The sequence below is a fragment of the Brassica rapa genome, chromosome A02 (assembly GCF_000309985.2).
Source record: "Brassica rapa cultivar Chiifu-401-42 chromosome A02, CAAS_Brap_v3.01, whole genome shotgun sequence".
NCBI classification, from domain to species: domain Eukaryota; kingdom Viridiplantae; phylum Streptophyta; class Magnoliopsida; order Brassicales; family Brassicaceae; genus Brassica; species Brassica rapa.
Window position 1 is genome coordinate 6,344,758 of NC_024796.2, and position 121,896 is coordinate 6,466,653.

The 121,896-nt window shown below is 32.2% G+C and overlaps 18 protein-coding genes, 2 long non-coding RNA genes, 4 other non-coding genes and 1 pseudogene across 28 annotated transcripts; 6 read left to right on the forward strand and 19 right to left on the reverse strand.

The window, feature by feature from the left end:
- The first annotated feature begins 11,205 nt into the window (after positions 1-11,205).
- On the forward strand, positions 11,206-13,535 carry LOC103851805 (GATA transcription factor 21). Its single transcript, XM_009128674.3, has 3 exons — positions 11,206-11,827; positions 12,097-12,573; positions 12,741-13,535. The coding sequence occupies exons 1-3, from the start codon at positions 11,555-11,557 to the stop codon at positions 13,173-13,175; spliced, it is 1,185 nt and encodes a 394-aa protein (XP_009126922.1). The 5' UTR covers positions 11,206-11,554; the 3' UTR covers positions 13,176-13,535.
- Positions 13,536-13,990: 455 nt separating this feature from the next.
- On the reverse strand, positions 13,991-18,583 carry LOC117132031. The gene is made up of 2 exons (XR_004455422.1): positions 18,050-18,583; positions 13,991-15,748 (listed from the first exon to the last, which is right to left on the reverse strand). It is a non-coding gene; the product is annotated as an uncharacterized LOC117132031 (long non-coding RNA).
- A 236-nt stretch (positions 18,584-18,819) lies between these two features.
- On the forward strand, positions 18,820-21,742 carry LOC103851806. Its single transcript, XR_629833.3, has 2 exons — positions 18,820-21,315; positions 21,378-21,742. It is a non-coding gene; the product is annotated as an uncharacterized LOC103851806 (long non-coding RNA).
- On the reverse strand, positions 21,694-23,952 carry LOC103851807 (F-box/FBD/LRR-repeat protein At5g56420). Its single transcript, XM_009128675.3, has 2 exons — positions 22,450-23,952; positions 21,694-22,358 (listed from the first exon to the last, which is right to left on the reverse strand). Exons 1-2 carry the CDS (start codon positions 23,296-23,298, stop codon positions 21,930-21,932), a joined length of 1,278 nt encoding a protein of 425 aa, XP_009126923.1. The 5' UTR covers positions 23,299-23,952; the 3' UTR covers positions 21,694-21,929.
- Positions 23,953-26,406: 2,454 nt separating this feature from the next.
- Positions 26,407-31,448, reverse strand: LOC103851809 (F-box/FBD/LRR-repeat protein At5g56420-like). 2 transcript variants are annotated; one of them, XR_004455289.1, is made up of 4 exons: positions 30,542-31,448; positions 30,322-30,456; positions 26,733-30,232; positions 26,407-26,662 (listed from the first exon to the last, which is right to left on the reverse strand). XR_004455289.1 is itself a non-coding variant. In XM_009128676.3 (3 exons), the coding sequence occupies exons 1-3, from the start codon at positions 31,391-31,393 to the stop codon at positions 29,957-29,959; spliced, it is 1,263 nt and encodes a 420-aa protein (XP_009126924.3). In that variant the 5' UTR covers positions 31,394-31,448; the 3' UTR covers positions 26,407-29,956. The 2 variants fall into 2 exon arrangements, 1 of the variants encoding a protein (XP_009126924.3); XM_009128676.3 differs by having other exon boundaries at positions 26,407-30,232.
- Positions 26,803-26,998, reverse strand: LOC117132348. The gene has a single exon (XR_004455898.1). It is a non-coding gene; the product is annotated as a U2 spliceosomal RNA (small nuclear RNA).
- LOC103851921 (putative F-box/FBD/LRR-repeat protein At5g56810) lies at positions 27,571-28,697 on the reverse strand. The gene is made up of 2 exons (XM_009128802.3): positions 28,272-28,697; positions 27,571-28,050 (listed from the first exon to the last, which is right to left on the reverse strand). The coding sequence occupies exons 1-2, from the start codon at positions 28,695-28,697 to the stop codon at positions 27,571-27,573; spliced, it is 906 nt and encodes a 301-aa protein (XP_009127050.2).
- Positions 31,449-31,792: 344 nt separating the features above from the next.
- LOC117132344 lies at positions 31,793-31,988 on the reverse strand. Its single transcript, XR_004455894.1, has one exon. It is a non-coding gene; the product is annotated as a U2 spliceosomal RNA (small nuclear RNA).
- A 241-nt stretch (positions 31,989-32,229) lies between these two features.
- LOC103851810 (inactive protein kinase SELMODRAFT_444075) lies at positions 32,230-38,454 on the reverse strand. Its single transcript, XM_009128677.3, has 10 exons — positions 35,462-38,454; positions 35,070-35,373; positions 34,738-34,892; positions 34,534-34,628; positions 33,461-34,443; positions 33,224-33,384; positions 33,069-33,145; positions 32,824-32,971; positions 32,581-32,730; positions 32,230-32,492 (listed from the first exon to the last, which is right to left on the reverse strand). The coding sequence occupies exons 2-10, from the start codon at positions 35,239-35,241 to the stop codon at positions 32,448-32,450; spliced, it is 1,986 nt and encodes a 661-aa protein (XP_009126925.1). The 5' UTR covers positions 35,242-35,373; positions 35,462-38,454; the 3' UTR covers positions 32,230-32,447.
- On the reverse strand, positions 38,017-38,088 carry TRNAP-UGG. The gene has a single exon. It is a non-coding gene; the product is annotated as a tRNA-Pro (tRNA).
- Positions 38,455-38,686: 232 nt separating the features above from the next.
- Positions 38,687-39,953, forward strand: LOC103851811 (60S ribosomal protein L31-3). The gene is made up of 3 exons (XM_009128678.3): positions 38,687-38,855; positions 38,943-39,050; positions 39,493-39,953. The coding sequence occupies exons 2-3, from the start codon at positions 38,971-38,973 to the stop codon at positions 39,770-39,772; spliced, it is 360 nt and encodes a 119-aa protein (XP_009126926.1). The 5' UTR covers positions 38,687-38,855; positions 38,943-38,970; the 3' UTR covers positions 39,773-39,953.
- Positions 39,954-40,492: 539 nt separating this feature from the next.
- On the reverse strand, positions 40,493-40,574 carry TRNAS-CGA. The gene has a single exon. It is a non-coding gene; the product is annotated as a tRNA-Ser (tRNA).
- Positions 40,575-40,700: 126 nt separating this feature from the next.
- Positions 40,701-41,556, forward strand: LOC103851812 (40S ribosomal protein S30). Its single transcript, XM_009128679.3, has 3 exons — positions 40,701-40,881; positions 40,970-41,107; positions 41,276-41,556. The coding sequence occupies exons 1-3, from the start codon at positions 40,878-40,880 to the stop codon at positions 41,320-41,322; spliced, it is 189 nt and encodes a 62-aa protein (XP_009126927.1). The 5' UTR covers positions 40,701-40,877; the 3' UTR covers positions 41,323-41,556.
- Positions 41,557-42,805: 1,249 nt separating this feature from the next.
- LOC103851813 (inositol oxygenase 5) lies at positions 42,806-48,691 on the forward strand. Of its 2 annotated transcripts, XR_004455290.1 has the most exons (12): positions 42,806-43,749; positions 43,886-44,018; positions 44,101-44,185; positions 44,384-44,588; positions 44,707-44,766; positions 44,891-44,943; positions 45,081-45,203; positions 45,303-45,372; positions 45,460-45,538; positions 45,621-45,702; positions 45,836-47,397; positions 48,359-48,691. XR_004455290.1 is itself a non-coding variant. In XM_009128680.3 (11 exons), the coding sequence occupies exons 1-11, from the start codon at positions 43,719-43,721 to the stop codon at positions 45,860-45,862; spliced, it is 948 nt and encodes a 315-aa protein (XP_009126928.1). In that variant the 5' UTR covers positions 42,806-43,718; the 3' UTR covers positions 45,863-48,691. The 2 variants fall into 2 exon arrangements, 1 of the variants encoding a protein (XP_009126928.1); XM_009128680.3 differs by having other exon boundaries at positions 45,836-48,691.
- A 320-nt stretch (positions 48,692-49,011) lies between these two features.
- On the reverse strand, positions 49,012-53,235 carry LOC103851815 (ATP-dependent 6-phosphofructokinase 7-like). The gene is made up of 9 exons (XM_009128681.3): positions 51,730-53,235; positions 51,521-51,567; positions 51,389-51,428; positions 51,129-51,329; positions 50,635-51,046; positions 50,288-50,553; positions 49,806-49,851; positions 49,583-49,737; positions 49,012-49,504 (listed from the first exon to the last, which is right to left on the reverse strand). The coding sequence occupies exons 1-9, from the start codon at positions 51,829-51,831 to the stop codon at positions 49,301-49,303; spliced, it is 1,473 nt and encodes a 490-aa protein (XP_009126929.2). The 5' UTR covers positions 51,832-53,235; the 3' UTR covers positions 49,012-49,300.
- A 4,065-nt stretch (positions 53,236-57,300) lies between these two features.
- LOC103851816 (putative FBD-associated F-box protein At5g56560) lies at positions 57,301-63,695 on the reverse strand. The gene has a single exon (XM_033285860.1). It carries the CDS (start codon positions 61,483-61,485, stop codon positions 59,935-59,937), a length of 1,551 nt encoding a protein of 516 aa, XP_033141751.1. The 5' UTR covers positions 61,486-63,695; the 3' UTR covers positions 57,301-59,934.
- Positions 63,696-72,048: 8,353 nt separating this feature from the next.
- Positions 72,049-73,483, reverse strand: LOC117132097. Its single transcript, XM_033285647.1, has 2 exons — positions 72,866-73,483; positions 72,049-72,769 (listed from the first exon to the last, which is right to left on the reverse strand). The coding sequence occupies exons 1-2, from the start codon at positions 73,339-73,341 to the stop codon at positions 72,088-72,090; spliced, it is 1,158 nt and encodes a 385-aa protein (XP_033141538.1). The 5' UTR covers positions 73,342-73,483; the 3' UTR covers positions 72,049-72,087.
- On the reverse strand, positions 72,049-76,903 carry LOC103851922 (annotated as a pseudogene).
- Positions 76,904-78,920: 2,017 nt separating this feature from the next.
- On the forward strand, positions 78,921-80,343 carry LOC103851817. The gene is made up of 2 exons (XM_009128683.3): positions 78,921-79,659; positions 79,850-80,343. The coding sequence occupies exons 1-2, from the start codon at positions 79,391-79,393 to the stop codon at positions 80,103-80,105; spliced, it is 525 nt and encodes a 174-aa protein (XP_009126931.1). The 5' UTR covers positions 78,921-79,390; the 3' UTR covers positions 80,106-80,343.
- A 2,220-nt stretch (positions 80,344-82,563) lies between these two features.
- LOC103851818 (arabinogalactan protein 14) lies at positions 82,564-83,782 on the reverse strand. Its single transcript, XM_009128685.3, has one exon. The coding sequence runs from the start codon at positions 82,947-82,949 to the stop codon at positions 82,767-82,769; it is 183 nt and encodes a 60-aa protein (XP_009126933.1). The 5' UTR covers positions 82,950-83,782; the 3' UTR covers positions 82,564-82,766.
- A 2,248-nt stretch (positions 83,783-86,030) lies between these two features.
- Positions 86,031-89,505, reverse strand: LOC103851819. 2 transcript variants are annotated; one of them, XR_004454878.1, is made up of 8 exons: positions 89,077-89,505; positions 88,876-88,962; positions 88,538-88,795; positions 88,291-88,455; positions 88,174-88,227; positions 87,948-88,094; positions 87,350-87,878; positions 86,031-86,391 (listed from the first exon to the last, which is right to left on the reverse strand). XR_004454878.1 is itself a non-coding variant. In XM_009128686.3 (7 exons), exons 1-7 carry the CDS (start codon positions 89,254-89,256, stop codon positions 87,501-87,503), a joined length of 1,269 nt encoding a protein of 422 aa, XP_009126934.1. In that variant the 5' UTR covers positions 89,257-89,505; the 3' UTR covers positions 87,089-87,500. The 2 variants fall into 2 exon arrangements, 1 of the variants encoding a protein (XP_009126934.1); XM_009128686.3 differs by lacking the exon at positions 86,031-86,391 and having other exon boundaries at positions 87,089-87,878.
- Positions 89,506-99,980: 10,475 nt separating this feature from the next.
- Positions 99,981-100,688, reverse strand: LOC103851820. Its single transcript, XM_009128687.3, has one exon. It carries the CDS (start codon positions 100,452-100,454, stop codon positions 100,152-100,154), a length of 303 nt encoding a protein of 100 aa, XP_009126935.1. The 5' UTR covers positions 100,455-100,688; the 3' UTR covers positions 99,981-100,151.
- Positions 100,689-100,867: 179 nt separating this feature from the next.
- LOC103851821 (pumilio homolog 12) lies at positions 100,868-104,251 on the reverse strand. The gene is made up of 7 exons (XM_009128688.3): positions 103,716-104,251; positions 102,213-103,250; positions 101,982-102,144; positions 101,718-101,881; positions 101,354-101,612; positions 101,145-101,260; positions 100,868-101,033 (listed from the first exon to the last, which is right to left on the reverse strand). The coding sequence occupies exons 2-6, from the start codon at positions 103,202-103,204 to the stop codon at positions 101,153-101,155; spliced, it is 1,686 nt and encodes a 561-aa protein (XP_009126936.1). The 5' UTR covers positions 103,205-103,250; positions 103,716-104,251; the 3' UTR covers positions 100,868-101,033; positions 101,145-101,152.
- Positions 104,252-109,287: 5,036 nt separating this feature from the next.
- On the reverse strand, positions 109,288-117,266 carry LOC103851822 (probable L-gulonolactone oxidase 4). 2 transcript variants are annotated; one of them, XM_033283929.1, is made up of 4 exons: positions 114,498-117,266; positions 113,090-113,345; positions 112,890-112,991; positions 109,288-112,747 (listed from the first exon to the last, which is right to left on the reverse strand). In XM_033283929.1, the coding sequence occupies exons 1-4, from the start codon at positions 115,155-115,157 to the stop codon at positions 112,047-112,049; spliced, it is 1,719 nt and encodes a 572-aa protein (XP_033139820.1). In that variant the 5' UTR covers positions 115,158-117,266; the 3' UTR covers positions 109,288-112,046. The 2 variants fall into 2 exon arrangements, with proteins under 2 accessions (XP_033139820.1, XP_009126937.1); XM_009128689.3 differs by having other exon boundaries at positions 109,288-112,762.
- Positions 117,267-117,503: 237 nt separating this feature from the next.
- LOC103851823 (probable serine/threonine-protein kinase PBL16) lies at positions 117,504-120,132 on the reverse strand. The gene is made up of 6 exons (XM_033283932.1): positions 119,768-120,132; positions 118,922-119,241; positions 118,699-118,834; positions 118,485-118,621; positions 118,225-118,348; positions 117,504-118,140 (listed from the first exon to the last, which is right to left on the reverse strand). The coding sequence occupies exons 1-6, from the start codon at positions 119,829-119,831 to the stop codon at positions 117,674-117,676; spliced, it is 1,248 nt and encodes a 415-aa protein (XP_033139823.1). The 5' UTR covers positions 119,832-120,132; the 3' UTR covers positions 117,504-117,673.
- Between the last annotated feature and the right edge of the window lie 1,764 nt (positions 120,133-121,896).

The following is a 121,896-nucleotide window of genomic DNA, read 5'->3' on the forward strand; positions in this document are numbered from 1 at the left end:
TAATTTAGGTGAATAAGTTACAAAAAATTCATAAACTTTTTTGGAATTGAAACCCAATTACAACTCGAAAATGTAAGTTATAAATATATGAAATTTTGTATATTTTCTTTTAAGGAATAACATATATAGTCAGGTTTTTGCTAACTAATTTCCTATCCAACCAAGCTAATATAAAACAAATAAATCCGATTATCTAAAAAACTTATTTGCCAAATAACCAAAAAAGAGTAATTAAATTTTTAGTAAGAGTTTAGAGAGAGAAAAGAAGAGGAATAAGGAGAAAGATGGTGTTTTTGGTTAGATAGTGGGTTTGTGTTTTTTTTATGGCTATAGGATGCAAATTCTCTTATCTAAATAATATCTGCTCGTTCCACTATTTCATCTTATAAAATTCTAAATTACGAGCTTACAAAGTCCTGTGATGTAAGGAACATATAAGTGGTTTTCAAAAGTACTGTCCTTTTAGTTAGGTTTTTTTTAAATACTTTTAGTTAGTTGGAACGATTAATTGGACCAAACACGTCTAACCAAAGAGCCAATGTTTCATGTCCACACCCGCAAACAACCACAGTCCAACTTTGGTTCAACAACATGGCTCATTTTTTATTTGATCGGACTGCACCACACCACGCGCACCTAAAGTTACCTAACCCATTAGGTATATTTTAAATTTATAACCAATACCTCTTTTTACATGAGTTGTTTCTCCGTTTTAATAGATCTTTTTATGTGAATATCCTTTTTGTTGCTTGTAGTTCATACAATGTCATATTTGGTTTCATTTCTACAATGATGTTTTGCTTGCTTATCATGCGTATAATGTTCAAATTTGAATATATTCTTTTGCTTGCTTATAATGCGTGCAATGTTCAAATCTGGTTAGTTGTTATTGGGTATGTAAAAATTATATAGTTTAAGAGATTAGTTTAAGTGTCGAGGTGTTTTAAAAAAAAAAGTTTAGTGTCAAGTTCGATTTTCAAGCCAAGTATATTTTTAGCAACCTATTTTTGAAGTTGAAGTAATTAGAAAAATATATCACCCAAATTAACAAGTACCTAGTTATACGCTAGTTTATTTATGTTTAATTATATGGCTGCACGCTGCAGTAAAATGATTTTGTCTAATGAATAGTCGTAATTAATCAGACATTAAATCTAATCAGGTGTACACTTACTTAAGAGTTGAAGGCCTACATATCAATCTAGATTTCCGCTCGATTCACTCGAATATCTCAAGAAAATATTGTTACTGTATGGGTCTTACAGAACATTATTATAAATGTTCATTGGTTATACCATTTTTATCTATATAACTAGGTGACTCACCCGCGCGCCCATGCGAGGATATTAATATTTTTTTAAAACTAAAATATAATAATTTTGAGTAATATTTTATTAGTTTCAGTTTTTAGTTTTTTTTGTTTATATTTTTATGTTATTTAATTAAAGTTTTATTTATAAGTTTTTAGTTGTGGTGTTATAATTTTTTTTGCAATATATTTAATCTAGCCATGATAATTTTTTCTAAAATTCTAAAATCACTGTTATAAAAGATTATTGTCAATTGTTGCATCAATACGGTTCCCTTATGAAATAATGAAAACTAAGTTAAAAGTTATATAGAATTGAAAGATGAAATTTTGAATTTGCATAATTATCGGATTAGCAGAAGTTGAAAATATGACGAAATCATATCACAATCAATCAAAATCATCTCAATTTATAGAAACAACCCATTTAAGATATTTTTTCCCAAAACCCCAAGATATATACTTTGATCTTGCATGTATCTAAAAAAGAATATTCTTTTTACCACGAAAGTTGCTTTCCTACAAAAAAAAAGAACTTTTTTTATGAATAAGCAAAATTTTCTATGAATGATGGATGATAGACTGATAGTTTAAATTTATGTTCATAGTTTGATAGTTTAGATTTAGGAGAATCAGTTGTTTATTTATATATTTTAGAGGCATTCAAGTAGTATTAGGAGTAAGAATTTTATAGTGCAAGAAACATAATTGCATAAAATTGTGAGGATGATTTTTGTAGAAACAAAAAATGTATAATTATCAAAATATATAATCACAAAGTTTCCTTTTTATTAAGTTATGAGATATTTGATTTTTAACATTCTAATATAACTAATTTAACTAACATGAATTTAAAAAATATAATTAAAAAGTTTATAAAATTTGAATTTATATAAAATAAAAAAAAAATCATTTTTATTAAATCACATGTTTCAAATATAATATTTTTTTTATTTTTAATATTAAAAATATTGCTTTTTATATAAATTTCGTTTTTGATAAAATATGGTTAGAATAATTTTTTAATAAAAACAAAAATAAAAAAGAAAATATTTATACATATTGCCTTTTATATGAAATTCCTTTTTGATAATAATGTAGTTATAAAATGAATGTATATAAAAATAAAATATAATTAATGACAATTATAATAATAAACTCAATTCATTAAGGATATCAATATAATAAACCATCATGAGAGTTAACGTGAGTGCAACACGTAAGAAAGTGATTTCTCAAATAATATTATAGAGATAGTAATGCATATATGAGATGACAAAATCGGGTTTCAAATTTCTCAGATAATTTGGTTTATAGTTTTATAGAAAATGTCTATTTTGTTAGTCTAAATCCTTTGTATTACTATTATTCAGAAAAATATGACAAGCCTCTTTCTCTCTCTCTCTCTCTCTCTCTCTCTCTCTCTCTCTCTCTCTCTCTCTCTCTCTCTCTCTCTCTCTCTCTCTCTCTCTCTCTCTCTCTCTCTCTCTCTATCTATCTCTCTCTCTCTCTAAAAAGATTCATATACACTAGTTTTTTATTTGGTTGCGAAATTAGTAGGACTAATTTTCTATACATCTGTCGTTTTCCAACTTCCAAAGCCACATCTACCATTAGGAAAAGTCTTCAGGGTCATACATGAATAATTTTATTATAATGAAAGTAATGACTTTCTCTTGTAATCTAATAATTTTCATTACTTACATAAAGATGTCCACTTCCTTCCATATTATTGTTGTAAAAAATTCCCTTCAACCTTTTTTGTTAAAGGAAATTCTCCTACCTTAGTTGTAGGTTTATGAGGTTGATGATCCAAATGGTTTGGTCTACGCCCAATTCAATTTACACCAACAATAGTTAAGAAGATAAGATACCATACATATTCTTTCAAAAGTCTGTCTAAACGTATTTAAACCTGAAAATAGTTCTTAAATTACAACAAATGTGAAAGGTTGAAAATAACTGAAGCCCAAAGCAATTTGTTTGGCGTCAGGGTGATTACATTTCGTTCGCGGACATATTGATATCGGTTTCTTAACCGTCAAAGTCATCTAGATGGATAAGAGTGCATGCAAAATAGTTGAAAATGGAAGGAATTGAAAGAGTCAATTACCTATGGAAAACTAATTATGCAGCGATCATATATTTCTTCAACTTACAATAATCTTTGAAATTTGAAGATCGCATGATACAAACATGATTGATAAGTGATAACTGAAGGAAACAACCAGTTGTCGTTGTTAGTGTAGATGTGATGTGATTGTGAATGAGATGTATATGTTAGTTGGTCGTCTGTTATTAATGAACTCCACGTATATCTTTATTATCTTATCGCTTTCTTGTTAAGGATAAGAAGATACGACACATCTCTTTAATTTCCTTTCGTAATCATAACATACATCTCTCTTTTTCTTTGACTCTTTAATTTTTTTTAAACTAAGTTCGTAAGAAAGCAGATTCCCTTAATTTTATTTGATTTTTCATTCAAGAAAACAAACCTAACTATCCGTAGAAATTTGAAATAAAAATTGAAACAAACCTCTAAAACATGTTCGAAAACAATACTTGAACATATACCACATAAATACATAATCATCTTGTGTAATTATGGTAGAGATCAAAGGAAAGTGCATACTCATATAAAACCAGAAAAGTGCATCCTCATATGCAGTACTGTAGGTTGGTAACAGATTGTGCTTCTTGTTTTTGTTGGTAAAACTAACTGGTTTTGACTTCTGGTCTTGGTCTATTCAAATATGATTGGGCTGGAAAGTAGAACTAATCTACCTTCAAATCCCTTTCGACCTTCTGGGCCTGATAAACATTGTGCTTTATTGAGCATGATGAATTTTATGAAACTCGCAAACTTAGTGAGAAGTTGGAGAACCCAGTCAAAATCATTTGTACCAGTAGGCATTTTTACTTTCATGAAATTTAATACCTATCACTTCTGCCATTCTCTTTTACTACATTTAGGTTAATGAAGAATTCTCTTCTATACCACTCTCCTATTTTGAGGCTCTCTTTATTCTCTTTTGTTTTGTTTATGATACAGTACAAAAAGAATATTGATAGTTTCAAACAAAAATAGGCGGATGAGAACAAGAATATATAGCAGTAAGATAATTGGTATTGTTTTACCAAAGATATGTTGGTAATACAACAGATAGCGATTAAAAATACTAATGGATCAGCAATATATTTAACTGTGAAACAGTCATATAAATCATGTTAACAAAGTTTGAAAAACTTTTTTTTTTGGTGTAAATGTTAAATAAAGTTTGAAAAAAAATGTTTTTCAAAACTTTTTTTTCAAACTTCAAAAAAAGTTTGAAAAACTTGTAGTGCTTCTTTGTAAAACTGATTTGTTGAAACCGTTTACCACTTGATTTAATTACTGTCGTCTGTCGCCTTGTATCTCAACATATGTAGATATCCTTTTTTTATCTAGTCATATGATGTAATATAATGAAGTCCTAATAATTAATCCGTGATAATAAACGAATCATTTGATCCAGAGGGAGAAAGTTTCACATTACACAAATCAATCTGTCACAAGACAGAGGATACGGCAACGAAGATGAGAGAGAGAGAAGATCAATGGTCCCTTTGGGGAAATTTTATTGGGAAGAAACAAAAAAAAGACGAGTCATGAAAAGTACATTGTGTTGGACATAGCTCCATATGTACTGACACTTAAAGTTGACATGATTCATAATACACACATCTCTGTCTTGTTGCTTCCAGAAGTGTTTACTTCCTTGGAGATTGTGATCCATATGCCGCATACGTAACCCATCTCTCTATCGTTTATTTCTGGGATCTCGATCTTTTGTTATATGCATGTGTATAAATAAATAAATAAATAAATAAAATATATGTATATATATATATATACGTGAGTGATCCTTTATGTTAAAACTCTTTACAAATTGACTATTTCCACAAAAATGTGTTCCGGTGGATGCAATTAATCTTATCTTTTAAAATAGAAATCATGACTCATTTTATGTGTGATTTATTTGGACCACTCCTTAGAAAGTTTTTAAATGAATTTTGTATAAATATTTGAATTATTTAAATTATTTTAAAACCAACTAATCAAATAGATATTCCTTTATTTTCTCTAAATTTACATCTGAACAAAATCTTTTCATATCCTTTTTATGATATAAATTTATTCTTTTCACTCAAACAAACATTTCATTTTAATTATTTAATTAATTTTGAATTTATTTAATATATAAATATATTTTTCATTTTTCACTAAAACAAACCCTACAAATATTTATTTTTAATCGGATTAGTCTAAAATATAAATATATGTTTTATTTTTCACTAAAAGAAACCTTTTAATATCTAATTAAATTTGTAATTATAATTAAACTCATGTACAATTTTGTATTAAATTTACGATATTAATTTAATATAAAAATTTTCAGTTAAAACTACTTGGATCCCTAACAGATATGATTTTCAATTTAAAATTTTGTACTACAACAATCGGTTTACAAATGCTATTTTGAGAGTATACTTGATTTGCGTTATTAAATATAGTGATCGGTTTACTTTATATTTTAATAATAGGAGTATATGAATACTTTGTGTACATAAATGTAATCATTCTTATTTATATATAAACCAAGTTTATGTATTATTCGTTAATGCAATTATTTTTGTTTTTATCTTGTGCATTTTTCAAAGTCCAATATGTATTGTACTAAGTTATATCCTTAAATTAAATGACTGATGAATGATTGAAAAACATTTCATGTAAATATATTTATTTTCAATCTGTTCATAACAAATGTAATGGTAGGTGTAAATGTTAATTATATAACGTGATGTATCATAGATGAAAGATTGCAAAAAAAAAAAACACCGAAAACTCATTGCAAATAATCCAAGAGTTTTGAAGTAATATAACCAAAAGATAAAAATCGAAATCACCAATAGACAACAAAATAAACGTCAATAAAACATAAATAGTGTAGAAAATGCAGATTTAAAATGACAAAGATAAAGACAAACACTAGAATTTTTGGTTCAACAATTTAAATGAAACAAACGTTTTATGAATTAGACTAAGTATAGGTTAGTGAGTCAAATATTTAAATCATACAAATATTTCGATATAACATATATGTATGGCCAAAACCTACAATATAGGTTAACATATATGTACGGCCACAATCTAAAATACAAGTAGACCCTCAATGAAATATATAAGTTAGTGTTAAATTAAGCGTTATTTTTCCATTAATATAACTTGAGGTTAATAAGAAAAATACCACCAACAATTTAAAATAATAAATTAAGTTACTGCATGTAAACTATTAAATTATTGTGTGTTTAAAATGTAATGTTAAAATTATATATCCCTAATCATTTAAAGCAATATGTATGTGTATAAAAGTTAAAATAATTATCTGCACGGTTGTGCGGATGTAGATCTAGTTAGGGCTTATTTGATGTGCACAGTGCACCAGATGAAACCGACCTGGAATTCTATTAGTTACCAATCTTTTTAGATTAAACGGCCAACCTTAACGTTTTTGGGGGCCTCGGACAATTTTTTTCTTTTGACAACACCTAAGGCATTTTTTTCTTCTCAAATGATATTTTCATATAAGATTTTTGTATCTTTACAAAGAAATTAAGAAACAAAACTAGTAGATATCATGATTCTGTTTATAATTAAAGTCTAAAATCCAAATTAAAATATAGCGAAAAGGATCTATAACCAATCAAACTCATATATACATTTATGTAACATTTATAACCCTAACTATTGCATTGTATATAATATATATAAATGGGGCCCTATTTTACAAGGGATGAGCACGGCTCTGTCCTTAACCAATGAGTGATTTGTCAATGTAATAACCGGTATATGAACCTAGCTTGCCCGGTTAAGATAAAACTAATGTATCAGAAATATAACTTTAAGAGCCAACATATATTATACGATTTTAACATGCATGTTTTTGAAAAGAAAACCTACATGATGGGAAAGCTGAAAATAAAAGGACTAACGCCCAACAAGATCTTCAATGTACACAAGCTTTATGCTTGTAAAATATTTGTCTGATTGATAGTTCTTGACTTTAGGATACACTCACAGAATACACTATTTAGTCGTTTTGGTTGAATATAGAAAGACTTATATGAAGAGATCCACTACTAGAAACCAGAAACCAAGGGTTTATGTTTCCTGTAAACTCAGAAATCAAAGCACTCACCTGAGTTATGAAGTAAATATGTCGTAGCATTCAATAGTTCAACATTTCGAAACAGATTACCAAGAGTTGATAGTGATGAATGATGATTCAAAATCCAAGTGCATGACAAAGTTTTTCCACGGAGTTAAAAAAAAAAAGAAGCTGAAAGACTAAGAGGACATTTTCAAGACCTCGCCAATTAAATACATATTTGTGCGGATAATTATACAGTGGATATTTTAGCTAAAAGCATCATTATCTAGGGTTTTGGACGAGATTCTTAGATAATGATGCTCTAAGAGCTCTAGTTAATGATGCTCTTAATAATTTTAGTTAAAAATTAAGAAACAGTTTTTTATATTCTCCTAAGTACCCCGGCTTAAGAAACTTTAGATAATGATGCTCTAAAAGCTCTAGATCTTTTCAAAAGAAATTATATTTGATTCATATGTTATCCTCGTTATGAAGATTATAGTTAGTTACGTTAAAAATCCAAAATATCATAGTTTTTAGGTTTAAGGATCCTCCAAGTGTAGTAATGAATTCTAAATCAAATAGTTCTCATTCCTGAACTTTGAAAACTTTATGAATACACAGTTTGCATTATTGATGGAAGTGTTAGTTGGTAGTATTTTGGAAAATAAAATATAAAAGTTGGAATAATTCCAAAATTATAATAAATTATTTGATTTGACATTATATGTATATTTTCATTTCTAAAATTAGTTTTAAAATATATATTATTTTATGTAAAACTAAAAAAAACATGGTTAATGATTACTTTGGTTTTATTTTCGAGCTAGCCTATCTGATTTATAGCATCTCCAAAAGCAATTTCAAAACTTCAATTTGCATGCTTCAAAAGCAACTTCAAAACTTCAAATTTTAAAGATTCTTACTTGTGAATCCTTATCCAATTATCTATTTTCAAATTATCTTACTAACTTTTATAATTATCATTTTAGTACTTATAATTTTTTATCTTATGCAAAATACAAATATATTAATTACAATAAAGCGAAATATTGTACAAAACAATGTTACAATACACATTTAATAAAAATTATAAAGTGAAAATAAAAAAAGATAAAATTATATGAAAACAAAATTTTTACATCAACTAACAAAAGTACACGATTTTAACAATTTTCAGCTTCGAATATGCAAAAAAAAAAAAAAGACTCAGATATTATTTTGAAATGCATGTAATATGTTATTAAAATGTATTATCTTACTTTTTAATAACGTGTATAATAATTTTATTATATATTTTTTATTGTTAAATAAAAATTGTTGAGTTTTGTTAACTTTTATCAATAAGAAAGACTATAGTGTAAAATATTAAACTTTTGATGTTAAGTTTGAAGTTGTTATTTTGGAGAAGAACATCTTCAAACTTCAAATTTGAAGTTTTTCCAACTTAAAAATTTGAAGTTTTGGAGATGTTCTTAATACTTGTCGGTAAAGAAAAACATGTGACCACTTTCCAAATATAAGATCATGTTTATTTGGGAAAAGAGACGATAAATTTTGTTAGATGAGTTAGATTCGTATGCTCCATGTTTCCCAATGCTTCTGGATTCGGATAAATAATCTCTTTATTCACAACTTGTCTTTTTTTTTCACAACTTAAATTTATTATCTAGATAGTAAATTCACAACTTGTCATGTGTGATATTCTTGGTCATTTCGTATGGATATTTTTATCTTATCATCTTTCCATTTTACAAAATAGGGGATCTATATGAAGGAAGGAACAAAATACCTCTCGGCAATTCATCATTGTGTGTGAACCTTTTATGAATGTTGGCCGTTCATTGTCTCTTGTTTTTCAGTTTTTTTTTTTGTAATCTTATATTGAGATATTTTATACACTCTTTTAATCAACAATTTTCTTGGTCCCCTTTAATGTCTAGCGTCTTCTTTATGTTTCGAGACATATTTATCAACATATCCAGTTCATATCTAGCTTTCATTCTTTAAAAAGAAATGAGAATTAAAGGTGATTAAGGTTATCGATTTTTCTATGTTGAGACAACTTTGGTTGTGGTCTAACTAAGGCAATCAAGACCTTGGAAATCATATTGTAAGTGATTAGCTATATAATGATATTGAAAAATCTTTTCTATCTAGGACACCTAAGTAATAGATCCATTGCATACTTGACTTCGGATCTGATAAGATATACAGACAAAACCCCATAATTTATTGGTAAAAAAGAGATAGTGGTGGATCATATTCTTTAGTTTTTGTTCAACGGGAGATCATATTCACGTTCCATAAAAACCTACATAGTCGCAGATCACTGTTTTCTTTTTAATCATTTAGCCTAAGGAATTGATCTATACAAATATAAACTGATGGACCGATTTTTAAAGTTGAAAATAAAAAACGGATTGTCTCTTTGTTTGTGGGGGTCCTCATTGATCTGCAAAATCTGATGAGAAAAAAAAAACTGAATAAGTTTGGTAACACTAAGGTGGGGATCTTTTCTTCCTTTACCACTCTAAACCTATCTCTTCTCTCTCCCCTGCCTCACTTCCCTTCTCTCAAATCATATTTCTAATATATCTCCTCCGGGAGAGATTATTGATGAATCGCATGCAGTGTCCACTGAGTCAACTTTGATTAACTGTAAATTAAATAAAACAAAATAGCAATGTTGAGTATATTGGATAATTTAGCAAGTCATGCTAGATTAATGGCTCGTTACAACAAAATCTATTACTTTAGGTACTAGCCAGTAGTCTAGTAGTACTAGGGGGTGGAGGGGTCTAATTAAGTAGATCCACTGACTTTCTTCTTTGAATGCTAGACAAAACTAATTCGCTTTTCAACCGAAAATACAAGTCTGTGATACAAAAAAAAAAATCACCAAGCTGATTATATATCTAACCTTCTTAGAGATTCTTTGATACAATTTATTTAAGTATAAAGATCATGAGAAATCCAAATTTTGACTTTTTCCTGTAATAGAATCTTGACATCTAGGAAACCCTAGAGTTGAAAAGACTACAAGTAAAAGGATATTATGTGTTTCAATTATTATCATGAATCGTGTGTCTCTTACTCTCCAAATATGTATATAACTGCAGGCTTTTATTTTAAAATTTCTCATTGACAAAAAAAATTAAAAATTTTCTGTCTCTCCTAGTGGGGTAAGAAAATTACAGATAGGGTTAGTTCTGAATGGGGTCACCCAGTACCAATCCACATACACAGTTTGTCTCATGTGTTTGGTTTCGTATGGGCGCCATGGACTCACGTGAACCTCTAAATTAATTATACATATATTACATATATTTTCTAGTTTCTTATGACTAGTATATATTTTCTATTCTCTACAGCTTTTTTTGGACAAAATCTTCCACAGTTTAATAACGAGATTTCTATTAATCAGTTCAAATATTACCTTTTATCTAGTGTCTAACACTAACAAACATAATATAAAAGATCATAACCTTTTCATCTTTGGATTGGACATCACAAAACATCTTGGATTGACCAATATCGTTACATAAATATTTACGTATTTATGTTATTATTACTAATATTATTATTGTTTTTTGTCTTAATGTTATTATTCTTTCTTTTTTTACTTGTTGTCATATTTGTAATACATATATATATATATATTATATTAAATTCAATATAAGTCTAACCTGGACTAACATTTGTTGTGGGTGTACAATCGGACTGGTCCGGTTGTCGAAATTTAAAACAGTATATTTATCTATGTGTTCGAAAATTCACTGTACAACAGTACAAGTTGATGTATACAGACATAACAAATGTAACTCTAGACTCACATAAGCCATATATATAATATGTATAATTCGTCTAAAAAAAGAATAATATGTATAAAAGAAACCATGTGTGGTTGGCTCGTGTCTCATCTCATGGACTTTAAAAGGGGTCAAACATAGTATAACTTGGAATCTTTTTGCCATCTACCATCTCTCTCAATCCCCTATCTAAGATCACTTTCTTTCTCTGTGTGTTTTATCATCTCTCTTTCTCATCAATGGGTTCAAATTTTCATTACTCCATAGATTTAAACGAAGATCAAAACCATCACGAACAGCCCTTTTTGTATCCTTTTGGATCCTCTTCGTCTATTCTTCATAATCAGCAGCCGCATCATCACCATAATCATCAAGTTCCCTCTAATTCTTCATCATCCATTTCGTCTCTATCCTCTTACCTCCCTTTCTTGATCAACTCTCAAGAAGATCATCATGTTGCGTACAACAATACTTATCATGCTGATCATCTCCATCTATCTCAACCCCTCAAGGTATACAAACACATATGTATAGGTGTTTATAATTACTTATCAAACTTAATTGTGTCTATAAATGCTTTTCTTGAATGATATTTTTTCTTTTTCGTTTAGTTGTTGAAATTATATCTGACTAAGTAGAATTCATACAAAGGATTTTAGGTTTTTAATTTGTATTGAGAAAATATGCACAAAATAAATTTCAGTTAACACATAAGGGGACTCTTGTAAAGCTATATAATCATTATTTTTTGTTAATAACCTTGATCATTGATATATATCAGGCCAATATGTTTAACGGTGGATCATCATCATCTTACGATCACACGGTGCCAAAGAAGGAGAGAAGACTGAAACTAACGATAAGGAAAAAAGATTATCACGATGACCGAACCGATTTTCCTCATCAAAACCCGACAAAACTCAACTCAGGCTCGGACAAGTGGTTGATGTCCCCAAAGATGCGGTTGATCAAGAAAACAATCACCAACAATAAACAGCGAATTGATCACACTAACAGTAATGATAATAATCATAAAGAAGATCACTATCCTTTAGATCATAAGACTACTTTCAAAGAAGATCACGATGAAGAACTCAAGAAAGTCTCGACCAGGACGAATACGGCAGCGACCACAGAGAAGCGCTGCAATACCATCAACGAGAATGGTTATGGTAATAACAACGGTGTGATTAGGGTTTGTTCGGATTGTAACACCACCAAGACTCCTCTTTGGCGAAGTGGGCCTCGAGGTCCCAAGGTAAATTAATTCGATTTTTCTTGATACTATATATCTTATATAATATATATTACCTTAATTCAGTTTGTAAAAGACTTAGATATGTGATTTATTCAAGTCTAATGCATTTTTTTTTCAATTGTTTCATCAACTACAATTCACACATTAATTTTCACCTTTTTTATTAGTCTCTTTGCAACGCGTGTGGCATAAGACAAAGAAAGGCGAGGCGGGCCGCAATGGCTGCAGCCGTAGCTGCGGGAGACGACCAAGAGGTGGTGGCGGCGAGGCTGCAACAATTACCGGTGAAAAAGAAGTTGCAAAACAAGAGAAAACGATCTAATGGAGGTGACAAATACAATCTCTCTTCCCCGGTGGTGGCAAAGACAAAAAAGTGCAAGTTGAAAGAAGAAGAGGATGACGCCGCAATAGTTGCCGGAGATTCAGAGATCAGCAAATCAACAACTTCCTCTGGATCCTCAGTTTTGCCGAACAAATTTTGCTTCGATGATTTGACTATATTGTTGAGCAAAAGCTCAGCTTATCAACAAGTGTTCCCACAAGATGAGAAGGAAGCTGCTATATTGCTCATGGCTCTGTCGTATGGAATGGTTCATGGTTGATCAGATAATTACAACATCTTCTGATTACAAAAAGAGGTTTATTTATATAGTCATATATACCATATATAGTAAACATAATAATGTTAAATTTTTGGAGTGATTAATGTGGCTTTGCAGCTGGTCTAATATGAGCAAAAAAACATTTTATAATAAGTGAGTGAGATTTTAGTATTTATATGTTTTGGAATATCTTGGTTTAGGGGCTATATTGTGCTTTTTTCCCCAATGAAGCATTAACCACCCGATAATGTGGGTGTTCTTTTTTCTTTTTCTTTTTTGTAAAAGGGCTTCAGTGTTCTTGTTTATCTATATCTTTATATTGTGTTACGTGATTTGAGAAATAATATAATCAGTGAAGAATATATTTATCTTTATATATATATATATATATGTCATCAAGATGAATCATAAATTGATGACTGGCTTTATATGTGACATAACTAATATTCATTCAATTTTCTTAAGTAAGATCAAAATTATTATTATTTTAAATAAGTTAATTGGACTTAATCATTTGTGATAATATTCAGAACACAAGATTTATGAATGGATGAGGGAAAATTTGGTTGATAGAACATATGAATGTGTGATATAGGAGAAGATCATGTGAGTAGAAGATAATGCGTCTGTGTTGCATATTAAGGTGACGACATATCAAGTTAAAAGAGGTCGGCCACATATTTTATTATACTTCTCATTTTCATAAAATGATTTTTACTAATTTATTTTCGCTGTTTTGTAAAAACATATGTGGGTTGACCAAATTCAAAAGAAGTACCAAAAAAAAAAAGCTACATTACGTAAGGCCACTGACTCTCTGGTATGGTGTACTTTGCCATGTTGATCGTGTCTGTACATCAAAAATGTGAAGTGTGAAATCCTTTTTTACATTTTGTAATTAGCCGTCAAGAAATATCAAAGTTATACTTTAACACGTTAATGCGTACATGTTATTAAAATCATTTCCTGAAAAATACAAATCACCAAGTATTGGTAATCTGATCGTGAGAGGAAAAACTTGGGACAAAGTGTAAATCCGTCGATTCTAGATTCGAGTCCTACAAAAATCTAAGTTGTTATACTTAGCTAGAGGAAGATGGAACCATGTATTAGACCATATCATAAAATCCGGTAATACTTGTTAAGTTGTTATCGTACTGTTTTTCGGATTTTAGTAGGCTTCGGTCCATATACCTCCATGTAAAAGAAAAATGCAGACCCTTTTTTTTTTTTTGCTAACTATTAGTTTAGTCTAGTAATCCCCTATATATTAAAAGAAAAGCATTACAACATATTTTTGTAACCACATGTCATCACCACAATCATTCTTAGAATTCTTAAAAAAATATGTTGGTCCATATAAATATATAATAAGTTTTTTATTAAACTAATCATAAATTAATCATAAATATTCTTCATTGTTTCCTTAAATAAAAATCATGAAATTACCTAATGCGGCTAAAGTATATATGACAATTAATGATTTTGAATAATAAAGATTTGATAAAAATTAGTCTATTTTCAATCATTTTTTTTAAATTCTAACTTATTAAAATAAATTAAACAACCATAAATGAATCATTTCTGTGTAATTGGTTCAGGTTCATCCAGATATAGTTCTTCCTTCTGCATCAGACAACAAGGACATTTCAATCAATTAAGCTCACACGTGTTTCAGCTTATGTTCTTTTCTTTTTTTATCAGTTTCTATTTTCTGGACTAATTTGTAAAATGATGTCTCATTTTGGGAAGATAAAAAAAAAATAAAAAATAAATTAAACAAACACATTAACTATATAATAAAAATTTAGATTTTTTCGTATATGTTATATTTTGAAGAGAAATTGCACTTCATGTACAAAGATAACTGCATAATTTGCAGATATGGAAAAGCCACTTTCTCGCTGATGTGTCTTTTTATAATGGCTGTTGTACCCCTATGTTGAGCGAAAACACAACCTATACCATATTCAGAACCTCTGTATCTCTACATTACACGTGTTTATTTTTTATCAAGAGAGAGTTACTTCCTCATCCACCAATCGATACACTCTTTGGTTTTCCTCGATAATTTCATCGCCTATTGCTACAAAATTACCTCGTCTTCTCCATCATAATTGATACACTCTTGATATCTCCTCTCTTCTTATCTTCAAATTTATCACCTTCTTTTCTTTTCTATCGCCGTCACACCATCATGTCAACTAACCGTCGCATCGTCACTCCATCACACCATTACCTCTGCTCAAGCTCGCCATCACACAGTTACCTCACCTCTGCTCAAGCTCACCGTCACGCCGTCACCTCACGTATGTTACAGCTTCCCGTCACCTCACCCTTGCTACAGCTTGCCTTCATTTCAGCTAATGGAGAGGAGGAAGATCCATGATGCTATAGAGGAGGAAGAAGAACAAGAGGAGAGAGAACAAATAAAAGGATGAGAGAGGATGCCGAAGAAGAAGCGAAGAACAGAGGCTCCCGGAGACACGACGACGGAGACTGGCCATAGAAGCTGACGGAAGAGTAAACGTCTGTTTACTGATGACATCCTGGATTACTAGTTGCATGAGTCTCTGTTGAATCACACACAAAATAATCATTGTTGCGAATAATATAATATGTATGAATCACAGGTCTTGAATATCATCTTCCTTGTTCATTACGCGTTTATGTTTTGATTTCATGCAAACAACAAATGCAATATTACAATTCAAGATACAATATTAGTAAAACATAAATAATTTGGTATGAGTTATCCCAAACCAGCTAACAATAAGCACACTACAAAAAAAAGTGCATGTTGTATCACTTAAATTGCATCACAAAAATAAGTGTTGTTATTTTAAATTACTTATTTACAAATGATATAAATATACATTATCTAAAATCAATTGTAACAATTGATGTTATTATGAACTAATTTAACATCAGTTAAAACAAAATGATATAATTTCTATTAATTTGTATCATTTCAAAAAATTGATATTATTTTTAAATTTTATATCACTTAGATAATTGATGCATCTACTTTTTTTTTGGTTAACATCATTTGTTAAAGTGTTACAAACTTAACATCGATAATAAATTGATACAAACAAAATTATGCACCTATATATATTTTTAGTATTAACTTTAATTTGCATTATCTAAAATACTTTTCTAATATAAAGCTTTTCTAGAAAACCAGCTTGCGTGATTGTTAGTAGTTACGATTTATGTGGTTTTAGTAATTATTTTTATTGTAGCTTCAACTTAATTGATCCATGATCTTCTGTAACTGCCTCATGATCTCAACAAAAGCATATAATTCTATTAATATTCTCACTCATCGATTTGTCTCCCTAGCTCTCAGTTTTGTAAACTTTTTAACAGTTCCACATTTTCTGGCCTGTTTCAAAAATCAGATAATGGAGTGAGAATTCAAAGTAGTAATATAAGGAAGAAAGGAAACAGATTGTGCTGCGATGAATTACTTCACAAGTCGTCAAACAAGTTTTTCTTATACATGATTTGAAAAGAAAATGGGTCTTCTAATCGGACAAATCAGAAAGAAATTTTCTGAAAAGGTGTTATTTTTCTTTTGTTGTTCTTCTTCTAGTTATCTTTGTATGGAAATTATTGTTTATTTCCTTCTGTTTATGGTTTAATATTTTTTTGTTGGAATTCATTCTTTTCATTGGCAGATGAAGAATCCCTTGCAAATTTAAGGAGTCAAGTCTTTGAAAAGCTAGACGATGGAAAATTCTTCATTGAGTCTCAGTAATTTCAGTTGTGGAATGATTCACGTTCATGCTACAATGGAGATTGAAGATGAAAACAAAGAAGAAGAAGAAGCTTTTTACTATTTTACAATCTTTTTCCATGTGAATTCATTTTTTTCTACGTATTTCTTTTCATTATCTTCTTGTTCTTCAATTGTCATCAATAAAAAATATTTTAATGAATTCATCTACGGCATGAATTTAATTTCAAATTTACAAATGATAAAAGAAAATATTATTCGATAATTGTAAATTACACAATTATTAAAATCAGTTTTAGAAATTAAAATAAAATTTCAATTATTAGTAAATAATAAAAATAATTAGAATCAGTTCTTTTAATTGATACTGAACTAACATCATTTAAAAACCGATGTAAATTTTGATATCATTTTCTTACAATTGATACATATTAACATGATTTATAATAATTGATGTAAATATTTAGTTTTTTACATCAGTTTTTAATGAAATGATACAAATTATTTGCATCACCACTTTCAGAGTCATTTAATTAAGTGATATAAAGTTATTTTGCATCATTTATAACTAATGTATATATTTAAAATAAATGATGTTAAACCACTATTTTTTTGTAGTGGCATAACCATATAAAGAATATAAAATATTTTAATAGGAAATCTTATGTTTAGTCGAATATAATATATTATATACGGCTAACCATTTTTTTAATCATATATTGTGATTTAATAGATGGTTAATTTTATGTTTAACCGTAAAAGTAAATTCAGTCATATATTTTGCAGTTTATTAGAGAGTTAATTTTATATTTAGCCGTACATGTAAATCTATTGCAATTTGTTTGAGAGTTAATTTTCTGTTTAGCCGATCACAAATTAATATTATGTATTGTGATTTGTTAGAGAGTTAATTTTCTGTTTAGCCGAACATATATTTTTTTTACATTCACTAGTCCAAACACCAAATATAAGACTATTAATGTGTTCGTTTTTCGTAGCCGGCTAACTATAAAAAAAAGACAAAAAAATATGTTAACCGGTTATTTCATAAATTACATCATTATTAAATAGAAAAACAATTCCAAGAACTGTGATAACAATTAAGAAAAAGTACACTACTTCGGTACTTTACCCTTAGCCTGCTCTTGTCTTCTCAACTGATCCACCAGAGATGATACTTGATGATGGTAAAGTGGCGGAGGCGGCGGTGGATGGTGATGAGACTAGTTCACGCGCCGTCGTACAAAGAGACGAAGAGAAAAAATTGCTTTTTTATATTTCGTATATGATTGGATAGACGAAACTTTTAAATCGAATTGAAAAGAGTTTATGATTTACAAAATTGAGATTTGGATTTGCCAAGAAAGAAAAAAGAGACGATGATAATTCTGAAAAAATTACAGAATAGAAAGAGAAAGAGAAAGAGAGAACGTGAAAGAAGAGACAAAATAATGTTTTTAACTTAATAGATTTCTCATTTTTACATAGATATTAAATAAAATATTAATTTGTTTCTCTTTCTTACCGTAGCAGAGCTATAGGGGCAACTGTGTAAATCCAACCATGAACAGTTTGGGTTTCAGCGTGTTTTTGGCCCAAGTTCCATATTTACAAATTTTAAACTTATGTCATATTTTTTATGCAAATCGCTCTATTTTGAATTAAAAAAAACGAATATAAATGACTAAAGTTGTTAAAAATCTCACATTGAAATTTTTGTGATCCATGATTTAAAATTTATGTTATAACAAGACACAAATGATTACGAAATTACATAAGTAGGAAATCTCATTTAATAAATATTATATATGTATATTAATATTTTTTAAAAAATAAGTTATATACCATATAAAATACATAAGTATTTTAATTTCGAATTTGCTTTGAATTTTTTTGATAAACATTTTGAACAATAAGTGACAACTTAATATTTAGATTTCAATCTTTGCATTGAATGTTTTTAAAATTATAAATACTAAAACTATTAAACATCCCACTTTTTTATTGTTATCATTGATTTAAAAAATTTGTTATAAAAAAATACAAACGATCAAAAATAATATGAATATAAAATATTTTTTAACAGATGTCAATATTAAAAATGCACTATATATCTTTGTTAATATCCTTTAAACTTAATTTTATAACATATAAAATATAAAAAGTGTTTGTCTAGATTAATAAAATTTATTTAAGTATTTGTACAAATTTAATTATATACGTAATAGTTACTAAATTTTTAATTATTCAATATATCTTTATTATTTCATAATATGTAAAAAATATATAATACTTAAAAATAATTTATATAATATTCATCCCGCGCAAGACGCGGATCTTAACCTAGTATTAATTAATTCAGTGACTAATATGTTTTTCTCACTGTAAATAGTCTTTTATTTGAAAAAAAAAAAATATTTTTTATATGATTGATAAATTATTAGTTCAACATATGACAAAAAATCATCTACCAAAATATGCACTTTTTAAAAGTTTGAATGATAGTTAAGGAGATAAAGTTGCAAGATAGTTAAGAAGCCCCTAAGTCAATGTCGTCCCACTAATTTTGGAGTCCTAAAGAGAAAATAAAATAAAACAAGATATAAAACATATAATTAACTTAACTAACAAAATAAATTTAAAACATATATAAGAATTAATGTATATATTTAATTTAACTTGAAAAAAATTTATAACCCTAATATATATTTCTGGTTTAGATAATTTAGCTCAATCAAAATTTCAAGAGATAATTTGGGAAGGTCATCTATAAAATACAACATATAAGCCATTATTATTAGGGCAATCATAATAGGATAAGAAGTTATTGTAGGCCATCAAATAGACGAGATTTTGGAAAAATGATGCAAAGACAATTATATACAAGTATTTTATATATGCATAACCAGTTTTACTAATTAAGTTAATAATGTGTGGCTTCAAAAATGAAAAAATATATATATATAGAGGTAAATTACTCCTACCCATCTATATTTCTTCTTCTATAATAGAGCCTAGGTGTTTTCTTAAAAATTTAAAAATAATTTATTAATTTTTAGATTTATTATTTCTTACAAAAGTTAAATTTTTAATTTAATTTAATTTTATTTAAAAATTAAGATAAAATAATTATTTTTTAATTTATATTTAATTATATATATGTATATATATTTTTAAAATTATATTCTTGGAAATATCCTTTATCTATTTATTTTGGTTAAAATATATTAAATCAGATTCTATTAAATTAAGAATTTTTTTGTTAGGTATATAATTTCAAAACGTAAAACTAAATAATATTTCTAAAATTTTTGATATTAAAAAGAAACTAATGGTAACAGGATTAGAATATTGCAATTTAAAAAAAAAAGAAAACTGCATAAATTTTTGAAGATTTGTTTAAGTAATAAAATTATAAAAACAGAACTAAATAATATTTCAAAATTATAAATGTTATTATATTTATTTCTACTATTATATTAATGATGATTTATGAATTTTTACCATATTATACTAAACTTATCAAAAATATAAAACAATATTAAATGTAAATGTACATGTTACAATTAGCGTCAAACCATGTCATCATTATTAATATTTTATATCATCATTTTTTTTTCAAAATCAATATGATGATGACACATGGAAAATCATTTTCAAATAATGTCTAAAAAATTATTATTTTTATTTACAGAGGAAGAAGTAGCATTCTTCTATTTTTACTCTATTTAAAATTTGCTATTTTAGAAGAATATGCTGGAACATATGTCACCTCCATTAAAGAAATCTTCTATTTTAGAGGAAAAATACATTGGATATTATATCTTTTGTTGTTTAGATATTTGTTATCAAAGTCTTCAAAAATACTTTTTGATTAAGATTCTATAGATATTTTTTGACAGGATACAACACTTCAGATAACGGAACAGATTCAAACTGAATATTGCAAAGATGTGGAGGAGAAAACTAAGGGGCAGGCAGTCACAACCAGTAGACAGGAAGATAAGCTCTGAGGATATGAAGAAGACAGCGTGTGGAGATTACACAGAGAGATGTGATGATGTAGCAATTGTTTCAAGAGATGAAAGGACAGTAGTTATAAAGGAGAAGAGTCTTGAACATAACACTAGAAGAAGTGACATTTTAAGTAAGCAGGGGATAAAAAGAAGCTCGGTGGTGGACATAAAGAATGATGAGAAGTAGCCAAACAAATCTGTGCGTTTGAAGGATTCTGAACTTGGGAGTTGGGAATGCAAATGATCTCGTCTCTGCATATTTCCTGATTAAGCAAAGGATTTGTCATGCGAAACAGATTTTGGACCAAGACATTTGGATTTTCAAGAGAGCTTGTATCTCAGAAGTGTTACAGAAGAATTCAGCAGGGAAAGCATTGTTGAGGTAAGTGTAGTTGCCTTAGTGATTTTCTTACAATTTTATATGATATATCTCAGTTTCTGCAGAAGCATCGAGAAAACGAATAGCAACTAGAAGTGAAAGAACATTGAGAGATCAAAGAAACAGAAGTCTAGACATTATCTGCACATTCTGAAAGTTCAAGAGGACCTGTTGGGTAGGTGGGCTTATAAACAGACATGTTTCACGGCTTATTGATAAACCCAAAAATACAAATATTTTCATCTTATTTTTCTTTATTTTCAAGTAATGCGTGCATTGTTTATGGTGGTTTTGCTGGCTTAGTATTATTAACATGGCAATGAACTTTAAGCATAAAGTTTGTGTTCTGCAGAAAGTGAATATTGTAAGCATATATAAACATATTATGTAAATTTCCCCCCACAATTTATAAGAAAAGATACGTAAGATATTTTGAACTGATGCCTCTTCAGAGGTTAAACATACTGAATTGTCAGAATCTAGTAAGAACTAGAAGATTTTGGTGAAATTATTCAAAGAAAAACACAGCAAATCCATATAAAACAACCACCATAGAAAGCAAATAGATAATTATAGGAACTTCAAATCAAAAACAAACTTATTTCTCACCTTTTTGTTCATCTGAAAACAAGCTTACAAGTGCATGACCATCCAGAAAGTTTCACTAATTCGTTGCTCATATGGTTTTTGAGAATCTTACGCCTTCTGATATCCGGATTTGAGATCAACGGATAGATCGTTACAGTCTTCAATCTCCCAGCATTTCTTAGGATGTAACTCGCTAATTTTTTCTCATCTTCTGTTCCTTCGTAACCTCTCCACTCGAACGTTTCAAGATGAGAAGCAAAACATACAGGAACAGAACTAGGTTCTTTCCATCTAACCGTGGGATCTCTAGTCCCAAAAAGATGTTTCTGATGAAGCTTGAGAATGCATAGTTTAGGTGAACTTAACAAAACCTTCTCAAGAACATTCCACCATTCTTGTTGACATGTGCATATCTCCAAACGAACGAGTTGATTAAAGAATACATTAACCCGCAGAATCTACAAAAAAGACAGAACATAGAATCTATATCAGTAAACCTATGTAGTTAACCGCAATCTTGTTTTTTAGATTAGTATGATCAATCATCACCTTTGAAGTGACTACACATAATGAAAGACGTTTCACGGATACAAAAGCTTTCAGAAGCTTCTCGGTATCGATATAACCAACATTAACATCTGCTTCTATGAGCTCTTCCATCTTCTCCTCAGAAAAAGAAACGTTTCTCCAGTGATCTTCAACGTTCAAGTATTTCAAAGAAGGTGCATTAACGTTCAACCTCATGAGATGAGTTTCACAATTATCAGGACATCTAAGAACCGTCAATCTCAGCAAACGAGGTACCGCGATAGATAGAGTTTTCGTGGGCTTATTATCACTCGAACATCTATCCAAAAACAAATCTTCGAGACTCGGTAAACTAGATAAGAGATTAGAGAGAGATGCATCGCTCGAATACTTCACGCATCGAAGGTGCAAGACTTTGAGAGATTGTAATGGGATGATCTGGTTACCATAACCATCTTCAAGACTACAACATTCAATTCTCAAGATCACAAGCGTTTGAAGATGGTAGATTTCCTTCTTTATTTGTAGAGCAACGGGATTAATAATACTGATGAAGTTGAGTTCGCGCACTTGTAGCTTGGCTAGTAGACATCCTCTTAGGAAAAATCCATTACTAGTTTGTGTTGGAACAATTCTGATGTACAAGCTCTCTAACACCGGAGACTCGAGTAACTCCAGTGTCTTATTAATGAATACTAAAAACTGAGATTCAGATTTGTGAAAGGTGTAATCATGGTAGAGAGTTGGCAACTTTTTCCAGAGATTTCGCCACCTTTTGGACAAGAGTTGAGCATCAAACGCAGTTTTTGTGTGAACCAAAGACATAATACGCAAGAGCAAATCATCAGGCAACTCACTGATGATGTCCATAACTTAGCAGATCCTTCTCTTTGATTTCACAAACTTCTTCTGCTGATAATCATCTTTAAACGCAATTGATTTTGTGAAAGATTTTGGATTTTTTTATTGAATAAACAATAATGTTCTTTGTAAACTCATATGATCTCATGATTTTAATTCCAGTCAGATATTTTACTATAACAGTATGATTACCATTAATTTTGTAAATCATAAAATATTGGAATATTCTTTTTTGTTAGATTTTCTTTTTCTCTGTATTTTACTTATTATTATCTTGGATTTGCATACAATTTTAAAAGTGGACTTTACATATATATATATATATATATATTAATGTATTATTCACTATATATTAATCCTAGAGCATTACAACATGTTTTCATAGTCACCTGTCATCACTAAGATAGTATTCCACAAAAGAATATTATCAATTATATCCTTAGATAAAAGTTACAGAATCATCTAACATGATTAACATATATATGACAATTAATGATTATGAATAATACATATTTGATAACAATTTTTGTATCTTCTCTGTCTTTTTAATTTATATTATTAAAAGAAATTAAAAATTACATTAAGCATATAATAAAAAAAAATTAGATTTTTTTCTTATATGTTGTATTTTGAATTTTTTTTTAAGCGGTTATAAATTACAAAAAAAAATGGTAAAAGTCCCAAATTGAAAATTTTGTGATCAATGGATTAACTTTTTTTATTTAAACAAGATACAAATGATCGTAAATCGTATGAATATGAAGTCTCATTAATAGATATTCATATTATATATATATATATTTTTTAATATCATTTCAATTAAATTATATACTATAAAATATATATAAATATGTTAATTTCAAAATTTGCTTTGAAAAATTATTGAGATGTTAATATTTTAATTTTGAAATTTGTACTGAAAAAGCTTACATTAAAAGTTTTATGATCAAAGATTTAAATTTTTGTTACAGAAAATATGCAATTGTTAGTAAAATCATATAAGTATGAAGTGTCAATAATAAATATTTATATTAAAGTATAGTATAAATAGTTTATGTTAATATCAGTAAAATTTAATTATATATCATATAAAGTAAATAAAATGATCGTTTTGATTTTTGTGTTTACTCTGATGTATATATTTTTATGTATACAAGTTATTTTTTAAATATGTAGTTTCTAATGTGTTATTTGATCCTAACAATCCCACAAATACACTTCTTCAAATCGAAGTGATTTTTAATATTGAAAACACTATATATACACATTAATTTATTCAGATTAAATAATATAGTCTTGATTTTTATTTCTGAAAAAGCTTTTAATGAAATATCATGACCAGATTTCAATAACCTCCTTTTGAGTTTGTTCGAAGAATGAGAGATTTGATCATTTGTCTAATATATTTTTCTCTCTAATACCTTATATATCTAGCTATTATAAATGTTTGAATGAGATATTTGAATTATTTATTATAATTTTTTTGGTTTATCATTTAATAAATCAAACAGTTCTTAGTTTATACATATTTTACATATACTAGAATGGTAAAATATTACATATATATTTTATCGGTATAATCTTAAGTAACTAAACTTCAAAAGCGTAAGTTAATAAAATAAGTAATTTTTTTTGCTGTGTTAGAATTAGATGATTTTTTAGATCGAACTGGTGAATATATACTAGAAAGATATTTACATTTCGAGCATGCACTTATATTCAATACTATTTTTATATATTATATTTAAACACTAACCTGTGAATAAAATTTGTTAATGATTTTCTTCAAAAATTTGATTCTTAAATATGTATCTCGAGTAGAACTGATTTTTACAGATGTCCATCTTCTTAAATTAATACTTATGTAATTCACCGAATTCACATAATAAGTTAATAAAAGAAACATGACTCATATCAGTGAAACACAAACGAGAACGAACGCATAATTTTATAGAGGTAGAAAATGAATCACTCATAAAGAGTTAATAGTAAACAAATCGAGAGCAGAAAACATAATCCCCTTTCGTCATTTTACAATTGATGTTGCCTATATGATTTTGGTGATTTGTGTCAGCCGCAAAACGTAACTTTCTTTTGTGCATATAAAGTCTTAAAAATAATTAAAATGAGTTGTAATGTGTTAACTCTTCAACAACGATGTTACATTTAAGAGACTAACATTTTTATTCGTCATTTTACAAGCGATAAATATTGTAGTGTTGCAAAATGTTAAAACCATTTAATTAACAAACATTAGTATAAAACACTCACTCCATGTATGTGCGCGGGTTATCATCTAGTTTTACAATTAAATCTAAGAGGAAGCATTTACACCTCTGTTTCTCTGAATAAACCTTAGAATATTTAGACTTTGAGTAACAAGGTACGTCTACTAGACTAAATCCTCTCTTTTTTATTTTGCTCTGTTCTTCAGAGAGATTCTCTATTTTTCTCGCAGACTCTGGTTCAGATTCAATTCTTCTTCATATTTTGTTTAAATTTTAGTGTTGTTCTGACAAAATCATCTAGAAAAAGTATTTTATCATTTTATGTACCATCATCAACAAGACAAACCTTAGACTAGTTAGACTTGAGTAGCAAGGTACGTCTACTATATTGCTATATCTTAAAGCATCTCGGTTCCTCTGTTCTTCAGAGAGATTTTCTGTTTTAATGCAGACGCTGGTTCAGATTCATAGTTGACCTCATGAAAAAATATTTGGTTGACAGTTATTTTGTTTAACATGTGATTTATTGGAAGAAGAACGGATACAAGAGTAATACAAAAACAACCAGAAGACATTGAAGCATAACACTCACAAGGGAGACAAGAGTAGAAGAGAAAATCAAAACTCTTCAAAAGACTGAAACACACGAAAATTACATGACTATATACCACTAAACACTGGAAAGAATGTTTGAGAATAACGGAGTATCTGATGGAATCGAAGTGCTTACTGATATTTAGGGTTTTGAGCACAGAAACTTCTTTGTTTATGAGAAACAGAGATTCTTGATTCGAGAATGAATAAAAATACTCTGTTTAATAATACTTTGTACTAACAGGTAAAGTCATGGAAATTCAAATCCATACAATAAGAACAATGCATCATCAAATACCAAATTAACGTTTTTTTAAGAAACATTATGAAAGTTGAATTACAATTTGACACGGGGTTGAAGGCTTAGACATAGATTCTAACTCCTTTATGCTCCTAAAATGCAGAGAGAATCTAAGAGGAGTGTAATGAAAAGAACCGGAAGAAGATGTGATTGTGGTCTCAAGCTTCTGCATCATCTCAACAGAGATTTCCATCGTCACTTGTGGACATCGCATAGCTTAGCAAATCTTCAGACAACTGACTGCTCCAATCTGAATATGTAAACATCTTTAGATAAGAACAAAGCAGAGCTTGATAAGTACAAGAAGAAACAGAATTAACTAAGATCTTCAGATTGCACTGAGGAATCTTGTAAGTAAAACATAGCCAAGTCGTTTTAAACTAAAATTTGGCGGGTTGAGCCGGGCCCTTGCAGTAGTGCAACGCATGGACGACTCGTGAAAGCCCAGATAGCAAACTATCTTAATGGATTTTCTCCCTTAAAAAATAGATTTAATATCGTGTGGCCCGATGGACCACGTATCAGATATTAAACTGATAAGAACAGATACTACACTTGATCTTAGCCAAAAGGCCGAGAAAGGTATGATTTGTTTAGTTGCTGGCTTCATTATTTATACTACTTCTCATGCCTTTCATGTTTATTCTGTTAGCGATGTGGGACTTTTAAACAGTTATGACAAAACAAAACACTCTCTCTGTCTTAATGAGTTAGCCAATACTAGCTGTTTGTCAACTCACAGATAGACAGTTTGATAATCTTTCTGGCTACTCGGAAACAGGTTTTTTCCTGAGAGTAATTGGAAGAAAGAGGGAGTTGTCCATCGTCATATGTATCTTATACCTTTTGCAGCAACTATAGTCTATAGTTGATTAAATCTTCCTCTGTTTGTTTGTTAATAATATTCTAGTGTTGTTACAAAATCATTTAGAAAAGGTCTCTCTATATCAGTTTGAAGGTATGTACTATAGACAATGCACAAGACAAAACTCAATATTCTCTTAGAACCAAAGAAGCTCATCTGTGTTCTTTCTGTCAACGAGGAAAAGAACTTCCAACAATAATAAAGTAAAATTAAGTTTCATAAAATAAGAACATTGCATCCTTAGACTCACACAACAAAAATATAGTTTCTGAGTGAGATTCACAACAAAGATTCTAGGAACTGTTAGTAAGTCGAATTACAAGCTGACATGAAGTTGAAGCTTTAGGCACAGATTCCAACTCCTTGATCCTCAGCAGCTCTTTCTCCCTGAATCGATGACCTGGTGAATATACAGAGATCTTAGTGGTTTTTAAACAAGGAGCGTTCTGCAGGATGTAAAGAACGATTTCTTTCTCTTCCTCTTTTCCTTTGTAACATTTCCATCCAAAAGTTTTAAGATTGAAGGACAAGCATTCAGGAACCGAGCTCGGCTTACAGAACAAAGGTGGTGGATCCTTGAACTCTTCGTCTTTACACCTCGTATGCGGAGAACCAGGCCATTTTGTTGTCCAATGTATCTCCTGGAGCTTGAGAACTTGTAGTTTAGGGCAATGTTTGAGCAAATACAGAAGCAGATTACGCGAATTTTTTCCGTAAGTAGATAGTTTCAGATGACGAAGCCGCTGAGAAATTGTATCCGCAAGAAGCAGAACCTGAACGCCAAAACATTACAAGGATTACCAAAAAAGTGTTCTAAATAAAACAGGAGAGAGATACATGGCAAGTTTTAGACATAGCAAATTTGTAACATCCCTCTTTTCCTCCAAATTTTATAAAGTTATTATACATAAATCTTATAACCCCCCAAGTGTAAGAAGAAACGTTTTATTAAAATTTACTATAAAATGTTTAGGGTCCTGTAAATTTAGACTACCTTGGTAGGATATAAATGTATGGAAAGAAACTCCACAGAAGTAAGAAATCTGAGAAGCTTGTCAGTTTGAGAATCATCAACAAGGAGACTAGCCTCCACCAAGTTGTGCAGATCCTTATAAAACTCGAAATTGCTACCGTTGATGTATACCTCTAAGTACTTCAAAGAAGGAGCATTTATCTTGAATCTAGACTTATTGCTAGGATAAGTGCGAACCGAAGTATAATCTTTTATCTCCAATCTCTCGAGAGAAGGGACCGATATGGTGAATAAAGAAGAGCAAGGGTGATAAAACTGGAAACCGCAGCGGGGATCAGTGGTAACGCTATCTAAGAAGAGATCGTTAAGAACAGGACAAGAAGACATAAGCGTGCAGAAAGCTTCATGGTCAAGGAACCTCACCTTTGTGAGGTGAAGACTTTTCATGGACCGGAAGCAAACCGGGGACTCATCTGTAAAACCATGGCATTGGATCGTGTGGAGTTTCAGGACCACGAGTTTTCGGAAGACTGTATTTGGGAAACTACTTGGGAATTTAAGAGAACTCGAGTGTTGTTCCCTCAGTTTAAGGGTTAGGGTTTGGAGAACTGGAGCTTCATGTAATTTCAGTGATCTCCTAAAAAAATTTTCAAAGGTACAGGAACTAATTTTAGGACGAGAGTTTGCATCGTACTCAAGCACTTGCATCATCCTCCACAGAGATTTCCATCGTTTAGAGAGTATGCTTGTATTCACTGCATTGGTTATGGGGACTAATGAGAGGATTAGTAAGAGCAAATCGTCAGGTAAATGACTGATCCTATCCAAGAATTTAACGTCTTCGTGAATTTAACAAAAAATATTGTATATGTATAAATAAAATGATCAAATATATAAAAATAATTATCGATAATATATATAAATAAAAGGTGCATGTCTTATCATAATACTTTACTGTTTTGCACGGGTACTTTACTTGCGTGAGGTGCAAAACTTTCGGGGAAAACAAACCGGAGAATTAGTATAAATTTGTCCATTGATGAGTGCCATTTATATCGGTTTTTAGTTCGGTTTTTAATTAGGATTTATTAGTTTTTATTATGTATTCTGATCATTTTGAATCTTTTTGTGTTCTATAGTATTTCTTCAGGTTATAGGAGCTGGAGTGTAAAAATGGAAGGTTTCATATTAAGAATTTCAAAGAAGGATGAGTTAGTCCCCTGCAATAGTAACGCATGGGCTACACAGTCTACACTTGATCTTAGCCAAGAGGCCGAAAGGCATGATTGATTACTTACAAGATATTAAAATGATAAAAATAAATACTACACAGTCTACACGTGATCTTAGCCAAGAGGCCGAAAGGCATGATTGGTTACGTCCCCAAGCCTCATCTTTTATACTGCTTCTCGTGTCTTCCATGCCTATTCGGTCAAGAGTGACAAAACAAAACACTTTCTCTGTCTTAGTGGGTTTGCGCCTAACCGAAAATAGTCTTAAACTGGGCTTCTTCTTCTTCTTTACCTTAAATGGATTTGCGAGAAAAAACTGGGATCAACCATGGCAAAGTGGATTATAATTGTTTTTGGTTTCCTACTCAGTCACAAGATACAGATCAATGATAAAAATAAGCTATCACAACTTCTGATATAATTTCACGTTCAAACTTAATTGGACAGTTTTCAACTCTTTGGTAAGATTAGTTTTCAGCCCATTGTAAGCTCACATGCTCTTAAACTCCTGGTCGCAATTTCCAGTTCCTTAAACATCTGGTGTTTGCGCACCATGCTAACTGAGAAAGGATAGATAGTTGCACTCACTAACAGCTTCGCATTCTTCAAAATATAAATCGCCACTTCTTTCTCAACTTTTGTGCCTTCATAGTCACTCCACTCAAAAGTTTTGAGATGTAACAACAAACATTCAGGAACACGCCTCGGTTGCATCCAACGAACCTTACGATCCACAAGAATCCAATGCTTCTGCGATCAATAAATTTCACTATTAAAACCAGAGAAACCAAACATGATTTATTGGAGAAATTAGGGTTTAGAGAAGAATAATAATGTACCAGGACAAGCTTGAGAGCTTGTAGTTTAGGAGAATGTTGGAGCAGACTCACAAGCATATCCGTCCAGCTATCTATACATGAACATAGCTCCAAACGCACTAGCTGAAACAAAACTGTACCACGAGGATACTGAGCCTGTACATAATAATATAAGCAAAGGAAAAACAATTTATTAAAAACTAGCTAATGATATAAATAAAAGCTAGTAAGAACAAGTTACCTCTCCATCTAAGCATACATAAAGACGCCTGACAAAGGTAAAAGACTCCAGAACATTGGTGTGGTAGGACATAGATTGAAGATTTGCCTCGACAAGTTTCGGAAGATTACCGATTAGTTTAAGTTCACCAAAGTAGTCCACAATGTTCAACTGCTTCAAAGACTGGGAATGTATCACGAACAAATGATCGTCAGGTGGGGACTCTCGTACCGTATTCCTAACGGATAAACTCTGTAAGGAAGGCAAGTTCACGGTGAAAGTTGCCACATTGTCTCCGTGACAAGTCTCTACAACTAAATCTTCAAGGATGGGACAGTTTGAAACAAGCCTAGAGAAAGATTCATCGTCTGAGTACTTGACAGATAGAAGGCGCAACTTCGTGAGGGATGGAAAGCTTAACCGACAAGGAACTCCCGAGAGAATCACCATACGGAGTTGTAAAGTCTCAAGTGTCTCGCATCTAAACAACCTACTCGGCAAGTTAACAAGAAAATGATCATAACAAAAACTTATTTTCAAGTCACGCACAAAGCGATCGACTGCGATTTTAACCCATAAACCAATCTCCCAAGCGCTACATTCTGACGCGCTGTTGAGATGAAACCTTTCTAGGACAGTTGCTTTGTGTAATAGCAAAGTCCCTGACACAAACTGCGACAGGCTTCTGACATGGATTTCATTAATCTCTTCATCTTCCTCCTCTGAGAAATCCTCAAAGACAAGACTTGGCACCAGTGTCCAAAGAGGCAGCCATCGTTTAGACAAAATGCTCGTAGCCACGACACCTTTGGTCGGGACAAAGGACAGTATCTTGATGAGTAAATCATCTGGCAATTGAGTTAACCTATCCATAACAACTTTCAGTGCTTTGCTTTTTTTTTTTAACTTTCACTTGCCAATGCTACAACTAAAGACGAAAAGACTTTCGACTTGAAACACGACACGAAGGTTGTCGTGAAACACACAAAATGGTCTCGAGTATCGGTGATCGAAGGAATATGAGATTAACCCTAATTCTTGAAGTGGTTAACGACACTTGGATCAAACCCATTAGCTTATGGCATGGGCCTGTGTATTTTAGATTTCTGACTCCTTTATGCTGAGTTTAATTTCAACAATAAAACTTAGTCACATGGGCCAGTTGGCCCAAATTAAACATGTATGTGCGAAAAGTATATTAATTCGATTGATTAAGGGACCAAAAGTGAATACCTTATAAGTCAAGGGACCAAAAATTAAACTGTTAATTTGGCGGGATGAGCCGGGCCCTTGCAATAGTGCAACGCATGGGCGACTCGTAAAAGCCCAGATAGCAAGCTATCTTAATGGGCCTTCTCCCTTAAAAAATAGAGTTAATATCGTGTGGCCCGATGGACCACATATCAGATATTAAACTGATAAGAACAGATACTACACTTGATCTTAGCCAAAAGGCCGAGAAAGGTATGAATTGTTACGTCCCCCTGCCTCTTTTTTTATACTACTCCTCATGCCTTATATGCTTGTTTCTTTAGCGATGTGGGACTTTTAGAGATTTAAGACAAAACGTAACACTCTATCTGTATTAGCGGGTTTGTAACAGAATAACGTTAAGCCTAAAAGCCAAATCTTGTGAGATTTTAACTGGTTTTACAGATCGAAATAAAAGAGAGAGCCAGTTTCTGCAGTTTTTTAATTCTAGTCTTCAGTTTTCCAATAAGTTTTGCAGCAATCTTATAAAATATGATTTTATAATAAATTACAAAGTTCACAGATCCACCTACACAAAACTCTCAACAAACAAACTTCACTTGAATCTTTGTCTCATTAACAAACTTTTACACATAACAAAAACAATACTCATTAACAAGAAAGCTGTAAAAACTCTAAATAGTCTACAAACTCCATGCCTTTCCCTGTGTAGCTTCTATATTGGACTCATGACAACGTCTCCTTCTAACATCCGCAACACCTTAGACACAGAGACAAAGAAGATTTACATTCGAAAATTTTGATTCGTCTTTTTAAGTGTTTTTGAGGGATGAGATATGGCAGCAAACCTGAGACATTCGTGGCCTTGAGTTAGGGTCACGGCGAATGCAGAGGTAAGCACATAGCGCCATACAGTAAACTTCCTGCTCAGAGTAACAATTCATTAGACGCGGATCAAGAAGCTCCCTCATGGCTTGTTTCTGCAACAACGGTCTTGCCTGAAAACAAAACAAAAAAATCAATATATCTTCCTTGTAAAGCATCAGAGCCTTTACAGACTGAAGCTTTGATGTTCATTTGGACGTTTTTACCCATTCGGTGAGACACTGTTGACCTTTAGGACGCTTAATGTCCATAGCTTTCCTTCCTGTGATAAGCTCAACTAACACAACCCCAAAAGAGTACACATCTGCCTTCTCTGTAATCTGTCCACTTTGTGCATATTCAGGTGCTAAGTACCTAAAGAAAAAGAAACAGAACACTTGACGCTTCATTAACGTGTCACACAAGTAAATCAATAAGATGAATATCACAATGATTATGCCATAAACAGTACCCAAAAGTTCCAATTACTCTTGTCTCCACTCCTTTATCTCCATCTGGTTGCCATCTCGCTAGTCCAAAATCTCCAACCTAGATATTGTTATAAAGCTTCAAGCTTGGCACACACGCAAAAGAGCAGAGAGAGCTTAAGATGATTTTTATTATTACCAAAGGCTCAAAGTCATGAGTGAGGAGAATGTTGTTAGGACGCATATCCCTATGAACAATGCAACCAACTCTACACTCTTCATGAAGGTATCTCAACCCACGAGCTGCTCCAACCGCAATCTTTTGCCGCGCTGACCATCCTAACGGCTCTTTCCCCAAACCTATAAAACTTTCCTTTATTAGAAACTTTACAGAACAAGAAAAACAAGAATGTTACTAGAAGTAGAAAGCTTTTACCATAAAGATGAGAATGCAAAGAACCATAGCAGATATACTCATAAACCAGCAGTCTCTTCCCATCCTCCACACATAGTCCAATGAGCATTACAACATTCCTATGTTGTGCACAGCTTAAGACCTCAACTTCAGAGCAAAACTCTTTATCACCTTGTGTGCTAGCAATCTTATACTGTTTCACAGCAATGATTTGACCATCTGGTAAAGTTCCTCTGTGAACAGAACCAAACCCACCTTCAGCCAAGAAACTCCCTTTAGAGAAACCCTTTGTTGCTGTCTCCAGCTCTCCATAAGTGAACCATCTCAGAGGGTTTCCGAATTTAGGTGCCTTGTGTTGACATATGGAACATAGTGGAGGAGGTCCAGGAGCTGGCTTTCTTGATAAGGAAACCACTTCCCTCACGCTTTTATTTAAGCATGTATCCGGTTTACGGACATCAGGTTCTTTCTTGGATGAACCGAGTCTTAGAACCGAAGCAAATCTTGATTTTCTTGGAGTTTCTGTATGAGGTATTGTCAGATCACCACTGGGACTCAGGATATTAGATATTTTCACAGGATGGGAAGATGAGGAGGAGGCCATTGATATAGGACTCCAGTTTTCTCCATTTGAGTCAGTATCAGATTCAAAGAAACTCTTGTTTCCATCACTGACCCATGGGTTAAGGCCTTCAAAGACTTGAGAAGCAAGAAACGGTGAAGCTCCTGCATCAGAGCTAGATATTGATGAAGTCCCCATATCAGAACCTTCTTGGTCTGGACTGCTAGCTGGAGTCACAAAGGGTTCCCTCAGCTTTCTTCCAGGTCTTGAGCTTCTCCGGGAGAGGATAGACTTTGTGGTTAGCCTGGAAATAGCTTCTAGATGCTCTGTATCTGCATTCTTCACCAAGTTGAGACGAATAACCTTTGGTTGTGACTTCTTGATTACAACAAGATTGCACTCAAGTTGGTCAATACAGCATTTTTTCTCATACTTCAGTCCCCTGCTTACATATTTTCACAGGCAAAAAGTAAATCACAATTCGAAAAGCAATACATTTAGAACACAACGCATAATATGTTATAGTCTTCACCTGTCTAAAACCACCCAGTTTGATTTGGATTTCTTGGCTTCAGTAGCAATGACTCCATCAGGTGAAGCAAAAACAATTTTGATTCTGACGTTTATCTGAATCAAGATTAATAAAAAACATATGAAACTATTAATGGATTCTTAACCAAGAATTAGACTGTTTTTTTTTTTGTTGAAATCTACATGAAATAAGTGAGTCATTTACCTTGTCTGCATCATAAACATTTTGTAACTGGAACATCATCTGAGAAACAGACTCATGAATATCATCTTTTTGGTCTGAATTAGTTCCAGCAAGAAATCTTCCATGTCCTAATGCACAATTGGTGGTTAGTCTCGAAAACCCCCAAATATTTTTACCTGAAAGACCATTACAAGAAGATTAAATATTTAACTTAAGAATCAATATAAGCCAGACAGAACAAGTGGCACTAAAGAGACAAAGTTTGTCACCACTCAAAGAACAAGAAGCTGCCAAAGCAACAAGATTGTGATTTAAAGATAAAGAAGGGAAGAGAAAGAGAAAAAGATGAGTACTTGTGTAATTGGAAGGAACAACAACAAGAAGCCTGATTCGATCTCCAGGTTGAACAACATGAGTCAAAGTCCATAGAAGAGCTGCTTTTGAGGTTTCCTTTGAAGCTCTAACAGCTACCATTACTTTCTTCCCCACTACTACACTTCTCTCTTTACAACCCTTATGCTTCATTCTCAAGACTAAGATATTCACAAACAAAGAAACTGAAAGGAACCCTAAACCTCCCCAAACTTCTTGTTCTTCGACCTTTGCAATTACACACACTTTTAGCACTTCCCACTTAATCTAAACCCTTCTTTTTTCCTGGAATGAGAAACTGGAAGTGTCACGCAAGCCAAGATGCTTTGAGAAGTGAAGCTCAAAAATAAAATAAAAAAGTCAAGAAACTTACGCGTGTGTGAGTGTGTATAAGTGTGTGAGATTCAGTGTCCCTAAAAACTATACTTTATGTAGAGAAACCCAAGAATAACATATGCACAAAACACAACAGCACAAGAACCCACACTTTCTCTTAATAGAACCAAACTCTAAATTATATCTCTTTCACTCACATTCTCTATCTCTCTTTCAAAGCATTGGTTGGGTTTAGTTAGAAGACTTTAAGCTCCATGAAAATGGTGTGAGCATTGCGTTACTATAGAAAACAAGAAAACTCTACTCATCTTTTGTTGGTTGGTGGGCCCAAAAGATGGACGATGTAAGTCAGATTTTGGATTTTCAACACTCTTTTCTTCTACAAGATCAGAGGAAGTTGGTAAGAGAAGAAATGAAATGTCCAAAAGGATGATTTAAAAATAAAAAATCTAAGTAAAAAGGACAAATTAGAAGTATTTTGGATTCCTTCTTCATCTTTCTTTATTTTGCCACTGCAATTTTATTCCAGAAAGGACAAAATCGAATAAAGAAAGATTCACAAAGGACTCTGCTTTATTCTAATTAATAATAAAGAGAGTAAAAAGAATCCAAAGGATAATCCTTAAGTCATTATCACACTTTTTTTCTTGAATTTTTAAAGATAAGACCGTTTGTTTCTTCATTGTCAAGTTATGGCCAAGTTTTCATCCTTTATGATAAAGAACATCGTAGACTCGATTCTCGTCATTCATTCAAAAGATTATAATGAGAAAAGTAAAAGATGATTGATTATCATTATGGAGTTGAACGTTGCACTTGCATGCTTTTCATATATGTTGCTTTATATATTTCAGTGGAGAAAGTGAGAAAAGTAAGTATGGTAAAGAAAAAAAAGTATGGTAAAGATGATTTTTACTTTATTAAAACATGATAAGGTGCTTCAATAAATCAACTCTAGTGATGTAATCGAATATATCATGTCATGTATCTTATCACTAGAAATGAATAAATATTTTGTGATTTATTTAAATTAATATATATATATATATACTGATAATACTGTTACAAAAGTGAAATAATGGCAGCATGAAAGTAGACTAACCAATAAAATATATGTTTTTTCATGTTATAATTAAAGAAGAAGTCATTCACTTAACTCATAATTTATTGTCACCAGGTTGATTGTAAATGAATTCGGCTATGGCGACAAGATAGAAGATTACAAGCAGACTAAACATGGTGTCCGTCTTGTGTTTTCCTCTCAAACCCTTTAGGATCCTATGATATCCACAGTTGAGTTAAGGGAACTGATCATGGATTAGTTGGAAGAAAAAAAACTAAGCTCTGGTCATTTGCATTGGTCAACTTCTATTAGAAATTGTCACGTTTAGACCTAACTAGACCATTCTGTCTTATTGTGTACATTACAAGTTAAAATGAGTTTGATTTCAGTCTTATCTATATACTATACAAAATTTATTATAAAAGTTGATCTCTGTGTTGTGTGATGTTTGTTGCTAAACTGGAACTTCATACACAGATTCTGATAGGACAGATAAAGAGTCCATGACATTCCCTGATCAATTTTATACGGGTCTTTATGAGCTTGGTTAGGAATGGGTGAAGACCAAGGTCGAGAGATTGTTCTTGATGCATATGTAGGACATTCTAAATGCGTTAGATCTAGACTCCATGAATATGGATGATCTGGTGATCTTTTGCGCTATATGTCAACTGGATTAACAACAATAAGCAGGCTCTATTTGAGGACATATTCTGGAAACAAGTCTTGATCAATTAAGTATAGATGGGCCCAGGTTTATATTTTCTCCTTTGAGTTATGCTAAAGAAAGTATACAACTGTGATGCTACTCACGTGATTGTTTCTATACCTCACTGTGATTATCAGATTAGAACTAAGAGCGAAGCTGAGGCAGCAGAAGCAATGCTTTTGTGCGCATATGACTACAGCTTGGAACAAAGTAAATAACGGAAGCGACGCCATCTTTGATATACAATACAATACACATTTATTATTGAAAAATGGATTACATAATATGCAGAGTCCATTCACAAAACAGTTGTTCAATGTTACAACAACAAAACATTTTACATATACAAAAAAAATGAAGTAATGAAACAACATTTGTCGCTTCTTAACAAAAGAATTGCTGTCAAGTGGCTGACTACAAAAGAATGTGTTATAAGGATGGCTTGATGAATGTTCCTTCTTCCTCTTTTCCTCAAATCTCCTTAGTGTTTGTTCTATATATGTACAAAAGCCCTAAGATTCTCCCTCAGTGAAACTAGAACCAACGAATAAGTAGTTGCGCACACACACACTTAAGCCGAGAGTCGAGTTTTGATAGGCTTAAGCTTTAATCCCATGCTTTCAGGAGAGAGAAGCTGTGAAATGCAACAAGGGGCTAAGAGGACTTCCTTCAGGGCTCGCTGCGAAACAAGATCGATGGTCTATATAATCCATAACCCATAAAAAAATGCTGGTTCCATAGGCCATTCTTAACTAAGCCTCTAATCTCATTAAGTTGGACACAGTTATTACATTTACAGCTGGCCAGGTAAAAAAACACAGGGGCGTTCCGAGAATCGAACTCGGGACCTCTCGCACCCAAAGCGAGAATCATACCACTAGACCAAACGCCCATATTGATTGATAACCTATACATATATTTATTTATTAAGCCACTAACTTTTAACCAACAATGTTGGTCTGGACCTAGCATTATGCCACTGGAAAATCATTGGAGCAATTGCATTCCATATATTTCCTGTACAGTAATAAAACCCGATAAACTGGATTATTATTCACTTCAGCAAAAAAAAAAAAAAAAGACAAAAACTAATTAACTACTCTTACCTGCTGCACCAGTAACCAAGAGCCCTAATAGGTTCTTTCTCAATATTTAACAGATTGCACATATATATTTACCATTTTCCAAGACAAAGCAACACAAAACAATAGAACCAAAGTTTTCTGAATTACAAAAGTATAATCAACTTCTCAATTCCATTTTGTTTTACGAGTAAAATATATAACCAAGCTACGAAACAAGAAGAGAAAAAATAGTTCTATGAAAAGCTTATAAGAGGACATAACCTGATACTTACAAAACTTTGTCTTACCCAAGTCATACAAAAAAACATGGCATATGTGGAATGAACATTTTTCTTTGTTTTGTTTTGAAAGTTCAGTTCACTAATACAAAGATAGACAATCCGGTTTGTCTTTGACTCGGTTACATTTTAATTAGGCCTTTTATGGGCTCTAAAATTGCGACGCTAATGACACAACAAGTAAGCCCACTAAAGCCCAAATAAATCATCTAGGTTTAATTTAGTGTTGCATATATATATGCTTACTTCTCCGCCGTCGACGCCTTCTGTTCTCTCGACGTTCTTCAAGCCCAAAGGTACTCTCTCTTTCCCTCTTCGTAGCTCGTTCTTGGACAGATCTGTGTAGCTTCTAGTAAGTGTTCTTTGGTTATGGATAAACGCAGGTAAGAGTAGGACACAGAAAAAGAGAAGATGTCTGAGAAAAAGGGAAGGAAAGAGGAAGTGGTGACCAGAGAGTACACCATCAACCTCCACAGACGCCTTCACAGCTGGTTAGCTTCCTCAAACCTTAGTGTCTTCTAGCTGCTTGATTGTTCAGTTTCATAGTGTTGTAATGAGATTGTGTCTCTTCCTTACAGATTATAGTAGGGCCCTTCTTAGACTTCTTGTAGGTTAATTAATTAGTGTTTTTTAAGATTATCTTTTTTAAAAATGTAATTGAACTAATAATGAAATGTTGTTTACATTTCATTTCAATATTTACTTCATATTAAGACATATACTTAACCAATTGGTTTGATTTTCTAAAACCTTACCGGGCCTGTCTTAGCTGTTTGATCGTTCAGTTTCACATAGGGAAATGTTGTTTACATTTCATTTCAAGATTTAGTTCATATTAAGACAGGAACTCTAACAACCGAAATTAAGATTAGGTCTTGCTTGCGTTATGAGATTTAAGGGCTTCTTCTAATGACTTTGTTTAACGTGTAACAGCACCTTTAAGAAGAAGGCACCAAAGGCCATCAAGGAGATCAGGAAGTTTGCAGAGAAAGCCATGGGGACCAAGGACGTTAGGGTAGACGTGAAGTTGAACAAGCAGATATGGAGCAGAGGTATCAGAGGTCCTCCAAGGAGGATTAGAGTCCGTGTTGCACGCAAGAGAAACGACGATGAAGACGCCAAGGAAGAGTTTTTCTCACTTGTCACTGTTGCTGAGATCCCTGCTGAAGGACTCAGTGGACTTGGCACTAAGGTCATCGATGAGGAGGATTGAGAAGGGACTAGTCTGTCACCTAGACAAGTTTTGTGGTTTTTTCCTTGAGTTTTCGATCTTTTTATTTAAAGAGTCTTCGTATTTTCTTTGTAGTTTCACTTTGCTTTGCCTGATGCAATTTATCAGATGGACTCGTTTTCTTCGTCAAGACCTTGATATGAATCTGTTTATGTTCTTTGTCTTCTGCGTTTTACTTGAATCTTGCTAATAATCAATGTGTATCTGAGTTGCTTGTCCAAGCAAATCTGACTAAGCAAAGCTTCGGTTTGAAATGAAGTTCGTATACGATTTCTTCGAGCATCTCTAACCCCAGTCTATTTTTCATTCTAAAATAGAATTTAAAGTAAAAAATGCTGGAACAAACTCAAACTCTATTAATTATAGAGTTACTCTATTTTAGAATAGAAAATAGAGTAAGCCATTGAAGATGGTCTAAGAATCTAGTTTACATGTGAAATGAGTTTTATGTTATCCAACATAGTTAAATAGACATCAAAAATCCTTAACTCTAGTAAGAGTCCCATGTTAGCTTTATTACCTTTGGAACGATGACATCCATAGCTGCCACTGTCTTTCCATCATAGCATTAGCAAAGCATAATGATTTGCAGTGAAAATTATATATCCGTGAACTAAATTGTACAAATGGACGTAGGCCTAAAACTAATTAACGTATTCTTATGACTTCGCTTTTAGTTTTTATAAAAAAAGAAACAAAATACGTCGACAGCAGGATTCGAACCTGCGCGGGCAAAGCCCAATTGATTTCGAGTCAAACTCCTTAACCACTCGGACATATCGACTTATGCTGATCATTTTCACCTTTACATTTTAAACATAAGATTAAAGCATCTTTGAAGCCCAGCCAATAGTTTCGGACTAGTAATGATTCCGTGCTAATGATAAAATAACCAAGTTACATAAATTTATGATGGTTATGGGCCTTACACCCAATAGCAACATTGAAGTATGGCTCCAGGCCCAATAAGCTTCGTTGTCACGATATAAATACATATCCATCATCCTGAAAACCCTAGCTCCGAGATTTCGCACTCGTTTCAGCTAATTGCAGCCGTCGGAAGAGAAAGCAGAGAAGCAAATCAACCATGGGTAATCCTCAGAGCTTATACATTTCTGTACTACTGCATATTAGTGAAAGTCAAATCGTTTGATCTGTGTGAGTGTTTGCTGATCTCAGGGAAAGTTCACGGATCTTTGGCACGTGCCGGTAAGGTGAGAGGACAGACACCAAAGGTAGCGAAGCAAGACAAGAAGAAGAAACCCAGAGGACGTGCCCACAAGCGTCTCCAGCACAACCGCCGTTTCGTTACCGCCGGTAATTGCTCCAATCCATTTTTAAATACTTGGTTGATTTTATTACAAAATAGTTATTAGCTGTTTCAACTTGTGTGTCGGATGTTGTTTATGGATATAATATAACTCTTTGCTTGGCATACAATAAAAGTGTTTGATTGATTAATGTCGGGTAATGGAATTTTTGCAGTTGTTGGTTTCGGTAAGAAGAGGGGACCCAACTCTTCTGAGAAGTAGAAGAATGACTTATAAAAGCTTCTCATAATGGCTATTTTGTGCATTTCTTCTATTCGTATGTTTTAGTCATGTTTCTTTTGCACTTATATATGTTTTGATTCTATGAATTACGAATTTACTCCTGAATTTTATTCTCAACTTCCAGCAGTAATAGTTTGATTTTGTCTGCAAGTTTACACCAACCATGGGGTTTTATCTTTTATGTTATTGAATGATATGTTTCTATTCTACGGATAATGGAATCATACAAGAAACTGTGATTATGATGTTCTCTCGTCAACTAATGTATAATAGGCGATGCTTCCACGAATGATTATTCATTCAGCAAATTTCTGGCCATGCTCTTGAATTGCTTGTATAATTTCATTTCTCGCAAGAGAGGTCCTTTGCTATTGGTGTAGATTCACTGATGCATTTGGACCAGTTAAACTAGAATCCAAAATGTGAACAACTCTTTAGTTAAGTGTAAAAAACCTGAAAACCTAAAAGAGTGCCAATCTTGATTCACATCACATTTTGAGTTTATTTTGAAGCTGAGAAAAATTCCTTAAAAGGCTTGGAGAGTTCCTCTCCGGACCTTAGAATGAGTTGTGTCAGAAGCAAAGCCAAGAGCATAGGATGGGAGGAATAAATTCTGATCTAACTGATGCGTCAGTCAATATAAATGAGAAAAGACTCCACAAAGCCCCGATTATTGATAGGCCAAGTATTTTTTAGGCCTATTAACATAAAACCGTTTTCACAATCCAAATGAAGTCTCTAGGGCGATCAGCAGTCTACAGAATCTGAGACTAGGCTATTCCTAAATTATCGTGTTCTACATTGACTGACGCATCAGCAGTCTACAGAATCTGAGCAGTCTACAGTATACACCTTGTTTGCCTTCAGCCATGTTCCTAAATTATCGTGTTCTTCACATTGTTTCGAATTACAAGTACAATCAAAAGGAAAATTATACGTCCCTCTCTCCCAAATGTTGGTCCAGATTTATCATATTTGGATTTTCTTGGTTCATACCTTAAGCTCCAGACCCCGAACAAAATCTATTGATGTTGCTTGGTGAATCTTAGTTTTTTTTTTGATCAAATTTTTAAAAAAGATGGTGGTTCAGCTGGGTACGAGCCACCAGGCCATGTGGATCTGAGTGGCTTTCATCCGTTATCCGTCCACTGCCGAGAGAGGGAGGTGATCGCTGCTCTGTGAAACCAGCCTCACGCATTGCCCTCCCCTCTTTAGGAAACGCCTGAGTCAAGCCTTCGCCTAACACAAACGGATCACTCTCGGTTTGGACTGGGCGGTCCAGAAGATGCCAGACAGAACCGACCGGTGGGCCGGGACAGTGTTCCACCATCTTGTTGTCCCCACATGGGTCACAAACTCTTGTTACTGAGCTCGACAGTGAATCTTAGTTTTAACTTTTAATTTTAAGTAAAAAATAATGGATTTATTTTTGGCGTAGTCCATAGTAGAATTTACATTGATAAGAAATGAAACATCATTTATGAAAAAAATTAAACACAATGAACTTACTTTCTTTTTTTTTTGGAACTCACACAATGAGCTTACTTATTGATTTTTTTTTCTTTGCTAAGAATATTAATACGATATGCATAATATGCTCAATTTTCACTATTATGGGACATGTCCAAAATCTATAATATTATTTCAAAAGTTCCAAGAAAACTATACGTAAACGTATAAATAGAAAAATATACAGATGTTATCAAATAGAGAAAACTACAAATATCACAATGAAAAATTAAATATATTAAATTCTTTTATAAAATAAATAAATTAATTTATTATAAAAATATTAAGAATTGTGAAAACTAAGAATATGATGGAATATTCTTCTTTACTAATTTAGAAAACATATATATGGGTGCGTGTATATGCTGATTGTATATTTGTATCTGACACATTGCCAAATCCTTATAAGGAAGAGGATATAAATATGTCAAAAAATTAATTTCAGTTCAATTTTTATATTTTGGAAATTAGGATTTTATTTTTACCATATAACGTTGGGTATATTCTTATTTGATGGACAGATCACAGCGTATTAAAATATCATAATGGTTTAATTAGGTATGAATGTTAACAAATACTATTTTGTTTTGACATGTCATATTTATGTTGGTCAGATTTTTTATTTAAAAGTATTTATGGATTTTGTCTTTTTGAGGGGAGGATAAATCTTGGTTGCTAAATAATCAACGGTCAACTAAGACTTGGATTTCTCTCTAAATATAGAGGAAAGTACTTATCCTCTCCAGATCCATCACCATTACAAATAATCTTCTGTGTCTCCATCAAATCACACCTCTACCTAGAAATTAATCCTCTCTATCTTTTAGTTTTCAATTAATCTTTTACTTCTTTTTTTTTTTCTGAAGATGATTATCCCTCTCGAAAACCCTGTTTTGGGTACACATATCTATCTTCATTCACTTCAAAAATAACGCGTTTTTTTTAAAGTGTCCATTAAATTAACAAAATTGGAGAAAAAAAAATAATGATATTTTTCAATTAATGGGTTTACTTTATGATTTTTTTTAACCAGTGCATGAAGATTTTGGGAAACAAAAGAAGACCGAAGAGTTACAACTGGACAACATAATTCCAACGTCGAAGACATCATCGGACGATGATGTGTTTTTGGCCCCTGAGGTGAACGCATTTGGTCGTCAGTTCAGGTTGTTATAAGAGTTGCGTAATTTAATTAAACATTTTTTCAAATAATAAAGAAATTTTTTTGATCAATGTAAATTGTTGTAGAGACTACGCGGATGCGAACAACGAGAGGCAGAAGAGCGTCGAGGAGTTCTACAAAACACAGCACACTAACCAAAGTTTAGACTTTGTAAGATCTCTTTTATATTACAATTATAGTTTACGGGTTATTAGCTTTTTGTTTTGTGGGATTAATGTATGTACGCTACATAGCCTACATATAAAAGTGATCTGGGAACTATTGATAATAACTTTATGTTTAATACTCAAAGTACAGTTTATCAGTTGCACCCAAAAAAAAAAACGGTTATCATGTTTTCTTTTGCAGGTAAAGAAAATGAGGCACGAGTATGGAAAACTGGACAAGATGGTGATGAACATTTGGGAATGTTGTGAACTTCTTAACGAAGTGGTGGACGAGAGTGATCCTGATCTTGATGAACCACAAATTCAGCATTTGCTTCAATCGGCTGAAGCAATCCGTAAAGACTATCCTGACGAAGATTGGCTCCATCTCACTGCCCTTATCCATGGTAATCAATATCGTTGAGTATGTCAAAATACAATGCTTACGGCTATGGCTAGAACTTACAAATCATAATATTCATATATAAGAATCCGAAAAATGCTAACATTGGAATCAATTACCAGATCTTGGGAAGGTTCTTACTCTTCCACAATTTGGAGGGCTTCCTCAGTGGGCTGTTGTTGGTAAGTCTAATTATTTGAGGTTTCTAATAAAAAGGAATATAAACAATTAATTATGTTCTCTTGACTGATATGTATCGAACTTTAAGCTTTCAGTAACATATGAATTCCATATCAAAACTTGTAGGTGACACATTTCCTGTTGGGTGTGCTTTTGATGAATCTAACATACACCACAAGGTACATAAAAACATATTATTATCTGCAGTTTCATTAAAAAAAATATTACTAAGCAATTGAATATAATTTCACAGTTATTATTTTCTTTTAATCTTTTTTTTGTCAGCAACATAACCTTTAATCTTTTATATTTTCAGTATTTTATGGAAAACCCTGATTTTAACAACCCAAATTATAATACCAAAACTGGGATTTATTCTGAAGGATGTGGACTAGAAAATGTTTTCATGTCATGGGGGCATGATGATTACATGTACCTGGTAATATTTTAACTTACTGCTGTAATTTATTAAATATTATAATTAAATTAGTTTCCAAGTTAAAGATTTTGTAAAATTGATAATTATATGTTCATATAGGTGGCCAAGGAGAACGGAAGCACTTTGCCATCCGCGGGATTGTTTATCATCCGATACCATTCCTTTTACCGTAAGCATAATATATTATGAACCAATTAACGAAACAAACTCTTAGTTAGTAACATAATGGTTTATTAATTAGTTTTTATATTTGTAGCATTGCACAAGGCTGGAGGTTACACTCACCTTTTGAACGAGGGAGACAAGGATAATCTCAAATGGCTCCATGTTTTCAAGTAACTTAAAAATATATCTTAATCAAACATACTTTGATTATAATTATCGGATTGTAATTATAAAGTTGTGTTTATAATACAGCAAGTACGACTTATACAGCAAGAGCAAAGTTCAGGTAGATGTTGAGAAGGTTAAGCCATACTACATGTCTTTGATCAAGAAGGTGAGGAACTTTACTTTCATCTCGTTTGAAGATGAGTAACTAATATGATAATTTACCTTACATCATTGTGTTAATAATATTAGCATATTGCCTTTTTTATTTTCATATTCATAATTTTGGTTTGGATTTACAGTATTTCCCGGAGGATTTGAGGTGGTGAAACTGCAATAAGGCGTCCAAGAAGTTTACATAGAAAAATAAAATGTGTCTGATTAGTAGTCGTTTAATTAAGCACTGGAAAGCAGTACTGTCCAGTTAATAAAGTTCTATTATTATTATTATTGCGTTGTCATTAGCTAATGTATCCCGCCGTTATTAGAGAAAAATGCTATTAAAACACAGAATTTTCAGATTAAAGCCACAAAATTCTTCAATTTTTAAATATTGACCATTTTAATTTTTATATTTTGTCGATTCGGTCATTCAAGAAATTTGAATAGTCAACTCTTAAACTCATAGAAAAACTAAAACAGCTCTCTAGCAACATCGACAGCTCTCTAGCGACATTGTTTTGAAACTGATTAAAATTTTAAGTATACAACATTGTTTTAGCACTTAATCCTGTATATTTCGCAAAACCAAGAAAATCTCAAATATAAGTATAAAAATTTAAGGGTTTTCAATTTGGGGTTTTCCGGGTTTCACGAGAGAGAATAGATAAATGATGATTACTATGCAAAACAACATCGTATAATTAAGTTTTTAATCAGTTTTCAAAACGATGTCATTAGAAAGTTAACGAAAGTTTATTTTTTAATCGAGTCTACTAGTTGATTACTTGAATTTTTTAAATGGCCTAATCAACAAAATATGAAAGTTAAACCGAAAAATATTTAAAAGTTGATTTTTCTGGCTCAAACACGAGTTGAAAAAAAAATTGGTTTAATTTGAAAGTTATAACTATCTTCTGTCCGTTATTATTATGAATAAAAAACTAATATTATCTTTCTGTTTAAAAAGTTTCGAGATTAAAGTGTATCGTTTTTTTTTCGTTACTTTCTATAGTGTTTGCTTATGGAGTTTTAAGAGACGTACATTATCATAAGAAACATCAAACATGCTCAAACACAAGCCACCATCATCGTCAAGTTTGTCCTCCAAACATGACCGGTGCAATCCATTTGTAGTAGAAGGAACTCCAGAATTTTCACCACGATCTCTTCACCACCAACCACCGTCATATCAGCTATTGGCTGCGACATACGGAACCATCTCTCTTTTTTCGGGGATGGACTAAAAGCAGCTCCAACGAAGGTATACAAAAGGGTATCTGAATCAAAAAGATAATAAAAATAAATGAAAAAAAATTAAATCAAAAGTGTGACAACCGATTCTGTGCACCGATCTCTTTAGAACCCATGGCAACTGACACTTGTCACTTTATATTGGCTAATAATTTTGAAACTAAAAAGTATTATTAACATTTTATATTTAAAATATTTATGTGTAGTTATTGTTTTTGGGGTATTTTACCACTGGAACTAACAATTTTAGTATAGTTTCTTAACTTAATTTATTATATTGATGAGATACTTAGCCGTCTTTTAATGAGTCGATTACCATTTAGGACACTTTTTTATCTTTTTTAACACTTTAAGACACAATCCGCTGGAGGGACACTTTCCTTGAATCTGAGAGCTGTTTTGGACAGAAATGCCCTTGCTCAGAAGAAACGGAAGATGCGCTTATGTTTGGGTAAGTATAAATTGTAACTTGTTTTTCTTATTTCTCTTAATGTTTCATTTACTTTTATTTCAAATTCTAAAATATATAAAACAAAAATAATTATCACATTAAATTATGTATAAAATTCTCTATCTTTTAACATCCATTTTCATATATATATACTAATATATATACAAAAAAAGTATGGACATGGATATCATAGTGTGGATAATATAGTTATAAATTAATTTTGGACATGGACACAAAACCATATTTATTCATACACTATTTCAGTTTCTGATTAAATAAATATATAATAACCATATAAAAACATGTTTCTTTTTTCTTATTATTTTGATATCCATATATATATTTTTATATTTTAATGTCTAACTAAATTGCTAAATTATAATTTATTGGACATATGTTTTATGGATGTGGACACAATATTTTTTTTTTACAAAATTCTTTGTTTTGTTTTCTATTTTTTTATTTAAAGATGTATATGACCAAAAAAATTAGTATAACAAAGTGATATATATTTGTTATTTAATGATATATACTTTTATTGTTTTATCTAATTTTCTATCTATATTTTTTATATATAACTTATAAGAATGTATGGATATGGATTATAAAAGTGTGAACGTAAGATATGTGGACATGGATATAAATGTGTAAAAGAGAATATCTAGACATATTAGTATGACACACAAGTTGTATCCACATCAAAGTTTCTGAAAGAGATCATGTTAAATGATGTCCATTATCGATTTTTTGTGAGCTAGTAGGTGTGGACATGGATTAGGATATATTTATATGGACATTGTAATCATGAAGAACATAATTGCGTAAAACATGTCTGTGGTGTATACTTGAAAATTTTGATACTAATTAGAATACAAATCTGCACATTTAAAAATTGAGGGTGAAAACAAATACTTACATAAATATAAGGACCAAATATGTAAATTCATCATTCTTATTGCAGATCTAATCGAGCTTTCACCCATGGTGATACCAAGCTCAAACCACTGCAGCTTCACCTATATAATGGATGAGACTTCGGAAATGAGTTGAGCAAGGCGAGGAGTCAACTTGAGCAGCAGATCTCGTGGTGGCGGAGGATTTCGACGAGCTCGAACCCCCATGGCTTCACTGAGCCACCGAGCTTACCGATGCGATGTTGAGCTCGAAATCCATGTTGAGGCGTTTTCTCTTTCTTTTTTTTTATCCGTGGATTCTGTCATGATTCGTAATAAAAAGATAGAAAAACAGACAAAAAATAGAGATAGACAAAGGAATAAGAAAAAGTTGAGAAGAAGGAGACAAGCCAAGAGGATTAAGAATTAATTGTTTCTTCGATTTGATGAAGGAGAGTGTATCGTGATTATTGGATTTGAGTATGCGTTATGAAAATAAATAAAAAGAAAAATAGAGTTTAATAAAAGTGAATCTGAACTTGAATTTTGAAATTCTAAAATAAATAAATTTTTGAATGATTTAATAAAAAGACTTTTGGATTTAGTTATATTTCTAGTTATTGTTAGATAAGGTTGAGGGCATCTAAGACATTGCACATAGAAATTGTGTGTCTCAAGCAACAAGTGTCTAAATATGCAATTCCAAAGACATAATGTGTCCTAGAATGTAAAAAAATCTCTTTTAATTTGCTACGTGTATTTAGGGTAAGCTTTTCTTTACTTAATAGGCAGTAACAATTGTATTGTACATCACACCAAAAAATATTACCTCATTCACTCATAACCATAAGATATGAAAGGTGCAAAAATATGTTACAAAACTAAACATCTAAAAGAAACTAAAAAGTTGTGTTTCGCACTGAAGAGCAAAACCGTCGCAAGAAATAATTATTTCACTTTCGTTTCCAGGAAGGCCTGAATATATATATACCTGAAAGCTTTTTTTACTTTCACTTGGTGACCTCTTTAGTCACCGGAGGAATATCCACAACTGCGTCACACTTTTCGCCGTCAGGAAGTGGCGTCACCGGAAGCTCTTTCTTCTCCTCAGGTATATCCTTAGGGCCCAAGAAGCTTGGCTGATTTGTAGAAGACAACAGCCTTGCCCACATTCTATCAGTAATCACCACATGGTTCTGTTTCTCTGTTATTCTCTGCAACATAAAAATATCAAATCAGGACAATCCCGCAAAACCACAGTCTCTGTCATCTTATTAGTGTCAGTAACTTACGTAGTAAGGGATGTATGTCTGTCTTCCATTGACAAGACCACTTGTGTAGCCAGTGTATCCAGCCATTGCACCGTGAACCGCACTTTGAGCAAGAAGTGAACAGTAAACATTGTCTGATGCATTGCTCGGAACAGCCCGGATCATGTATGTAGGGTCTAAAACCGAAAAACAAGTTTAAAAGAAACGTAGATCCAAATAGTTTAAAGGTTTATGATTTTGTTACCTATGTATTTGAGATTCATCTCCATCTTATTCTTCTTGAAATGATCCTAAAAGTAAAAACATTACATGAGTTTTCTGCAATGGTCTAAGAGAAAGTTACAATCTTTCTTAGGCCTGCGGGTTCAGTTTCTTCGGTTAGTTTGGGTCGGTTAAAATCTTTCCGAAGTAAACTGAAAATAATTTTGGTTCAGTTTGGTTTTTGGTTAGTTCAGCTTCAATATTTTCTACCGATTTTTGTTTGTTTTTTCGTTAAATTTCGGTTTAAATTGAATAAAATTCAAAATTTTTGGTTAAGTTCGAATTTGGTTATTCAGTTCAGGATTTTGGTTAAAGCTGGTATTGTTTGGTAATTTTTTTTCTTTTTAAGAAAACTGAACTAAATGATTACCGACAAAAACAGATTTTTCTAACCGAATTGAACCAAAAATCAAACTTTTCGGTTTGGTTAATAACCGCAGGCCTAATCTTTGTATTTAGTTTTACCTTGATGCTTTGTGATAGCCACAAGCCAACATCTTTAAGAAGCTTGTTACCAGACGCATCTTCAAGAGCATTAGACTCCATGCTTTTGGACATCAATTCTTGTCCCGCTCCTTCAGCAAGAACAATCACCATGTGACCATTCTCCTTAAGCCGTCTCTCTATAAACTCCAACAGTCCACCTTCTCCTTCAAGGTAAAACGGTGACTCCGGAATCAAGCAGCAATCCACATCTCTGCTTGCTAATGTAGCATACATCGCTATGAATCCTGGTTTAGCCTTTTTAATCAGTAACAACAGCTCTAAAAGGTTTTTCTAAAACTGTAATGTTCAAAGAGAAAAAAACTTACCACTGTAACGACCCATGAGCTTAACAAAACCAATACCATTCTCATTACTCTCAGCTTCAACATGTGCTGCGTTGATGGCTCGCTGAGCTTCCTCCACAGCAGTATCAAACCCAAAAGATCTATCAATCACCGGTATGTCGTCATCAATCGTCTTCGGTATTCCAACCACAGCAACTTTGAGTCCACGCCTTCTAATCTCCTCAAAGATTACTGAAGCTCCTCTTTGTGTTCCGTCTCCGCCAATAATGTAAACCTGATTGATTCCTCGGTCTTGGATGCTATCAACTATCTTTGCGGTATCGTGTCCACCTCGAGAGGTCCCGAGGATTGTTCCTCCGCGTTTGTGGATGTCGTTGACGACTTTGGAGTCTAAGGGGATAGTGTTCTTGGCGTAGAATCCTCTGTATCCACCCTGTACAAATAATGAGAATCATTAGTACACTGTAGCCAAGAAGGGATTAATATTTATGTTATGTATGTATGAGAAAGCTTACATCGATTCCGAGGATTCTGTTTACACCGTACATGCATGATAAGCTGCTGACGATTTCTCTAATGACGGTGTTGAGACCGGGACAGAGACCTCCGCATGTGACAATGCAAGCGTGGACTTCGTCGGAGTCGAAGTAAACCTTTTGGCGTGGACCGGCGCGTCTGAAATGGATTCCTCTTGGACCATCCTTGTGCACTACAATCTTTATAACAAGAATTTAAAAATAAAACATAATCATTCTAACACAATTCTTCAATTTACCTTCTCAGGAACACTATCATCTGAATCAACAAAGTATTGCCTGATAAAAACAAAAAAACGAAAAAAAAAACATGTAAAGAAAACAAAAAGTATGAACATTTAAGCAATGAAAACGTTTTAAAAAATACATACTTAACAACTGAGTAAGCTGGATTGTCTTGTAATGGATTCGGATACGTCTGCAAATAACATAAAACTAGGAATCATCACCATTTGATTCGAGTAAACCATGAACAGATCAAACATAATCGAACCCAAATACAAAGATTCCTCATTTATTTTATTCAAATTTTCAAATAGAATCATGCAGGAAGCAGAGATGATCAAGTGCAACAACGTACAGGGAGATCAGGAAGATAATCAATGAGATGAGGAACGTCCTGTAGTATATAACCCCCAGGACCGTTGACGATCTTCGGTTTGTTACTCTTGGGACTAGACATAACAACGATCAAATTAACCAGACAAACTATCTCTCTCTGTCTCTCCACGAAGATGACAAAAGAGACTACTTTTGAATGGAGAAGGAGGAGGAAAAACCGTCAATCCAACAAAAGGCAACCCATTTTTGTAGGAGTTGAGTCGACTATACAAATCAAAAGAGGTAAGAGAGTGAGACACCAAGTTAAGACGGAGATCTTTTTTTAGATGGGGAATTTGATAAAATGGTGGGCACCGAAGGATCTTCACCAAAGAAGAGAACAATACAATTGGGTTGAGGATTCTCGTTAGTGGTATATAAATGTAAAAGGTGACGATCACGGAGGTTAAAAGAGAGAACCAACGTTGAAACTTGGCGAAGATGATTCGCATTCTTCTAGAAAAAGAATAGTAATTCATTGCTACTTTCCATTTATGGAAACCTATTAGTTGGGCCTTGGATAACAAGTAATCTAAGTTCACTTTGTAAAAAAAGAAGAGAATATTCCGACAGTTTTTTAAGGAAAAAAATAGGAATCTCTTAAAGAAGACAAGTACAGTTTGTTTTGTTTGTTTATTATTAATTCGAACAAAAAGAGTTGCCAAAAAGCCTATAAGATGACATATATACTCTTTTTTTTTTTGGTAAAGTGACATATATACTTGCTTAGCTGTTTTAGATATTAAAAACTATTTAAACATAATAATTGTTATTTTATTTTTGGAAACAACTCGTGCAGATTTAAGAGAATATTGTTGATAGATGAGTATTCTTTTAAATTTTTTAATTAATAAAATGTATTTTTTGAATAAACTTTAAAAAATGATATTTTAGAAAAATTATCATTTTTAAAGAGAAATATTGTAGATTTGGGATTATGATTCAGAAATTAGGATAACAAGAATTGTTTTTGATAGATGAGTATTCTTTTAAAACTTTTGATCAATATGTTGTAGATTTAAAATAATCGATTTAAAAATGCTATTTTTGGAAAGTTATTGTTTTATAGAGAACTATTCTAGATTTAGGATTGTGATTTAGAAATTAGGATAACAAGAATTATTTTTGATAGATGAGTATTCTTTTAAATTTTTTATCAACATTTAGTATATTTTAAATATTTTTTTGAAAAAGCTATTTTTGAAAAGTTATCATTTTATAGAGAACCATTGTAGAATTGAGATTGTGATTAAGAAATAAGGATGCAAGAATTTTTAAAATGATGAGTATTTCTTTTAGAATATTTGTTCATTAAGTTGTATTTTTTAAATATACTTTATTAAATTGATATTTTAGGAAAGTAATCATTTTTTTAGAATAATAATGAATATTTAAGATTGTGATTTAGAAATTAGGATCAAAATATTTTTTGTTGATATATATTCTTTTAGAATTTTTGATCAACAAATTGTATTTTTAAATAATGTTTTTTAAAATACTATTTTAAGAAAGTAATCATTTTAATAGAGAAATATTGTATATTTTGGATTATGATTTAGAAATTAGAATAACAATTTTTTTTGTTGATAGATGAGTATTTTTTAGAATTTTTGATCAATAGATTGCATTTTTAAAATAATTTGTTTTAAATTGCTATTTTAAAAAAGTTATCATTTTTATACAGAAATATTGTATATTTGAGAATGTGATTTAGAAATTAGGACAACAAGAATTTTTTTTGAATGATAAGTATTGTTTTAGAATTTTTAATCAATAGGTTGTATTTTTAATTTTCTTTTAAAAAATTCTATTTTAGGAAAGTTATCATTTTATAGAGAAATATTTTAGATGAGTATTCTTTTAGAATCTTTGATCAATATGTTGTATTTTTTAAATAATATTTTTAAGCAATGCTACTTTTGAAAAGTTATAATTTTTATAAAGAACTATTGTACATTTGAGAATGTGATTTATAAATTAGGACAACAAGAATTTTGTTGAATGATAAGTATTGTTTTAGAATTTTTGATCAATTGGTTGTACTTTTAAAACATTTTATAAAAATTTTATTTTTGGAAAGTTATCATTTTTACATACAAATAATGTAAATTCAAGATTGTAATTTAGAAAATTAAGACAAAAATATTATTTTTTTGTTGAATGATGAGTATCTTTTTAAAAAAATTAATCAATAGGTTGTATTTCTTAAATAAACTTTAATAAGAGCTATTTTAGGAAAATTATCATTTTTATAGAGAAATATTGTAAATTTGGGACTGTGATTAGAAATTGGGATAACCAATATTTTGTTGATAGATGTGTATTCTTTTAGAATTTTGATCAATAGATTTTATTTTTAAATAATATTTTTAACAATATTAGTTTAGGAAAGTCAGCATTTTAATAGAGAAATATTTTAGATTTTGGATTGTGAATTAGAAGTTAGGAATTCAAAAGTTTTTGTTGATAGATGTGTATTCTTTAAAATTTTTGAACAATATGTTGTATATTTTAAATAATTGTTTTTCAATGTTGGTTATAGGAAAGTGATCATTTTTATAAAACAATATTGTAGATTTAAGATTGTGACTTAGAAATTAGGATAACAAAAAGGTTTTTTGGTAGATGAGTATTCTTTTCAAATTTCTGATCAACTAATTGTTTTTTTTTTTAAATATTTTTTTCAAAAGAATGACATTTTAGGTAAGTTATCATTTTTATAGAGAAATATTTTAGATTTGCAATAGTGAATTAGAAATTAGAATAACATTTTTTTTTTAAATTAGGATAACAATAATATTTTGAATAATTATTTGTTGTCGAAAAAAAATAAATTAGGGTAACAAAAATTTTGTCGATATATTCTTATAGAATTTTTGATCTCTATGTTGTATTTTTAAAATAATTTTAAACAATGATATTTTAAAAAGTTTAGCTTTCTAATAGATATATATTTTATATTTGAGATTTTGATTTAGAAATTATGATAGCAAAAATTTTTGTTGATAGATGAGTATTCTTTTAGAATTATTGAACAATAGGTTGTATTTTTTAAATAATTTTTAAATTTTATTTTAGAAATGTTGTCATTTTTATAGAGAAATATTGTAGATTTAAGATTGTGATTTAAAAATTAAGATAACAAAAAATATTATAGATGAATATTTTGTTTCGAATTTCTGATCAATTGGTTGTATTTTTGAATCAATTTTTTTTTAGAAATGCTATTTTAGGAAACTTATCATTCTATAGAGAAATAATATAAATTTAGAATTGTGATTTATAAATTTTATAATTCACTGATAGATAAATTTACAGATGCGTATTCTTTTAGAATTTTTGATCAATAAATTGTATTTTTTAAACAATACATTTTTGGAAAGTTATCATTTTTAGTGAAATATTGTTGATTTGAGATTGTGATTTGAAATTAGAATAACCAAAATTTTTGTTAATAAATGAGTATTCTTTTAGATTTTTTGATAAATAGATTGCATTTTTTTTCAATAAACTTTTTAAAAATGCTACTTTTGGAAAAGTATCTTTTTTATAGAGAAACATTGTAGATTTGAAAATATGATTTAAAAATTAAGATAATAAAAAAATTTGTCTCAGTGAAAGTGTCCTTTCAACATAGGGGTGGGCGTTCGGGTACCCGTTCGGGTTCGGGTCGGGTATTTCGGATTTTCGGGTATTTCGGTATAGAGGTGTAAAACCCATTCGGGTATTTCTGTACTTCGGGTCGGGTTCGGGTATTTTTAGTTCGGATTCGGTTATTTCGGATCGGGTTCGGATATTTAGATTTTGAAAAAAAAATTAAATTTTTCTTTCTCAAGTTTCTTGTATTTAAAAATATAACTTTCTGTCAACTAATTTTTTATTTTTAATAGATTGAATGGTTAATAGATTTGGACATAACATTTTAAAACTAAAAATGCATAAATTTAGTTATTTTAAAAAAAAAAATTGGATGTAACTTTTTGTTAATTTTTGAAATAAAAAACTTGACATGCATTTTAAGTGAGTAGCAAATTATTTTTTCCGTAATTGTATGTATATCATATAAACTTAAAGTATGTATAGTGTCAATATAAATATTTTATATAAATGAAAGATGTAAACTAGAAATATAGGGTTAATTATACATATGTTCGGTTATCTTCGGATATCCATTCGGGTTCGGGTATTATCCGTTCGGGTTCGGATATCCAATCTCTTCTTATTCAATATCCGTTCGGGTATTTTGCTACTTCGGTTCGGATTTCGGTTCGGGTTTTTCGGATCGGGTTCGGGTGCCACTTCGGATATCGGGTAAAGTGCCCACCCCTATTTCAACATATCAATACCATTAAAAGAGGATCATTCACTTAATGAAAATTATAGTTTCTCAAAAATACCCTTATTTTTACAAAGGATGAATAAAATTCATTAATGGCATTTAAGTATTTTGGTTTTGGGCCTACATGTACATTTAAATAGATCTATAAATAATGGGCCTATATATATTTAAAAGATATACTAACTTTAAATATAATATATGTATAAATATATTACGAACTATAAATAAATTAGCAAACATGAAAATATCATTTTCTTAAATATACATATCAATATTCAAAACAGATCATTTGAATATTATACATTTTTCAATACAAACCAAAATCCTATATCCTACACCATATATCATATACATATTTGAATATCATTTTTCCATTTATAATGTCATTTTATACATAATATTGATATGACAATTACGAGTGTTCAAGAAAATTTTAAAAACTATATTAAAATTAATTTTTAAATCTAAAATAAAAACACAAACTTATAATAGGTTATTAATGACGAAAATAAACTAATATTGTCATATCAATAAGTTTTTTGTATTATCATTTTTTATTTGGATAACATAATAAAATTTTATCAAATTCTAAGGAATCACTAATTTATGTAATATTAATAAATATATGAGTAATTTAATCAATTTTTAAAAAAATTACTATTAGATATTTTGTAATCGGATCAATGGTATCAGATTGCAGGTTAATAGTGAGTTTTTGGATTTTTACCTGGTTATATCAGATTTTTAATTAACGAATTTTTCATTAAATCCGAACCGGATTTTATACAATGTATCGGGTCTATAGGTCCAACCATGAATCTAGGTCACATATGAAAACAAATCTTAAAACTCAAACATTATTATAGAACAACTACCATATTTCGAAAAAATACCATATTTTGAAGAGAAAAAAATGATAAAACCCTAAAAACTCAATTGTTATGGTTCGAAACAAAAATAATTGTAATTTGCAAATCAGTTTTCGATTAATAAATGAAAAACAAACAAATCCGCGCTTTCTAAGCGCGGGTCAAAATCTAGTTGTGTCTTATAATGTAAAAATAAGATAATAAAGTGTCTTATGAGTTATGACTAATGCACTCGTCTTTCTTAGGTGCGTACAACGTGTAGAATGAGATGTAGTATGTATAACGCATGACATGTAGTTAATGCCTACCAGAAGTTTTCCCTCCTACTGATCTGGAAACCTACATTATTCTTACTTATTTTTTTATAAGTTTTTACTTTTGAAAAACTTATATTTTTCTTATTTTTTATATGTTTTAAATATTCTTGTTATAATATATTCTAATTTTCCCAACAAAATACTTATTTGAAGTTATATTTTCCAATTAATTTAAATCATTTTTTTACTTTAAATTATGTCAAGTATGTATTACTGTTATTCTAATAATAAATATTAAAATAAGTTATATATTATATATTATGTAAAAATTAATCGATTAAACATATGACACAAGTAAAATTATTTTCTGGGTTCGGCACTGAATAAAGAGAAGGAAGAATATATAGTTTGGAGTTAAGCATAACATATAAAAAGGTGATTATGTTCTCTGTAATCTCAAAGATGGTCGAAACTGTGATTGATATTTTCGAAACGAACTGAGAGAGTTTAAAACTTTAAATCATGCAAAAAAAATTTCGATTCAAATATAATGTATCCATCCACTATTTATAGTGACCGAAATCAAAGTATTTAGAAAAGGAATAAAACTCGATCACGTATAAGTTATGTTCGATAAACGGTTTTACGTACACGTTACTAAAAGGGAGCACATATATATAACTTTTGTATCAACAAAATTCAACATAAATATAAACATACAATGTGGTTTTAACAAAACTCAACAAAATAATTTTATTGAAAATAAAATAAAATACATTCTTTCGTAATATAGTAATAAGTAAAATAGTTTTCAAATCTAAAACAATTATTTTTTTAAGTCTCATTTTTGTAATATATAAATTTGTTTTACCACTATAATTAATAACAAAATAAATCTATGGAAATATTAGAATTGTTAAGTTTCGTTGTGGTTATTCATCTTTAGGTATAACTAGGTAATTTTGCATGCGCTCATGCGCATATATAAATACATATTTAAAACTAAAATATAACATTTATTAATATTTATTTTATATAACTTTATGTTAATTAACTAAACTGTTATTTAATAATTGTTGAGTTGCGATGTTTTTATAACTACTCTATTTTGCATAATATTCTATTTAGCGATAATAATTGTTTCAAAAATTCCAATTTTTTTTAAACTTTGTATATGTTGTTAATTATGGAAAACTAAAGATTTAAAATATAGTACTTAGACTAACAAAAAAATTGGTATGTTAAAAGAAAAATTTACCAACCAAGAAATTCTTGCTGATGTTTTGAGATAGAATATTAGTAAAATCGGTATAATAATTTTCGCAGATCTGTTGGGAAAATTTCATAGCCATCTATAGAAATATTTCAATATATTAAAAGGGTGTGAACTGATTCTAAAATCACAATTTAAGAAACTAATTTTTTTTTGTCTGGTTAATTATGTAATCACAAATTATGAGAAACATTACATAAATTTTTCTAATTTTTTCTAATTTTTTGCATAATTCACCTTCTCCGGAAATTGAAACCTAAACCTCTTTCTGTAGAATTTACGTTGTCTGAGATTCGAACCCTAGACCTGAGTGTAAAAACCTTTAAACCTTGAGCACTAGGCTTCGATGCTTCCACAATACAGAATTGTTTAAGAAATTAATTTTAAATGTCAAAATTGTTTTTCTATGAACAATGCAGAATTCTTATGAATAAGTAAAATTCTAAGATATCCATGAAGATTTAGTGGTTTATTTATATAGATACAGAACTTTCAAATATTATTAATGCAGAGAATTTACATTTAAAAACAATTTTAAAAATAAAATTACATAAATTAAGATAATTTTTTCTACAAATTAGAAATTTTATGATTATAAAATTTCCAAAATTTATGAAAATGTTTTAAATCTGATTTCCTTCATTTTTAGTAGAATTAGATAGAAGCACTAAAATATTTTTAAAATTGAAATTCATAATTAAATATAATAAAAAGAAAACTGCATAAAATTAAGATAGCTTTTGTCTACAAATAAGATAATTATAAAATGAAAATTATTAATATGTACGAAACTGTATAAGAAAAAAAACATTAAAAAAATCTGATATCCTTTATTTTTAATTAGAAAAGGAGATATTAAATATTTAATATCCTAAGAAAATTGATTTAATTAACGTGATTTAGGAAAAACTTATAGAAAATCTTTGTAAAACTGGTATTTAGATAAAAAGAAATTCATATTTAAATAGAAAATTGGTATTTTATTTAAGTGACTTTAAAAAGAATGAATTAAAAACAGAAAATAAAAATAGAAAAAGTAGTTGTGGGAATTAGGTATAATAAAATCAATTCATTAATGATATATTTGTAATTAACAATTCTAATAATATTATAGAGATGCCAATTTATAAATTTATTAATGATATATTTGTAATGATATATTTATTATCAATTTATTAATGATGTATTTGTAATTGGGTTGTTTTTATACATTTAAAATTTCTTATTAAAAATGCTAATCAAATAATATATAGGAAACTAGGAGAGTTTTATAATTGTACATAATTATGTTTTGAGACAGTTGTATTGTCTTTGTTTTCCAGGACTGTAAACAGAAGAAAACTCTCTAGTCTTTTAGAGACACACTATCTCATATGAGTCAGGGAACAAGGAAGAAAGAAGCTAAGAACCTCTCCTGTATTCTACACACACACTCTAATCTAATAGCTTACTCAAACACTAACTGACATATCTCTGAAACTCTGGATATTTTCTTTAACTCTGTACATTTGTCTCCAGATCTTGTCGAGAATGTAGCCATCTTTAGACAAGTAGCGTTTCCTAGTATGTACGCAGCCACTTTCCTCTCTTGCTCTGTGCCATCATATTCTCTCCATTCCAAGATCTCAAGATGCTTCAGTAAACATTCCGGAGCAACTGTAGGTTCGGTCCAGAGTTCCATCGGACGCTTGAAACGAGCACTGCATTTCGACTTAAGCTTGATAGACTGAAGTCTTGGAGCGTCATTGAGTATAGAGCCAAGTAGTTTCGCCCATCTAGCGGAACACGTACATAGCTCTAGATGTTCGAGAAAGAAGAAGACAGTGCCGCTAGTATATGGAGTCTTTGTAGTTGGAGAACAGAGAGACAGATGTTGCATGAAGGTAAGAGACCCTACAAAATTCTCAGATTGGTCACAAACAGCCTCAATATTCGCCGTGGTCACCTCGGGCATATATCCAAACATTAGAAAGTTACTGACTGTATCCTTAATGTTCAACCTCTCCAAAGAAGGAGCATTTATAACAAACCCAGGAGCATCAGCGCGTTTCACTTTAGCGTTACTAATAGATAAGCTCTTGAGAGTAGGCACAGTGATATTGAATAACCACACATTGTCATCTCTGGTTCGGGTTATGACCAAGTTTTCAAGAGCCTTACAATTTTCTAAAAGCTTTACAACAGATTCGTCACTCGAGAAGTTAACCGACAAAAGGTGTAGGGTTTTGAGTGATGACAGACAAGATCTTGGTGGAAAAACAACCTCGAACATCTTGTAGGCACATTTGGTTTGGTTTATAACCAAAGTTTCAAGAACCGGACAGCTTCGTAAAAGCCGCGTAACAGAATTATTGCCGGAGAATATAACCGAGCAAAGGTGTAGACTTTTGAGTGATGATAAGCAGAACCGAAGTGGAGCAAACTCATCATCCACATGGTCCACGTCATATCTGGTATCGTTTAAAACCAAATATTCAAGATGGGGGCAGATTTTTAAAAGATTTGCAACGGAATCACCAATCGAGAAGTTAACCGAGAATAGGTGTAGACTTCTGAGAGATGGCAAACGAAAACCACTAGGAACAGACTCCATAAGTACGCCACGTAGTATCAACGATTTTAGGGTTGTGCATGTCCTCAAGCAACTCGGCAGTTCTAGGGTTCCACAAGGCAACAAGTCGAATCTCAGCTTTCTCACGTTTCGGTTAACCGCGGTTTGAACCCAAAACTCGATGTCTGAAGCCGAATGTTTCCGGGTAAGCTTGAGACGCAACCTCTCTAGAGCTGGAGCATCGTTAGACAACAAAGATCCATAGAGAAACGTCATGAAACTCTCCTCATCGTTATCTTTAAGCGTGACGTCCTGCGCAAGATTCCAAGGATCCTCGTACCGTCTTGATATGAGACGTGTTGCAACGCTTTCTTTAAACGTGGGAAGCTTTGAGAGTATCGTCACGATCAGTTCATCTGGTAACTCGTTGAGCCTCTCTTTCACCATATTTTTGTTTGTCCTCACGAATTTTGCGCAGCAGAGAGATGAAAACGAATCCTAGTTTTAGGGTTTAATATATATGAAGAAAAAAAGAAAAAAAAATCAACAAAAATCTATTTTTTCAAATCTTTCCTTCTTTTAATTTCAATATTTTGTTTTTTCCTAATCCTAATTTATTAATTGCAAATTTCTTTCCATTTTATTTAGATACCTTTTCATTTATACTTGGATTCGGGCCATCAAGTTATTAATGCAGTTTATCTCCTATGTGATAAGATTTTTTAGCTAGATTTAAGCTAAATACTACTTTTTCAATTATTGCAATTAAAATTCGAAATTGCTTTACTCGTTCTATTTTTCTCTCTTGGTAACAACCTTTTGGATCTTTTGATGAAACATTTGATTCTTGTTCATGATCTCAGAGTCATCCATTCATAAAAAGTTTGAGGACAAGGATAATGATCTCGGTATACTTGTTGTCACTTTAGAACCACTTGTTAACTACCTTAGATAAGTAGGTCATCTTCTCTTCTCTTCTTCTTCTTCTTCTTCTTCTTCTTCTGCATTTGGTATACGATATTATAAGATACATGATGTGTGATTTCTCGAAAGATTATTATTACTTGACGTTTAAAGTTGAATGAGATTTTTATTATATGATCCTGTAACCTGGAGATGAAACAATATTTTAAATATATATGTTTAGATATTGAGCAACAATTGTGATGTTCTTCATATGTTATCGTAGTTTTCGTTTTGTCACATGGTGATATCTCTGTGTTATGATTCTTTAGTACTCTTTACTATGTGTTATTGGGGTAATAGAAAAATGAAGAAAACTAGAGTTCAACAATCATCAAAGAATCATACTACTGAGAATAAAATGTTGCTACTTTCCTAATACAATACTTGGAAGAGCTTTATAATTGTACATGATTATGTTTAACTTAGGTTTATATATATTGAGCAACAATTGTGATGTTCTGGATATTCATGATTTTTCAAATCTCTTTCTTTTCAGTTTCCTAATCCAATCTTAATCTTAATCCTAATCCTAATTTATTAATTGCAAAATTCTTTTTCCTTTTTTATTCAGATACATTTATATTTATGTTTGGATTAGAACATATTCAACCCATCTCTATTCTATTTTTTGGTGGTGGCGTCTTAGGGTGATGTTTTGTGTAGTCGGTGGGTACTCTGGTTTCTTACCACCTCTTCTTGAGCTAAAACCTCATTTTAAAGTTGCAAACATTTCTTTGCTAAAACATTTCAATATTTCAAATTCAGTTTTTTTTACTCGCCACTCTCTTTTCTCCCTTGGTAACAACCTCTAGGATCTTTGATGAAACATTCGATTATTGTTAAAGATCTCAGAGTCATCCATTCATAAAAAGTTTGAGGACAAGGATATTGAGCTCGGGATACTGGTTGGCACTTTGGAACAACCACCTGTTAACTACCTTAGATAAGTAACTTCTCCTCACTTCTTTTGCATTTGGTATATGATATGGCAAGATACATGATGTGTAATGCATCTGAGTGTCTCAAACGATTATTATTATTACTTGATCGAATTAAATAAGATTTTATTATTATGTGATTGACGTCGTCTTCCTTAATATGCAATATACAGGGTTGAATATGTGATTAGATAGACTTATCTATTCACCCAAAACAATGACATTTCACAAAGACCAAATCAAAGGATAAGAATACATTAGTATATTATAGTCTTGACATGAGAACTTGAGAGATCCTATCGAAGGAGAACCATGTGGTGGAGGTGAGTCAAGTGACTCATGGAAACTCACGTGGGTCCAGACTTCAAAGACCCATTCCTGTATGTATTAGAATAGAAGTCAAATGATTATTTATTTACCAATAGAATTATGATTATTGATTGTGAATTTTTTTACGTGACATAGCCTTTCACATTGTTTTGATAACAAGCCTGAGAGTTTTACGAGTTTTTTTTTTTTTTAACAAAAAGATAGTTTTACGAGTTTTACCGGAAACTAAGGGCTTGACTCGTTCAAACGCAGCGGTTGCGGTTGCGGTTGCTGGAGTTTGTGGATGCGGACGGTTACGGTTTCTAGCAGTTTTAAGAGATTTGTACGACTGGTACTGCGGTTAAATATTGGTGCGTTTGCGGGTGACTTATGACTGGTTAACTATCTAATGCGGTAACAGTCAAATAATAAATTAACAATATTTACATTTAATATAATTATAAAAATATCAGAAATCATAAAATTATAATAAATATAAAATTTATATTTTAGAAAGTTATAACTTTAATTTTTGAAAATTTATTGAAATTGTTTTTATTATAAAATTTTATAATATTAATTAAAATATAATAGATATATTTTAATATTTTCATAATTTCAATTTTAAATTTTTTTATTGAATATTTTTACTTTTGTATATATATTGTTTTATAAAAAAGAAATTTTTTTTACCCTCCCGCAACCGCCCGCAACCGCAAACGCTAGCTGGAGCCAGCTTTTGAATTTATGAGATTCGGAGCGTTTTGAAGCGTTTTAGAGCGATTTGAGTGATTGTTGCAAACCGCCGACAACCGCTATCAACCGCAAAAGCTGCGTTTGCGGGTGGTAGCGGGAAAACCAGTCGCCCCCTAAGTTTAAAAAGAGGAAGATAAAATACCAATATGAATTTAGTCGTATTTTTTTCAGTTCTAAAAATGTTTAAATCATAAATTTCAGATTATGTTCTAAATAAATTAGAAATGGCATTCTACGAAGTAGAAAACAAAATTCACTTTTTCATTGAATCTACAATATTTAGAATACGTGATCTACGTAAATAAGAGTGTTCTAAAAATATTTAGAATGCACATTCTGCACTTAACCTACCGATCTAAAATATTTAGAAATCAAAATCTACACATTAATATAAATCTACAACACGTAGAAACCTACTTCTACAGATTTACTGTAAATCTAAAACATGTAAAAATCAAAATCTACACATTACTATAATTCTAAAAGCCCGTAGAAAATAATTTCTACAGATTAGTTGTATTCTACGGATAAGAAATCAGTCCCTAAAAATATGGAAACAAAAGATTTGGAAATATTCACTTTCATATTTTGAAAAAAATGATTTTTTTTAATAAAAAACTAAAAAAAGACGAAAAAACAAAAAACTACAACTTTAAGGGCATTATTGCAATTTTGAAAATAATTAACCTAATGAAACATAAAGTATATGAGATTAGTCTAAAGGAATATAGTTATCATTTTTTTGCTCTAAAAAAACAATTTTCCCAAGATAATTTTAATTGATGGACAAACCTAACGACTTTGGCAACAAACAACCCATGAGTTTAAACCATCTCCATTGTATTTTACTAACTTAAAAAAAAAATAGAAAAATTCTGCAATTATTTATTTCAATGTATTCATCTAAAATAACATTATAGTAAAAATAGAAATTGATATTTATTCGTTCAAATATAGAAAGAAAAAATAGCAATTTCTATTTTAGAGGAAAATATAAAGATGAGTTAAGATAATTCAAATCCAAATGTTATTTCAGAAACAATGAGCTACAGATGCTCTTAAACGCAAACTCAAATTTCATGTTTATGTTATGAATATTATGGTGATGCCATTATGGCAAGTCTTAAATATACTTGTTCTCCAAGTTTTACTTATTCTCCAAGTGGCTTTGTCCGCAAGCTATTGTAATCCTATATAAAGGACTCATTACTCATGGAATAACACACACCAATTCCTCTCTTCTCTTGTCTTCTCTTCTTTATTCAAAACACGTTATCAGCACGATCTCTAGCGACCTTGAACTAATAGGTATTGATTTTTATTATGTTATATTTTTAGTCTATATTCAATCCTTCTTCAAACCATGTTTATTATCAATTCATGGTTTGTAAAAATGGACTCATACATACTATGAGCTTAGGAGCTTTAGTCGACAATATTGATTTACTCTTGTTTCAAGGAAATAAAATCACTCGATCGAAATGAGATCTTGTCGACAAGCTAATGCTTATTTGAGTTTTTGAAAATTTGTTTATTTTTGTTTCACTTAGCATATTAACATGTTTCGTACGGCTGCATATCAACTGAACATGTTTTATAGTATTAATATCACAATTGATTGAATACGCTTCTAAAACTCAAGTGAAACTGATTAGATTTTAGGTAAATTTTCTTCTTGCTTAGCTATGTATGCATGTTTAGCTAAGATCTGTCGCATCTCTTATACATGTTACATATAGATGTTTATTCAGCTATTATCACTACGGCTGCATATTATCATTACGACTGCATAATTGTATTGATAAGTTTAGCATTCGTATTTAACTTTACGGCTGCATCCCTTACTTTCATTAATATTGGTTTTACGGCTGCACATATATAACTGTTGTTGATATATATGATAATTAGTAAGAATATCTTATCTTTGTTTGAAAAGGCATCATATAGGCATGAGATTACTACACGCGTTGATACTATTAATGTTGCTCTTGTTTACAGTTGCATATTGTTATTCACGGATACATATAATTTAATGTAAAAGCATAGTAATTGATGTTCCTAAAGCATATAATTTACGGCTGCATATAGACTTAGTTTTACAGCTGTGCATTGTTTAATGCTTAAAGATTATATGGTTGACCTTCGAAAATTTTGATAAGAATGATTAGTAATTCAATTGTTCGTCGGTTTACATTATGACTTCAGAGAAACGTTTATGCATTAAACATAAAATATTGATATTGCCTTATACATTTTGTACACAAATATATGAATATATAGCTTATTTACTTTCTAAAAGATCTATAAGTTTTGGAAAACAATCCAAAGAAAGGTATAGTCCCAGAAGTGATTACCTCATTGTGTATCTTGCAACTAAAGATTACAAGACCTGAAGTCTGTAAATAAATCTCAACTATGTTGGATGTTGAGTTTAAAAGTAAAATTTTTCGAAGAAGTTTTTAATGATGCATATGTATTAAAGTACAATATATTATATAAGTAATGTTGTCCAGTAGACAAACGATTGAAAAAAAAAGAAGGAGATTTATAACTATATTTTATTTCTTTGAGACTGAAAAAAATAATGAGCTATCGAAATTAGATGTTAAATCATGTCTAGTTGATTATAATCATTTTCCTGAAGAGAATATGCCATTTTATATTGAAAAAGAAAATCAACACAAATAGTATTGTTCAAGAAAATGAACATAAAAGTGGTTGTAAACGTGAATGTGGATATAAATAAGGTCAAGATCCAAAGAGTTTCTTTTTAGAACTCATACTCTCACTTGAAGTTGAGAAATAAAGATGGTAATAAAGAAATACCCAAGAGTTTCTATTTAAAACTCATTCTCTCACTTGAAGTTGAGAAAATAAAGATGATAAGAGATATGATTCAATCATCCAAATATGAGAGAAAATTATTGTGAGTACAATACAAGGTAGTAAAACCTTATAGATTATTCAAGAAAAGGATATATATGATGCTCCAGAAGAGTACATAATATTACTACACATAAGAATGCAATTTAAAATCCTTATTGCATCATATTCTTATAAGTCTCAAAAGTTAAAATGATTTGAGAAAGAATACATGACCCATGTAGGGTAGGTTATTGATTCAAAAAATGAGATTCATTCGAGATTGATAAACCTATAGTAATATCATCTCGAGGGGAAGAGTTAAAGAATCTCACATTTTATGATAAGTGAAATATCCAGAAGATTATGTTTGCACTAAAACTAAGACTGATGAATCATTCTCAAAGTAATCTCTGGAATTTTGAGACACTTATGTTGAGAAAATAAGCAAAAGAAATGCTTAAAGCGGTATAAGTATTTTAAAGAAAGTATCTATAGCCATTTTGTACTACACAAAAAATTATTGTAGTGGAAATATATATATAGTAAACCAGAAGTTTACAAAATATTTGGCATGAACCAGTTAAACCATTTTTGTTCAGTAATGATGCGAAAAGATACATAAAGATTTAGTTAATATTCATTGAAGAACTAGAAGATTCTTGCGAATGATTTCACATATGTTGCTTGCTCATAAGATAAAATGGTAATACGGTGTTCACCAGCCAAATAAAGTAATTGGCATAAATAAAGGAGATGTTAGTGGACTGATCACCCACTATGCATCTTTATAATACCGTTGAATCCACTTCTTAAAGTCTCTCACGACTATAGAAAATCATTGGATAAGTGTTAAACATTTTGAGCAACACTAATCGCATAAAGCCAACAAGTAATTATTGGTTCTCCCCGTCATTGGTATTGGGTTAGAAATCAATCATTTTCCATCAAAGAATGTTGGATGTGCGATATACATTCCAATTGCTCCACCATATAGCTTTAATTAAGATGGATTCTCAAATGAGGTTGAAATTATATGTTGGATATGAATCTTCATTGATACTTAAGAATCTTTAGCCATCCCTGAAGGATATAAGTAAGGCTCGATTTGAATGCTAAAAGTGAATTAGCATTTCCAACATAAAGGGGAGAAAATAAACAGCTGGAAAAGAATATAAGTTCGAATGAATTATCATTGATCCTCGGACTAAAGATAAGTCCAAAAGATAATTCAATTATATAGCTTAGTAAATCAGTTGCCAGACACATTTACTGACCCAAATAAATATAGTGATCAAATCACATATACCAGCTGTAAATGCTCCAAATAAGAATTGATGTTCCAGAAGAACAATATCAAACTGCTAGTTACGCCTGACGCGTAGTAAACATATTGGTTCCAAAGATAAAAATCCTCGTAAATGAAAGGAGCATAAAGTAATGGTCAACAGGAATAAGAGTTTGTGAATGATCTCCAGAAGAGACATTAAACATGACTGAAAGAATTCAGGTACATGAGACAATGAAGAGATCTCAATAAGTTATGTCATGTATAGAATAAAATGGAACGAATAGACAAATCGACGTCGATGATATTTATGCATGTAAAATAGCAGTTGATATGATAAATGAGAAAGAGGATCATGAAAGAAAGTCTATTGAAAAGTGTACACAAAGAGATGATTGGCCAAATCAGAAAGAAGCAATAGACAAAGATAAAAACTCTTGTAAAAGAGAGAAGTATTTGGACCAGTAGTCCATACACTAGAAGGTGTAAAACAAGTGGGATAGAAATGAGTTGTTGCACCAAATAAAGATCAATATGGAATTTATTGTGAAGAGACATAGTCTCATGTGGTAGATACAACTACTTTCATGTTCCTTATTTGTCTGGCAATAAAAGAAGAACTTGAGTTATACAACCCACTGGAAACTGGTAATCCCTAAGAGATAGAATCCCTAAAAGATGTAATCCCTGAAGGATTGTTGAATCAAAGTAATGTTCCCGGGAACTCTAGCTATTCGATCGAAATATGTTTTATGGGATATATGAAATATTTGAAGTTAATCAATATATCTTTATATTTATCAAGAGATTATAGATCAATAGAATCATTTATTTGAATATAATCAAAAACTCCTGAAGAGTTATAGGAAATTATATTTTGGAAGAAAGCTCTTGACAATACAATATTGTCTTTATGTATTCCAAATTGGAGATCTAAAATGAGATGTTATCGCAAAGATCCTTGAAGGATTTTATTTAAGATGCTCATATATGTTTGGTCTTGAAGTACTATATTCAAAGTGTTATTGAGCAAATTACTAATCTTTTTCATAACAAAAGATGTAATTTCATATGACAAGAAAGAAAGTCATAATAGTAACTTTCATAGTTGCGAATGAGTTATTCGTATGTACGAGATGAATGTCTAGACGATTGTATGTAAGAAGTTTGGTTTGAAGTCCAAATAGACCAAGAAAATATTGTCTTTATCAAATAAGAATTGTGGACCAGAAATCTATAGACCTTGAATACTCTAATGGAAACAGTATTACGATATTCTCAAGTTCAAAAGAGATTTATCTGATTGGAATGCATATCCTGAAGATATTGCTTTCCGGAGAAGAAATGTGAAATATGTGTGGTTGTACTCTTTTCCCTCATCATTGTTTTTATCCCACTGGATTTTTCCATGACAAGGTTTTAACGAGGCAACAAAGAACACACAAAAGATAGACACCCAAAAAAGAATGTTACAATTTGGGAGATGAAAATCTATCATTGTTCTGGAGATAAAAGGAATCCAAGAAATGATCAGATCATGAAGACTCATGCACTACTGAAGAATGGCGAAGTTCATTTCCTACAACTTCGTTCGAGTAAATATTTGGCTGTTTCATTCACCAAGACGCTACCCCTGCTACTTTCAAGAAGCTCACTCATCTTATTGAACTACGTTGTCTCAGAGATCTCGACGTATGTACACATGAGGGGAAGTCATTGCACGCTGCACTCTTTTTCCTTTAACTATGGTTTTTTCCTATTGGGTTTTTCTGGTGAGGCTTTTAACGAGGCAGCATCTTACGTGCATAATGGACATCAAGGGGGAGTGTTATGAATATTATGGTGATGCCATTATGGCAAGTCTTAAATATACTTGTTCTCCAAGTTTTACTTATTCTCCAAGTGGCTTTGTCCGCAAGCTATTGTAATCCTATATAAAGGACTCATTACTCATGGAATAACACACACCAATTCCTCTCTTCTCTTGTCTTCTCTTCTTTATTCAAAACAGTTTACAAGTTTTCGAAAAATTTCCATCTATTTTATTATTCTATTTACAAATCCCTTTGTTCTGATTAGCTTCTTGAAATGCATACGTAGGTCATTTTTTTCAAACATGTAAACTACGAATCTCTTTGTTCTTGTTATCTTCTTGAGATGGTAAAGAGCATAAATCTTATAGGTAGATTATTTTTTTCAAATGTGTAAACAAAACCTACTCTGTTTTCACAAAATAAAGAAATATCAGGAGATTCAAAAAATAAACCACAGACATGAAACACCAAACTAATGTTAGGGCAGAGAACGAAGAAACCTAAGAATATCATGTGTCTTCAAAAAAATACAATATTACATGTCTCTGAACTGGACATTTTCTTTTTACCATGTATTTGTTTCTACATCTTGATGAGAATGTCCCCACATTTAGACAAGTAGCGTTCGCTAGGATGTACGCAGCCACTTTCTTCCCTCGCTATGTGTCTAAATATTGTCTCCATTCCATGAAGATTTGTTGTTAAACAATTCGGAACAATTGTTGTCTTGTTTGATCCAGAGGTTCATCGGATCATTGCAACACTATTTACCTATGCATAAAAAACGTGATTATGAAATTTTTATCATTAAATCATTGATAAAGATTTACATCTCCGTTTTATACTGCTCACCTAACATACTAGCAAAGCTCCGACCTCAGTCTGGGGCCCAGATCGTCGATTCAGTCTCCTCCCCTCTTATGGCCGAAACGCTTGCCCTCAGACACGGAATGGAAGTTATGCTCCAATCCGGTATCCACACAGCTACTATCTTCTCAGATTGCCTAACGCTCATCAGAGCAATCAACAGCAACAGCCAGATCAAGGAGATCTACGGTGTCCTTCAAGACATCGATCGTCTCTCATCTAAGTTTGCGTCTATCCTTTTCCGGTTCATCCCTCGTTCTCAGAACAGAGAAGCCGATGTTTTAGCTAAACAGGCCCTTAAGGCCTTGTACCCCTCTGTTGTTCCTTTCTAAACTCGGCCCAGGGCCCAAACGCTTTTCTTTCTGCATTAATTTAAGTATCCAGTTGTTCAAAAAAAAAAAAAAAAAAAAACATATCCTTAGTACATACCGACTTAAGCCAGATAGAATGAAGTCTTGGAGCGTCATTGGGATACTTGTTGGCACTTTGGAGTTTGGAACCACCTGTTAACTACCTTAGATAAGTAAGTCCTCTTCTCTTCTTCTGCACTTGGTATATGATATGATAAGATAAGATAATACGATGTGTTACGTGTCTTAGTGTCTCACAAGATTATTATTACTTAATGATCAAATTTGAAGTGAGGTTTTATTATTCATTGTCTTTTGGCTGAATATGTGATTCGATAGACCGAGTCAATTTAAAAATATATAGTGTCTCCGAAAATTATGACATTTCGTAAAGACCAAATCAAAGAATTAAGAATCAAATAATACTTTTTCAAAAAAAAAAGAATATAATATAATCTTGACTTGAGAACTTGAAAGATCCTATCTAACATGTGGTGGAGATGAGTCATAGACACTCTCATTCTCATGGGTCCATACTCCACATCCCATTCATGTAATTATTTACCAATAGAACTATTGTTATTGATCAACAGTGAACATTCTTACATATTGTTTCATATTACTTTGCACAAGAGAAAAAATTCATGTTTCCTAGTGTTTGATAAAATTCCATCTATTTTTATTTTATTTATACGAATCTATCGTTGTTCTGATTATCTTCTTGAAATGCATGAAATTATTGAATCTATTTTTTTGGTTTTTAAAATTGTTGGAATCCTTCTTACATCTAATGTTTTTTTAGGTCAAATATGTAAGCTAAACAACAGCTCTGTTTTCACTAACTAGAGAATGTCCGGAGATTTTTTTTTTTTTGTCAACAGTTTCATTTCATACTCAACTCAAACTAGAGTATTTAAACAACAAAGTTTGGGTACTAAACCCTTTGCAAAGGCAACAGCTAAACAAATTGCTGTGCATAAATTAGAACAACAAGATAAAGGAGTGAAGAGAGTGACAAGGTTTTCAAAGATGAAGAAACCTGTGATCTCATTCAAATCCATCCCTAAGCGTAGGGCAAAACAGGGGACAATTGAGTCCGAAAGACACGGGAGACTTGAGAGTCCAATTGATGTTGCAGATGGAGAAGCTGAAGAGCCTAATAGCTGTGAGCAGGACCACCATAGCCAAGTAGACCAGTCTGATACAATAGAATCCATAGCCACAAAGACACAATTCCATGTAGCAGCCTCGCAATGAGGTAATAAAGTGGTACTACAAAGAGTAACTTCCTCATACAGAGGTAAAACGAACTTCACCCTGAAACTCCAAGGGTGTGTAACATCCTCAAAACGAGGGAAAGAGTCATTCCAGAACATCATAACATCTTGCGACAGCTTGAAGGAAAGAAAACTGGGTCCATCAACGTGTGACCAAGGTTTCCCTGTGAAAAAATGCTTTGGCTGAGACCTGCACATAACAGTAAAGAGATACCCTCCAAAAGCTTGCGCTAAGGTAATAAAAGCTGCCTTTAGAAAGCAATTCACCGTCAATATTTCATCCTTCAAAGCCCAGTCCTCAAGACTTTGAAAAGATGAGCAATGTAAGGAGATACACTTGCAATCAGCAGAGACAAAATTTATCAGCTTGGACACCAGGGAATAACGGAAGACGGAGTACCTCCCCGTAATGGTGAGAGTGCGGATAAGAGAAACTTCAGCCAGTGGAAGAAGCAGCAGAAGAGGCTGAGTGGATATCACATCCACGTCATAGCAGAGATCCCATGGCATAAAAGCTTCAGATTCTGGAGGGACCGGAGGAACTATCGGAAAGGCCCTGTTGAAATCCAGATCTTCATTCTGGTGGAGGAGCTTGTTGTGCGGCTGTCTTGGACTCCGTGCGGTGGAAGAGAGTTCTCTACTCGTGGATACACCAGGAGCAACACCACTCGTGGTACCCAACACCATGGTTGAGGCAGGGGATTCCAGATCTAAGACTTGAAGAACGAAGGTGAAGGTCGCATCTGGAGGGTTTGGCGGCTCTGGTGGCTCTGTGAGAATGAGAGATTCAAACGGTATCGGAGGAATCGTGAATGGTGGTGGATCTGGTGGAGGTCGTGACCGCAGCGGAGGAGGAGCTTTACCCTTTGAAGCCATGGAAGAGGAGACCGAGCTTCTTCAGGAGGAGGAAGACTGAGCGCCGGATTTGGATCGGAGGAGGGCCATCAAACGGAGGCGCCTAGGGACGCGGACCTGGGAGCTTTTTTTCAACTTCATTAAATCGAAAACATTGTATTCTTCTAGAGAATGTCCGGAGATTATAATTGTTTTTATAAAAAAAAACAGGTGTCTTTCAGAGACACACACCATCACGTAAGAGTTCACTCAAACACCAACTGACATATCTCTGAAACTCTCTTAAGTTTCTTTAACTTCTTGAGCATGCGATGATATTTGTTTCGACATCTTGTTGAGAACGTCGCCATCTTTAGACAAGTAGCGTTTGCTAGTACGTAAGCAGCCACATTCCTCTCTTGCTCTGTGCCTTCATATTGTCTCCATTCCAAGATCTCCAGATGCGTTGATAAACATTCCGGATTTACTGTTGGTTCGTTCCATAGGTTCATCGGATCATTGTAACGGGCCCTATGTTGCTGAGACGAAAAAGAGAAACATTATGCATGTTAGTATTATAAATCGTTATAAAAGAAGGTAACACAAAAATGGTAGAATGATATTTCAAACAATTATAAAGCTATTAGTAACTTGATTCTGCTGCTAATTAACGTGTTAAAAGTATGACTAGGGGAAAACAAACATTTTCTGCATTTTTATTATCGAGTGTATTTGTTATTATATGTTCATATAACATATTAGTCAAATTTAAAGTAACCTAAAAAAGTCCCATACACCGTACCGATTTAAGCTTGAGAGATCGAAGTCGTGGAGCGTCATTGAGTATAGAAGCAAGTAGATTCGCCCATCCCCCAGAACATGTACATAGCTCTAGATGGTCAATACAGGGGGAGATAGTGCCACTGGGGTATGGAGTCTGCAATTAAACTATGTATTATATAATATGTAATGAGAATAACAAAACATAAAAAGAGAAATCTAGACTTGTGGTCACCAATAGTAAGAAACTGTTTACCTCTGAAGTTAGAGAACAGAGAGAAAGATGCTGAATTGATGTGAGAGATCTTATTTGATCACCTTTGGCATATGTTCAAACTTTAGAAAGTTACTGAATGTATCTTTAAAGTTCAGTTTCTCCAAAGGAGCATTTATCACAAACCCATGATTCTCCTCAACGTATGCGCGTTTCCCTTTAAAGTTTTCAACAGATAAGCTCTTCAAAGAAGGCACATTGATATTGAATATCATAACATTGTCATCTTGGGTTCGTTTCACAACCAAATTATCAAGAACCTCACAACCTTCTAGAAGCTTTGCAAGAGCTTCATCGCCCGAGAATTTAATTGACAAAAGGTGCAAGCTCTTGAGTGATGGCAAACAAAACCAAGGCGGAACAACCTTGAACATCACATCGTCATCTTTGGTTTGGTTTACAACCAAATATTCAAGAACCGGACAAACTTGTAAGAGACTTGGAATAGTTTCATCGCCCGAGGAGTTCACCGATAGAAGGTGCAAACTTTTGAGCGATAGCAAATGAAAACGAGGCGGAACAACGTTTATATTTATTGCATGGAGTATCAATGACTTTAAGGTTACGCAAGTACTCAAGCAACTTGGCAGTTTTAGCGTTTTTCCAGACATATGGATCCTCAACTTTCTCACAGATCGATTAACTGCGATGTTAACCCAAAAACTGATGTCTGAATCTAAATAGTTCCGACTAAGCTTGAGATGCAATCTCTCTAGAACTTAGTGATCCTTAGACAACAAAGATCCGTAAACAGAACTTAAAAAGGTCACTAAACTCTCATATGATTCATAATCATCATCAAACATTACATCAGACACCAGTTTCCAAGGATTCTCCCACCGTTTTGATAGAAGATGTGTTGCTACGTTCTCTTTAAACATCGGAAGTAATGAGAATATCTTCAAGATCAAGTCATCTGGCAACTCATTGATGTTCGGTTCCTCCATAATATTTTTGTCTGCTGGAGTTTCACTCACAGTTTCGGAAAATCCTAATTCGACTCGAACTAACCTGAAGGGGAAACTTGGGACGCAAACAAAGAAGAAACCTAAGAACCCTAGTTCAATTGTGTTTAGCAATTTTAAAAAAAAAATATTTCAAGAAAAAAAAACAATTTATGAGGAATCAAAACAGTCGTAATCAATAAAAGTTAATTTCCTAATCCTATAATTAACTTTTTCCGGCATTCCTTTTTTCTTAGTCTTACATGTTTCAATTACAATTGCAATCTTATCCTCTCGATTTATTTTCTTCCTTTTTTGATTGATTTAATTAAAATGGATACAACGAACGAAAACTGTCTATACGTTATAAAATAGAACAAGAAACCATACGAATCACCTCTTTAAATCTGTCATCAGCCGAAATAAAAGTAGAGAAATAGAGCAGAATTATGGCAATTCATGATGAAGATACTAATGTAATTAACAAAGTATCTTCATCATGAATTACCATGATTCTGCTATGTTTCTTTACAGAGCAGAATCGATTGACGATTGACGATTGAATAAACCTTGTCTTTTGTTTTATTCAGTGTTCATAATACAATCATTTGAAATTAAATATTTTTTAATTTTTAATAGATGACATTTTTTATTTATATATACATATTAAAATTTATTTAATTTTCTATTTTTAAAACAAAAACATCATTAACTATTTATATACTCACAATTCATAAAATATACTATAGAATATAAGGGAGCATATAACATACAAAGTTCATAAATTTAATATTAATAATTGAAAATGTATGTGTAACTTGAAAAAAAAAAATCTAAAATATTAATTATTAAAAAAACGTAGAGAGTAGTTGATATTATACTGAAGATATTCGAAATCATTATTTTTTAAAAATGTTTTCTTCATATGTCGGGAAAAAGCTATCTGAAGCCGGACAAGATTCTTGGTTTAAGGATATAGCGTAATTACCAATATACATAAAATGTCAATATAAAAATATTAGAGGATAGATCTTTGGTATATCTTATTTTACATTAAAAATTAGGGTAAAGTCGTTACTAGTGATGGGAACTAAAAAAATTTGGTCCAATTAACAATAAATCAGTTAAAATAAATATTAAAAGGTAACGATAGTGGTGACGAGGACATGATACGGATATGTTTAAAAGAATTGGTCTTATCCTCTTTGCTAACACACTACCATGTGGAATTGAAAACTCCTAAACAAATCTAAACCATATACTATTTAATAAATAAATCTTAGTATTTAATACAAACCGACGTTGTAATATTTTATCCTCTCTGCAAGCTTTAGACCTAATCTCTCTTATCTACTACTAGGTCCTTGTCCGCACTACGCGCGGATAGTATTTTGTTTTTTTTCTTCATATTTTTGTACTATTATGTCAATTGTTTAGTTTTATAAAATGTTATGTTTTTATTGTAAATTTGGAATTAAAAATCTAGTTTTTCCTTACTGTAAAGTAAGTTAATTTTTTTGAATCTTACCACAATACATTATACATAAAGAGAATATAGTTGGTCTTTATATTCTTATTTGGTGTAATATTGAAAATTTTGATGGTTTTTTTAAATTATATATATTAGGATTGATTTTCGTGACTATATTCTATAATTGTCTAAAAAAATTGTTTGTCCTATATAGACATCCACATAAATATGGACTTCTGATAAATTTGTTCATTGAGATATTTAGTTTCACTTTTAACTTTATTCTTTTTTTTGACATCCTCATGCTAGCTTGTGGGGCTAGCCAACTTGGTGCAAAAGGGTTTACAAAAGCTGATTGAGATGCGCGTGATCGGACACCTTTTGCTAGGCTATTCATACGGAATTTTAAAGCTCTAGGAATATAAGCAATAGAAAGTTCAGAAAATTCTTTAGATACAGCCTGTATTTCGTTGAGCTCCGAGTCCAACACAGGCCAATCTTTCTCCTTTTGAATAAGCATAACCAGTTGTTCACAGTCGATTGAAAGACCATCTCTCTGTGTCTAAACTTCAGTATCACTTGCATTGCCCATAGCAAACCTTCAGCTTCCGCTTACAGTGGTGATTTGGTGCATGTATATCGGTCCTTACTCCAAACAGCATTGGAAAGTCACCATCCATTAACACAAAGTCAAGTCAAGATATGTCTCTTTCATTTATCCAGGATGTCTAGCAGGAGCGTTTCTTTGCGAAAGAACAGTTGTGTCTGTTACCTCAACTCCCATGTCAATCTCCATAATCTTGTCTACACGTTGAGTTATCCTCCAACACTATGCTTCAATTTTATTCGCTAATGGAAAAAACATAATTCCTACGACACTATTAATGATTGTTTTTTTTGTTAGACCGATACGGCAAACTTATGTTTTATTTAACAAAACTCTTATTTTAATTTTGTATTAAAGAATCAATTATATTTTATATTATCCATAATTTTAGTAAATTTACTTATTTGTCATGTTTTTATTAGGTTTTCGCTAAATCATTGATTTATTATTTATTTTTAGCTAAGTCACTAATTTATTAATTTAAAAATACCCTTAATTAATATTATATATATATATATTAAAATGAATTTTTTATTAGTAATATTAAATTTCTATTTTATATTAAAATTTAGTTAGTTTTTCTTATTTGTCATATTTTATTAGGTTTTAGACTTTTAGATAGGTTATTGATTTATTATTAATTTCTAACTGATTCGCTAATGTGTTAATTAAAAGAATACCCTTAATGAATTTTATATATAATTAAAAACGAATTTTATTTTAATCATATAAAATTTATATGTTATATTAATATTAAATAAATGATTTTAAAATAATATAATAAAATTATCAAAAAATTTAAAATAAGATAATTCTTATTTATATTTTATAGCTATCTGAAAACAATAATTTTATTATAAAAGTTAAAAAGATACAAAAAATTATAATTAAATATTATTCAAGAAAAAACATTTATATAAAGATATTTTCTAAACTATTTCTAAGATATGAGTGTTTTAAAAAATTTAACACGGGATGTTTAGAACACGGGATTATGCTTATGAGAGAGTGGCTCGGGAATGGGCTTCGAGATGGGTCGTCATGAGAGAAAGGTAAATGGGGGAGACGGCGATTAGGTTATTCAGAGGATGAGAAAGCTGTGTGCGCTTTGGCTTGAGTCTCAACAATACGTAGATTAGGGTTAATGGGCTGGGCTGGGATAAAGTGAATTATCAGATTGATGGGATTAATGGGCTGGGCTGGGTGAAAGTGAATTATCTGAGTTTGGCTTCACTTCGGCTGATGGCGCAAAACAAAAATACGGAGTCGGAGAATGAGTTAGCGCACAGGAAGCCCGATCGTGATTTTAATTTGAAGCCTAATTTGGCAGTGACGTGGCAATTTGATTGGCCCTGATTATTTTGAGCATGTGGCTAGCTTTAGGAAGCTTAAAAATAGTCCCTTTTATATAGTGGGATTTAATTTTGGATCAAATTAATGCCTATAGTTACCTTATTATCATCTTTTAAACTAGAAAAAAACAATGATTTTTGGTGTTTTTCTTAATTTTTATCGTTTCTAAAATTATTGTGATGGTATAAAAGAGAATATTATCTCATAAATGACATATTAAAGAAAAAGGGAGTTACAAAAACAAAACAAAAGCGGGAAATGAGAGTGACGGCCCATACAATGAGAACCGCAAATCAGAAACACAATAATAGCAATTATCATATCATTTGCAATAGATAGATAGATAACAATAATAACAAAAGATGAAAGAAATATTTTGAGACAAAAAGTGAAATTGAACAGAAGGGTCAACGTTATCCACGGCTTGCACGTAAGTAATACCCACACATTTATTTATCCTTTTTTCTTTTTAAATTTTAAAAATAAAACTGGAACCTCTTCACATATCCATATATAAATGTACATGTATATCTTCTTCGAATAGAACTCATGTTTCTGTGTTCCCAATTGCAGAACAACAACACACATCTTCACATAAGAACTCTCTTGTTCTGTTTCTTATCCTGTTTCAAGAATTCATTTTACTTGATTTCTGTTGAAATATGAATCTGAATATAAAGAACGTGGGCAATATGATCTGTCAAGATTCAAGTAGGACACAAGAAGAAGAAGACCTTGTTGAAGGAGTTTCAAGATCGATGTTAGACGCTGAAACATTCTCCGGGGAAGAAGAAGAAGAAGATTTGTCATCTTGTTCATTATCTTCCATGTGTTCATCTGATTTAACAGAGGAGGATGATGATGCATCTTCATCTTCTTCAAATGGACCTCTTGAAGATCTCTCTGACCTCATGTTACACCTGCCAATCAAGTAAGAAAACATTCTCTGATCATATTAGTCTCTTAAAAACTTCTTTCTGAAGCAATTAATTTAGGGTTTTCAATTACTTAATGGTGAATGGATCTAAAGATTTCCTCATCTCAAGATCTCACCTATCTCAAAGATTGTCTGTTTTTATTGATATTTGTTTTCTAACACAAGTTGTTTAATCTTTTGGCAGGAGGGGATTGTCAAAGTTTTATGAAGGGAAATCTCAATCATTCACATCACTAGCAAATGTTAAAAGTCTTGAAGATCTTATGAAGAGAGGGTTTAATAATACAAGTAATAAAGCAAGAAGAAAGGCATGTAAGAGCACTGGAGGAATAATAGATCAAAGCTACAAAAAGGTTTATAGCCCAAAAGCTACAATCTCCAAGAAAGCCACAAGAACAGCTTCTTCTGTTCTCTCTTGTCTAGCCAGGAAAAGAATTTAGATCTGAGAGGAACATTAGTCTTTCTTTCTTTTTTTTTAATCATTTTTTACGATTCACCAAATCGGTTTCAGTAACATAACCAAAAATAAAACATGTTCACCTTAAATCTTAAGCCTGTAAGAAAGATATTTCAGTGTCTTAAATGTGTAGAAAAGTTAAATAGACTTGGTTGTACACCCTTTTTGGCCTTTGGCTCTGTTTAGTTGAATGTATCAAATCTTGTTGGTTCACATACCAAGAGACAGCTTGTCTCGTGTTCCGAACCGATAACGTGAAAAAGTTTATGTAATGGATCAGATCATTGATTGGTATGCCTATGCAAAAAAAAAAAAACAGATGAAAACTGTCTCTGGAAATTTGGATTTGAGTGGAGTTTAATTTAGTACTCTCTACTCTGATAAGTTGTAGAGGTGCTCCTTCGAGAATAATAACTCGAGCACTTTTATATTCTTCAACTAACTTATCAAAAACTTGTGGGATATGGATTGTAGAGCTTTCTCCCTGTGAATGCCATTGTTATATTATATAAAAACTTATCCATCTATCAGTATTTTTCTCGTTCTGGCTGATCATACGTATATATATCTTTTACCTTCTCTCAACTCAAAAGGCGTTGATAAATTTTAGTAAACTCAATTATGCTGGTCTCATAATACTCACCCACCCCAAACCTTGCCATACTTAGAAGTTAGGATCGTCACCACTCTGCGAAAAAGGTGCAAACAAAAGTAATGCAGTGAGTGTGGAAAGAGAACGCCTGTGAGGAAATTTGGTTTGTTACCCGTAGACGGACGCCACGGACCACACTTTTCTATATCGTTCTCCATGAAGACATGATCCGAATTAAATCTAACTTGTGCTTCTTTGTAAAATGCCAGTTAGATATAACTAGAGGTTTCTTGGAATGAGTACCCTTTCCTTTGATCTTCGAACAGAGGTCCATAGTAAAAAAAATATACGGAGAAAACAAGAATATAAGTAAGCGAGAAAGGAGGTTTATTTGGAATTGAATCATGGCTTCCATGGCCGCAGTTTACTGTGTGTTTTGGTTGCCAAAGTAAGTCTCCAACCCGCGGTTTGTTCTCAATTTGACTGTCTAGATTACCCAAATAAAAACAACAGTAGAAACATTAGCAAGTGCCCAACAACCAAGAGATGAGACAGGTAATTGTGACTTCAGTTGTTTCAGTCGGGTAACTTCTGCAACAAGTGAACACCAAAGAAAGATACGACGCAAGCTAAGAAAAACAACCATACCTTTGGACAGGTCTTAATCAAATTTAGTGCACATCATTGGGAAATTAGAAGTCCAAGTTGCGTTAATACAAATAAACGTATGATGATGGGCTTAACGGGCCATATATTAGGATTTAAACAAGTTCTGCTAATACCATTTCAAAGGTAGTTTGTAAATGTATAGTGCATCCAATCAAACTATCAAGTAGGGGTAGTCGTTCAGATAGCGTTCGGGTTCGGATCGGTTACTTCAGATTTTTTTATAGGAGTATAGAACCTGTTCGGTTATTTCTACATTTCGGGTCAGATTTAGATATTATAAATTTGAGTTTGGTTATTTTGGATCGGATTCGGATATTTAGATTTTGAAAAATCATATTCTTCGTTACTTAAGTTTCTTGTATTTTAAAATATACATTTACATTAACTGATTTTCTAATTTTAATAGATTGAACGATTAATAGGTTTGAAGATAAAACTTAAAAAAAAACATTAATTTGATTGTTGTTTTAAAGTTTTGGATGTAACTTTCCACGAACGAAAGGTGCATTTGATATGTATTTTAAGTAAGTAGCAAATGACTTTGTCCATAACTATATGTATATCATCAGATCTTGAACCATGTACAACATTAATATAAATATTTTGAATAAAATGAAAGAAATAAAGTAGAAATATAAGGTTATGTATACATATGTTCAGTTATTTTTGAATATCTATTCGGGTACCGATATTATCCGTTCGGATTCAGATGACTAATTTCTTCAAATTTAATATCCATTAGAATATTTTGTTATTTTGGTTTAGATTTCAGTTCAGACTTTTCGGGTCGGTTTGGATATCGGATAAAATGTCCGAGCCTATTATCAAGGAAAACAGTGGTAAACCGTCAGTACCAAACGAATTAAAAGAAATATTTTGGGAAGAATTAAATTATTTGATACAATTTTTTTATATTAGTTGCATTCTTAAAAAAATATGCCATGTGACTACTTGAAAGATGTTTGCTTTTTGTCCGCTCTCACTTTAAAAAGGAAGCATACTAGCCAGCTTTAAGTTGCTTTTATATTAAGATTCGAATTTAGTATAGGACTAAAGGTCGATAAACTAACTAATGTTTGAACAAAAGACACCATAAAAAACAAATATATAAGTATATTATTAGATTATTATATCCAGCCTTACCGTATGAAAATTTCTCGATTTTTGTTTGCATCATATCTACCTTTGAAAATAATGAATAAATATATCAAAAGCGGAAAAATGATTATTACAGATATTAGGATGAGTCATTTTTAATAACGTTACATGGAAGAAATAGATCAAACTCAAGACATAAAATCAACAAGATGTCAAGAACTCAACGAGACACAAACAAATGATTTTATTTAATTCACTTAAAATATAAGAAGGGGAAAAAACTTCTTAAAAGAGTAATCCAAAGGCCAAAACCGTCACGGAGGCGAAGAAAGTAGGGATAAACGAGGATGCATCGGAGGTAGGGCTCGGGGCAGGAGCGTCAACCGCTGCAGCCGACTGTTGAACCGCAGAAAACACTATCAATGCAACCAAAATCGCTATGGAAAGCTTCATCTTCATTGCCTCCATTGTTAGTATTTTGGAATTGAGACTCAGAGAGAGCAGATGAAGAGAAGGAAACAGAGGTTTTGGTGTTTATTGTTGTTTTTGATTTATGACTTGTGAATTACATTTGTTAGTGTTTATATACACGAGAACGCATGAAAGGCCAAGTGTGTACATGTCACTTTACACCAGCGCGTTGAATAATTTAATTTTAATGTTCTCAATACTTTATAACAAAACCACGACCAATTTAATTTTAACTGTATAATATGTGTTATACTGTACCGTGGAATTGGTTTGTGACACGTACAAGGTTTTAGTTCTTTTTTACCGATTTTTGTGCATTATATAAAGAACTGGTTATGACAATTGAAACTAGAAATAAGAGTAATTGTTGGAGCTTTAAACCTAAAAGGCTACAAAAAGATGGACAAGAGGGATGATACTCAAAAGGATACAAGGCCAATGACTTTGAATAACATCGAAATATCACTGATTAAATATATATATATACACACATATATATACATATATAATATTTTAGAATAAAAAAATCTTCAAAATAAAGGTTAATGGTAGTTTTGAAACAAAATATAATATCAATAATAAATCTGTTTTCACTTAATTTTATCTTGTGAGCATTTGTTGATTTATATATTTCTCTTCTTACGTTATTTATTTTCTATTTGTTGAAGAGTTAGGTTTCTTTATCCCCTAAAATAAGAAGATTTCAAAGATATAAATGATATATGAACTATGAATAATACTATGTAAAGCTTATTTAGATAACACATATGCACATCAATTTCTAGTATTTTTTTACGCCTAAATTCAATTTCTTCAGAGCAGTTATTCCACAAAGAAATCGTATGAGAAATTGTTTTGATATTCAGATTTGTTTCTTGACTGTTAAGAAGATTGATAACTGTAAAAATGTCTCATTTGAATATGATATGTCTATAACCGAGTCTCCAACATGAAACAAATTTGTTTAACAAGTAAATAATTTCATTTTTCTTATATTATATAATAAATATATATTATTTACTGATAATAAAAATATAGTTATTCATCTATCACAAATATATATGCAAATATGTGAATCAAGTACAACAATCAAACAACATAATGATTTCCACAAAGAAAATTTAAAAAATATTTATGTTATGTAGTTTTATTTTATATTCTTTAAATATTATAATACAATATTATACATTATTTTTATAGAATTGAGAAATACATATAATATTTTATCCGCACGTAACGCGGTTAAAAAATCTAGTAAAAGTTAGGTTTCAACTTTTCAGTGTGCTCGTCCAATGAATGTTTTTTTTTTACTTTTTATTTCTCCGAATTGCTTTTTATTTAGTTTTTTTTCTTTCCTCTCTTACCACACTTTATCTATATCAGATTTTTTCATAATATAAATTATAAATGATCAGTAAACTTAATATATTTTTCTTTGTGTGTGTGAAATGAGTAGATATGAGATAAGCAATGACCTGTTGAGCGGTGAAACTGGACGATGGTTCCATGTGCTTAAGTAACATGATTTGGCCTAACCCATAATCTCTCCAAATTATTGTTCTCTTTTTCTCCTTTACCTTTTGTTTATCCTTTGTTATTAATCGACTTTGATATTTGATTTGGCGTATCAGTTTTTCGTTTATTATTCAGTATATCAAATATTTAGCTTCAACATTATTAAGTAATTATTGGAACGTTTAATTATGTATATTATCATAACTCATTGTATTTCGTCGTAACCTTTGTCAATCATCAGAGGTTCATCCAGTCGAATAATAATTTTCTGTATATCATTAAATTTATGATAGATCATACTTTTACAATTTAATAAATTAACTAGATCTCGAACCGCACAGATTTTTGTTTTCATTTATTTTTATATAAATATTTTGTTTTTAAGTCTAAAGTGGTATATATTATAATATATATATATGTCTATCAATTTTTAAAACATAATAAGTTTACGGTATATTTTTTTCATTGAATAAATTATTTCAAACTTTCACATGTATTTTTTTGTATCTTTTTCTATATATATATATTTAGATTATTATTTCATTATTAAGATCGTAACTATATATATAAAGATTAGTAAAATATTATTTTATTCTCATATTCAAAAATATTGTAACATTTCACAAATTATGAAAGTTTTTAAAAAAATTAAATTTTTCGCTTCATAGATTTATATTATCGAGTAAATAATTAAACACTTAATTTTTGTTTAATTTTTTAAATAAACTATATAATTTAAAATTTGTTTTCATTGGTTTAAGGTAGTAAAAATTAATCATTGTTAGATAATATGATTTTTGTTATTTAAAAAAAATCTTTATAATTTTAAAAATTAACATCAACAAATATTTAAATAATTAACATATGAAAGTATAGTATTACAACATTAAATTATATCTATTTAATTTATATTATATATAAACGCAATGGATCATCTATTGTTTAGATCCAATTATTGATAGCCCAATAAAATTTCTGGTAGACCCAAAATTTAAATGATAAGATTGTAGATTAAATGTAAAATGCTTTCATAGGAATATGTCCATTAGGTATATTTTTGTTTTAATATATAAGATTATATAGACTATACTTAAGCCTTTAAATCTAGGGCTTATTTAGGGAATAACCAAAAAAAAAAAATTAGATTTTTAGAGAGAGAGATAAGAAGAGAAAAGAGGAGAGAGGGTTGGATTTTAGTTAGATAGTGAATTTTGTTTTTTTTCTTAGCTATTGGGTGCAATTTCTCTTAAATCTAACATGCATGATAGTTTAGACTTTAAATCACAGAAAAATGAAAATACTTTCATTTGCAGCCCTTAATTAGTTATGTTTATGTACTTTTTTTTCAACAGTTGTATTTATTCACTTCTAACTGAAAAAAAAATCAAGTTAGTTAATTAGTTATTTATAAAAGTAAACCACTAAATTATCATTTTCCTCAGTTTAAAAAACATTATTAGACACTTATAGTTGAAATGCTATATGCTGGCATTTCATTGATTAACAGAATAATTAGTTGGTGCAGTGAATCAAACATCCATCATTTCATAACCAAAATGTTCCAAAAAAAAAATCATTTCATAACCAAATGCAACAAAGGGAGAATGCAACCTTCTTGTCTTGAAGGTTACAAGAGATAAGACTTATCCGATTCTCTCTTTCACAATAACAAACTACAAACAAACTTGTTCTACAGACAATCTCTCTTTCCCACTTACAAATTCTCTTTTCAGTAAGCAGCAAATGCAACAAAGGAAAGACTCCTAAACAACCCGAAGCTCTGCAACCTCCATGTCTTCAAGGTTACAAAAGATAAGACTTATCAAATTCTCTTTCACACTTACAAACTGCAGACAGAGTTGTTCTCTTCCAACCCAAGTAACAAATAAAAACCCCAAAACCGCAACTAAAACCTAATCAAAACCTAGAAACCAAAAAGAAAGTGTCCTGAAAACAAGATAGTACATAAACAAGATAGTACATAAAGTGTAAGAAAAAATCAACAAAAACGATATTTTCACACTTTACATAAACATAAGGAAAATTCCAGTACAAGCGTTACTCTACATCTTCTTTCTTCTGTTCAGCAGAGGTTCATCCAGCTGAATAATTAATGCTGTGTTGATCTGTTGATTTTAAATTCTTTGGAAATTTAAATTTAATATTATAGACTATATATAGACTTATTTAGGGATTCATTTATATCTAGACAATCTAACATGTGTTAATGGTTAGCCATTTAAATCTCATATAAAATGAGCCATTTTGCATTAGTTGAATTTATTTTACCTTTAGAATAATTGTAAGTATTTTCTTCTGACTGAATAAATTAGTTGATTAGTTATTAATAAAAGTTAACAGCTTAATATTAATAAGCATCTTCCCCTTTGCTTTTTTCAATTTATGTAATGTCATTAAAATCATTATTAACCACTTTGTAGTTGAAATATCAAATCCTGTCATTTATTGATTAACAGAATAATTAGTTGATACAATGAATCAAACCTCCATCATTTCATAAGAAAATGCAACAAAGGAATCCTTATAACAATCCAAGGGCCTGCCACCTTCTTGTCTTGAAGGTTACAAGATATACACTTATCAGATTCTCTCTTTCACAATTACAAACTACAAACAAACTTGTTCTTCCAACAAACTTATCAAACTCTATCTTTCACATTCGCAAATTCTCTTCTCAATAAGCAGCAAATACAACAAAGTAAAGACTCTAAAACAACCCAAAGCTCTGCAACCTCCTTTTGTTCAAGGTTACAAAAGATAAAGACTTATCAAATTTTCTTTCACACTTACAAACTGCAGAGACACACTTGGTCTCTTTCAACCCAAGTAACAAACAAGAATCCCAAAACCGCAACTAAAACCTAGAAACCCAAAGGAAAAGTGTTTTAAAAAAAAAAACAGATAGTAAAGTGTAAGAAAAAAATCAACAAAAACGATATTTCCACACTTCACATAAACACAAGCGTTACTCTACATCTTCATCATCAACATCTTCCTTCTTCAGCTCACCATCTACTGACAATTAGGGTTTCTCCCAGGGCCTCCATAGTAAAAATAATGCCCCCAGTCACCATTCTTACCAACCTCAACATCATAGCAATTCGACTTCTCAGTAAAAGTGTTGAGCCCTTTTGGTTCCTTCAGGTTATTAGAGCTATCAACAACTTGAATATTCCGAAAGTAACTTGCTTTCGAGAACCCTGCATCAGGAAACTGACCGCTCCCCATTTGAGTTGTCGTGTGGTGACCGTCCTCTTCCATGTTCACTACTTCCCCACCCCATTCCACTATGGACGCACTCTCTGCTAAGTACGAGAACAGGAAGCTTGGCCAGTACCCCAAAACATACCCGTCCCCAAACTGCATCCACCAGTGCCCTTCTTTCGGATCCTACAAGCAAAAAAAAATGCACCAGTTAACATATTTGGTAATGATGTGATAATGGAAACTAGTTCTCACCTTCCAAATGGTAATGCTGATATCGTATTGCGAGTTATGGAAGCCAGAGACAGGAGATATACTAGCTCCCATTGCTATTTGGCTGTTGATTTGTATAAAACCGGAACAAAGGAGATTGTAGCAGCCAGTAGCTTGGTAAGCATCACTCTGTTGTTAGTTCAAAATATAGAAAAACAGTAAGAATCATCAATAAATAGAATAAAACTTAACAAGGTTTGAAGCTTACCGTCCAGTATGTGAATAGTCTTGTATTGTTATCACCATATAGATCCGGACTAACCTGTTTTGTGTATGTTAAAAAAAGCTAAAGATGTAATGTAAAGAAGTTAAAATAGATAGGTACCTGCCAACCAGCTTCAATGCTGTTGAGATCTTGACCAAAAGCACCACCAAGGATCCACAGCTGAGACAAGCTGAACTCATTTGAGCTTTGGACTTTAGGTTCCCAAACGTTTATAGTAGCCTTAGCTCCGTAAAACTTGCCTCCTTCCACATAAGCTATAGCGTGCTAAATGCCACATTACCAAAAAGAGAGGTTTTAGATCAAGAAAAACTCATGTAGGTGGGGAAGAACCAGAGTCAGTCTTTACCTGGTGACCACTTTGGTTGGCGAGATCAGGATCAGCAGAACGCGGCAGGGGGACTGTACGGTGCTTCTTCTTACCGTAGCGTTTAGCGGAGCTTGCTCTCAGAACGTCTTCTTTCTTTGTCCTCCTCACTGGTATTGTCCCTGAGGAACACGCTCCGGTCTGGTGCCATAACTGAGTGACTGGATTGGTTCTCTCTTTTGGTTTCTCAGATACTTTCTTCTCACCAAACAGCAGGTCAGGGATGGTACTAGGATTCATCTGTTTAAAATTAAAAAAAAAAAACATAATAAGACAAAAAACTGAAAGGGATTGAGGCAAAATGGTGAATGAAGATTGACCTGAATCTTGTGATCTTTGAGGAAAGGATGGCCAAAAGCTGGTTGCTTTGAGATATGAACACAGTCTATTATGTCACCGTCTGGACTCTGTTCACACACACACATACACAAGGAGTTAGATTTTCACATAATAATCAAAAGAAAGGTTTCAACTTTATTCTTACTAGACGATGGAACCAAAGCTTGCATGAAAGTAAAAACCTGAATGCTCTTAACGGCTGGTTTGTTCAAGCGTTTCAAGTGTTTGTGCACTTCCAAGTTCTGACTCGAGACACTGAGCCTCCCTGCTGCGCATGTTAGAGAGAGCAGTCCCCAAGAGCAGAACCATACCAGAAACCCTCTGAAAACCCTCTCATTGCTAAAATGCGCCGCAGAACTCATCTTCTCAGTTTAAAGACAACAAGAAGAGAGAGGGAGAAAGAGAGAAATGGGTTCTCACTAATCTAAGAAAGCTCTTTATTTGGAAAAAAAGCTAGCAGCTTTATTAGTCTTCTTCTCGCTACAAGACCTCTTACTCTGTAACCCACCACCACTAACACCAGTGATTCTGCAGCGACATTGGAGTGGGTCTCTCTCCTTTTTTGATGATGAAAAGACTCCCGCTTTTTGTCTCTCTCTCTCTCCTTTTCTTTTTTGGTCACTTTCTCTCTCTCTACTTTTAATTAACCCTTAAAAAAATACATGTTATGTATGAGTAATAAAGACAAAACTAATAAAGATCCAATTACTTTTACAGCCCTCAAAAGTAAATAATTACGGAAACGAATCCGTCTAAAAACATCATTCGGAAAACCCCCCTCAACTTTCTCTAATGGGAATTCAAATGATTATTTGTTATTCAAATGATTATTTGTTTAATGGGTATTCAAATAATTGTCTGTTTAATGATAAAAACATTAAAGGTAAAAAATACATGTGTATAAAATGAGTTTTGTGCTGTCTTTGGTATAACAAATAAGAAGATTCGTTTTGTGATGTCTTTGAGTTTCACTGAAAGGTAAGGTTAATCTAATAAGGTCACTGGATCAGTCTAATATTCAAACTCTAAGAGAAATGTGTGGCATAACTCTACTTTCTTAAGAGAAATGAGATGTATAACATGTGTTAATCACAAATCAATATTATTCCTAACGAAATAAGAGTTTTGGCATATGCTCATATAAAAAATAATACCATTGTAAGTTCTATAACTGTAAAAAAAAACAATTTGAAATATGATGCATGTAGGAACCCACGAGCATGGCGAGTTAGTCGATGATATTTCACTAAATCCAAAGAGCAACCAACCAAAATACGCAAGTTCCATACTATTTGAAACGACCGGCCTTCGCATTAAATTGCATCAAACTAACTTATCACTAAGTTTGGTAGTTTAGTGTATCTTGTATTATTAACGCTGAAATGACACAGAATATATCAAAAAATTATTTGCTACTTTTCAAGCATATATTCCTCTTTTACATTAGTGTTTCTTTCGGTTAATTTATGATTTTGAAATGAGAAAATTCCGAAACATCGTATCGAACGATGTCAATAAAGATACAATAAATAAACGAGAACAAAGTTCTGCAAAAAGTGTCAACTTTATCAGTAAATATTAAACATACTGTTTTGACCCATCATGCTACTGGTCCAATAGCTTATTACTTTTTGTTAAATACATAATATATATTTTATTTGACCAACTCAGATTAAACAACTAATTACATTTTTTTTGAGAAAACTACTAATTACATTGTTTTGTTATAAAATATATATATATATATATATATATATATATTTTCTGATATCAGGAAATAGACAACTAAAACTACATAGATCATAATGAGTATTCTACAAAACAAAGCTATTTTCCATTTAAAGGATGGATTTAGAGCATCTCAATCTTTATTCCATAATTTATTATAAAATAGAGTAACGAAGAAACAAAAAGTGAATACTACATAAATAGAGTGATTTTTTATAGTCATATTCGATTTTTCATTTCATTTTTGAAATAAATTATAGAGTTGAGGATAGAGATGCCTTTAGAGTGCATGATAACCATAGAGAAATGAACATAAAAATATCTTATTTGTAAAAAAAATTCGGTCATTTCTATGGAGTTGGCTTATAAACTATTATATAATTATTTTAAAATTTTCTGTTGAACACACTTAAATTTTATCTTTAAATTGACTTAGTGTTTTTTATTTACCAAAATTTACTTAATATTATTTATATGTTATTTAAAATTTTCCGTTGAACACACTTAAATTTTATCTTTAAATTTATCTTAAAATCTCACTAAAACATTAACTTGATTATAATACTTTTAACAACACTAAGAAATATTATCTCCATGTACAAAAGATTAATGTTCTACTTTTTTATTATACACTAAAGAGTAAGGTTTTAAGTTTAGTTAATGCATTTCACTTTAAAATTAAAACATAAATTTAAAGTAAAATATATAAGTGGATGAAATTTATTAGGAAGCAAATAAAACTTGATAAAATTTACAAATTAAATCATATAATAATAAATAAATAATAAAATAATAAAATTAAAATTTTCTTAATATGTATAAACAACTTTAAATATCCTTTTTTAAAAAAATAGAGGGAGTATAAGTTTGTAAAGTTAAAGATAAGCATAACAGAAAGTCTGAGTGGAATAAAACAAAGCTTTCACATTGATCCAAAATTTAGAATATGTTAAAATTAAAATAAACTATAATTCAAATATGAAAAATGTGTAAAATGATGGAAATTAATGAAATTCGATAAAAGTAATAAAATCGTATGTTATAAACCATGTTCGAAAACGCGCCCGAGTTGACGAGTCGGCCGTGTAAGCGTTAGGCATGTGCTCACCGTGGCGAGGAGGAGCAAATCGGAGTGGCTAGGCGGTGGACTGATTTTTTCCCGATTTGACTGTGGAAACAATGAAATCGGCGTCTAAAATACAAACACGTGTTGCTAAACTGAGAAAATTTGACCCAAATCGATACTTGTTTGCATTTTTAAGTTTTAATCAGCCAAAAAATGATAGGAAAATGAATACTCGCGTTTGAATGGCGGCTAGGGTTGCAGAGAAATTTAGCAAAGAGATGAGGGTAGATATGTAATTACCTTTTAATGAATTAAATCCAAAAAATATAAGAAAAATTTAGACATGGGCTTCGAACCCAGGCCAAGAAGGCATTTTCCAACGTCTCTAACCACTGGACCGCGTCGACATTAGTAAAATTGATACCAAATCAAATATATATTAGGAATACGGTCTAAAAATTACTCCCCAATTAATCCCCGTTTAGTCTCCGATTTTTTGATAAATCGCTAGGCCCAGACCGACCGCCCGACTCACGCCTAGCGTAGTTTCGAACATGGGTTATAAATAGTGGTGTAATTTGAGAATTGAATAGCAAATATGGTTAGTACGAGTTGCCTGGTAAAAATAATGCTGTCTTTTGTTTGTTTGCAAATAGTTCCAGTCTAGTTAAGGACTATAAACCTGTATATTATGGGGAAGCAGACACAAGATTATCTGTCCCGATGTAGCTGTTGGTATATCTTCTGTTTCGGTTTGTTCGCCGTTACCAAGGGAAACGGAGACAGTGCCAGTCCCCGTTTAAATTCTGACGGCGTCATCTCGTTGATTGACTCGACGAAGGGCAAAGACGGAGAAATAAATTAAATCAAATCTAACGAACCGTGGGGAATCCAATACGAGTCAAAGACTGCAGCAGAGCATCATTATGAGATTCCACAGAAAAGAGAGATTTTAAAAGAACTTTACATATTTCCTGTACTTAATTTTCATTTGTATCAGAAGTCATGAAAAACAAGCTAGTGTCAGAAGGCTTTTCTAGTTATTCCATGCCACTTTGAAGCAATTAAAAAACATAACTGTTTATAAATAATAACTATAATGCTTAAAACTCTAATTTCCTAGTCCGTAAGAAGAACGAATTTCATAAAATGTTCTCTTAATTAATTTCTTATTCTTGTTTATTTGGTTAAATAGCTTTGAGAAAGGTAGGTACATGAAGTAAAAAAGATGAGCCTATACATGTTTCTTTCGGGTTCTTTTTGTTTTTTTTTGTTTTGGTAACAAGTCTTTAATTAATTTAGCCATCATCCTCGTTAATCACGACCCTTGTCTTTTCTAACTACAAAAAGTAAACTGTACTCCTTGTCTAACGTGCGTGCACTAAACAGACAAAAGTGATTACCGCAAATTACATCAACGTTCATATAATCTCTCGGTACTAATCGGACTGTTGGATGCATCTGGTATCATGTTCTTTTCATAACTAAAATTTTGTTTCCTGACCGTTTTGATTAAAGACTGATCTTTAGAAGTTAGAAAACAATGTACTAATGTTACAAGGGATTTAAAAACGTCGGTCAGTCCATTCTGTTATAGTAGTACTTGACATATGGGCCCATATCCATATATGCAATGTTCTTACACCAGCTAGATTTTGTGGATATTTGAGCACGACAAACTTTTGGTAATTTGTCATTGCAGAATCAATGGTTCTTATAGTTAAAGCCTAAAGGCATGCGTTTCATTATTACATAAGTCTGTCTTTTAAGCATTAGTTCTTGTTAGAAATGGAGTTATATAATGTTAGCGGTAATTATGATCCGCAGAGATAGAGCGAAGTGAAAAATTGAATCGATTTTAAGTTCCTATCGATTAATCTAAAATCACAATTTCGTGATCCTGATTTAATTCTCATTTCATGAATATCAAAGTTTTTTGTTCTTTCTAATTTTGTTTCCAAATTGAATACGGGACTTGTTGCCACTTAAGCCTTCATCGGTGGTTCATCCTATTCGTACGAACTTGGGCCAATCTTAATCCTACTCGCACTGACTCGGGCCAAGTTGGATTTGTTTCATTTACACTAACTAATATAACTGTTGGAGCAAATTGAAGAACGAGAATAAAGGAGATGATGGAGTTTGAACGTGTCTTAGTTGTTTGGTTTGGTTAATAATCAACAGAGTCTTTAGGCTCAAGTTGTGTTAGTTGTTAGCTCGTGTGTTAGCGTAAAAGTAGGAGTCGTTTGTTAACCTTGAAGGCTATATAAAGCCATTTGCTATTGATGAATAAGATCAGAGTTTTCAGAATATTTTCAGAGCTTTATACATTACAAATTGGTATCAGAGCTCTGTTCTCTAACTCAAAAGCCGCAGCTTTTCAAACAAATTGTGAGAGATGGGAGATGATAAGATGAAACTGCCGCAGTTCGATGGGCACTGGGATCATTGGAGCGAAGTAATGGAGAACTTCTTCCGTGCCAAGGGACTGTGGAGAGTCATTGAAACCGGATACGAGGAACCAACGATCACAACCGTCTTGACAGCCGAGCAGAGGGAGCAGCTGGACAACGCCAAGACAAACGATCACAAGGTCAAGCACTACCTCTATCAATCCATCGATAGGGTAACGCTTGAACAGATCTTGGATAGAAAGACATCTAAGGTCATTTGGGACTCCATGAAGAGAAAGTTTGGTGGAAATGATCGTGTGAAGAGGTCGCTGCTACAAAAACTCAGGAGGGACTTTGAGTTATTGGAGATGAAGGAGACTGAGAAGGTGGAAGAATACTTTACGAGAGTTCTAGCCATCACAAACCAGATGAGAAGCAATGGAGAAGAGATGCCAGATCAGAAGGTAGTGGAGAAAATTCTCAGGACCCTAAGCGAGAAGTTCATGTACGTGGTAGTCTCCATAAAGGAGTCAAAGGAGATAGAAAACATCACGGTGGAAGAACTGCAAAGTTCTCTGGTGGTTCACGAACAAAAGTTCAGAAAGCCAGAAAAGGAAGAAGACAAGCTGTTGATTGTGACACAAGGAAGAGGTTCGGGAAGCAGAGGAAGAGGGTTCAATGGAAGAGGTAGAGGAAGAGGACGTGGTCGAGGCTTCACCAACAAAAGCACTGTTGAGTGTTACAAGTGCCATAGACTTGGACACTTTCAATATGAGTGTCCAAAGTGGGAGGAGGAAGCAAACTATGCTGAGGAGACCGAAGACATGTTGCTCATGGCCTACGTTGAAGAAGAAGAGACTGATGAAGAGATCATCACTGACTTGGTGCTGATGACTCACTCAGAAGCACGAGAGACAGCAAGAAGGACGTCATGGTTCTTAGACTCAGGGTGCTCAAATCACATGAGTGGTGATCGAGAGCTATTCTCTACAATGGATGGGAAGTTCAAGCACTCAGCCAAGCTTGGGAACAACAAAAAAATGGAGGTTGTTGGAAAGGGAAACGTGAAGATTGTGCTTAGAAACACGGCTTACACTATAAGCGATGTTTTGTACATTCCAGAGCTCAAGAACAACCTTCTCAGTCTGGGACAGCTGCAAGAGAAGAACATCACTGTCATCATTCAGAAGGGGATGTGCAAAATCTATCATGATGAAAGAGGTCTGTTGGCGGAGAGCAAGATGAGCATAAACAGGATGTTTATACTGACGGACCAAACCAGTGAAGCTGAGAGATCAAAGCAACATTGCTTCCAGACAGTCACAGAAGATATGCCAAAACTGTGGCATGAACGCTACGGTCATCTCAGTCATCGCGGGATGAAGACGTTGCAGAGCAAAGAGATGGTGCGAGGACTTCCAGCATTTGACACTCAGAGCTTCACATGCTCAGATTGCTTGGTGGGGAAGCAATCAAGAAATCCCATCCCTAAGAAGAGTACATGGAGAGCTAAAGAAACACTTGAGTTGCTTCACTCTGACATCTGTGGGCCCATCAGTCCTACGTCTTCTAACGGAAAGAGGTACATACTATGCTTCATTGATGACTTCAGCCGCAAGGCATGGGCGTATTTCTTAAGTGAAAAGTCAGAAGCATTCACCCAGTTCAAATTGTTTAAGAAGAAGGTTGAGACTGAGACTGGTAAAAGCATAAGAGGCCTGCGAACCGACAGAGGAGGAGAATACACGTCTCAGGAGTTCTCAGACTTCTGTAAAGAGCATAGGATCCGACGACAACTGACCGCGCCTTACACTCCACAGCAAAACGGCATTGCAGAGAGGAAGAATCGAACGGTAATGAATATGGTCAGATCATTACTCTCGGCCAAGAAAGCTCCAAAGTGCTTCTGGCCTGAAGCTGCGAACTGGACATTCTACGTCCTAAACCGCTGCCCCACTCTTGCTGTGAAGAACATCACGCCTCAAGAAGCATGGAGTGGAGTTAAGCCAAGTGTGGATCACTTTCGAGTGTGGAGAAGTCTCAGTCATGTCCATGTATCTGATGCAAAACGAACCAAGCTTGACGACAAAAGCATGGTATGTGTTCTAATTGGATTCTCTGAAGAGTCAAAGGCGTATAGGCTCTACAATCCAAAGACAAAAAGAATTGTAGTAAGCAGAGATGTTGTATTTGAGGAGAAGAAGGGTTGGAACTGGGAAGAAGAACAAGACTATCAGATAGAGTCTGATCTCACTTGGAACGATGACAACGTAAGCTGGGAGGACAGTGAAGAAGAAGCAAGTGATGATGAGGTTCCAGTAGCTGCAAACAATGATGAGGCTCCGGTAGCTGCACCAGAACAAGCCAACGAACCAGAACAACCCGTTGAGGTGGCAGAGGAAGTTCACAACGAGCAAGCAGTACAAACCCGGGAGGGTAGAAGAGTAAGACGCCCACGCTACCTGAATGACTACGTCACTGGAAGTGTGATGATTGATGATGAAGATGAAGTTCACATGGTCAACATGGTGGAACATAACGCTACGGATCCATCTACCTTTGAAGAAGCAAAAAAAGCCTAAAGTGGAGAAAAGCCATGGATGAGGAGATGAACTCGATAGTAAAGAACCAGACGTGGGAGCTTGCAGACTTACCAGTCAAAGCCAAATGCATCGGTGTGAAATGGCTATACAAAACAAAATTCAACGAAAATGGTGAGGTAAGCAAGTTCAAAGCTCGCTTGGTGGCAAAAGGATATTCTCAAGAGCATGGGATAGATTACATAGAGGTTTATGCTCCTGTTGCTAGAATGGATACCATCAGAACCATTCTTGCCACAGCCGCGCAGAGAACTTGGGAGGTGCATCAGTTAGATGTAAAGTCTGCATTCCTCTATGGAGTCCTCGGAGAAGAAGTATATGTGCAACAGCCGAAAGGGTATGAGGTTGAGGGGGAGGAAGACAAAGTGTACAAGCTTCACAAGGCGTTGTATGGACTGAAACAGGCGCCAAGGGCCTGGTTCAGTCGAATTGAAGACTACTTTGTCAAGGATGGATTCACGAAGTCACCAAATGAAAAAACTTTGTTTCTAAAAACAGAACATGGTAATACTTTGATCGTGAGTGTTTATGTCGATGATCTCATTTACACAGGGAATGATCTCAAGATGATGGAAGAATTCAAGAAGTCTATGCAAAGGGAGTTTGACATGACTGATCTAGGGGAAATGAGGTACTTCTTGGGCTTTGAAGTACTACAGACATCACACGGCATTCACATCTGTCAATCAAAGTATGCTCTGGAGATCTTGAAGCGTTTTGACATGGAGAATTGCAACTCAGTGAGCAATCCGATGGTCCCTGGGAGCAAGATGGATATGGATGAAGGAGGAGAACGAGTTGATGAGACCTTCTACAAACAGATCATCGGAAGCCTCATGTACATCACTAATACAAGACCTGGCCTGCAATTTTCAGTAAGTCTTCTCAGTCGCTTCATGTCAAAACCTACACAACTTCATGTTCAAGTAGCTAAAAGAGTATTGAGGTATCTGAGAGGAACGGTGGACTTTGGAATCTGGTACAAGGGAGGAGGAAACAGTGAGCTACAAGTCTACACGGATAGTGATTTTGTTGGGGATGTTGAGAGCAGAAAGAGTACTTCTGGTTACGTCTTTCTTATGGATAATGCTGCAGTTGCTTGGCTTTCAAAGAAGCAGCCAATCGTCACCCTCTCAACAACAGAAGCTGAATATGTTTCTGCATCAGTCTGCGCTTGCCAAGCTGTATGGTTCAAGAGGATATTGGAGGAGTTGGGACATCACATACTAGGAGGGACAACAATTTGGTGCGACAACACGTCAACAATCAAGTTGTCAAAGAATCAGGTATTTCATGGAAGGTGCAAGCACATTGGAGTTCGTTTTCACTTCCTGCGAGAGTTGGTTAACAATGAGGAGATAAGTTTGGAGCATTACGGATCACAGGAGCAGATAGCTGACATTCTTACAAAGCCTTTGAGACGTGAAGTGTTCGAGAACCTGAGGAGCAAGCTTGGAATTTGCTCAGTAGCTGATAAGTTAAGCCTTGTGGGACAAGCTTAGCTTAGGGAGGGTTTGTTGGAGAAAATTGAAGAACGAGAATAAAGGAGATGATGGAGTTTGAACGTGTCTTAGTTGTTTGGTTTGGTTAATAATCAACCGAGTCTTTAGGCTCAAGTTGTGTTAGTTGTTAGCTCGTGTGTTAGCGTAAAAGTAGGAGTCGTTTGTTAACCTTGAAGGCTATATAAAGCCATTTGCTATTGATGAATAAGATCAGAGTTTTCAGAATATTTTCAGAGCTTTATACATTACAATAACTAATATGCCTCGTGAATTTTGTTTTATACCATTTTCACACATAGCTGCTTGTGCAATTTATGTTCTATAGTTCGGAATGATCAACATTATAATTTCGATATAATTCCAATGAAAATTTAGTCGACACAAATAAAAATTGAGATGGAAAAATTATGAACTAAATCATTCACTATACATAAATTTTTTTATTATACATATATATAACACTTTTTAAACATAAACAAATTCTAACAAATACTTGAATTAAATAACTGGAAGAAAACCAGTAGTGGTAGTCCAGTGGCGCTTGAAGATGTTGCTGGCCACATAGACTACATTAAATGGTAAGAATATGTGGATGTTGCGGGTCTCGTGGGATTAGTCGGTTGACTTTGGTCGCCGGATCTTCACAGTTATCAAAACAATAATAATACTAACTGGAAGGAACATTAAGAATGACATATTAGAGGATTCTACAATATTTTGAAGTTCGGTTCCCACATAAAGTACCTCAGAATACTAGGAAACTTTAAACCTTTTACGTCTTTTGGGAAAGAGGTTTTCTTCAATTGAAAATTAGGAATTGGATTCCATAAAAAATCTCAAACTTGGAAAGAAAATGTAAAAGATGGATTGTATCTCTCCACAAGGCCCATAAAAAAGAGGCTATTGACTGACAAACCAGCCCAAAACGTTGACTTAAGAAAACGGCTGACGGATTAGCGTGCGCGGTCTCGGCTCCTGACCACTTTTGCTCGACTCCACAAAATAGGAGTGTTGACTTGGCTACGAGGCTGATTACTTGAGCTTTTTATCAGGCCCGAGAAAAGCTAAAACCCATTACCGTGAGACGAGCTAGGGTAAACGGGGAGACGAGAATTTCGACTACATAAGGAGGAAAGAGGGAAAAAGAGTGGGATCCGAACATCTACACATATTCTTGGCGGTTAGAATTGGGATTTTACTCTTTTGTATTCTTGCCGACTTGTATTTTTTCGGTCAGTTCTCCGAGCACCGGCTTACTTTCCGATGGTCTTTTCCTCATTTGTAACCGAACAACTTTCCGATCTAATAAAATGCATTTGAACTAACCCACCGACAAGTTCCATTTCTCTTATTCGTTCCCGACCGAACTCGGTTCAAACAAAGAAGTTCAGCAAGAAATCAGTAGACATCTCAAGGAAACACACATATTCACACACACACACACAACAAAACTTTAAACTTCAACAGAAATAGACCCAAATGAATTTCAGTTCCAAAGAAGATTTTGAGAGAGTTCAATGATTTGCTAAGTGTGCCTTGCTTCACTCGGAGACGGTCACACAAGAACAATACTTGATAATCGTATCCACAATAGTTTCTGATAACGTAAAAGTATGCATACCCATCTATATCGCATATAAGGATTACACATGTAACATTATCCTTGACGAATAAAAGGAAATATCGACAAAAGACTGATCTACCAAAAAAACTCTAGTAGAGTTATGCTCGATGAGTTGTTTACACATAAATCTCCTGATTAAAACACTTTGAGACATCCTCTAGATCAATACATCCGAAAACATAGTTAACTGGAATTTCATTATAATCTATATGTCAATCAAAAGCTATAATTAAACACATTAAACACGCTTAACTAACTAATCATTCTTAGAACAAAACCGATTCTTTGAATACAGAACAAGATTATATCAACATCCTCCCATCACAGAACGTCAGAACATTTCGTCACTCTAAATGAAGATGATAGTAATTCTGATGATTAACAATCAAAGAAGAAGAAGAAGACGATGAATTATCATCATCATCATCATCGTCATCCCAATCATCATCAGGTTCTGGTGGGGCAACACAGATATAATTCCAGAACCATAACACGAATCGACCCAATTGCTGAAGCGGAAAACAGCAAACGAGCTGCAACATCTCGCCGCTTCTGATTCTATCCGACGCCGGAATCCACCGTAACCGCTGAAATATCTCCGCCGATAGATGCGCTACGGACATCACCGTGTCGCCTCGGAACACCATGTCTCTCTGAAAAGTCGTCCTCTTATCTCTACAATTTTGGATTTTTGTTTTTTTTTCTTACAGTCGATCTCTTTGATTTGTCCGTCTGTGACTCTGTGTTTTATCAACAATGTTGACTTTTCAAACCTATGTGATTCTGACACGTTGACTCTATCTGTGGAGAGCTTTATTATTTTACAGTTGACACTTTATTATATTGAACTGTAATATAATAAGCTCTTTTTAAAGTGTCAACGTGTTGACTCTATCACTTCCTTTTTATTCAAAAACCTAGTTACTTCTTTCCCAAGGAACCATTCCACACAAAGAAAATGAAAACCTAGTTACTTTCACCCAAGAACCTTGGATATAAATCAGATTTTTAGAGCGTTTATGTCATTGATAATCAATTTTCTCTTTTATACGTCACAAAAAACTTTTAATATGATATTTCATAACAGAGATGATTATAAGATTAGGTTAAAGGCATTCTCTGAATGTTTAGTCTCTTTGGATCTTTGAATCAAAAACGTTACGTTACATTACATTACACTTACAAGGTAACTTTACCAACAACAAGCAGCATCATTTGGTACAAATCTGCAATTATCAAAGAAAAAAAGAAACAGATTAACGGTAAAATCATGAGACATAGAGAGACAAAAGTTTAGTGTTCAAAAAAAAAAAAGAGACAAAAGTTTAAATTTTTACCTGCTGAGTTACTTCTTTATGCTAAGTGCAGAGAGGACCTTTTTACCGTAAGGATTGGTACGAAGAGATGAGATATGAAGTTTAATGTTATCAACCAAAAGACCATGAAGACTCCCCTGCAACAATCTGATTTTTAGATACTGAATTTAAAACAGTATATGATTATCTAAGGACTGTATCTAAATTATTCACTAATTTTTTTTTCTTACCTTGGATCGTTTAAGAGCTGCTTGAATGACATAATTTCCATAAGGATCCAACATAACTTGATCCAGACAACCATAGGTTATGAGCTCACTGATGATTCGAGCTTGATGTTTGTCATCAGCTAGTTTCAGACACTTCTCAACTACATTGCTGCTACATTTCTGCATTGATAACTTGGTGTAGCTCCCTTCTAATCGCTCGAGGATGGCGTTGATTGCCCCTTGAAGCTTAAGATCAAATACATATTGAAGAACATAGTTCCTGCAAAGCATTGGATCTTCTCTCCATTATCATCAACAAGCATTGGTTTCAAAATCTCAAAAGAGATAATATCCAAAACATATATATATATATATATATATATACCCAAAAGGGTCTTGTGAGAAGAGTAGAGCATTAGATGCAATCTCAGAGACTAAGTGTTCCTTTTGTTCTCCTTCGAAATGGGCAAGACATTTTTGTAGAACACAACATCCATATCGATCAGTTGCAAGCTCAACGCAATGAGACATCACAGCTTCAAAAAGAAACTGAACATACAAAAACAAAAAAAGATAGATCACATGTTCATATCAGTTAAGATTATTAGAGTGAATCTTTAATTTAAAAATAATTCAAGAACGTCGTTACCTTCTTGCATTGAGGTAACAAGTATTGCAAGCACCGTTGAACTACATGATTACCGTTTACATTCTTTATCAATGTCACAACGCCATGCTTCAAAGCAGATACAATGATTGCAATCTCCTCTTGTCTCTTAACCGTTTCAACGATCTTCTGAACAACTCTAGTCCTGTAATAAAATAAAAAGATCAATAACACATATATAGGAAGAAAAAGCTTTTTAAGGTTTTGTTATACCCGTGCATGTCACAAGAGATTTTAATAAGTAGTCCTGGCTTTCTAGCTATGGAATGAACAATCTCCATCCTCTGATCTTCGCCGCATACTTCGAGCAGCTTCTGAACTAGATAGTTTCCAAAAGGGTCTACCGTAAGCTCACTGATATAGTCAATGATCTCATCAAAGATCATATCGATATCGTTCCCATCTCCCTCAGCAAACTTCCTCTGCAGGAAGCGGCATCCGTGCTGGTCCTTGGCCATGTAGTATATCTTCCCTCTTGCCTCTGCAAGAGAGTTGTACTTTGGAGGATGTAACGTTAGATTGTTGAGGCTCATTGCGAGATCATCATTGACTCCAACAGTACCGTACTTTATGACTTTAGCAGTGTTTAAACCGAGTGGCGATCTCATTAAAATCTTCTCCGGATAGTACATTTTCTTCCTCACAATGCTTTCATCACCGTTTTCTCCATTACAAAACAAGTTTCTGTTGGAGTGGCGACGATAATGTTCATGTCTTGGAGAAGTATCCATTGAAGGGTACTTGTTATTACAGAGATAGAGGAGATGAGAGTTCATAGGCATGTACTGTTCTTCGTCGATAGTCCTCCAGTTGATATTGGATTGATCCAAAGCTTGATGGTGAGGCTGAGAATTAGGAAAGTAACCAACATGTTGAAGCTTCCTAAGCATTAGTGGATCGAGTTTTCTTGAATCAAACTTGTCAGTATATACACAAGGTGAGGTGTTTGGAGAGTGGTAAGAAGGGAAGAACATAAGTTGGGGATTCCCTGGAGTGTTTAAGTTTAAGTTTCCTTCAGCAAATGAAGAGGTTAATGCACGATCAATAGGAAGATGAGTACTCTGTTCTTCAAATGGTGATGATCTGGCTGAGCTCAAACAAATAGGGAAAGAGCTATAGTCGTTTCCTGAAGTAACTTTGGGAATCTCTCCAAGAAGCTTCTCTAATTCATCAAACTCTGTCTCATTTGGTCTTCTATGATCCATATCAACAGAGGAAAAAGTCGAAACTTCCAACTCCAAAATTCTAAAACTGAAACGAAACAAGAACACTTGAGGCTGGATCAAATTACACCAAAGAAACTATTGTGAAAAGTTTGATGTAATTAAGAAACAGACAAAAGATCTTAATGCCACAAAGAAACACTTTATAACATATAGTAAAAGAAACAGAAGTCATTGGTAGGTTCTTAAATACATCAAAGAACAAAACATTGGGATTAGAATCCACCACTAGTTAGCAACACAACATTACTTTTGTTTTGTCTTAAAGATACTTTCAGTTTCACTAGAAGCTGAACCATTCAAAATAAACAAAAATATTTACATATAAATCCTTCATAGTGAAATCAAACACTAAACAAAACGATCATCAGATCTTATCAAAAATAAACGATCATCAGTTTGATCTCTAAGGATGACCCACAAATCTTATAAAAGAGACCAGTTTTGAAAAAGAAACTGATATTTTGTACGAGGATAAAAAAAAAAACCTTACAATATTAAACAGAAGGAAAAGGTCCGATCTTAGTGTTCCGATCAAATCTCCATATGTTTAGATGAAACTCACTGCAGTGATGAGTGATGACAATGCTTTGTTTAGCAGTGTGGTTGAAGAAGCAAATGAAATCACCAATCGGCAAAAGGTGATGAAGGAGGAAAAAAATCTCACACACGCAAAGAGAGAAAGGGAAAACAAAAGAGAGATTAAAAAACCATACAAGAAAAAGAAAATATTTTTGTTTTCACAAGAGGAAATATAATAAAGAAGAAGAAGAAAAAGGGAGAGAATTATGAGAGATGAAAATAGTTTCTAGGAAAAATGCAAAGAGAGTGCAAGGGATAGAGAGAGTGTTTATATTTTTGGTAGGCGGCGTGAAGAAGAAGGAGAAATATAGAGAGAGTTCCTGAGTAAATATATTGAATCATTTTTATGTTTTTTTTATCAGCCATTTTTATGTTATTTAATAGCAAAATTAGAGAGAAAAAAAAAGAGACAATGAAAAAAACAATAGGATCTTTGATTTTATCTCCTTATGGAGAAGAGGAGAGCTTAATTAGATGAAATGAAATTGAATTAAACTTTTTTTTTTGTCAAACGAAATTAATTCAAATAGGAAGAAAATAGACATAGAAATGATGAGAAGAAAGGAAGTAATAAAAAAGGAGTGCATGAAAATGGAAAGATCTTTTGGGTCACAAACTTATAAAGTTCTCTCTTACTTCTTTTGGTCGTTTCTATCCCTTTTTTTTCTTTTTATTTATGGCTCTCTGTTTTTTCTTCTCTCTTTATATATACAGACATATACCCACGTAGATATGTGTACACATCTATCTATACACGTTTTATTATAAGTTTATAACGTATATTTCTACACATGTTTTAAATATTAAGAGACTACTAGATTTTGACCCGCGATTAAAAAGCGCGAGTTTGTTTTCAAAATTAAATATATATTTAAATAAATTTCTACATAATATATATAGTGTATAGGTTTGTGTACATTTATCCGAAACCGCGAACTAAACTATAACAAACTGAAGAAGAAAAACGAAACCTACATTAAACTGACTTTCATAAATAATCGAGCAAATCCTATATCTTTAGAACCAAAAAACTGAAACCAATCGTAAAACATTGAAATGGTACGAAAAAAACATTTTATTTTTGAAAATGATTTAACTCCTTTTAATAGGAATACATATGTAGTTTATTGACGAATTAAGATATAAGCATTGTTTTCATATTTGATTCGGACCTGCAATTAGACCAGTAAACTGCTGGCCGTATATAATATGGACTGGCTTATATTCTTCATGTAAATTCTATCATGATTATACCAACTGATATGTTTCCACAAAATTCAGATTTAAAGAAAACCAATTAATTAAAAATCCGATAAAACCAAAAATCATGTCATTAACCCGTGAACCGACACAGGTTGACCCGATAAAAACTTAGAAAATTTTGATGATATTTTTTAAAAAATTGATTATAATTCTCATATATTTTATAATAATACGCAAAACTTAAAAAACTATTTGATTTGTCATCTACACGTAAGATTTGTGTAGATGAGAATGAACTTACCAATTATGAATGACAAAATCTTCAATAATTTTAATGATAGTGTGAATTCGCAAGAGTTTAAAAATATTATAAATTATATGATTAACTCATAGAAGGAGTAAAAATAGGTGAATGATATGGTATATAATGTTATTGAATATTGAGTTACTTATTGTTAGAGATAAATAAGAGAATACCAAAAAATGTTAATCTAATGAAAGGGTCCAACAACCTTTTATAAGTAGATTTTTTCAGAATGTTTCTCTTTTAATAATATAGATTGCAAACGCTTTAGCGGCTTTACAAAGTTGTAGTATTTCATTCACAGTTGTTTATCATAAATATATCTACAATTTATAATTTAAACACTTTCATATAATTAACTTTATGTTCTTTTTGAAACACAACACAAATTAACTTTCTATTCATTATTCAAAAATTGATTTGAAAATTTCGTAAAAGTGGTTGAAACTGAATGAAATTTTGGCTAATTGTTATCCTAAGTTGGAGACTTCTAAACTGAAATGTCTAGAGCAAACTAATTACAAACTAACAGATCAAGTAGATATAACTAGCTAGTTTCTTTCAAAAAATAATTCTTTTAAATGTTACAAACAGGCCCGGCTTAAAATATATGTGGGTTCTATACCATACAATAAATTTTACCTGTGTATATACATGATTTTAAAAACTAGATCCTTGATTTTAAAGAATTCAAAAAATCAGAACCTTAAAAAGGGTAAAACTCAAAACAAATCAGGGCCCTAAAACAAGTAAAATTCAAAAAATAAAGACCCTAAAACAAGTAAGAAATTCTAATGAAAATAAGGAACCAGTGCATTTGCACCTTCAGCACCGCCCCAAAGCCGGCACTGGTTACAAATCATTCGCCGTAATAAGAAGAAGAATATTTACGTTCGTTCTTGAAAAAATAGCCAACGGAAGCTTACAAAAAAAAAAAAAAATAGCCAACGGTGACAAAGCTCCACTGAAACCCTATATAGCTCACATCTATCAATTTATTGCAATCAAACATCTTTTTCATTGTCACGCGATCTACACAAGCTACAATATTCTAATCAATTCTCAGATCACAAATCACTTGCTACGATAAACTATATGTTTGTTTGCCTGTTCTTTTTTTGAAAACAAGGGTTTGCTCTATATGTTTGTATGTTTGTCGAGCCAATCAGATTCTAACTCGCAGATTTAGATGCATGATTGACTTAAAAATGCTCTAAAGTTGTTATCATCAATAATAGCCTATCACACTGAACCTAAAACTAAAATGTGTCTTGGCACTCAGTGATTTGGTTTAAAGAGGAGATTCCTCGTTGTTCCTTCATTACCTGGACTGCGTTCCTTGGAAGGTTACCTACTCGAGACCGTTTGATCTCCTGGGGACTAGCTATCCAACCAGGTTGTGCTCTTTGCTCTAATGCTGATGAGACCATCAGGCATTTATTTTTCGAATGTTCCTTTGCGGTTGCTACTTGGTCTCGTTTCTGTGGCAGGTACATGGCGTCTCCTCCAGCTTCCCTACAGGATGTCGCGGGCCTTTGCCAGCAGTTCCAGCGCTCGCAAACACCGCTCACAGTTCCAGTCTTGAAGCTCCTAAACCAAGTCATCATTTATAATCTTTGGCGAGAGCGTAATGCCCGTATCTTCAGAGGAGAGGCTTCAAATCAGGAGGCTTTTTATAGAGTGGTGGATCGTCATTTGAGGGATAGGCTACTGTCTCTTTCTTCACCGGCTAACACTGCTCGATCTCCTTCTCTGCTTGAGTTGTATTTCTGCTTCATCACCCCCTACAGTTGATCTTACTCTCTCTTTATTTCTCCTCTTTTCTGCTCCTCTCTCTTTTGTTTCTGTGTAATAAGCTGAGTTCCCTCAGCATTGTAAAACTCTAAAAAACGAAAAAGGTATAAATCTTAACATTTAAACCAAAAAAAAAAAAAAAAAAAACTAAAATGTGAACGAAATTTCAAGAAAGACAACTGAGTAGCTCTCATTCCCTTCATTTTTTTCTCTCCTTTAAAACTCCAACTTTGCAATCATAACGGAACCCACTTGCAACTTTTTAAAGTATGAACGGACTTTGAAAATGTTGTAGAGTTTTTTCTCGTCATAAATTCGTATTACTGGATTTAAGAACAAACCAAAATGGTAGAAAGAAGCTTCAAGGAACCAAGACAACTAAAGTAACTTGTTATCAACTTTAAAACTCTACATTGTAGTTTTATAGAAAAATATTATGAACAAAACCCAAAAACGGTAGGTTATAGGAAAGATATGAGTCACAATGGAACATACTAACTATTTAAAGTATGATTTAATTTGAAATTACTCAGTAGTTGTATTTTCAATTTCTTATCAATAATTCTCTTTGTTAGATTGAAAATAAACCAAAAATAACTAATAACTTATAGAGGAATTATAGAGTTTCATTGGAGATGCTCTAATGAATCTCTCACCCATTAAACAAAAAAAAAACAAAAAATGGAGAAAATTAAAAGATAAGAGAAAGTGTCTTGTACAAGAGACTATAGTATTTTTGAGAGACAATGAAATAAAAAAGACAGTGAAAAAAAAATCGGATCTTTTGATTTTATTTTCTTATGAGAACAGGAGAACTAAATTAAATGAAATCAAATTGAATTAAATTAAATAAGAAGAAAGTATACATAAAAATGATGAGAAGAAATGAATTAAAATAAAAAAAGGAGTGCATGAAAATGGAAAGGTCTTGTGGGTCACAAACTTATAAAGTCTCTTCTCTCTTACTTCTTTTGGGTACGATTTTTTTTTTTTTTGGACAATTGGGTACGTTTTTTTTTTACAACACTTTTGGGTACGTTTCTGTCCCTTTTTTCTTTCTTTTTATTTAATTACTTTCTTCTTCTCTTTATATATACAGACATACACACGTAGATATGTGTTAAATATTTATACGCATGCTTTAAATATTTAAAGACTATTACAAACGCTTTACAAAATTGAAATTTTTTTTGTAACTGAACAATTGTAGTATCATTCACAATTTATGATAAAAATATATCTACAATTTTATAATTTACAGTTTTCATATAATTGTATTTATATTCTTCTTCTTTTTTGATCAATTGTATTTATATTCACTAGGCAAGGAATCTGTGCGATATCGCATGGGAACTCATTTCGTAAAAAAAAATATGCCATATTTTATATATTTTCTTTGATTTCTTTGAAATCACATAAAATATATGTATGGTAAAAGAATGATTACATGGAGTGGTTAGAATGCTTAGATTTATGAAAAACATAGATACAGTTAGCAAGGAATTTTTATAAATGAAAAGATAAATTATAATTCAAAAATTCAGAATTGTGTTAGTGCGGTAGTATAAATTATTTTTCATTAAAATTAGTTTGTGAAAGTTGGCTGATAAATGATTTTTTACTACAAAAGACGATAGAATATAAAATGATAGTATGTAAAATTGAACAAATAAAAAAAGACACATTCATAGACCATTTTTCAGGAAAAAAAAAGAAATTTATAAAAAAAGTTCAAATTTGAAAACATATAATCTAAAACTATAAAAAAAAATATTTTTTTATTTATTTTTTATATATCTAGGGTATTAATGTCCTTTTACATATTAAATAAAATATTTTGGTCATTTCTCTCCTTGTGGTCTATTTTTGTGACCAAAACTTGAAAATGGTCTATTTATGAGACTTGTCCTTATAAATATTGCATAATGAAAATACACATAATTAGAGAAAGACACTAATTTGGATATTTTAACAATTTTTTTAAACTAAAACTATTCTAAATGGAAGGTAGGGGATATCAAAACATATAACCGTTTTCTCTCTGAGCAATAAAGACGCGACCTATGTAACTACCGCTTTTCTTGCTTTCTTTCGTTTTTAGTCGTAACACATCTACAGTCTTCATGACAATATTGGCGAGTTTGAATTTCTTCAATCGATGTCACCTTTTTGCATATTTTTGGATCCATGGTGGTTTTGACCGGTTATCGATATCTATGGCAGTGATATTAACATGGTTCTTCTTCCTATGGTTATCGGAGTTGTCCCACATCGTTTTTGGTTGTTAAGGATTCTAGACTCTGTTTTGTTCTGTGATAACATAGTAAAAACAGTTTGCAATATCACAATCTTGTGATTATCAATATCACAAACTTGTGATTATCAATATCACGGTGCTCTCTTCAATAACACAAACTTTACTTTTTACTGTGTGAGAAATAATTATTTTTGTTTACAGGACAATGACAACACCTTAAATAGATTCGAAACAGTACAAAAGAACTAGACAAAGAGTTGTGTCTCTTCCTTAAGAGTTGTGTCTCTTCCGTTAAGTATTGTGTCTCTTCTTTCTCATGACTCTAAATGAATAATTAAATGAATAACATATTACGATTCTTAATACATAAAGCGTATCCTAACGTACTTGGGAACTCATTTATTCGACCAACATTGGTGTGGTGTTTGTCTCCTTTTGTGCAGTAATAACTCTCACATTTATTCATAAAGTTTTACAATAGTTTCATATTGAAGAGATATAAATTTTAATCAAAAGACACCTTAGTGAACAAACACAACTTTTAACAAAAATTGGGTTTTTTATAAAAGCACACAACCTTTGGAATTAATTGGGATTGCTATTATTAGTAGATTATTCAAAAAATGATAATCTTGAAAAATAAATAGCTAGCGGGGATAAAGAAAATGGCTACAAACGGTGACAAAGCTCCACTGGAACCCTAATTTGCATAGCTCACAGAATCAATTTAATTATTACAATCAAACATACACAAGCTACAAATGTTCTACTCAATTCTCAGATCAAAGATCACTTACTTCGATCTTGAGAAGACAGCCAAACTATATGTTTGTTTGTATGTTCTTTTTAGAAAAGGGTTTGATATATGTCTGTATGTTTGTCGAGCCAATCAGATTCTAACTCGCAGATTCTGATGCATGATTGACTTAAAAATGCTCTAAAGTTGTTATCATCAATAATATTCTATCAAATTGAACTTAAAACTATAATGTTAGAACGAAGTTTCTCTAAAACTCACTACCTTCCATATTTTCTCTCCATTAAAACTCCAAGTTGTTGTTTTACAGTAAAAAGTTTTGAACAACCCCATAAATAAGATTACGAATTATGAGTCATAATGGAACCCACTTGCAACTTTTAAAGTATGAATTGACTTTGAAAATGTTGTAAGAAATTATTCTCGTCATAGATTCGTATTACTGGATTTTAGAACAGCTCAAAATGGAGAAAGAAGCTTCAAGGAACCAAGACAACTAAAGTGTACTTGTTCAACTACAAAGTGTAGCGCTTTAGGATCGCATCATCATAGTTTTTGATTGAATCTAGCCGTTCAATCGGTTATTCACCTAAACAGAGTGAATTTGAAAGTCTCAACTTAAATCCTAAACCTCACCAACTCTACTCTACACTACACACGTACGAGCTTCTTGTAAACACACAATCATTTTTGTCAGTTTTCACGTTCAAAAGTTTGATCAATATAACATTTTTTCGCTCGTTATAATGGCTTATTGGTTTTTTCCTAAAGTGGTAGGCCCATTATAGTAGGCCTTTTGTAAAGAATCAGGTCACACGCAATATAATCTTAATCAGCCTCTGTAACTTCCTGCTTCCACATGGAATCGTTGATCAAATCAACATATTCATCATTAGGCGTTACAGTTTCGTTTGACTTTAATATTATGTGTTTAATTACATTACATATGATCTGGTCATTACGGTTACACTTTATTATTTTTGGTCTACTGCCACACTGCCGGTCTACCACGTGTTTAAGGAAGGTATAAGGTTTTTACTTATCTAATTCTCATATGAGTCTGACACATCACTAATAAGTTTTACGCAAATTTATTTGTGTATTTAATGTTTATGGTTTTAAATACACTGGTAATTTGAAGACCGATCCCTATTTTTTTTTTCAACCTCTATTTTCTATTCACTCCGTTCATAATACTTGATGTTCTAATTTAGTGCACAAAGATTAAGAAAGTTAGATTTTTAAAAAAAATTATTTTTAAATAAATAATTTTAAAATAATTTACCCAATGATAAAAAAAACTGAAAAATCTAATTGGTTGAACAATTTCCAATAAAATTAAAATTAACCTTAAAACCTCAAAACTTCATGTAAATTGAAACAAAATACTTCTTCTAAAATATCATCTATATTGAAACGAATAGACTATTTTGTTATATACTTTTTCCATTTCAGAATGATCCATGTTTTAGAATTTTCACATTTATTAAGAAAACACGTAAATTTATGATAATAAATATATTACTTTTCGTGTTTAGCTATTTCCTATGATTTTTAACCAATCAAAATTTAGTAAACACAATTAATGTTTTTGAAGTTGACAATTTGACATTATTACATACATTGAAATGTAAAATATTGATCTTTTAGAAACTAAATATTTTTCTAAAACATGATCATTTAGAAACGGAGAGAGTAGTATTGTTTTTGTCAAATAATTTCATATTATGATTCTGTTTAAATATTAATATGTATTATACATTGTTGGTATAACATACAATACCATACTTGATATATATTGCTGGTATTTGGTATAGGTTATTTAATCAATGATCAACAAATCAACATGCTAAAAAACAAAACGTAGGGGTAATCTGAGGTGGTGAAATTCACCACAAAGTTTTTAGTAGTTTGGAAATAATCAGTTTCAAGCGCTTACTCGAGTACAAACCCTCGCTTCTCTATAGACTTTACCTGGCCGACACATATAACCTTTGTTGGGAGCACAATGAGAATCCTCCGAACAAATACACAGCCCTTCCAAAGCACATCCTTGTTTCACTATCGTTACGTTTCCTTTTAACCCTAGAATCTGATCGGTCCACTCTGTAGAAAACAACCCCAACGGATCCAACCTCTCCTTTACTTTCAAAAACGCATTTGCATTTTTATATTTTCTAATGACACCATCAAATGCTATATTCCTATTCTTCCCCCAATGTGGTAACGCCTCGTATTTTAATAAGGCCATTTGCTCGATCTCTTCGACATAGTCCTCATAGAGACGCGGTGTCAAGGGATCATCTTTGCTTCGGTAGTAAGTTAGGTCAAAGTCTAAAGCTTTCTTCTCTTTCCCGAGAAAAGCAGGGGAGGATGTGACATAGCGCATTAAAATACCGTTGCTGCCTTCAAGGACGCAGAGAGATTTTGGTTCAATCTTCACAAGTGCTTTGATGTCGTTGATGAAATCTTTGACATGTGTGAGAGGAACACTTAACGTTGTTTGGTGAAAAAACTCTCCGTTTATGCGTGGGTCCCACGGACAAGCTGTGATCAATCCATCCTGAATGCTGTCTAGACACGAACCGGACGACATCATACGGTCTTGGCTTCCTATAACCGGATAGCCTGTAAATATAAGGCCTGTGGTAGAAATTATAAGTGAAATATTGATAAAACTTTAGTCAATTTGTTCTCAAAAAAATTGATAAAACTGTAGTCAATTTTGTATGCAAAGAATCTTAGATGTATAAGCAAGTCAATAAATTACCATTGTTAGTCACACCATATGAGATTGAAAACAAGAATGAAGATGTTTCCTCTGTTCTCACACACCTCCTGTTTGAATCTGCAGATGCCTCTTCACTCTCCTCTGCATACAATGAAAGCAAATATATAGAAGAAACATTATAATTGTGCAAAAGATATATAATAATTAATGTTAAATATCATTAATAATAAAGAATCAACCTACTAATCTGTTGACGGCTAAGGCTGTGGAGAGTTGCGGACGGAATGGGAAAAATTCGAACAAGCCATCGCCAGAAGTGTTGAAAGGAACTCTATCGTCCATTCGATACACAACTCTGCCTTGGCTCGGTAACCATATGAAATCTGCAAACTCGTGGTTTTCCCCAAAAGTCACGGCTTGATCTCCAAAATCCGAATCCTTTCTCATAACATAAGTTAACGATCTCTTGAACATTGGTTGCAATACGAAAGTTACCTTCAAACATTTCAAAAACTAGGTGATTCACATTTACAAAATAACCAAATATTAATGTTATGATTTTTTTGGTGTATGAGTTTTAAATTGTTTTGTAATTTATATGTATAAAAATAGATAGAATGTTAAATATCATTATAATGTTATCTTAGTTAAATATATTCAAAGTATAGTAATTAAGATGGTTCAGATATTCATTTTAGGTATTTTGATAGCATTTATTTTTCCAAATTTAACCATAGTTTGTTTTGGTTTTAAATATGTTTAAACGAGATTATTATTTTTATTGCAGTTGGTTTGTTTCATCTTCATAGATTTGTAAGAAAACTAATAAAATTATATAGTTTGATATATGTTGTTCTAGAGAAAAGTGGAAACAAAAAATAACAATAAATTGGGAGTTGCATTAGCATACATAACCAATAATAATTTGATAACTCATGCACTTACATAGATATTTAAAAATAAATAAATAATAATAATTGGTTAATATTTATAATAATAACTGGTTAATATTTATAATAATAACTGGTTAATATTTATAATAATAATTGGTTAATATTTCACTTCCAATTGTTTAGAATGTTTAGACGTTTTATAATTTATATGTATAAAACTTAAGTAGAATATATTCTTTTTAATTATTTGATCAAAATATACTCATGTAGTAAAAATATTTTCTTCATATTTTCTTATCATTTTCTTATTATTTTCTGATTATTTTATTTTAATAAAATAAAAATAGAGCTGTTGATTACAAAATATTTAATAATGTATTTGTTTAGTATAGACTATAAATCAATTACTAAAAATTAGTTTTAAAGAAAACTATATATCTATCATGTATAATTGATTATACTGCTAACTTTAATATTTAGAAAATAGTTAATTATTAATATTTTTTTATTAATATCTATATATATATATTAATTTTAAAAAATTTAACATGAATGCGACTTGTAAAAAGATTTGTCAAATAATATTTTTATTTTTATTTACAAAAACTAAAATATATTATAATTAAGAAATTAATAATGACAATTGACCATAATAAATTTAGTTTATTAAAAGTATCTGTCTAATTGACCTTTTTAACGTGAATTCGACAATTAAAATTGACTTGTCAAAAATAGTATAGATATATTTATATACCTGGGAGATAACACCAAGAACGCCTAAAGAAACTTTGGCTGCCTGAAATGCTTCAGGATTCATAGACTCACTGAGAACACGAACCTTGACATACCCATCAGAAACCGAACCGGGACTCACTATTCTTATCTCAGTCACATAATCATGAACCACACTTCCTTTACCCCAAAGCGAACTTCCGTGAGCACCTGTCCCCATTATCCCTCCAACCGTAAGTCCCCACCAATACGGTGCATATGGTAAAGCGAGCTCCAGCTTAGCCGCTTCTCCAATCAGCTGTCTTAGTGTCACGCCGCTTTCAACCGTCAATGTTTTGGCTTCCCGGTCTGCTCGCACCACGTTGTTTAGAAACTTGGTGCTTATGAGAATCCCGTCTTTGCCGTCAGTGCAAACGAGCTTGGGGATGCTGTGTGAGTACCGAGTCACGACCCGCATTTTTTGACCGGCTCTAGTGGCTGCAGCTACCACAGAGACGAGTTCAGCCTCGGTCTTCGGGTACTCCACCTTGGCCGCTTCGCATATAGAGCGGTCGGGAAAGGCTCCGTAAGAATTCGTAACCGTGCACATTGTGTTTCCGAACTCACACTTTACCGGATCATCCGATGAAGTTGAGGAAGCGGATGTGAATAAACAAAAAATCACACTTAGCCAAACTATCATTTTGTAAGGCAGTTTCAAAACGAAATTTAAGTGAAATATTTGATCATCGCTTCATTTATAGTCTATCATCGCATTGTCCCATCATTAAATATATATTATTACTATCTAGCAACCAGTATAATTTGAGCTTTTGTGGGTATAAAGTATTGGGACCCTATATTATGTAGCATCACATGATGTCAATATAATGTTGAGAAAAAGACAAACTTTTGTATGGAAAATAGACTCAACTGTTTTAAACTGGGGCTTTGATGGGGGTAGTTACACCCTACCATCACATCGTTACTCTTTTGAAAATGATATGATGAGATTTGACTTAGCAGAAACCTCTCATCTGAAACCTTATTAAAAACGACAAGTTATAGAAAATTAGTAGTCTTTGGTGGACCGGTATGATACAGGCTTCGATAGTTTGTCGTAATAGGCTACAACTTACCCTAAACATCTCAGCTCATCACCCATTTCACACCATACAATAGACCAAATTACATGGAAACTAGGGAGGGCCGTATGTGGATCCATATCTGTAGATTTTTCTTTAAAGTCATTAAATAGGCTGTTCCCGACTGGCCTACACTTTCGGGTTATCCAAGTAATATCAGCGTGATCCAATACTTATTAGCTGGACTCAAAATTATCAGTTCATAACTACGGTCGTTGGATTGGGATAGATAAGAATATTTTGTAATTAATAACGACATATCTAACCATCAATAAAGATGTGAAAAAAAAAACAAAAGGTAGCCTGAGAGACGCATGGGAATTGAGATATATGTGCCCACATTATGGATGTGTCAAGATAAGACGATCAATTATGTATTTATTTATAATGGGCTATATTGCCCATCCCTTTGGCTCCTAACAATATTCCCAACTTCCCTTCAAATAAATTAGATGTCAAATGGAATGTTAGCTAGGAAGAATGTCCAACCAAAATGGAAATATGGAAGAAAAAATTTCCTGGACGGAAGAAGGAAAATCATTCAGGGTTGTTATAATATAACTGAAAAGCGTGTAACAAAAATCTATTTTGAGGGATTGATTATTCGCAACAATTTACTATGAAAAATAGCTCAAAAGAGTGTGGAGCTTGGCTTTGTCCCAAAAAGAACGCAAATAGTTAAAAGAATGACTTCACCTTTCCACTTACGGAATTGATTAATCATGGTAGGAGAATGGATCACAAGTAGCGTCGCTGTTGGGTTCTGGAGCTCCTTGATCTATTAGGGGTCGGAGGAATCCGTTAAGGTTTGTATTTGTTTCATCTAAAATCAGAAAGACTAATATGGGCAGTGTGAACTGTGAAGTCTGATAAGATGAAATAAATGCTATTTTTACATTTATACGTTTATGAACCTTATGTTAGTGTTTTGGTTTGCGAATAAATAACAATCCTATTAATGAATCTCAAAATCCACTTGGTACAGAATTTTGTTAATGTGTATAAGAAATAATTTAGAAAAGGTATATGAGTAAGTATAAAAAGTGTATGTTTTATTGAAAATGTAAGAAGAGACTACTGTGGAAAGTTAAATGATATCTCTCCATTTCAATATAATGTATGTTTTGGAGTTATCACACATATCAAGAAAACACGTAAATTTTTGATTATAAATATATTATTTTTTGTGATTAGTAATTTTCCATAATTTTTAACTAATCAAAGTTCAGTGAATACAGTTACTATTTTTGAAGTTCATAATTTATCATTATTACATGTATTGAAAATGTAAAATATGTATTTTTAGAAACAATTGTTTTTTTTAAAACATATGTCATTTTGAAACGGACGGAGTATCAATTAATAAGATAATGTAAAAGTATAAGACTATAATTTCGATATGAAGAATCAGATCCTCTTTTCTTCTTCGTGGTTCCCTTTTATATATTGATGGTGTGAATCATAACTATGACGAGATCTCCGGTGAGTATCTGGTGCCTTTATGATCATTTGACATGTTTTTATTTTTTATGTTTTAGTTTGACCATGTCAACTCGACATAGATTGTTATATCAGTTAAGGATAGGCCTTTGACCATCATATTTTTCTAGGTCATAGCGACACTGGATCGGACTTTCAGACTGGATCTGGAAGAGAGTGAAATCCGCCTCCAAACACAGGTATATCAAACAAATTAAATTATTAATTCTCAGAATATTCATACATATAGCTAGAGTGAGTCAATTGACCTGTGATTTTAGAATCAATATGTTTGACCAATCTGAATCAGATCGTCAAAACTTTTGTGATTAATAAGTTGCATTGACGAACCTATTTGAGGCCCATCTTTTATTGGGCCATACGAAATAACAGACGTACATGAAACCTGAGGTGGATGCTAGATATGGCAAACAGCTTTTATTCTACATACAACATTGGACTTACACACTTAGGTTAAAAGCTCTCTTAATCAGTATTTTGTCAAGATACACACAAACACAATCTTGTTTTTACTTTTGAAACTGTACGTTAAGAAAATAGTAATAGAAACCAAGTGATCAAATACTATGTGACATCAATTATCATCATCTTCAGTGACCTTCTTCACCTCGTCAACCTTCTTTAACTCTTCAACCTTCTTCAGGTCTTCAACTTTCTTCAACCCGTTCTTAGGAAATTCGTCTATAATGGTGATAGCTGCTTTCTGAACAGTGGGGACAAGTAAGGCCTCCTCTTCTGTCGCCTGAAGAGGCTCCAAAGTATCCACTATGTCCCTCATTAAAGGCCGAGCCTTAGGGTTCCGGTTAAGGCAATGGTAAGCTAACATTGCAGCCTTTTGAACCGACTTAACAGGGTATTCACAGTTCATTCTAGGGTCTACAATGTTCAACACTTTCTTCTTCTCTTTCAGCAATGGAAGAGCCCAATCTATAAGGTTTTGCTCACGCGTAGGCCGTGACTTGTCTAATGATTTTCTCCCTGTAAGAAGCTCTAGAAGAACTACACCGAAGCTGTACACATCACTCCCTGGTGTCAAATGACCTGTGCACCAAGAAAGTTGTCAGATATATGATCATAAAGATTCTGATATCACAATACTAAAATGGTATCTATGAGGAAACTTACCAGTCATGATGTATTCAGGAGCTGCATAGCCGTAAGTTCCCATTATACGTGTGGAAACGTGAGATTTGTCTCCTACAGGACCGTCTTTAGCGAGTCCAAAGTCGGATAACTTCGCATTGTATTCCTGTTATGAACACTAATATGAAACCTCCACAGTTGTATTGGTGCCCATATACAAGAGACGATCTTTATGCTATACTACTACTAGTAATATTACTAAGTACTAACCTTTTTTTTTGTAACACTTACTAAGTACTAACCATATCTAGAAGAATGTTGGAGGTTTTGAAATCGCGATATATGACTGGTTTCTTTGCTTCATGAAGAAAGGCTAGTCCTTTGGCTGCACCAAATGCAATCTTCATTCTAATGGCCCATGAAAGAGGAAGCAACACTCCTACCAAGAAGTACAATCCATTCACGAGTGATTTCCATGCAAGATAGACATGTAAGTGTAAAAATTCTAAAACTCACTTGAGAAAAGATTATTCTCCACGCTACCACGAGCCATGTACTCGTAAATTAGCACCCTGTGATTATCCTCACAGCAATAACCGATCAATTTTACTAAGTTAGGATGTGAAAGCTGTCCCAAGAATATCACCTCTGCATACACAACATCAACACAGTAGATAATAATCTCGGTCCATTATCTGAAACTTGGGATACAAGCAAAAGACAGAGACACTATACTAACCAGCCATTCTCTGTGACCTTGATAGCTATTATCGCCGTCGTGAACTTTAACTGCTACAGGGAGTGGTTGAGGAACCTTTTGATCACCCAATTCCTCTTTAATAAAACCTTTGTAGACACTTCCAAATCCACCGCCGCCGAGAACTTTGTCTAGTCTGAAGTTACCTGTAATGTTCTTAAGCTCATCGTATGTGAAAGCTGTCAGAGGATTCGTAGCTGAGTCACGTCTTAGATCTTCTACTTCTTTTGGGTTTGATGGCAGCTTTTGAACTTCTTTAATATACGTCTCTTCTTGTCTTGGACTCTGGTCTTTAGGTGATTCTGTTCAAAAATACAAAATATATCCATTGTTTCGATTCTGCGGATAGAGTTAAAGATTCTACTTTTACATGTTGTGGAGTTGATTGATTTTGGAAATATTCTTCTATGGGGTCTAAATAAAGTCCAACAACATAAAATGTATGATTAAAAACGTGACTTTTGAAGGGACCAATCTAGAAGAAAACAAAAGCATAAACCACTCTGATAAAGAAGAGAGAGATGAAATGGAAGGAGACTATAGAACAAAGAACACCGCAGATTAAACTTGGTTCAAAAATATATACAAATAAGTCCAAACTTAGAGAATATAGAGACACGAGGAAAATAAAAAACCTTAATCCAGAAAAAACCCCAGAAAAGAGGTATATTAACAGAGCATAAATAGAGTGAACCAGGAAAGTAAAAGAATATTAAATTTTATTTCCTTAACAGTAACGTATAATTTTCTCTTTTTTGCCTAATAACGTATAATTTTCCAGAAAACAAAACACCAAAATAAGAAAGAAGAAGAGATAAAGAAAGAAACCTGATTTAGCGTTTGCAGAAACTTTGTGATTAAAGGGCTCAAAATTACACCAACAGTTACCCATTATTCTCAAACAACACACACACTCACACAAAAAACAAGAAAAAGCTTACTATTTATAATGAAATATGAAAGAAAACAACCCAACTTTCTTTTCTCTTGTACGTTACAAATGCATGCCCATAAAGAAAAACCTAGCTCTCAGTTTCTCTTCTTGGAATATAAATCTCCTCTTCCGGGTTTTCTTTGTTTCTTTCTTTGCTTTTTTCCTAAGAACCAAAAAGGTAAAGATTGTTGAAAGAGAGACACACTAAGGAGATGTTTCTTCTTCTAGAGAGAGAGAGAGAGAGAGAGATAGATTCTTCGTGGCAATGATGGGCGGAGAGGTATGAGGTTGATGAGGAAGAGGTCGTTGCCCATGGCGAAGATGGGCCCATTTTCTATTTCTCTTTATTCCACTGACAAATCAAAACAGAGAGTCAGGAATGTAAAGCAAGAACCATTCATTGTTTTATTTATTCGTGGGATGTTTTTATTTTTTTAATAGTGCGCATGTATGACTATGAATGACGATGCGCATTTTCAGTCCACAACTCTTTTTGTATTCTTTTTCTCTCGATCACTTTCTCTTTGTCTAAGCGTGGGCCTTCGCCTTTCCCAATTCTTTCTTATTAATTTTTTTCGTTAAAGTTTGTGTTCACATTTCTTTCTTTTTTGGCGTCACTTCACATATATTTCATTTTAATTGAATACTATGTTAGTGAATAGCTTCACAACTTATATGGGGAGTTCTTTTTATAAAAAAACGGATGTGCTCATTTTACACAAGTAGAGCTGTCGACTGGCCTATTTACTTAAAAGACCAAAACAAATAATAATAAAATTTAAATCTATTATATATTAAAGGAAAACTTCTTTTGCGTTAGCTTTCTCAATGAGAAAATAAAAACAAATATTTTTCTCCGAATAGTTTTAAATAAAGAGTATATCTATACTTGTCAAATAATGTTATCTACAAACAAAAATAGTGGATAAATATGATTTGAATAATTAATTTGCATCAACTAATATAATTAGATGAAAAAATTTCATAGACACCTTACCTAACATACTATTATTATACACTTATTTTATTTTCAGATATACAAATACACAAGATTAATGTTCCACTCAAAAAACTACCAGTATGACTATGAGTTCTCCTTTATATATCCTCGCGCACATTTAGCCTTTATGTCTCCTGATTATTATTAGACTAGTATAGAAATTTGTGGAAAATTATCTTTTAGAGAATTAGACCTAAAATTTTATGTATATTATAGTTACGCGAAATTTATAATCCGAAAGGGAAGCAATAAATGGTTAGCTGTTCTAGACGGGTGATATTTTTTCTTAGTTATCTCAGCTTTACATGATAAATTTAATTTCGTTTGTTTACATCTTTTTTTATTGTCATCTGAAAATTATATTAAAAATGGTGAATTGCGATCGTACACACAAAAACTGAAAAGAACAGTTTCCTTTCGGAAACCACAGTTTGTTTACATCAACACGGTAAACTAATTGGATTAATCCTATCAACTAGGGGTGGGCAAAAAAACAAGACCGAACCGAGTTAAACCGAACCAACCGAACTAAAACCGATCCAAACCGAACCAAAGTTTATTATCAAACAATTTGGTTTAAGATTTTTCCAACCCGAAATCGAACCGAAACCAATCCGAATTAAACCGAATCGATAAACCAATGTGTTTTTATTACTATTTGAATTAAACATACTAACAACATGCAATATACTAAAATCTTAACACTAAAGTTCCTATTAACTTTACTAACGATGTTGAATTTTTTAATTTTATATTTACTTTAGTGTTTGATTGTGTTCATATAAAAAAACATGATTTTTTTAGGATTTTTGTTTCAGTTTTATATTAGATTTAATCTATATAGTTTATTTTCATAGTCATTGACGATTTCATGACTATTCGTTTATGTTTTAAAACATAATTTCTCTTAAAAAAATTAAATTAATTAAGAGAATCCGATTAAGCCGAACTGAAACACATACTAAGTCGAACACAAACCGAACCGAAACTGATCCAAACCAAACTAATTATGGTTTAGTTCAG

Excerpts from the sequence above, each read along its gene's own strand:
- LOC103851820 (XM_009128687.3), bottom strand. The coding sequence starts at position 100,454 with ATGGTGTTCCGAGGCGACACGGTGATGTCCGTAGCGCATCTATCGGCG.
- LOC103851812 (XM_009128679.3), top strand. Across the intron at positions 41,108-41,275 it reads CCGCCGTTTCGTTACCGCCG|TTGTTGGTTTCGGTAAGAAG; the intron begins GTAATTGCTCCA and ends GAATTTTTGCAG.
- LOC103851921 (XM_009128802.3), bottom strand. The coding sequence starts at position 28,697 with ATGAAAAGTCTTCACCTCACAAAGGTGAGGTTCCTTGACCATGAAGCT. Across the intron at positions 28,051-28,271 it reads TACATTTATATCCTACCAAG|GTTCTGCTTCTTGCGGATAC; the intron begins GTAGTCTAAATT and ends TTTGGCGTTCAG.
- LOC103851810 (XM_009128677.3), bottom strand. The coding sequence starts at position 35,241 with ATGAAGCATAAGGGTTGTAAAGAGAGAAGTGTAGTAGTGGGGAAGAAA. Across the intron at positions 32,972-33,068 it reads AGAGTAATTGGAACTTTTGG|GTACTTAGCACCTGAATATG; the intron begins GTACTGTTTATG and ends CTTTTTCTTTAG. Across the intron at positions 32,731-32,823 it reads AACAGTGTCTCACCGAATGG|GCAAGACCGTTGTTGCAGAA; the intron begins GTAAAAACGTCC and ends TTTTGTTTTCAG.
- LOC103851821 (XM_009128688.3), bottom strand. The coding sequence starts at position 103,204 with ATGGATCATAGAAGACCAAATGAGACAGAGTTTGATGAATTAGAGAAG. Across the intron at positions 102,145-102,212 it reads ATCTCTTGTGACATGCACGG|GACTAGAGTTGTTCAGAAGA; the intron begins GTATAACAAAAC and ends ATTTTATTACAG. Across the intron at positions 101,613-101,717 it reads TTCTCACAAGACCCTTTTGG|GAACTATGTTCTTCAATATG; the intron begins GTATATATATAT and ends AATGCTTTGCAG.
- LOC103851807 (XM_009128675.3), bottom strand. The coding sequence starts at position 23,298 with ATGGACATCATCAGTGAGTTGCCTGATGATTTGCTCTTGCGTATTATG. Across the intron at positions 22,359-22,449 it reads TATGTGTAGTCACTTCAAAG|ATTCTGCGGGTTAATGTATT; the intron begins GTGATGATTGAT and ends TCTTTTTTGTAG.
- LOC103851809 (XM_009128676.3), bottom strand. The coding sequence starts at position 31,393 with ATGGATAGGTTAACTCAATTGCCAGATGATTTACTCATCAAGATACTG. Across the intron at positions 30,457-30,541 it reads ATGTATGCTTAGATGGAGAG|GCTCAGTATCCTCGTGGTAC; the intron begins GTAACTTGTTCT and ends TATTATGTACAG. Across the intron at positions 30,233-30,321 it reads AAGCTCTCAAGCTTGTCCTG|AAGCATTGGATTCTTGTGGA; the intron begins GTACATTATTAT and ends TATTGATCGCAG.
- LOC103851819 (XM_009128686.3), bottom strand. The coding sequence starts at position 89,256 with ATGAGTTCTGCGGCGCATTTTAGCAATGAGAGGGTTTTCAGAGGGTTT. Across the intron at positions 88,796-88,875 it reads TCAAAGATCACAAGATTCAG|ATGAATCCTAGTACCATCCC; the intron begins GTCAATCTTCAT and ends AATTTTAAACAG. Across the intron at positions 87,879-87,947 it reads TCAGCATTACCATTTGGAAG|GATCCGAAAGAAGGGCACTG; the intron begins GTGAGAACTAGT and ends TTTTGCTTGTAG.
- LOC103851818 (XM_009128685.3), bottom strand. The coding sequence starts at position 82,949 with ATGGAGGCAATGAAGATGAAGCTTTCCATAGCGATTTTGGTTGCATTG.
- LOC103851811 (XM_009128678.3), top strand. The coding sequence starts at position 38,971 with ATGTCTGAGAAAAAGGGAAGGAAAGAGGAAGTGGTGACCAGAGAGTAC. Across the intron at positions 39,051-39,492 it reads CACAGACGCCTTCACAGCTG|CACCTTTAAGAAGAAGGCAC; the intron begins GTTAGCTTCCTC and ends AACGTGTAACAG.
- LOC103851805 (XM_009128674.3), top strand. The coding sequence starts at position 11,555 with ATGGGTTCAAATTTTCATTACTCCATAGATTTAAACGAAGATCAAAAC. Across the intron at positions 11,828-12,096 it reads ATCTATCTCAACCCCTCAAG|GCCAATATGTTTAACGGTGG; the intron begins GTATACAAACAC and ends GATATATATCAG. Across the intron at positions 12,574-12,740 it reads GTGGGCCTCGAGGTCCCAAG|TCTCTTTGCAACGCGTGTGG; the intron begins GTAAATTAATTC and ends CTTTTTTATTAG.
- LOC103851813 (XM_009128680.3), top strand. The coding sequence starts at position 43,719 with ATGATTATCCCTCTCGAAAACCCTGTTTTGG. Across the intron at positions 43,750-43,885 it reads TCTCGAAAACCCTGTTTTGG|TGCATGAAGATTTTGGGAAA; the intron begins GTACACATATCT and ends TTTTTTAACCAG. Across the intron at positions 44,944-45,080 it reads AATCTAACATACACCACAAG|TATTTTATGGAAAACCCTGA; the intron begins GTACATAAAAAC and ends TTATATTTTCAG.
- LOC103851816 (XM_033285860.1), bottom strand. The coding sequence starts at position 61,485 with ATGGTGAAAGAGAGGCTCAACGAGTTACCAGATGAACTGATCGTGACG.
- LOC117132097 (XM_033285647.1), bottom strand. The coding sequence starts at position 73,341 with ATGGCTTCAAAGGGTAAAGCTCCTCCTCCGCTGCGGTCACGACCTCCA. Across the intron at positions 72,770-72,865 it reads ACTCTCACCATTACGGGGAG|TCTTGAGGACTGGGCTTTGA; the intron begins GTACTCCGTCTT and ends ATCTTTTCAAAG.
- LOC103851815 (XM_009128681.3), bottom strand. The coding sequence starts at position 51,831 with ATGTCTAGTCCCAAGAGTAACAAACCGAAGATCGTCAACGGTCCTGGG. Across the intron at positions 51,429-51,520 it reads CCAGCTTACTCAGTTGTTAA|GCAATACTTTGTTGATTCAG; the intron begins GTATGTATTTTT and ends TGTTTTTATCAG. Across the intron at positions 49,505-49,582 it reads AGACATACATCCCTTACTAC|AGAATAACAGAGAAACAGAA; the intron begins GTAAGTTACTGA and ends TTTATGTTGCAG.
- LOC103851822 (XM_009128689.3), bottom strand. The coding sequence starts at position 115,157 with ATGATAGTTTGGCTAAGTGTGATTTTTTGTTTATTCACATCCGCTTCC. Across the intron at positions 113,346-114,497 it reads TTCTTGGTGTTATCTCCCAG|GTAACTTTCGTATTGCAACC; the intron begins GTATATAAATAT and ends AAATGTTTGAAG. Across the intron at positions 112,992-113,089 it reads AGCCGTCAACAGATTAGTAG|AGGAGAGTGAAGAGGCATCT; the intron begins GTTGATTCTTTA and ends CATTGTATGCAG.
- LOC103851823 (XM_033283932.1), bottom strand. The coding sequence starts at position 119,831 with ATGGGTAACTGTTGGTGTAATTTTGAGCCCTTTAATCACAAAGTTTCT. Across the intron at positions 118,835-118,921 it reads AAGGTCACAGAGAATGGCTG|GCAGAGGTGATATTCTTGGG; the intron begins GTTAGTATAGTG and ends GATGTTGTGTAT. Across the intron at positions 118,349-118,484 it reads CCAACATTCTTCTAGATATG|GAATACAATGCGAAGTTATC; the intron begins GTTAGTACTTAG and ends TGTTCATAACAG.
- LOC103851817 (XM_009128683.3), top strand. The coding sequence starts at position 79,391 with ATGAATCTGAATATAAAGAACGTGGGCAATATGATCTGTCAAGATTCA. Across the intron at positions 79,660-79,849 it reads ATGTTACACCTGCCAATCAA|GAGGGGATTGTCAAAGTTTT; the intron begins GTAAGAAAACAT and ends ATCTTTTGGCAG.